Source organism: Numenius arquata, chromosome 5, assembly GCF_964106895.1.
Source record: "Numenius arquata chromosome 5, bNumArq3.hap1.1, whole genome shotgun sequence".
Classification (NCBI taxonomy): domain Eukaryota; kingdom Metazoa; phylum Chordata; class Aves; order Charadriiformes; family Scolopacidae; genus Numenius; species Numenius arquata.
In genome coordinates this window covers 29,366,083-29,508,730 of record NC_133580.1, presented here as the reverse complement: position 1 = coordinate 29,508,730, position 142,648 = coordinate 29,366,083, and the positions used below count along the sequence as shown (strand labels likewise).

The 142,648-nt window shown below is 44.1% G+C and overlaps 4 protein-coding genes across 10 annotated transcripts in view; 3 read left to right on the top strand and 1 right to left on the bottom strand.

The window, feature by feature from the left end:
* SGMS2 (sphingomyelin synthase 2) overlaps window positions 1-5,154 on the top strand; it is a 7,550-nt gene extending 2,396 nt beyond the window's left edge. The window contains exons 3-5 of the mRNA XM_074147956.1: window positions 794-947; window positions 3,482-3,648; window positions 4,490-5,154. Coding sequence (XP_074004057.1) covers window positions 794-947; window positions 3,482-3,648; window positions 4,490-4,693 — 525 coding nt within the window. The 3' untranslated portion in view covers window positions 4,694-5,154. The remainder of the gene's footprint in view (window positions 1-793; window positions 948-3,481; window positions 3,649-4,489) is intronic.
* Window positions 5,155-16,540: 11,386 nt separating this feature from the next.
* CYP2U1 (cytochrome P450 family 2 subfamily U member 1) lies at window positions 16,541-31,591 on the top strand. The gene is made up of 5 exons (XM_074147661.1): window positions 16,541-17,124; window positions 21,991-22,623; window positions 26,889-27,050; window positions 28,048-28,215; window positions 28,641-31,591. The coding sequence occupies exons 1-5, from the start codon at window positions 16,683-16,685 to the stop codon at window positions 28,817-28,819; spliced, it is 1,584 nt and encodes a 527-aa protein (XP_074003762.1). The 5' UTR covers window positions 16,541-16,682; the 3' UTR covers window positions 28,820-31,591.
* A 2,149-nt stretch (window positions 31,592-33,740) lies between these two features.
* Window positions 33,741-55,044, top strand: HADH (hydroxyacyl-CoA dehydrogenase). Of its 3 annotated transcripts, none has more exons than XM_074147448.1 (8): window positions 33,741-33,924; window positions 37,606-37,734; window positions 39,232-39,389; window positions 44,150-44,276; window positions 47,185-47,274; window positions 48,602-48,674; window positions 51,749-51,865; window positions 52,921-55,044. In XM_074147448.1, the coding sequence occupies exons 1-8, from the start codon at window positions 33,781-33,783 to the stop codon at window positions 53,037-53,039; spliced, it is 957 nt and encodes a 318-aa protein (XP_074003549.1). In that variant the 5' UTR covers window positions 33,741-33,780; the 3' UTR covers window positions 53,040-55,044. The 3 variants fall into 3 exon arrangements, with proteins under 3 accessions (XP_074003549.1, XP_074003550.1, XP_074003548.1); XM_074147449.1 differs by having other exon boundaries at window positions 33,763-33,924; window positions 51,749-51,847; window positions 52,921-55,037; XM_074147447.1 differs by having other exon boundaries at window positions 33,774-33,924; window positions 48,602-48,686; window positions 51,704-51,865; window positions 52,921-55,043.
* A 12,780-nt stretch (window positions 55,045-67,824) lies between these two features.
* On the bottom strand, window positions 67,825-140,757 carry LEF1 (lymphoid enhancer binding factor 1). Of its 5 annotated transcripts, none has more exons than XM_074148297.1 (11): window positions 140,548-140,757; window positions 139,548-139,611; window positions 137,907-138,040; window positions 97,732-97,864; window positions 93,752-93,842; window positions 91,427-91,510; window positions 89,454-89,576; window positions 88,551-88,713; window positions 85,798-85,905; window positions 81,293-81,341; window positions 67,825-68,951 (listed from the first exon to the last, which is right to left on the bottom strand). In XM_074148297.1, the coding sequence occupies exons 1-11, from the start codon at window positions 140,755-140,757 to the stop codon at window positions 68,872-68,874; spliced, it is 1,239 nt and encodes a 412-aa protein (XP_074004398.1). In that variant the 3' UTR covers window positions 67,825-68,871. The 5 variants fall into 5 exon arrangements, with proteins under 5 accessions (XP_074004398.1, XP_074004400.1, XP_074004399.1 ...); XM_074148298.1 differs by lacking the exon at window positions 67,825-68,951 and adding an exon at window positions 80,606-80,640; XM_074148299.1 differs by lacking the exon at window positions 91,427-91,510.
* Window positions 140,758-142,648: the final 1,891 nt, after the last annotated feature.

Here is a 142,648-nt window from a genome sequence, read left to right as displayed (position 1 = left end):
TCGAGGGTGGGAAAGGGGTAAGCAAAGGAAAACTTAAATGTATCTGCCAAAGGTACATTTTGCTAGCACTAAAACAGGATTAATTACTTTGAACTCTGGATAAACTTGATAGCTCTTTTGGATTTCTTTTCTTGACCTATATGAAAAACTCAGTTATCCCTTTATCTTGTTTGCCTTTTTTTTTCCAGAGTTAATCTTTAAACAGCTAGGTGAAACTTGAATGTTTGCCTAGTATCTATGAGAAATCAAAAGCTGATCCTAATGCATGTTTAAAAAAAAATAAATTCCTCTAAATCTGAGTAAGTCCTGGCTGAGTTTGTAACTAAATCTAAAACGACAAAAGTTTGAGGGTTTTGTCTTGTAGAAACATTGCTCAGCTCTGAACAGAATGGCAAAACTTGGTATGCAAGGCTGTACTGTATTTGAACTAGTTTTGAATGTGTCTTATCCATTCTGTCGGTGGCTATCATGAGATAGCTGACCATATGAACTTTTAATGTTTTTACCTTTCCAGTGTATTCTGCATCTCATTCTCATACAAGGCATATTTTAAAATTGCCTGGGAAAGCACAGACAGAATGCTAGTGTTATCAAGCTGATCTTTAGAACCTGTCAACTTTGTAATGCATGCTTGTTTGTTTAAGAATATGTGAAAGAAAGCCAAAGAAAATGAAGATAACTTGTGTCCTTTTTCTCCCTATCTAGCTGAATCCACATGCTTTGGGCAAGAAGTTTACTCAAGTCGCTTATGGTGTATCTTAAAGTTTTTTTTGTACTCTTTCTGGTGTTCTAGTTGAATGGAGATTCTCAGGCAAAGGTTCAGAGGATCCTGCGACTGATTTCTGGTGGTGGTCTATCCATAACTGGATCACACATCCTATGTGGAGACTTCCTGTTCAGTGGTCACACCGTGGTATTAACGCTGATCTACCTGTTCATCAAAGAGTGTAAGTATTTCAATGCACTTTCCTTGTTCAAATAGTGTTTACTGGTTGGTTGAAGCAAGCTAGCTTTTCATTATTCATTGATGGGCTATTCAAATTTGGGGTAAAACATACTGTAGTTAGTTATGCAGATCAGCTCTGTGCAGGTTGGCTGATATACCTTAGATGTTAAGGGATTAGGTTTTTTTTTTTTCTGTGGCTTGAGCACAGCGCCATTGCACACTTGTGCTACATCCAGAAGCAATGTCATCTCTTTTAAGTGTGCTGTACATCAGTTATTCCAAACAATGGGAAGTTGAATCGTGCTCTGGGGATGTCTTCTGCTGGAGTCTCCTACTTAATGCCTGTTGAAGTTGGTGAGAATTTAGCAAACACTCAGAAGATATAGTTGGGGTTATGTTTTCCCCCTTTGCTTTACATTGCTATGAGGCGTGGGGGCAAAATCTATCTGTGCTGTGCACATGGAGCATTGATTGAACCTTTGGAGAACTGAGCACCAACTTCTAAATCTGGTATATGGTGAGCAATGCTTCTACCCTGGGAACTTGGCCGCTTACAAAAGCGTACTGGGGACTTCCCTTTCTAGTTCACGTTTGGAATGGGAATCTTCTACCGTTGTGTCCCAAACTATGCAAATGCTAGCTTGGCTCATGGGAATGTGTGATTCTCACTGAAACAGAAATAAGGCTAGTCAGCATCAGTTGAATACCTTCCTTTTATTAAAATGTTGAGGGGAGCTGCAGTGCTACGTTCTGCCTTAAACAAAAAACACAGTATAAAAATGCCTGTTTATAATGAAAAACTTCAAATCTGTGGATGTGAGACAGTCTTCTTAAAACAGTGATTTTTAAGATGCTGGTTACAGTCTGCTGATTGTTAGGCCTAGGTCCTTTGTGTAGAGTGTTATTGGGGGAATGGCATGTGTGGCTCCACTCATCAAAATTACCAGAATAGTATTGGGAAAATAGCCCTCTTTTTTTTTTTTGCCTTGTTTTGTGTATGTTATTGGAGCTTAATGCTGGTCACATACTCTTTAATATCTTTAGTATCACAAAAGATGCAGATAACCCAGTACTTTCAAGGCTAATATCTTGTGCTTTTATCACAGGGGGTTGGAGGAATTGTATCATGCAGTGTATCATCTTGTAATAAGCCCTTCGACTGCTGCCTGATTGTTAGGCGTATATTTCAGTGGAGTTGTGCTCTATAAATGAGAAATGCATAGCTTTCCTTTTTCTGCCTCCCATATAATTACAAAGCGTTATCTGAGCAAGAGTTTAAGCCCTATAATTGCTCTGAATTAGAGGTTGCTTATGGTATTCTTTTCTGCAGACGTGTCATCAAAAGAGCAGTAGAAGATGCATTCTAAGGTTTTTGTTATTTCTGGCTTAGTGGGTTTTTTGCTCTGCTCTTCTCTTCCTTTCATCCTTTGCTGCTTCTTCACTTATTCCTCCGCACTCCAGCCTTTTTCCCCAGAACAGTTATTTACATTTTAGCCTTGATGTGTCTGTCTTGCTCGGGGCTGTTTTCATCAACTTCTGGACATGACTTGGCTCCTTATAATTTTTTATGGTAGATAGAGATTTGTCCCCAACGTTTTGGGGAGAGTTAAGAGATCTTACTGTTTTGACAGTTTAAGTGCTCCTACAGTAACTATTTAGCACAGGCCTCTCAAATTGTTGGGAAGGCTTGTTGAGATCGGTAGCTTTTCTGCTGGTATTGTGTGAAAGTACAGGCTGACCGTTGCCCCACAAGGCAAAGGGTGCCAAAACCTCCCGCTGCGAGTGAAACGAAGCCCGTTAGCCTGTCAGAAGTTATGAATGGTCATTGTGACACCCAAGGCATTTTTCAATGCGGAAAGAAGGGCAGGGGAACTTTTCCACTGAAGTGGCTTAAATGTATTTTGAAGAATGGCTTGGCCCCCATTTGTTAATCTTTAATGAAAGGGGAGAAACTCACATACTGTACTTCCCTGTACAGTGTATTCTGTTTCACAGAACAGAGGTTTCATGCAAAGTAGTTAAAACCCAGGCATTAAAATAAGAGTGGCTTTTCCTGTTTAAGCTGTGATCTCTGCTCAGGTCGTACAAATTCTAGACATGTTACTGGAGTATAAGTTTATTTGAGCATAGACTGTAAAAAGAACCCAAGTGAAATAATCGATGTGTGTCATGCTTCAGTTCACTCTTCCCCTGCACCCCACACCCTAAAAATGATTTAACTGGAAAATTTATTAATTTGACTAGAAAATGGGTGATGGTGCTGTCAAACTGCAATCTCATGTTGTGTTCATTTTACAAAGTAAGAACACCTCAGTAAGTTTGCATAATTGTTTACTGTTGTTTTTCTGTGTCAAAACAAGGTTCTTGTCCCAGTGTGGTATAAATGAGTTATGTTTTAAAATTCAGTAGCCTTAATTAAATAATGGGATGTTTTTTCTTTCCCCCTTCCCTTTGTGGATTGCTATAATAATGCATACGGCTTTTTTTGTGTGTGGGGGTTTTTTTTTTTTTTCCTCTCACCTCCTTATTTCACAGATTCGCCACGCCATTTCTGGTGGTATCACTTAATCTGCTGGCTAATGAGCGCTGCTGGCATAATTTGTATCCTTGTTGCTCATGAACACTATACCGTAGATGTCATCATTGCTTACTATATCACCACGCGGCTTTTCTGGTGGTACCACTCAATGGCTAATGAAAAGGTGAGTGGCAAATACCTTTAGAATCAATGTATAGCCTGCATTTGTTTAATACTGCTCAAAAATCAAAATGCATTCTTAATTTCAAAATAAAAATAGAGGTTCCATATTGAAGTTTAAACAAATTGGACAAGGAGTTTCACTTTACTGGTTGGTTTAAGTAAATATTTAATGGATTAAGATGTTCTTTTTTGATCTATGCCTGTTATTAAGTTATTTCAAAACTTATTTTTTAGTTATTTTCTTAAATTCTCGATACTTTGGCTTAAAAAAATTTTTTTTGAACCTCAAGGTTTTATTGCTGTAGTGACTGTATAGAAGAGCCCTTGTTTGTCTAAGCTTATGAATAAACAGTAGTTTAGTAATAAAATTTCTGACCAACCTAAATTACCTAGACCATCCTAATACTTGAGTGACAGTTCTTTTGTAAGTGTTGCTAGAAGTATGTTGTTCGGCGGTGTCTGCTGCAGTTGTTTCAAGAACGCTTTCAAGTAGGAGCATAGCTCTCAAGTCCTTTTAATTTAGTTTTCAACTATTAGTCATCAATGGAAACATGACATGCCTCAAAGGGCTCATGTTCAAAGTCAGTGCTTCGTCTCCCTATATTTTGTGCAGCAACAAAGCATCCCTTTGTGTTAGACGCTCAGTTTGTAGTATACATTTGGACTATGATGTATACACTATCTCAATACTGTTTTTTCTAGGCTAAATGCACCTTGTGTCTGCAGAAATGTATGCAAATGTGTTGCGTTTTTGTACTTGTCTTGACTCAATGTAATCAATTATAATGCTTTAAACTGATTGTCTGTTTCCTTTTCCTCTTTACCTGCTTGTGCCAATACAGACTTTAAAGGTCTCTTCGCAGACAAATTTTCTCTCTCGAGCATGGTGGTATCCAATATTTTATTTCTTTGAGAAGAACGTGCAAGGCTCTGTTCCTTGCAGCTTTTCCTGGCCAATATCTTGGCCTCCCAGCTGCTTCAAGTCTTCATGCAAAAAGTATTCACGGGTTCAGAAGACAGGAGAGGACAATGAAAAATCTACCTGAAGAAAAGAAGGAAAGCATCTGCTCTGTGGCTTTGGTTTTTTCTTTTTTTTTTTTTTACCAAAACATTAATGCTGTAACCAAAGTTCTTAAGAGGACTACACTGTAACTGAAGAAGTGGACCAAGCTTCTGTGCAATTGATTGGAAAGACAATTATAGACACACATATTGCCATTTCATATGTTTTTCTATCATCAGGCTGTACAGACCTATTCTGCTCTTCAGTGCTAATGGAATGCACCACTGATGGGATTTATTTTTTTTTATTAAAGAAAAAAATGGAGCAGGACTTTGCTTTACTAATGAGATAGAGGTGCCAAAGACCACATTAACACTTTCATTACTAACTATCACTCATGCACAGGAGCACCCAAAAATCTCATCTTCAGAGTTCTGGAGTGCATAAGGGCAAAAACATGCTAAAATGTAAAGGCACGATATTGGCGTATTGAGGTATATATATAAAAAAAAAATAATACAATTGTGGGAAGTGGTTTGTTGCATTATTCTTGCTAATGAAGGTAAGGCCTTTGCGTGACTGGTACAGCTGGAAGTGAGATTTGACTTTTTTTACACTCTGTGGGTATGAATATCTTAGGACCCTAAAATACTACTTACCACCAATATCTCCCATATATTCTGCTATATACCAATTTTTACTTTTTTATTAGTAATTTTATATTTAAACTGTTGTGCTACCTGATGACTTTGCAAATTAGGAATAGCTGCTAACATCAGAGCTCAAGGAGCCTAAAATTTTATTTTTAAAAAGACACAGTTTCAAATTCTAAATCTTTAATTGCAGTTTGGCCTTGCATATATAGCTATACAGTGCCTATTGGTGTACATGCATATACAGACAAAAGCACACGCTGCTCTTCCGTATGTGTTTAACTACACAGAACTACTTACTGGAAAGAGTGATCATACAGTTCTTGATTCAGGCAAAAGTCCTACAGATCTCACCTGCTTCAGGAATGCAAGGTCAGGTCCAAAATGGGGCTATATTTAAAATAAACTTTTAATTTTAGTAGCTATCTCTTGCTGAAACTACGTAGCAAGTTTGCTTGGGAGCCATAGTTCTGCATTGAATTTCTTTTTTTTTTTTCTTTCTACTTGTTGGCACACATTTCTGTGACTTTACTTCAAAAAACTCTAAAAAGTGCCAAGGTGAATACCTTCAACAGTAGCATTTCTTCGATTATTACCTAAAACCATTTCATATTAAAGGACACTGTGGTAGAACTCTCTCATGCAGATTCCTCTGCTTTTTGCAGTGTTTCAGTCCAATTAAAATGGCTAGTAAAGAAAAATTGGCTGAGAATGGGGAGGGGGGGACGGAAATTACCATGGCAAACATGTAACACAACCACAGTTCAACAGCTACCTGGTTCTGGTTGGTTTTCATTGTTTTGTATTGTTGGGAAAGTAAAGTAGGAAATTAGCTTACCATGTTTAACCATTTATGTTCTGTATTAATTTCTGCAGTTAATTTTATTTTCAAATCTTCAGTAAAACCTGATAGCAAAGATAAAACTGCATTAAGTGTTCAAGTGATACTAATATAAAGGAAATGCTGCTTATTTTAAGAATGTCTTGAACTGAGTGACAAGTGTGAACACGGTTTAAATAATGACAACTTTTTAAAAAAAGTGCAGTTAAGGTTATAAAATGCAATACAAAGTATTCAAATACCATTTTTTTTCAGTTAAGGGGATCAGTTGCTAAGAGTTTGTACATGAAAATATTATTAATGTGCATTTCAAATATTTTTGTGCATTATCAAAGTAATACAATAAACAATGTTCCTTCCAATACATCTTTGGTAAAACTTAGCTAAGAAAGAAACTCTGCTGATGTTTGGTTTTGTTATTTAAAATAAGCTGCTTAGAATCTTATGCCCCTGGCAGTTGTGTGTGGGCATACCTATGTCTTCATTTGCTTCCTCCTGGTGGACCTTGAGCAGCTAAAATGCCAGTCTCAAAACATCTATACAGAAGTCCTTTTTCTGTATCATATAGATGAATCTGTTCGATGTCAGTCTGTAAGTCTCCCAAGGTACTTGTATCAATACTACTTCATAGAACATAGTATTTTTTTTTGTAGCTGAATTCTAAGCTTTGTGGTATCTTAAACACAGTCATGTTAAGTCACTTGGGGTTAAATGATCTTTTAGAAATTGTGAATGAATTTCATTAGTGGTAACCATGCCTTGAAAATAACAGGATGAAAAGCTATCCAGTAAGGAGCTTAAACAGTGGTTTTCATCTGGTGGCTGAATAATAAATACTTTGATAGTCTAGCTAGCTAACTGTCTGCATAACCGCCACCATGTCTCAGAGGGATTTCTGTAATACATCTGCAAAGTAGAATTTCTTCATGCAGGATGAGGTGTTTGGTGGGTTGTTTTTTTTTAACACTTTTTCCTATTTCTAGAAGGAAAAGATACGGAAGTGATGAAATAGAACCAAGCAAAGACTATGCTTTTGGTGGGCAGCGTGAGCTTTCCTTTTGTTTTACAATAGAAGATTATCAGATTCAGCAGAATGAAAGTTTAAATGGTAGCCTTAGCTCAAAATACTTGATCCCTGTTCTGGCTTGGCCCTCCCTAAGTGCTTAAATTTTCACCTTTGTATCAAAGACTTCAAGATGATGTGTGTGTTTAATTAGGAGAAACCCCTACTTTTCTACTATCTCAATAGCTTTAAATTGCTTTTGCAAGCTTGGATGGCATGGTTGTATTTGAAGACTCTATAGGCTTATATGTAAGGTGATGAAATGGGGTAAGTAATGATATCTGCAAGTGCTTACTGCTATAATAGTTTATCTAATACAAATCACAGAACCGAATCATCATTGTACATAAATACTATGAAGCTGAAAACATGGTTTCATCCTAAGAGAAAAAAGGATTGCAGTGGGTAAAAAGAACAGGAGAAACTTAGGCTTCACTTAGCCTACAATCAAGTGATTAGTACCTTTATTCGGGCTCTGTATGCCCAATGGTTTGCAGTATGTCCCTGTGATTATTTTTCCCTGGAGTTACAGTAATGATCTTTCTTGCAGGCATCACATGAGCTGCATCTGTACTGTGACTATAAATAAAATGTTCCTTCTCTCTACTGAAGAGCATTTACATGTTGAACTTCCCAGACACTTAAAAAAAGGCACTATACTTGTACACCTGGCATATTAGTATGACTTAAATGCTGTTGGGTGCTTTGCATTTATGAAACAAGCTTTCTTAAATGCCTAACCTAAATTTACACCTGGATTTAAAAGGTTAACTTCTCTAAATGTTTACCTTTTAGCCATGTGCTGCTGTGTGGTCATGCTACAGATGCTTAATTCCAATGCCAGAAATCTACTTGAAGCCACTGTAAATTGACATTTTTATAGTAGGTGCTTAGCACTCCCATGTGGATATAAATGGTATTCACTGCTGTGTTCTTGGAAAGACAGCTACAAGTAGGGTAGCAGCAAAAAGAGCTTTGCTAAACATTGCTCTGAACTCTAGTACTGGATTTGCTTCCCTCCTTAAAAAAAAAAAAAAGGGGGTGGGGTGGGAAAGACGGAAAGGAAAAAAAATAATCAAGACTGTATTTATGTTAAGATACATTAGCTTTGTGTAATGCAGAAATAAAGCTCAGTAACAGACAGAACTGGGAAGTATTTTAAGAGATGGGAGAGAATTCTCTTAATTAGATTACTGCAGATCCACTTATCTGTATCTTAAATTGGAATCTGTTCAAACTCTGGCTTTCTCCCACGAGCAGTATCTGGCTAGACAATTTATCCTAGTTCTTTGGTACTAACCCAAATTAATTTTTGCATTTTAGTAGATATGAAGTATGATTTGCAGTTCTAGAGACCAGATCCATTAAATTCAGTGCAAGGTGAAGTCTTTCCATTTACTTTAAATGACCTTTCCCACAGCTCTTCAGTTTGTTTTTTTTTTTAAATAAAAAAATAATCTTAGAGATTCATGGGGCAATTCTGAAAACATGTCTAATCAGTCAGATGTACTGGAACTATTTTTCCTTACTGGCAGACTTAACAGCTGTAAAACTCCATTGTCACTTTGATATTTTTGAAATATATGTGTTTTGGACTTACCTAGAAGTCTTCTATAAGCACATAAAATTAGAGCGATACTGTAAGATTGAACACTTCCGAATTTAAGTGTTCTATACCAGGCATTGTAAAATCAATGTCTTAAATTCAGTTACTGAAAAAAGGGGTCTTAAAAATAAATACTTCTGTTGAACATCATTCTAATGAGTGTTGCAGCTTAAGTGCACATGAGAAAAATATCCTTAGTGTGCCACTGAAGTAACTTTGCTTGTGTTAGCCTTCATATATACTTTATCGTGCTTCTAGTGTCTAACAGAAAAAAGAAATATTGTGCTGAGAAACTGAGAATGAAGACAAAGGCTTTTGTTCTAGTATTTACAAGAAAAAGGAAAGAAGAAGTCGTCATTGAAGTAGATGGTGATGAGATATTGCTTTCTACATGACATTGGGCTACGACTACACCTAATTTTTAAATAATGTAGAATTAAATTGTTTATGTGTAACAGTGCTGCAAAAAAACCTATAAGGAAACAGGTTTCCGTAATTCTGCACTTAATTCTACAGAACGGGCATATGTCTTGTGCTGTGGACTGTGCTGGTTCTCCTCTGTAACACAGAATATAAAAATAAACCTGAACTCAGAGATGCTTGGAGATTTTAAAATATTTAAATATGATTAGCAAACTGTCATAAGCTCTTCCTCCAAGCTGTCACTAATAGTTTCTACAACAAGAAGAAAGTGCTGTAATGCTTAAAGTATACTGAAGCTTTTTCTAGTGGGGTTAAGTTTCCATGGATGTAACCATTTGATTAAATCATACTAACCTAGAAAGAAGCACGTAATTATTTCAGGCTAGGTACGGGTAACCTAAATATTGTAGGGAAAAGTTCTAGTTCTAAACTCATCTCTTATTTCGGTAATCATTCCTGACGAAACACTTAGAATGCCTGAATGATGTTTTAAGATGAAGTAATGATATTGTGCAGTCTCTAGTGTTTTATCTCAAATACTGGTGTTGAGGAGACCTCCTCTCCTCTCCTGGTTAAAATTAGTGCTTAAAACCTCAGGAAGATTTGACCTTGTTTTCAATGAAAATATTTTTAATTCCCAAGGACTTGGAGATTAGCAAATACTATGAAAAGCTTGTTTTCTGTGGCTGTTTGCTGTGGGCTGACCTTTAAAGATGCAACCCATCCTCCCCCAGGTGGGAGGAAAGGGCAAACCAGCTCTTGCTGGAAGTAGTTGTTTGTCACTTGGAGTTCAAATGATACTGGTTGCGTGCTACAGGCAGTCTTGTCCATACTAGGGTGGAAAAGGGATGCTGTAGTATTATACCATTATATTTAATATTTGCTCTTTTTCAAACGATTCTGTATTGGTTGGCCCGGTCCTTCCCCTAGATGAGGAGTGGGTGTTTTTGTCCTTTACTTGCTGTACGGTTAGTCATAACCGGTTCTAGTTCTGGTAAGTGTCAATGGAAAAAATGTAGATCCATTGTATACAGTGCCTAAGGTGGTTTTAAAGTCTCTACATGCGGGTTTCTTCTAGCAGAAATACTCTAAGCTGTGCCTATATAATATTAATTTCAGCTCATGTATTTGCCTTCTGCATAGTAAGAGGCGTAGCATTTGTGAAACTGCAAAGACCTATTACAGAAGAATCTCCTTTGTGCCCATTGAGATTAATTTTTACAAAATAACTTTGCTGAAATGTGTTTGCAGGTGACCTGGCTTTTTTTTTTTTCTTTAATAATAGAAAAAGTGGTCAGAAACTAGTCTGAAGTAAAGGCGCCTTGTGCAGCTGGAGACCCAGGCAGGTGTGTGTGGGGAAGGGTCTCCGTGGCATATGCAATACTGCATGTGCCATCACTGCTTGTCCTTTTCAGCTCCCTTCAGGCTGAGGGCACAGTACCAAAGGTGGCAATAGCTGAAAAGTGAAGATCACTAGCAACCAAAAACTACGTTAGGGCTGAAAAGGGAGACCGCTGTAAGACCAGCCATCAGAGCTGCAGTCTGATTCAACGGGGGATATAATCTAGAATTCCTTCAAGCGTGTGAGTTGCATTTAAAATGAGTGGGTCTGGTTTTATTTTTAAATTATTATTATTATTATTGCTATTGTTTTTAATTGGAGATGGCAGGATTGCAGAGAATATCAAGAGGAAATTTATCTCTCTGCTTACTTCACTGCTAGAAGTAAAAGTATTTGTACATGGACCTTAAATAATATTGCTGAACTCCAACCCCTCTTCCATTTTGAGTAACCTGTTATCAGTGCTTTCTTACTCCTGTAGAGACTATAAAATGCAATTCCACTTTTTTCATAGTTTGTTGCCACTCAAAATACTGCTTACACTTTAGCGTCGGCTGCTTTGGGCTCCCCTCTTAGGTTATCTGCTTCTGTTAACTGCATTTCCTAGATGGCTCAATGCAGAAGAGTAGGACTTACATTTGAGAAGGTTCCAAATTTAACACTAAAGCCAAAAGGTATTCTCGTCAGACATATCTTTGCCCAATTTGAAACTTGAAATTATTTTCAAGTACAAAACCTAACATCTTAGGGCATGCTTTTTATCTCAGGAGTCAGTTATTGCTCTCTAAATGTTTAGTGCGTTCATTGATGTTTATTTTCCTGATTCAGGAGAGCATGTGTGAGATGTGAAAAAGATGAAATTCTGGGTGTTTTGTGAAGTCGGGGTCACAGCAAGGAACCTGAAAGTAAAAGAGGAAATAACGGTTTGAAGGCTGCGGTTCTCGTGCTTTCCATGTGACTTTGAGGAGAACTCTAAAGGCTTCTGTAAAACCAGTACAGGGTGTCCCTTTTAACCGCAACGTGGTTTCATCCTCACTGGCTGACAGCTTCTCTTGCGTGATTTCTCCTAGGCTCAATCCGTAGCTCTGTACATTAATTGGAGCTATGTATCCAACCTGGGAAAAACGGGGCAAGAAAAGCTGTTGGCTGCTGAGGAGAACCCTAGGTGGTAATACAGGAACGCTGTAATGTTTGCACGATGAGGAGCTAATATATGGCCTTTTTCTTAATATAGCTTTAGGGTCCAGTTCTGCAAACACTGTACAGTGTAACGCTACAATAGCAAATACTACTACTTGGAGACCTTTTGTTCTGGTAGTTTCTACTAATGTTTGCAAACTGGGCCTAGTTTTTACATAAATTGTTCCTAATTAGCAAGAGTTGGCTTTTATGATGCAAAACTTACAGGATAACGCTTTCTAGCACGTCAGCTATTTTGGTTAAGTAGATGATAACTCAGTGTTGTGGTTTGCTGTATACCATGAGATACTGGAGTTGAGATTTAGAGGATGTTGCAATCTATGCTCACTGTGTAAAAAAAAAAAAAAAAAAAAAAAAAAAAAAAAACAACAGAAAAACAAAAAAAAAAACCAAAAAAACCCCACCACTATTGCACCAGCTGTACTTTAAAAAAAAAAAAAAAGGCAATAATGTAAGCATCTTGTAGCTTTTATCTCTTTTATCTCCAAAGGTGCTATCTGATCCCTTGCACTGTTGACTATGAATCTGGTAAAAACACGTTAAAAAATTGTCCTATGTGGTTTACTCAGCACATACAAATTGAAACTTTTTATGGTCAGCCTATGTACTAACAAATGCAATACTTTGTTGTACTACTTCTGTGACCACACATCTTTAAAAATCAAAAACCTATGTCCCTTTATGGTGCTAACGATCTCTTTTTAAAAAAAAAAAAAATAGTGAGAGCTGGTATTCTCTTCTTACCCATGAACATTAAGGAAAGCTATTGTGATGCCTTTTCAATAAGCAAAATTTCTGTGTATTAAGCCTGTTCCCAATGCTTTTTATACAAATATGACCCTTTTCTATTTCTGTTTTATATAAAACCTGCAAAATTATTATAGTAAGTATTTTTAATGCAGGAAAATGATAGGAGTGTATATGGGTCTAGACTATATGTCCAAAATTTAAATTTACACACATGCTTAGGATAGCTAATCTTCTGAAACTCGGTCTAATAATAGGAATTGGGTAGGATTAAGGCATAGGCTAATAGTTAAAAACATAATAATAATTCTCTAGCTTTGTCATTATTGTTGAAGCCTTGGAGACAGAAAGAGAGGATGCGAAATGGACAAAACTGTGTTAGGAGAACGCTGATTATGCAGTGTAGATCCATCTTTTGCTGAAGCTTCTGAAAAACAAACTTGCGAAGGAACATGACCATGTAACCATAGCTAAAGAACAGAAGTGAAACTTGCCATGATTATCAAGGCAATTCATAGTAGCACATCATAAAAACACATGAGAGAGCCTTAAACTAGAATTGCTTAGATTGTGGGACAGCAAAGTAATTTTCTAACTTTGCTTTATAGCTTCACAAGCAACCTTCTCTTAAGATGAAGAACTATTCTGCCTTCTGGTGCAGAAGTTATTGTTTCTTCCCTACAGTACCTACATTTTCTCTCCATGGAGAATACAAAACCTTTAGTTCTTGTTAAAGGCCCCTTGCTTCTGAACTTGCAGTTGTAAAAGCGTCTGCCTGTAACACACTTGGAAATCCTACTACAGTCAACTCACTCTGAAATAAATATGATGCTCTTAACTGATGCGGAGAGGTGAGCATGCGGAGTGGGTGCCGTGTCCAGGTGCACACTGGTGGAGGGGCAGGGTGCCCTGGAACACTGTGGCAAACACTGCCCTCTGCTCCAAAGTCATGGCAGCCTGAGGTTGTGGTCACTAAACAGCTAACTTTCATACGCTGGAAGAAGTTCTCATGAGTCACTTGCACTTAGTACTTCAAGAAATAACCAGGCTTCTCAAAGATCTATTTTACGGAACTTCTGTGTCTGTGCAAAGAATATTTCGGGTCTAGAGTAAGTTCATTTAAAGCAGAAACAAACCCACCATCTATGGTAGAAGCAGGGCTGGCTGGGTGTTTGTGTCGAGTGAAGATGGATAGTTCAGTACCAACGGTCTGCATTCCATCTTCCTACTTCTCTCGGCGCTTGCTTTAGCAGTAGGGCGCTTGGATGAGCCAAAGATAGAACAAAGTCATCCATAACATCCGTAAATACAACTTTCCTGGCTTTTTATTGCTAGATGCTTTGGAGAAAACCGGTTGTCTTTTTTTTTTTTTTTTTAATTTACAAAAAAAAAAGCGCAATATTTTTGGAAATATTAAGAGATAAACGGCTGCGTGTTTAATTGCCCTGCAAAAATGAGAGCTGTGTGAAGATGTGACGTGCACTTGACTGAGAGCAGACTTTTTTTGCATTAGTGTCTGCTGTGAGTCACAGAAACGTGTTTGTCGGTGCACTGGCGTCTAACTCGGAACTTTCAAATATTTTCAGGAATTTTTTTTTTTTTTTTTTGATAAGGAGAGTGGCTTTTGTCAATAAAGTGCCTGTGGAAATAAAAATCCAAAAGTTGCCTGCAAGCTTAAATGAAACGTATAAAAACGCAGCCCATACTTGAAGAAAATGGGTGCTAACTCAACAACTGTACGGGATAACTGGTCAAGAGTTTTAAGGACTGTTGGTAAGATTCAAAAGGCCAAGATGAAGTTGGAGAAAGGAATATTATATTGCTTTTGAGAATTCACTGTGTTAATTAAACTTGCAATGTTTCTGCTTGGGCCTTAACTCTGTAACTTGGTTATCTTTAAAGAAAAATAATTTGACCTTTTTTTTTTTTAACACTTGTTTTAATGACATACTTGACCCTGGTGGGGTTTTTTGTTTGCTTATTACGTGGAGGTGTTTTTACCTTTTAAAATTAGAGTCACCAAATGCTTTGATTCCTCAATTTCGGGCAAAACAGTTTGCAGAATGGATTTTCCTTAAGTGCAGAATTAAACAGAGGTGGTTTTTATTACACTGAATATGTGGTAATTCAGGGTATGCAGAATATTAGTAAAGTACTTGTTTATATTTTGTTATTAATTTTATGCTTTAAAAAGAGGCTATTGGTTCTGATTGGCAAACCTGACTTTAATGTTGCAACAACTTCTGGTATTGTTAAGGAGAAACATTCATTTAATGATGCTTCAGAGCAAAGTTTACATTTGATCAGTAAATTCACTTAAAACTATGAAAATAGTTTTGTTTTTATCTGAGTTAATGTGACATTTTATCTCTGGGTAACCTCAAATTGGCTGTATGCCACTAAAACCAATCTTCCAACTGCATATGGAGGCAAGGAGAGAATCTCTTTATCTAGTGCTACTTAACTAGACTGAGAAGGAAGTGAGGCTACGTTACTCTTCCGTAAAGAAAACGGGCAAAAACGGTCATGTGTTTGAGCTGTACTGAGTAGCTTAGCTTCTTGTTTTCAGACTGCACAACTTAAACTTTCCTTGAGGCTCAGATTTTAAAATGTCTTTGGTTCAGATAAATTTTTGCCTGTTTCTTTTTTTTCTAATTTTCTATTTTTTTTTTCTAATAGATGCATTTTATTGGTGTACACTGTAATTAACCACTGAATTTCTGCCAAATATGGACAAAAGCTGCATTCTGTTCTGCCAAATTAAATCTGTGATCTTAGTTTTTCTACTTTGTTTCATTTATGGCTAGTAAAATACCCATTTGCTGTTTATATTGGATTAAAGAGAGGTTGCATCCAGTTGCCTTAATTGCTTGGAGGAACACTGTCCTTCACCATTTGAAGCTTTATGTATTTCTAGAATTCCTGTAACTTCTGTGTAATTGCAATAAAAACTTTTTAATATAGTCCAGCCACTATTTTAAAAGCCACTTGTCGCTATCTTTACTGAATGTTCAACTATTTAAAAAACAAAACAACAAACACCCTTTTTAATGGGTAAGAGCCATTTGTTCTGCGTATCTTTGTTTTGGGGAGGTCACTTCAAAGGTGGTGTTTCTTTTGTTTTGCCTGCAGTGCTTTTCTCCTGTAGTGAGAGACTAATAAAAATCACTGATGCTGCAGCAGATGGTTTGGGATGCCACGCAGTAGCATTTTCCAACATGTAATTACCTTTGTAGGGATTAAATTTTAGGTTGTTGATCAGCTGGAGAAAGCGCAACAAGGTGTGTTTTGCAGAGGAGGGGGAGGCTACCCTGAAAACCAGTTCGGTTTATGGGGGGTAAAGGGGAGGACACTTGGGTTTTGGTGTGGGGGGTTTTTTTTGTTTGGTTGGTTTTGGTTTAGTGTGTTTGGGGTTTTATGTTTGGTTGGGGTGTTTTTTGTTCCGGGGAAGGATAAGAACTAAAACCCCTGTTCCTCTAAAACATAGATCCAGTGCTGTTCTGCTCCTTCACCTTTCTCCCAGCTTAGTCCTTGGTTATGAAAACAGAAGATTTTGGTGTTACCCAGAAGTGCCAGCTTTTGTCTTCGAGAAGAAGATGGATCCGTCTTTCCTTTCCTAATAGAGATATTTTTGCATAAGAGGCATTTAAGAGTTAAGTCCTATGGGGCTGCAAGAAGCATTTTTATTTTTTTTACTAGATGAACATATGTATGTTCATGTTCGATGAAATCATTTAAACTTGGACTAAGCTCAAGCGCACAGCTTTTGATACCCTCACCCAAAAAAACCCCCAACCACCCAAAAAACAAACCCAACATCCGCCCCCAAAAAACCAAACAAACAAACCCGAACCTCACCTCCTCTGCTAGAACTAATTTTGATTTTCACCGTCTTTTAGTCAAGCCTCCTCCGACAAACGCCTGGATCTTCCTCCCTCCCCCTTCTCTGCCGCTTCTCCTGCCGCTGAGCGGAGCCCGGCCCCGGGGCGGCCCCGCTGCCCGCCCACAGCCCGCCGGCGGCGGGGTCAAGGCTCCGGCAGGCCTCGCCTCCCGCCCGCCCCCGCCATCTTAAGCCGCTAGGCGGTGGCGGGGGGCGAGACAGAGGGGCGGGAGGGAGGAAGGAAGGAGCGTAGCGGGTCCCCCCGCCGCCTGAGGGGATGGCGGCGGCCAGCACGGCCGCTTGGACGTGGCTGCTGCGGGCCCCCACCGCCACCGAGCTGCTGCTGGCGGCCCTGTGCTGGCTGGGCTGCTACTGGCTGCTGAGGCGGCGGCCGCGGGCGCTGTCGGGGCTGCCGCCGGGCCCGGCGCCCTGGCCGCTGGTGGGCAACTTCGCCTTCGCCCTGCTGCCGCCGCCGCTGCTGAGGCGGTGGGCGGTGGAGGTGCGGGGCGGCGGCCGGGGCTCCCCCGCCTTCTCCCCTCACGTCTTCCTCACCGGCCTCACCAAGATGTACGGCAGCGTCTTCCGGCTCTTCGTGGGCAGCCGCCCCTTCATCGTCCTCAACACCTTCGGGGCGGTGCGGGAGGCGCTGGTGCAGAAGGCGGAGGTGTTCAGCGACCGCCCCTCCGTCCCCATCGTCCTCATGATCACCCGCAAGAAGGGTAAGCGGGGGGGGGGGGGGGGGGGTTCGGTGCGCTGCCGGGCCCGTCGGCCCAGCCCCGGCTCCCTGGGGGGCTGCTGGGGATGCGGGGCGGGAGCTGTTGGGTTTGGTGGCCCCCGTGCCCGAATTGAGGAGCGCTGCGAACGACAGAGCGAGCCATCTGCTTGTTTTTCGGCTGGCGGCGGGTGTCCCCTCGCCCCGCTGGTGACGGAGCCCACCCCGCCTTTGGGGTTGAGCGCGCGGCATCCCCTGGGGCACGGGCGGCGTGAGGATTGGATTGTATAGACCTGCAGCATCTTACGGCAGTTTTCTTGCTTTAGTGAGGTTCTGCTCGTGACTAACTTAGAATCATAGAATCATAGAATCGTCTAGGTTGGAAGAGACCCTTGGGATCATCGAGTCCAACCATCTACCCTACACTACAAAGTTCTCCCCTATACCATATCCCCCAACACCACATCTAAGCGACTCTTAAACACATCCAGGGATGGTGACTCAACCACCTCCCTGGGCAGCCTGTTCCAATGCCCGACCACTCTTTCTGTGAAAAATTCTTTCCTAATGTTCAGTCTAAACCTACCCTGTTGGAGCTTGAAGCCATTCCCTCTTGTTCAGTCATTAATTACCTGTGCGAAGAGACCAGCACCAACCTCTCTACAGTGTCCTTTCAAGTAGTTGTAGAGAGTGACGAGGTCTCCCCTCAGCCTCCTCTTCCTCATACTAAACAGTCCCAGCTCCTTCAACCGCTCTTCATAAGGTTTATTCTCCAGGCCCTTCACCAGCTTCGTTGCCCTCCTCTGCACTCGCTCCAGCACCTCGATATCTCTCTTGGATTGAGGTGCCCAAAACTGGACACAATACTCCAGGTGTGGCCTCACCAGTGCTGAGTACAGGGGCACAATCACCTCCCTACTTCTGCTGGCCACGCTATTTCTAATATGAGCCAGGATGCCATTGGCTTTCTTGGCCACCTGGGCACACTGCTGGCTCATATTCAGCCACTTGTCAATTAGAACCCCCAGGTCTCTTTCTTCCAGGCAGCTTTCCAGCCACACTTCCCCAAGCCTGTAGCGCTGCTTGGGGTTATTGTGGCCCAAGTGCAGAACCTGGCACTTGCCCTTGTTGAAACTCATGCCATTGATGTTGGCCCAATGATCCAATCTATGTAGGTCTCTCTGTAGAGCTTAACTCAGCTTCAGTTGTAGAGCTCAACTCAACTTCACTCAGCATACTCAGAATTTACTGGAAGAAAGTTGGCTAGTGTTTCATTTATCTTCTGCACAGGTTTTGCCTTGAAATTAAGGTTTGATCCAGATGTATTTTCCACAGCTGAGAGGATCAGTCATTGAGTACCCCTGTCACGGCTTCGGTGTTAAATTTCTTTTCTTCCCTGTAACGTTATTGCATAACATATAGGGATATTTGATGCAGTATCAATTCTGCACCAACTTCCAATGCTTTGTGGTTTGTTTTGGGGTTTTTGTTTTTTAATTATCCTGCTTTGTTTACAATTTTACACGGAGCCTGTCTGTAAAAACTCTTTCCTTTTTCCCTTTTGAGAAGAGTCAGGAAGAGGAGTCCTGTTGGACATGGCAGCAAGGAATTCTCCAGAACAGTTTTGGTGTCTTTTGGATAGGAGTGACTGGAAAAGATTGTGTTCTTATAAAGCATCGTTCAAATTTCCCTTGGTAACTTAGGCCTGAAAAAACAAGTTTACCAACACATCTGAACAATAAGGGCCAAAAAAAAAAATTCTCGCTCCTGTGTAAGCCTGTTGACTTTCCTCTCCTGTTGAGAAGGGAAGAAACCCTTCCCCTCTCTCTGCGGCCAAGGGAACGGCATTTGTGCAGCGGGGGGCTTTGGGAAGAGCCGGTCTGACATCCAAGGGGCAAGGAGACGCCGGGAGAAGGAATGTGGAGGGCTTTGGTAGCCTCCGTGGAGCCCCACGGCCGGGCAGCGTGGGCTGCCCGCATCCCAGGTGCTCTCGCTGCGATGTTGGTGGGTGGGTTTTACTGCTTGTCAAAGCTTACTGAGCATGTTTGGGGTGGGTTTTTTTGTTTTGTTTTGGTTTGGTTTTTTTTTCTTGAATAGGTCAAAGGAGACTTTACTAGCTTTCACCAAAAAAAAAAAAAAAGGGACTTTGGGAGTTTAAACACGTGGTGGCTGTATCGCAGAATTTCTTCATGTCTAATCTTTAGGTCCGTTACAGATCTCGGTGTTTGTGGAAAACTACTTTTTAAATTCAAGAGGGCCATCCCAGGAGGCGTGTTGATGTGCTAACGGTATTGTAGAGCCTGAGCGGTCGTCTGCCTTTGTAATCCTGGCCTGTGCACATCCAGACGTAGCCATTGGACAATACAGAAGTTAAACGTTATTAAACATCATGAATTCTGTGTTTGTCATTGTTTCTAGTATTGCAGCAACTCTAAAGCTAGCAGTGAGAAAGTTGGAGGGGGTAGGAGTTAGCCTTTGCCAGAACTTGATTCTTGTAAGGATTTGAGTCTTTCAAGTAAAACCTTTCTGTTTTTTTGAGTGTTTGTTGCTTTGTTTGTTGTATTGAACGGTTTTCATTATCAGTTCATAGAAATTATCCCTCTGTAATGAGCATCAAGTCCTGGTTATTCTGCATTCTTGTTGCTTCAGGTTTTATTATTGTATTTTCTTCAGGGGTTTTGTTTTGTTTTGGGGTTTTTTGGTTGGTTGGTTTTTTTGTTGTTCTTTTGGATTTTTTAAGGAATACAGTTGTCTGTGCTGGATATGTTGACTTTTCAGGTCATGCAGAGATTAAATATGATTCCATTATTGGAATCCATTATTGGATTGTTCCATTATTAAATTATTCCATTATTAAATACGATGCCTGGCAGTGATCCAGTTGGCAGTTTTCTTTCTTCTCTTATCTCTGTTATTCTAACTTTATGCTCTTCTTCTTCTTCCTTAGTCTGTCTCCTGTGTTATTCTTTCCCAATTTGCAAATCAATTATTAACATTCTGCAGTAGTTTGGGCTTTTGGGACTTCAGAAGGCATCATGCCGCACAGCCATGCCCCGTGCAGGACTGCTGGAGAGACTCTGAGCGCGGGGAGGTTTGGTGGTGGTGGTAGCCTTTCCGTGTGGCAAGGAGAGTCTTTTTTACATTCAACACAATAGGTCTGTTTTCTTTAATGAAGGTATTTGGATCCTAAAACTATTTTTTCCTAATGACAGAAAGGGGAAGAGACTGTGGCTGTATAGTGTGTTTTGGAGATATTTGTTGTGGGATAGAAATAGCCATAACGTTGTTTTGTTCCAAGAAATCCACATTTCTTTCCCACCCCAACCACAAACCCTGAAAACGCAAGTTGGTTCTTGGCCAAATTCAGCCCCAAATAAGCCTATTTTTTCACCTACCCTACTTGACACCAGTGCTACCAGGAAATATTACTTGAGAAAGGGAATCTGAGAAGTTTTTGGTTCTGGTTTTGAAGTGCCAGGGAGTAGATGTTTGAATGGATTTCCGAACAAATGTCTTCATGCAGAGAAGATGAAGTTCGGCTGATTTTCAGCTTGTTCTGACTCTTCATAATGTTCTATGTATTTTGTTTAGGGCTTTTGAAGCTTGGTCATGTATTTGTATTCCTCAGTCTGTCATCACTACTATGAGTAGATAATGTAATCAGAAAGCCTGACTAGAAAGATTACCAGCTTTATGTTACGCTTAAACTATTTATACCTTTGGGATTGTGGACCCTTCTGAGTACAGTTATCTCATTTACATGTCTACAGATTTCAGTTTCTAGCTATAGATTTCTTACTTGTTTATTCTCCTTTCTGCATTAGGGGCTATGAACATTAAGTTGAAAGAGAAATGTGGATAATGTTAAGTGTTGAAACACGGTGCACCTTTCTTTTGCTGATTTCTTATGGCCATTTCTCTTTCTTTTAAATTTAACATTAAGATTTGCAGTTGACAGAAGAATTGATGTTGCTTTTATAAAGTGACTTTTTATTTCCAGAAAAAAACAGGTGGTGTCGCTTTACTGGAAGAACGGGAGCAGAATTAGCCTGTGTTTTGATGACTTTAAACTTTCTGGGGTTGACCATGGAGTATATTAGAAATAGCAGGTTGTGTATTTCCTTGCACTGGGACATCTTTGGTGTGGTCTGTTAATTCAACAAGAGATGTTTCTGTTTGTGAGTGAGTAATACTTACACTTGAAGCTATGGGATTTAATTTAAATGGTGTTTCATAATGACACAATCGTGCAGTATGCGTGCCTGGAGGCATCAAACCTGTTGAGACGCAAATCAAGCAGGTTTTTGCCAAGTGGCTCAGAACCTGTCTTCACCTTCCCAGTTTGCAGCACACGTATCCTGTATTTTGATTGTAAGTTAAAGAAAAAACCTTGCTTGTAATAGAAAAATGTACACATGCAAACAGTATTGAGAAGTTTGTATAACGCGAAGGGGAAAAGAAATGCAAACCGGTTTGTGTTTTAATATCCTGTATTCTGCCTCGTTGAAGAAATTTGTGTCTTGGGACGTTAAGGAGAAAAGGCTATAGTAAGCATATGTCCCAGCGTAACAGTTCCTACAAAATTGTTATAATTTGTAATAAAGCATCTACAGTACCTTTTCTCCATCCATTAGTGTCTTGCAAAGACTAATACTGATGTAACCGTTACATTCATTTCACTAATTGGGAAAAGGAGGGGCAGAATTTCCCTAAGCTGTTACTTGTGTTCTTCCTTTAGCTCCTAGCCCAGTGCTTAGGATAGATATGCTATGTGTTGTTTTCCTCTCTTCTGGCTCTTGGGTTGCAGACCTGTCTAACTATTTCTTTTTGAAAATAGAGCATTTTGGTTTCAGACTCTCCCTTTCTTTTCCAGGTGTTATTTTTGCACCTTATGGCCCTGTCTGGAAGCAACAGAGAAAATTCTCTCTCGCAACACTGCGTCATTTTGGAGTAGGAAGACACAGCCTAGAGCCTAAAATCATTGAGGAACTGAAGTTTATAAAGGAGGAAATGCTGAAGCATGGGAAGGAGCCATTTAATCCCTTTCCGATCATTCGCAACGCGGTGTCCAATGTTATCTGTTCCATGGCCTTTGGCAGACGTTTTAACTACGAAGATGTTGAGTTCAAGACGATGCTGAAGAACATGGCCCGTGCACTAGAGCTAAGCGTGAACAGCTATATGATCCTGGTCAATATCTGCCCTTGGCTGTACTACCTTCCCTTCGGGCCTTTCCGGGAACTTAGGAAAACAGAATTAGATATTACTGCTTTTCTAAAGAAAATAATTGCACAGCACAGGGACACACTGGATGCAGCAAATCCCAGGGACTTCATTGATATGTACTTCATCCATGCGGAAGAAGAAAAGAACAACAAGGAGAGCAGTTTCAATGAAGACTACCTGTTTTTTATCATTGGTGACCTCTTCATCGCAGGCACAGACACTACTTCCAACACATTACTGTGGTGCCTGCTCTACATGTCTCTCTACCCAGCAGTACAAGGTAAGACTACTTTTATTGTAGGTGTTTTATTCCAAACTGGAAAGCTCTAGATGAATGTTCAGAAACAGAAGCAAACGGCAACAGTAGAGAAGTCATTTGGAGTGCAAATAGTACATGTGTACATGTAATTTGAAAAGTTAATGTGTAATCAGGCATCTGTCCTGATCTGCTGTGATAATCTCTGGGTTAGTGCTATATATTAACTATCAAGATTGCCCTATCTTTCTTTATCTCGCATTACCTTTCCCAAGCAATTCCAGGGAACTTTAGCATGTTTTAAAAGCTTTGGCAATTGTGGCATTCCAGGCCTGTAGTACTGATATAAGATATGTGAGATACCTAGTGGTAAGGTCAGTTTTTATGCCTCCCTGAGCAGGGAGGTTCTTGAGCCTAGCGGCGGGGTCTGGGGAAGTGAAACACTGCCCACTGTAGAGGAAGATCAAATTAGAGACAGCTTAAGCAAATTGGACTTAGACAGGTCCATGGCCCCAGCTGCTCAGTGTCATTGCAAAGCCTTTCCCCATCAGTCCTGAACGGTCATGGCAGTTGGGTAGGTTGCTGATGACGGGAGGGTGGGGGAAAGGCACATGGAGCATGTGGCCCCAAAGGAGAGGCAGAAGGAACTGGACTTGATCAGTGTTAGAGAAAGGTAACTGAGGGGAGACCTTATGCCATCCACAACTACCTGATCAGAAGATGCTAAGAAGACAGAGGCAGTCTCCTCTGAGGTGTGGAGTGGAGGTAAGAGAAGCAGCAGAGACAGCCTACAACAGGAAAATTCTGATCAGATACTAGGGAAAAAATAATCCCTGTGAAGATAGCAAGGATTGCAACAGGTTGCCCCGATAGTTAGCAGAATCTCCGACTGTGGGAGTATTCAGAACTTAGTGGGTTATGACCCTGAGTAGTCTGATCGACCCCCAGAGTTGGATCTAACTTGGAAGATGATTTTGCTTTGAGTAAGAGTTTAGATCAGAAGACCTCCAGAGATTCCTTGCAACCCAAATTATTTGATGGTGCTATGATCTTGTTACTGTTTGTGACAGAGTTCGAGAAACTGACTTGTAGATTTTTGTGGATATAAAAAATACCAGTGGTGCTGGGGTAGTTACAATAATAAAATAGTACCTGCTAGACTTGCATCTCAGGACTTCTTAGCATAAATTTCCATCGCCAAAGACTTAAAATTAATTTTGGTTAAATATTTTTCTACACTGAGTCTTGTTACAGTACATATGGTTGCAAAGCCAGCATTTTTGTTCATACTATTAAGCAAATTTGGAGGGTTGAGTTTAAGAAAAATAAAGCAATTGATTTATTAATTTATCAGCAGCTTCTCCTCAAGTCCTGTGTAGCAACTGATTTCCACTAGAAAGATTGTTAAGTATATGCGGACTGGAAACCTTAGCAGGATGGACAGATTCTACTTAGGTAATTCTACCCCAGTTTATAGTAGTGAAACATTTCCCCACGAGACCACTGCTTAGCCCAGACTTCTTGCTAACCTGGAGTGAGGAAGGGTAAACCTCAAGTTATCTAAGAACAATATAAACTTGGAATACTTTTATCGAGTATTTGAGATTTTGAGGTTTTTCATGCGCTGCAGCTATTTTGCAAATAAGCAAATAGATATTTGTTTACAGCACCTCTCTGTCTGGAATAATCTCTTTAAATAGGTCAAGATCATAGTTTACTGCAAAAAGTCAAACAAATTGTTGAGCAAAGATTGCAAAATAGGGCATCAGTTCAGTGTACGGGAGAGAGAGTTCCCTGGGGACAAATGTAAAATACAATTCTATTGCATAGGCTTATTATTCTGTTTTTAATGGTTGTGTGTTATCACTGCTTGGTTTGATGTGCAGTTACATGAATTAGATATGTTCTAAATTACACAAATGCGATCTAGAAGAGTTTTGTGTTTCTTTTTTTTTTAACCCCTTTTCCTACTGCCTGGTACTGTACATGCATGTACTAGTCAGTTTTCTCTCTTCTGCTCATGTCTAACAGTTTTATCGCCTCTCTGATTTCCCCGTTCATAGAATCATAGAATTGTCTGGGTTGGAAGGGACATTTAAGACCATCTAGTCTAACCATCAACCTAACTGATAAAAACCATCACTAAACCATGTCTCTAAGCACCGCGTCTACCCGTCTTTTAAATACCTCCAGGGATGGTGCCTCAACCACTTCCCTGGGCAGCCCATTCCAATGCTTAATAACCCTTTCGGTGTAAAAATTGCCCTTTCCTTATGCTTTGGCTGTTGTCAAACAATATGAATATGATCAGTAGTCCAGAGTGTATCACTTAACTATGTAATGTGGTTCTCTTACTTCTAGTATCCCATTCCTTATGTATCCTGATTGCCAGGGAGTCGTGCATGGGCCTCTTTTTTTGTTTTCTTGCTAATATTTTTCTCGTGTCCCCTAAAGGAAGTACCTGAATTGCATAACTTTCAGCAATAGCAAAAGTTGCAGACATAGAAGGGCAAACGAGGGGCTATCAGCGGGGAAAAAAATCAGAAAGAATGTATTTGTCCGTGGAAGCCAGTTCTGCTAGTTACATGGAAAAAGAAGGGTGTGTGTGTGTGTATATGGGGAGGCAGTGGGCAGTATTTGGTTTAGTCTGTTCCCTGACATGGTTTTGGTCTTTGACTTCTGAAGATCTGTGAAATTTTTAAACATATGAAGCGTAATGGAGCAGTTCAAATAACATGCTGTTAGCAGAGAACTCTTGAAGTCTGTTTTTGCAGTTGGTACATGAGCAGCAGTTTGGCCGCTTTCTGTGTAGTTCCACATACGGTTACAAACTCTGAAGAAATGTTGTTCAGGATAAAAATGCCGGTGTGACATTTGGCATGAGACAGTCTCCTTATTTATTTTTTTTTTTTTTTATAATATTGAAAACTTTATTCGTTTAAATTACTGTGGACATGCATACCTGAATACAGAGCTATAATGTGTCATTAAAAAAAGTAGGAAAACCCGGCAAAGCAGGTACTCGACAGCTACACCATTAGCGAATCTCTTGCTGTCGAGGTATTTTTTGTGTTCCTCATTTGAGAACTTGTTTTCGTAACAAACCCAGTAGGTGGCAGCAACTGTTCATTGAATACAATTCATACAGTATTTCTGAATGCTCCTCTGAAAACAGAGAAACTTTTTTGCATTGAGCTTTTATTTAATCTTGAATCAGTGCTAAGGAGAGAAAAGAGCAAAAACTCAGAGTACCAGCAACCTGGATTCTGAATCTTGGAAAACGCAAGCAGGACATCCACAAAATATTCAGGATATCAAGGGTAAGAAATGGAAACTGACTTTTTTTGGTTCTGATTAAAGGTTAATTTTGAAGTCTCCTCTTTCAAGAGTGTCTTTTGCCGGGTAGCCAGATTCCAAGTTACCTGGAAGAAAAGGTGCATCATCCTGTACATGGGTGAAGCAAGTCTTGCATCTTGGGGACCTCTGTGAAGAGAATTGCTTGCATGCTGAGCCTTTAGTGAGATGAAAGGGGCAAACAAATATTTTGTCACTTTGCACCTCACATGAATGAGAGGGAAGATGAGCTCGTTAACTTCTGTTTCTCCTTTGCAGAAGGGCTGTGTGGGGGAAGGAGCATCTGCTGCTGCCTTTTGGGGGAACTGGGAAATAGCTGAGTTTAGTTTCTGTGAATGGAAAGTAGGAAACAAGATCAAGTTAAATGGCTTCAGCGCTTGTAGTAACAGCATTGTAATTCCTGCTCCAGAATGAAGTATCTAAAGCAGCTGCATGAAAAGCTGTCCCATCTCTTCACAGCCTTTCCCAGTTCTGAGAACTGGATCTGCTCAGGGACAGAGGCTGGCTCAGGCATGCATTATACGTGCGGTCTCTTTTTGTTCATTTTTTTTTTTTTTTTTTGGTGCAGGCCAGAAGCTCGGTGTTTTCATCATTCAAATTACTGTATAGTTGAACTCTTAAATGAAGATTATGAATACATGTAGAACTGGAACAGACCTTTTCCTGTACTTTTCCAATACAGAAGTGCTAGCTAGTGTCCATCGTCTCAGTAGCTTTACTCTTGAGAGTTGTCAAGATTGCGTTTGGTTGTTTTGTTCGTTCTTCAGGCTTATGTTGGCCTGTAGTTACTTCATCTAGAGATCACATGTCTTGCAGTCATTTTCAAGAAACCTATGCAAACAATGAAGCGTAGGCAAATGAAATTGAGATGATGTCTTCTCACGTTGTGCATCTTTTTTTATTTTTTTTTTATTTTTCTTGCTCCCTTTGAATAGAGAAGGTTCATGCAGAAATTGAAGCAGTTCTAGGACGTGACAAAGTTCCTTCTCTTACCCACAAGGCTCAAATGCCCTTCACAGAGGCAACCATTATGGAAGTGCAGAGGATGACTGCAGTTGTTCCCCTTTCTATTCCTCGAATGGCCTCAGAAACTGCTGGTAAGCGTTTGTAGAGACTTGTTAAAGCAGCGTTCTTTTTGTGGATGAAGATCTGACGGGACATCTAGTGAGAATTTAACAAAGACATCATGTTAGACATGTAACCCAAGCATGTAAAATGCCAATTATAGAGAGTAGATGGGCTTGAGATACCCCTCTGTTTAAGCAGCATGTCTGATCTAACATCCATAAGTTTTCTAACTTAGAGTGACTTCTGTTCTGGGGGTCAGCTTGTGTTGATTGATGTGCTTAGTGGTAGTTGGCAGCTGACACCCCACCTTTGCACCCGAAACAGCAGAGTTGTTTTTGGCCATCTGACACAGAGGTCTGAAAACGTCCATTTGGAGCAATTGGTTTGCTAAAGCTTGAAAGGCTTCTACCATTGAGCTCCACATCTACAGAAAACAATAATAAACATCCTTTTCCGGATTGTCTTGTTGGCTGTATGTTTTCGTAAACATTACTGAGAAGTGGGTAAAGTGAGTGGGAGGTAGCAATACTTGGCTTTCAAACCCGGTGCTGAATTGATCTGCTTTTTTAAAATGTTGTGGCTTGCAGGACAGTGAGGTGGAACAAGCTGAAATGAGACTAGTCACTTCAAAACCCTTTTGTGATAACAGTTCAAAATCCATCCCTCTTCCTTACCTCCACCTTCTCTATGTTGGGGCTCTGTGACAGCACAGGAACAGGAGGAAACTGCCTCGCAGCACTTCCATGCAACAGAGTGCATTTCTGATGATTGCTGCTGCCTTTTCCCTGCAGGGAGCTGTTGCTGTAACTTGAGGTCTTTCCAGCTGCTCTGCCCTGCGTGATTCTGACCCAGGCAGGCCTAGCAGAGACCACCTTTGCCTTAAGCTGCTGCTACGTTTGCAGTCCATAGCTAGGGATCCCTATAATTTTCGTGACATCTTCCAGTCGTCTTTTTAATAAGTGTAAGTCTCCTATATTTATTTCTAGCAGCTTGTCAGATCCTCTGTCTCTGTGCTTTTGTTTAAAGTGCTGCAGGGATATACTATTCCGAAGGGCAGTGTGATCGTGCCCAATTTGTGGTCAGTACACAGAGATCCTAACATTTGGGAGAAACCAGATGAATTTCAACCATCAAGATTTCTGGATGAAAATGGCCAACTAATTAAGAAAGAGGCATTCATTCCTTTTGGAATGGGTAAGATATCCATGTGCAGTCAGTAGCTGGTTGGGGGCGATGGTGGTATCTGAAGTGTAGGGCCTTGGAGGTGTGAGATGTAAAAGTTGCGCATAGGACCAAGTACAGAACTTGTTTTATTATTACAGTCGGTGGCTCGCAGAACAGGTTGGGTTCCTAAAGTCTCCAGTTGCCAGGCAGAAATGAGAATTGGTGAACTGTCCTTTGTTAATACTTTTGCTGTGGGTGTATATGCTGTTAATATGAAGCAGTAACAGCTGAGCAAGGCTTAGACTGAAATATGGGAGACCAAAGCTTCAGAGTTTATAGCTTAATAGCTTGAGCCTTTCTGTGTTTGGACTGTGCTAGCGTAGGAGTTGCATGTGTGTTAACAAACGGATCAACGGTATAAAACCAGTAATACGTCTCTTCTAACTGTTCTTTAGGTAAACGTGTGTGCATGGGAGAGCAGTTGGCAAAAATGGAGCTGTTCTTAATTTTTGCAAGTCTAATGCAAAGTTTTACCTTTTTGTATCCTGAAAATGCTGCAAAGCCATCTATGGATGGAAGGTTTGGTCTAACTTTAGCTCCATGTCCATTCAATATAATAGCTTTGAAGAAATGATGTAACATCAAAAAAGATTAAGCAAAAAAATGCTGCACTTCTAAAATCCAGTTTTATTTTGTTTCCAGCTTATTTTGTTGCTTTCTTTCCAGAAAAACACCAATCACATAGGCTTTCATAGTCAGTGAGAGTGATCCATTTACACTTCTGGAAAGAGAAGATATTTTTTTTTGTCAGCTGTTGCATTCCAGAAACGAACTGACAGCATAGTTCGCAATTTTATATTAAAACTTGCTGGGCTTATCCCCTCTGTCTATAAGCTATTACTGTCAGTTTGTCAAATATTGATTATGGGAGAATGGTCCAAAACATCTGTTAATGCTTTAGCAAATAGTCATTGTTATTTTGGTAAAAGCAGTATGTAAACATTTAATTTACCAAATGAGTGAAGAACATCATCTAATACCAAAAGGATTAATGAATGAGAGGCTATTAGCATTTTCTGTGTAAAGAAACATTAGAACTGAACTTAAATAATGACAAGTACTTTTTGGAATTGACTAAATGATGCTTCTTTTAACCTTGGAAGATTCTTTCTTGCAAGTAACTCATAGGTGTAGATTGGATCGAATCAGTCTGTATTCCTGGATCCAAACATTCTTGACTATCAGGGCTCACAATAAACAAGCAGGTACCAACTCTAAAACCCCAGGCTTGGAGGCCAAGTGAATCCTTGAATTTACCATGTTTTTAACACGAAAGGAGTGTACGGCGTCTGGATGCGGACGTTTCATCTCAGAATGAGAGCAGATTTCTCTAACAAGAAACAGAAGTCTGTTCTGTGTGGTGCCAAGCAGATATTCAAGATGACGTCTGTGCTGCCACTTCGCATTCGCTGTTTTCCCTACGTCAGCAGTGACATCTCGTTCTCTGGTTGTAGCCTGGATGAGACCAACAGCCCACTCATCGGGGAAAACTCTACGTGCATCATCCTGAAGCTGGGGCTTGCACTCAGGTTTTTCATTTACAGGTGCTGTGGCCAATAGCGCCACAACCTGTTTGGTTTTGGGAACTGGAGTCTCACTTCAAATAAGGGCACTACAGATAAGGGTCTTGCACATTTAGGCATGGAACGTGAGGAATCTGACAAACTGGAGTTTTGAGTATAAAGGCTTTTTCTTTGTTACCTTCCATATGGAGTAAAAAGGTCTGTAGTTCATTCAGGATTAGTGTAGCACTACCTTCTTCTTTTCACCTGCAAAATTTATTGCTGTTTACTACTGTCAAACCAATTGCCAAGGAAACCTGTTCTTAGGTGTTTTGGAAGGGGGCACTCAGGCTTGCCTTTTAGTTGAAAGATCCTCTCAAACATCGAAAGGAGGACATGTAACAATTAATTTCTAAATAATTCTTCTTAATCATCCTTAAATCTCTTTATATACCTTTTGATCTAGCAGAATTTCACATCAAATGAAATAATATGTATTCTTTTAAGGAAAAAATTTTCCCCCCTCATTGGAGCTCTAGAAAACACTAGCAGTCCTCCTAATGCAAAGTTTACAAGACCAGAATGTGAAATTGACTGTAAATTGGAATTGGGTATTCCACAGCAGAAACTAAACTTAAATTGTAAAAGAAGAGTCAACTCTTCAGCTTAAATTAACCTCTGTTTTTGTCACATTTAACTTGAAGTTTTAAAAGCCAGGTAGTGCCTAGCAAAGATCGTAAGATACTTATTTTGGATTTAAATTAAGGTTTTCTGTTAGCTGCTGTGAATAACAGAGAGGCTTAGCTTCTGAATGATATACTTGGTTAGTGAGGTTTGGCTTTATAGGTTAGCCCATACTCATGTTAAATTTTTTCTTTGTATGAAATTTTTGAAAACCCCATAGCACGATAAAAAGTAGCGTTTGGTACCAATGTTAGAAAACTTGCACTAAAAGTTGACAGTATTGGAGAAATAAGCTTTTATTTCTTTAACTTTATATTTTCCAATGAATAAATAGATTCTGTATACTAGGGATTTTTGTCTGAAAATTCTTAAAATGATATATGCTTAATTGCAAAGCTAAAATTAAGTGCTGATAATATTTATCTTTCTGTTGAAATGCCTCTTTAAGCACCATAATGATGTTGGTGTGCAGTTGATCACTTTTATAAAATACCTGTCCTTTTAATCAATGAGGACACGTGACAAGCACTTTAGTTGGTTGGGTTTTTTTACAGATTCCAAAGAAGACAAAATTTGCATAATTCTGTAGCACGTGGAATTGTACATATTTGTGCTCATTTTGCCTGCTGGGTTTAGTTTAAAATGTCGTGTTCGAAAACTATCCTTCAAAAGTTATCCTTCTACAAATAGTACTTTGAGATGCGGGTTTTGATGATACCTGTAATCAAATGGTGCATAGTGTAGCAAGCTAAAAATACTGATGCGAAGGTGCAACCACGTCAATGTCTGCCAGAATGCAAGATGCTGTTGGAAATGAGAACTAAGACCTGCCTTTCATGCCTTCCAGATGCACTGAAATTTTCACAGGATGCCATGAAAGTAGCAAAACAATAGCATAAAAGCAACGAAATGTTTGTGGTTTTAAAAATGTGTTGCCATCTTTGGTAAACTGTAAGTAAAGTGGTAGCAGATTCGGTTTGTATTTGTAAATGTATCCTTCCCCTTCCTTTTTCTTTAGCAGAGGAAGCATCTCAAATGCCTTATTGAAAAATGTGTGTTTATATAAGTGGATGGCTATTTCTGAATGCTGAAAATTTCATTTCTGAAAATGACTTCAGACTTTGCTTCAGTGTAACTTTATTTTTAATAAAGTAATTCCCAAATAAGTGTTTGACAGCTTTGCATAGTAATTTTAATGAGTTCCACTTGTTGACTAAGCTTGTGGCATTTGGTGTTTCACGTCTTACGAAGAAAGCTTTTGAGTGAGAAGATGTTACACAATGTTTTGGATGAGGAGTGAAGAAGGTGGGGGAATAAAGCGATACTGGGAAAATACAATGCCAGGCATGTTATGAGGAAATTATAGAGTCTGTTCATTTTCTCAGTGCAGTTTTAAAAACACTATTACTCAGAATAAAAGTAGGAGAGGGAAGAGTAGAGATGACAAAGATAAAAACCACTATTACTCAGAATAAAAGTAGAAGAGGGAAGAGTAGAGATGACGAAGATAAAAGGGCGAATGAGTTGCCACCAGGAGGAGATGCGCAGTGTGCGGAACGAGGTGGGAAAGAAAACCGCAGGCAGCATTGAGGTGTAGTTTTGTTGGGCTCCTGGCATAGAGGGGTTGGAGAGTGGAGGGCAGAGAGGGAAAAGGGTGCCCAGGGAGAGCCTTGGGTGAGGGGCAGAGAGCTGGGGCCTCCAGGCTGGAGGGGGAGGCAGGAGATCCTTGCAGACAGAAGGGGAGGGCTGAGCACAACCGGAGCTCTTGTGGGGAAGGAGTGGGTGCGAGTTGCTGGCATGTATGGAGAGCTGGGCGCTCTGGAGCAACAGCTATATGTGGAAATCCTGCATCTTACACCTTGGAGTTATGTTGCAGAAAACTTGGCACGGTGCTATTTTTTTAGGGATTTCATTAGCTACCTGCTCAGCTGTCATTTGTATACACAAGGAACAGTAACTCTGAATCTCTGTTTGGGTAAAGCTGTTTCCAGCAGCTCCTGACTAATCCGCTGCTGCCAGATGAAGAGAAGTGAGGAAAGGGGGAAGTTTTTGCACTGCGCTTTTGGTACAAAGTGCAGAGGTATGAGAATACTCTGCTGCTTTTGTTTGAAGAAAACAAGTTGCTTAATGTTTAGTCTGATGCTGACTCAAGTAGAATATGCTGTAACTGCCCTGTTGTCAGCTGCTGCTGACTTGAAGTGCCGGTCTTTCTGGGGATAAAGGAATGAGATGGAAAACGATGGCGGTCTGCATCTGGTACGATCCAGCCATTAGTATTTCTAAAGGAAGTATTTTGGGTTTTTGTTTGTTTATGTCCTTATTTGAGCCGACAGGCCCAACTTCTTTTCTCCTGTCTCCTGGGGAAACTGCACTTTTAAGACTCCAGTGTCTGAATTAGTGAAAATATTTACTTCATAGCCAGCTATGTATGTGGGTTTCAAAGTCTCCGTGTTTTCGAGCCTTGCTGGGTGCAGGGATGAGGAGGAGCAAGACCCAGGCGTTTGACCCAGGCTGGCCAACAGGATTATTTCACACTATGAGCATCACATTCAATATAAATTATAAAGTTTGCTGCTCTCTCCTTTGATGGCGGCAGTCCACAGAATTCCTTGCCCCGGTGCCAGGCCCCTGAGCCCTTCCCTTCCTCCCGAAGCCGTAGCACTCGCAGTGTCCGACATTTGCTGTCCCTGCTGGGAGTGCACAGCTTCCTGCCGATAGAATTGGCCGAGTATAATCTTTGTATATTTTAATTAGTATCGGGATCAATACTGGTTCTTTAGTATTGTTAATTATTTAGTCTTATTCTATTAAATCTATTTACATTTCAACCCCCGTGTTTCCTTGTTTTTCCCCAGTTCCCCTTCCCGGGTGGGGAGGGTTCATCGGGTGAATTGTCTAAACGAAATAAACTGTGGTGGGTGTCTCAAACCGTAACAGTTTACTATATAATTTGCCTGCAAACGAAATCCCCTTCTCGTTTGGAAACACTCTTATTACGGCAGGCTTCTCGCGTTGAGAAAATGAGCTGCTGCAGCAGAAATGTGAAGGTTTTGAAGGCGTTTGACCTCCCCTGTGAAGGACGGACATGGCGGGAGCCTCTGCCTCAAGCCTGCCCTTGGCCGAGCGCCGGCCGGGGGCCAGCGGGGAATTTACCTGTCGTGCGGGCCGCGGGACGGCTGCTGGACTACTCTTGAGGAACCGAAAGCGGCCAAGGTGAAGGACCTAAAACTCCTCTCCCCTCGGCGGGGCGGGCGGGCCCGGGGACGGCCCTCCCCGGGGCGGAGCGCGGCCCTGTCCTGGCCCGGCCCGGCCCGGCCTCGCCGCCGCCTCCCGCTCGTCGCTCTCCGCCATGGCCTTCGCCACCCGCCACTTCGTGCGCGCCGCCGCCTCCTCCTCCGCCGCTGCCGCCGCCGCCACGGCGGCCGCCAAGAAGCTGGTCGTCAAGCATGTGACGGTCATCGGCGGTGGCCTCATGGGTGCCGGCATCGCCCAGGTGAGCGAGGCCCGGCCCGGCGGGGTGAGGGGAGGGAAAGGGAGGCGGCGGCGGCGCCATGGCGGCCGTTGGGCGGCCGTTACTGGGCGCGTGGAGCGGGAGGACCCCTTCACGCCCGGTTGGGGGCCGTGGTGGCGGGCCGGTGGGGTGAGGTGGGGACTGTGCTTGGGGACCTCGGCCCCCCCCCCCCCCCAAAGGGCTCTTGTGGGCTCTGCCGCCGGCCGGGGCCCCTTCCCGGGCTGAGGTGGTGGAGGAGGGAGCCGACTCCAGCGCCCGCCGCCCCGGCTGCGGCCCCGCGGCTTCTTGCTTTGTGTTCTCTTGCCGATCTTGGCGTCTGCGGGTCAGAGGAGCGGGCAAGAACCAGCGAGGTCAATGCTGTGTTCAGTTCTGAGGTCCCTCGCTACAGGAAGGACATTGAAGTGCTGGAGCGTGTCCAGAGGAGAGCCACCAAGCTGGTGAGGGGTCTGGAGAAAAGTCATATGAGGAGAGGCTGAGGGAACTGGGCATGTTTAGTTTGGAGAAGAGGAGGCTGAGGGGAGACCTCATTGCCCTCTACAACTACCTGAAAGGAGGGTGTAGAGAGGTGGGTGTTGGCCTCTTCTCCCAAGGGAATAATGACAGGACCAGAGGAAATGGTCTGAAGTTGGGGCAGGGGAGGTTTAGATTAGATATTAGGAAGAATGACTTTCCTGAGAGGGTGGTCAGGCACTGGACCGGCCTGCCCAGGGAGGTGGTGGAGTCGCCATCCCTGGAGGTATTTAAGAAACGTGTAGATGTGGCACTTCAGGGCATGCTCCAGGGGCCAAGATTGTTGGGTTGTGTCTGTTTGTGGGTTTTTTTTGGGTGGTGGGGTTTTTTTTGGTTTTTTTTTTTTTTGTGGTTGGACTCGATGATCTCAAAGGTCCCTTCCAACCATGAAGATTGATTCTGAGATTCTGTTTTAACTTGGTTAAGGTGGTTCTTAAGACGATGTGTGCGGGCTGCTCATAAGCCAGGCAGTGGGTAATAAATATTTGGGTAAACGTTGGTGCAATAAAGAAGCTGCTTCTGGCTTGGCAAGGCAGCGGATCAAGTGACATTTCACAAGTTGTTAAAGTAGAATGCAGCAGCTAAAGTTAACATTTAGCTGTCAATCAGCTGTAGAATTATGAAGTGGTTAATATTTAAATGGGGCTTATATTTCCCAGTGTTTAATCTCAGGCCTTTGGCTTTCAAGTTCATCTTTAACTTGATAGCTTTGGGATGGAAGACTGAATGGTCCTGTCAGTGATTTAGGATTTAGGTATTTACTTAGTTCACAGAAAGGACCTGTTGCCCAAGATACCAGGATAGTTCTCAAACTTCACAAAGAGTAACTGGAGTAGGCAGGCATTCCCGGGTGGAAACTTGACAGTGAGGTTGGAGTTTATAAATGGCAATTTTCCATTGTAATGAATTAATATATTTCCTTCTCAGAACTGAAGATTTCTCACATTCCTGGCGTATCTCTAACAGGAGGAATAAAGGGGCTATTTCTCGTATTGTATTTTTTTTCCCCTAGAGGAATTAGATAGTTGTTTATTAACTTTTCTGATAAAAACACTTCTCTGTACCTTGGTACTAGAGCCTGAGGTTTCCACTGAAGGAACTATCAAAGAACAACTGAAGAAAGTGGTTCTCATGTTTGAGGAAGGTGCACACTGTGCAAAGGTTATAATTCTGCAGGGAAGGTGAACAGATCTGCATATTCCATTACAGTGCACGTTTTCAGAGAGCAGCTTGTCAAGAGAAACATGTCTGGTATTTGGCAGTAACAGGGGTTGCAGTCTTCTGCCACTGTCAAGGACCAAGGATTGTTTTGCTGACCATCTGCCTCTGATTTATCAATCCAAAATTATCTCAAAGCAGAGGTGGTTGTTGCACTGAGTGGGGTCTCCTCTGCACCCTGTTAATAAAGCTTCTCTTCACCTTTAGAACACTTAAGAAGTTGTCTCTCCTCTTTCCTTGCTTTCTCATACTGTCAGGAGAAGCTAACTTCTGCTAAAATGTATGGCTGAAAGCCAGGAGTTTGTAATTTCTGATTCTGCCACGTGAAAAGCACTTCTGTATGAGAAAAGCATTAGTTGACTCCCCAGCACTGTTTCTTATTTAGTATTCTTAAGATCATCAGATAGTAGAGTTTGAGCGAGTGAGTGCTTGAATTGCAAGGAGATGGTGTGACCTTTTGCCATTTTTCTTCTTTCCTGTCCGTGTAAATATGGTAAGAATGAGGTGGGAAAAAGGAGATGTTAATTTTTCTAGGATTTTTTGCCAACTGGTCAGTGATGGTATAATTGGATAATTACGGTAAATATGGATGGTATAAATGGATAATTAGTGAAGCATCTCTTATAAATGTGCTTGGTATTGATTTTTCTTCTGAAGAGTGAAGGGTCTTGCTTTGCCATTGGAAACGATCAGCAACAGATGAAGCCTTAGGAGTGCAAGTCCAAGCTTCGCTTAAACATTTTTTATGATTCAGTTGTTTTTATGAAATGGCTGTAGTGAAAATAAAAAAAATAATAATAAAAAAAAATTAAAAAAGATGGATAAGGAAATGTCAGTCTGCAGCTGGACACCTTTTTAAAGCTATGCTGCTGCTGTCCGTAGGCAATCCGGAATTTATTTGCTGCATTAGTGAGGCAACTTGGATGAGAAGGAGATACCTATTTTTCATTTCAGCTAGCTTTGTTGCAGTAGGTCTTGTGGGCACAGGAGAACCTTAGTCTCCAGGTGTAAGGTTAGATATAAAGTAAAAGTTTGCAGAAGGGAAGCTTCTAAGTTGTGTTTCTTTAAAACCAGTCAGTGGAACCATGTTTTAACATCTGTTTTCCACAGTTATTACATTACAGCTCTGTTAGTTCAAGCATTCTGAAAATGAAGGTAGGCTGTTGCTAACTAACAAGCGAAACAAATTAAGGAGCAGCAAAGTAACAACTGGTTTATAACAGGCTGTTGCAATGTGAGGAAGTGACATTATATGTTTGAAATTAATTGAATACCAACCAAAAACACAACCCAGTAATGGTGTCTGTAGCTGAGCCAGTGTTTGTACCAAGTACGTAGTAAAGGGAGTCTGTGAGCCAGTCATGTCCGTGCAGAGTCCTGCAGTGGCAATCATTTCACTGCACTCCCAGCTCCGCTGTCACCTTCCTGTTGTTGCAGTGACATGCTCATGGCCCAACAGCAGAGCTGTGTTACGCTACGTCCTTGGGAACACAGAGTTAGCCATCCCTTATGCCACCTGTGCAACCTGCCAGCATTCCAGTTTTGGTCTCCACAGCCCTTTTTCCTTACAAGATCACAGGATCACAGTTAAGCCACTTGCTTTTTTTTTTCCAAGACAGCTGTTCGTTCTCTATCCATAGCCACAGAACTCAGCTGCTTCCAGGTGCAGGTAGCATTCTGCGGACAGCTTGGAGGAAAAATGAATTTTTTTTTCCTTTTCCCTCAAGTTGTTTGAGACCTTTATCCCTTCCCCTCCACTGCAACTGTGTGCAGGTTTTTATGATTTTTCTAGTAAAGTGCATAAGTTTTGAGTCAATGTTCTTTAGATCTCTTTTGCCTAATTCGTTGCCTAGTCTGTTGTCTGCCCCAACACAAATCAATATAGTTGGTTGTTTCGTGATACTGATGTTGAATCTTTTTTTTTTTAACTTTCAGGTTGCAGCAGCCAGTGGTCACACTGTGGTGTTAGTAGACCAGTCAGATGAAATCCTTAAAAAGTCTACAAAAGGAATTGAAGAGAGTTTGAAGAGAGTGACAAAGAAGAAATTTGCAGATAAGCCTGAGGTTGACATCTTCTTTATACTTCTAGGAGAACTTAGGAGAATAAAACTACCATACTGAAGTTCTGGTTTTGTTTACAACTACGTATTATAGAGCATGTTCGTATACTGGCTTAAAAAAAAACCCCAACTTTTTCCAGTGTGCTGAAGAACTTGGATTATCTTTTCTTGATTCAGGGAGCTTGAAAGATGTCTTACGTTATTTTCTTTCCATTGTAGACTTGAGACAAAGATTTAAAAGAACTTGGTGACCTTTTAAAACAGATGCTAAGTGTGAAATGGTGCCAAATTATTCCTCCTAATTTAATAGCAGTCTATCTTTGAGCGCTTACCTGGGACCACACCAATTTTGTCCGAAAGCAAATAATAACAAACATGTCTTAATACCTTAGTAACAAGTCTTTCTCCCCTGCCCCCCAAGACTTGGGTGCAGGATTACTGCAAATGAAATTAGGTTGCAAGTTTAACTACCCTGGAGTAACATGAATTAGATGTATAAGATATTTCGCATTTACATTACTGAGTAAGACGTATATGCAGCAAATCACTGTGGAGCAGATGATGCATCTAAGTTTATATCCTAAGGGTTATTTGTTGCTATGCTTGTTTCTTTAAATTCCACAGCAGATTGAATTCTTCTTTTGATACATATTAACATATGTAATATATACTGTTATTGGTGATTACCAGCATGAATGATTAAGCAGACAAAGGAAATGAAAAAAGGCTTATTTGCATGAGGGAGTACAGAAGAAAAATTATAATAATACCAGGATAATCAGAGCATGCTTACATAATTAAGGGGGGGTCTTCTAATCCAAAAGAAAATTGTCCACATGATGCTTGTACTTTATATATGACATTATATTCTAGTGTGCAGGTATGTTTTTACTTGTGCTACGTCTCCATTTACCCTTGGTTCAAAGTGTTGGAGTTCTGTTTGATTTCTGTCCTTACAAACTGTGTCAGCGATTGGCAGATTTACTAGTCAGAAAACAGAGTACTTTCCCCCACATTTGCGCTGAAACTATAGTGAGTGTAGGCCATTTCATTTCCTGAAGTATTCATGAACTAGCACATATCCGTTCATAGGAGTGAAACCAGATAATCACTGAATGAAAACAACGCAAAGGTTTGAAACTGGAAAAGTTCCTCTTTATGGATGACAGGCCCAGGTTGTCTCAGAAACTCCTGGTTGACCAGCCAGGTATTCACTCAGTCTCTTATGCTGAAAGTTGGACTGCAGCAAATAGTCTTCCTCAAAGAATTAATTCAAAGGTCTCCTATTTGCTCCAAAGCAGATTTGATTGGCTTAGAAAATTTTGTCAGTGAAAGCATTGTATCTGTACATACTTAGAACTTTTTCACTGATTTGGAAATTGTGGCAGACTGCCTGAATTTTTGAGGGGTCAGAAACGCTTCAGAGCATGTAAGGGGATTTTCATGTAATATAAATTAAGTCATTGTAAATAGACATTGCAACTTCTTGGAAATGTTTCAGGCTGGTGCTGAGTTCATTGAGAAGACCTTAAAGAACCTCTCAACGAGCACAGATGCAGTAGCAGTGGTCCACAGCACGGATCTGGTGATAGAAGCCATTGTGGAGAACCAGGAAATTAAAAATGAACTCTTCAAGAGGCTGGATAAGTTTGCTCCAGAGTATGTGTATTTTCCCTGTTACATTTTGAAACTTAGACCTTTGTATTGCTTGTTTTTATTCTTACACCATTAGTTCTGCATTTTCTTAGCTGCTTTCTTAAAAAAGAGTTTTTCTCCTTTAGACTAACTCCAGACTGTCCTGTGGTATGGAACAGTTGTTGTGTCAGGTGCATATCTTACAAATAATTTCAGGTGTATTCACCAGGTTTATTTACTTGTTGCATTGCTTCATTTGAGGTGCTTTTGAGTTTGTTTAGTCATAGTTTGTTTGTCCATCTACTCAGCAAGTTTAAATCCAAATGCAAATGCGCAACAGTAGAATAAGTTTGTCCTGGTACACATGGGGTATGGTTAATGTATGTGTTCTCATATTTAAATAGGGAATTGGGATGATCCAATATTTGTTTTCAGTGCACCTGGCATGAACAAGTTTTAAGAAGTCTCAGCCTCTTAGCTGTAAGTCACAGTCAGCTCAACAGTGGCTTAAGTGAGCTAAGTTTACTTTTGTATTATAGCAGTTTGGAAATAGCTCATTGCTGGTTATTAAATACCTCAGTGTGTGAGGTAAAAGTGTAAATAATTTCTTAGCATGCACTCGATTACTTATAGTCCCTGGAACTTTCTTTGGACTGTATTTGGTAACTGTTGGAAGTTACTGTTGAATTGTATCCAAACCCAAAAATGCTGTTAAGATGAGCATGCAGTCTCAGAAGCTTGATCCTTGTCATGGATGACTCAGGATCACAAGACCTTGAGTGGTTGCAGGTTGAGGCTTTAACTAGTAAAGCTAAATCTGGGGGTATTGGCTAAGAGGCATTACCTAAAGAACTAGGCAAGCTGCAGCTTGAATATAATATCAAGGAAGAAAAGATGTTATCATTAGTTGGCTTCAGCCTGGGGAGATTTTCAGGCTGTCTCATATGGTCATTAATCAAAATTACCTGGTGCTTCTGAAAACAATAAATGGTTATAAACAGCTGTGCACTAAGCACAAGATAACTTTCCATTACCCTCAGTCTGCCAGACAAAAGTAGCTGCCTTTGGCAATTATCAGGGTTCCTTGCCATGATTCGATTGTCCTTATTTTTTGAAAACAGACCGTTGGTTGCCTGAGTCTTTGTCCCTATTCAGCAGAGAAAGCTAATGAGCAAATTATAGCGTACTAAATGGCAAACTGTCTAGAACCAGTCAGCAAGAAAAAGTGGGCGCAGGGACTTGGAGCCTCATTTAATAATATGTATATTTGGTACACCTGAGGCTATTTTTCATAAGGATGAGCTGTTTATAAGCATAGCTGCCTTGAAACATCAAATTTTACATTACAGACTTTTGAAAAGTACTGGGAGTTGTTCAGATAGGCTCCCTTCTGTGGCAAAAGGCATGGTTTTGCAAGGTTGGGAAAAATGACATTAGACAAGAAGCTTTCCTTTTTAAGAGGAGAATTGGAAATGATGATAAACATACAGATATCTTACATGTAGGATAAAGAAAAGCGCAGAGTGGTGCAGAATATGGGTTGCAGCGTATTGAGTCTAGATGAAAAGAAAGAAAAGCTAGTAAAATAGTGAAACCTAGTAGCCAAGTGTTTAAAATATTAGCTATTAGATACAAAGGATAATTTGTAATTACGTGAGGAGTACAGAGTTGCCGATGGTGTGAGAATTGTGGGGGAAAGAAGAAATGGCTAGTGAGCGTTCTTTTGTGTGTTAGAAGGAGACAGCAGGCTTTGTTCATCCCACGCGGCACTTCGGTGGAGTGGAAAGCTCTCCCTGTCAGTGCAGGCGTCCTACAGCCTTCTCTAAGATTCAACATTTCAAAATTTCTAAAACTATTATACAGACTAGCTGTTGCGTCAGTGTAATGGGGGTAGTGGACTTGTGGGTATAGCTTTGAGTCTTCGGAGAAGCTCTGCTTCTGTGGGGCCCTGGGCGTTGATGGCACTGTGAAGCGTAGGTTATAGGCAGACGTCATGGAAGACCAGGCTTCTGAGGAGGGAGGACTTCTCTTAATTAAAATCTTGTGACTAAGCGTGGGGGGTAGCTGATAGCTGATCGAAACGTAAGGGGCTGTGTATTACAGTTGCTTGGACAAGATGGTGATTTGTACCTTTGCAACACGAGCTCGTGTGAAACCTTGTGGTTTTCTTCTTTTGTATTGTATCCCATGTCTCATGTCCTTCCTCAGCTGCCAGAGCTACATGTTTATCTCCCATTTTGCATTATGATGACCTTTCCAATGAAGATAAGTCTGAGGACAGCACAAAACCGAAGTGTTGCATTGAAAAAACAAAGCACAATTAACTTAATTTCTCTTCCTTTTTTCTCTATAAAAGAACTACAGTTCCTTGGAAAGTGAATCTGTGAATGGAGGGGGTGGGAAAGCAGTTCTTTATTGAGAGAAGTTTTATTCGAGGGTGAGTGAATTTCTTTGAAGTTTTCAGAGAAAATGTTACGAGCCAGGAGAGTTTGGCAACCGCAGAGAGCATTGGGAACTTGGGGTGTTCCGCATCTGGGTAACTAACTGCCCAGGTGAAATGGTGAGTGCTGTTTCCTGGATGCCATCGGTGTGAGAGCACACTAGTTGACGTGTTTAGAGCTTTGCAAAATTGCTTGTGTATGTTATACTCCTCTTAGTGTTATACTCATCCTCCTAATGTGGTAGTTGTTACTGTGTTATGTGGTCATCATCTTCAGAGCAGGCGATGAAGCATTGCTACCCACTCTTCAGTTCTGTTTTCCTTTTCTTGAATTGAGTCAGTCTCACGTTTCCATTTTGAAACGGTCAGGGTAGGGTTTTTGTAGAATATCCCCACATTCTTTGTGGCTTTTAGGCATTTAAAGACTGTAGCGCTTTTCCAAACAGGATCACAATGAACATGATGAAAGAATTTTTGGGTGTCCACTTTAAGAGCTCTTGCCAGCTTGTTTTCTCTTTATTTCTGAATGGTGGGAATGCTCGTCAGCATCTCTTGGTCTAGGGTTTATCTTTAGATGTGGAAACTTGGCTAGGAACTGGCTAGTGGTTTTCAGCTCTTCACCGTGTTAGAATCAGTGTGTTATAAAATTGTTACAAAGGAAGCATTGTTCAGTGTTCACTGTGTAATGGAGCTGGGTTGTAAGAGGCAGTTTTATTGAAATGGTATGTTTCTCTTGTGTCGGGCTCTGTTTTTAATGCCTTCCCCCTGACCCACTAGATGGCACCAAGAGAAAGCACACCGGTGCCTGGAAAAGTGTCACTAGGGCTTCACTAGTACTGTTGCTTTCAAAAGCCTTCCAACTCTGCTGTCACCTGAAGCATGCATTGTGTCACAGAGGCATGTAAATTCTATTTTAAACTCAATTTAAATCAATTGGTTGGTCAGAGCAGAAAGTGTAAATAAATTTCCCTTACACGCAACATAAATGTAATGCTTTTTTCCCCAAGGCTTTATGTTGTGTGAGGCTACAGTATTCGCCCCCAGGAGTGACGCTGAGATAAAATCTCTTACTTTAAGTGAGCCCAGATATAAACAATAGCAGTGATTACATCTCACAAATCAATGCCCTTAATTTTTATATTAATATTTGAATTCTTCTTAAACAATGGCAGATTTACGGGGAATATAAGTGTCTTTTGGATGCATTGACCTTGCAAGGTCAAAACTATGAAATGTAGAATATTATTCTAAAACCCCACCTCAGAACAGTATAAGGCCCACTTTACGGTGGGGAAATAACAAAAGAACATCTGTAAGAAATGTAAACAGGAATTCTCAGGATTTTTTATTTCCTTCTCCTTAACTGATTCTCAAAAACTGAGAAAACATAATAAAAAATGGAAATTTATGTGGGTTCTTTTATCCCCAAATGTTTTCTTTTAATGCCATTATAAGATGTCCCCACATCTTGGACGTAACTTTTTTGAAAGCTTTGTTGCAAAGCTTAATTATATCTTAGTGAAATGTAAACAAAATACCAATATAGATTAACATTTGATGAGTCCAGCAGGATAACTTTTTGAAAGGTCAATAGGATACAGCCCAGAACGGATGGGCAGAGTTTAATCTCTAATATAGTTTCTAATTTTTGTGGTTTGAAGAAAAAGCCATTTCTGTAAGCTTTTGGTGAGATGCCAGTATAGCAGGGCTGTTGGGGTTCTGAGGTATTAGTAAATCTGGTTTATGTCTGGAAAAGAACTTCATATATGTTTTAAAATTCTTGTCATTTTGTGTATTTTGTGCAGTGTCCTATGAACAGCAGGTTTTGTCTTTTCTGTTTTTTTCCATCAGCTCTTTGCTCTGCTGGTAGGTTTGCTCATCATGTCTACCATTGATCATAATAAAAAAACCAAATAGATTCCAAATTTTTCTTAAGGCTTCAAAGTGCATTTTTGACATGGCAAAGGACTGGGTTTCCATAGATGTGTAAATGATTAACAATAAAAAAAATACCATTAGGTTACCAAGATTGCTGAAGAAATTACCTGGAATATATTTGGGGAGTTAACAAAAATTTCCTAGTTACAGAGTCTTTTTTTTCCCCATCACCTAATATAAGTATTCAACACGCTTAGTCAGGAGTGAGAATCTCATACAGCCCTTACAGTGGTTATTTCATCATTGCTGTACTTCTTCCTCAGCAAAAGGATCACGATAACCAGCAGGGATATTTCTGAGAATTCTGTGGTTAGCCAATGTTTGTCTGTTTATGTTGAGCGCATCAGTCTCCTACTACCAGAAAAGTAACTGTCATTTATGCAATCTATATGTTTCTTTTTTCCAGGCATACGATATTTGCAAGCAACACGTCATCCTTGCAAATCACGCAGTTGGCTAACTCGACCACCAGGCAGGACCGATTTGGTGGTCTCCATTTCTTCAATCCTGTGCCTATGATGAAGCTTGTAGAGGTAAGTGTCTTACAACATCATCGTAATAACCGCTGTAGCACAGCAATGCAATTGTCATCACTAAAAATTCAGTTAGATGAAAGAATAGATCTGTCTGCACCTTTTCTGATATGGAATAAGCTACCTGTAGCGATAAGAGGGTGGTGCAGTCTCAGTTGAGGGGCAGGCTGAACAGACAAGATGTAACTCCTTCAGTCTCGAGGCTCCAAAGTTCTCCACTCAAGTGCCAACAGAGGTGCCATTATAGTGATCATTTCAGGCTTGCAGGCAAGCTGATTAATAAGAATTACTGACAGATTAAACAAAATCATCCGATGACTGACAGAAGAATTTGATTGTTACCAGTGTAGAAATTGATAGAAAATGACCTGACATGAAATCTTACTGCCTTCTAACTTTTGAAATGAAGTCAGTGTTCCAGATGATTTGTCTGGAAGTATTGCGATATTTCCCAGCCTTTAAGGAAGTGTAAAAAGAAGTTTTTACATAACTCCTTCAGACATCTTTTCTAAACATAGTCTCTTTGGCTACATCATGCAATTTCTAATAACACTGCAAAGCAGAGCAGAATAAAAAATAATCTGTTATAAGTGTTTATCTGAGCCTGCAAAGTAAAGGTCACATTGCAGAAAAAATGACAGCTCTCTTCCTTTTTCTCACCTTCCCCTGTTATGGCTCACCTTCATTAACTAGGACTTAAAAGTAAGAGTAAGTGAAAATAAACTTTGCATTTTGGCCACTTTGCCCCAATGTTTCATGAACTTCGTGCCCTTAAATGCTGTAAATATTGTTCATCTGTTCCATGAGTTCTAGTATTGCTTCGGTGACAGGCACTTGAAATACGTCATCCCTGCCTTTTGAACTCCTGAGCTTCACTTTATTATGTTTTTTGCTTGTTTCCCATTAAAAAAAAAACATATTATGCAGTTGCTTGCTCTGTGTCTTTGAATGTATTATTCTCTTCCTCCCCCTTTTTGAAATGTTTGAACCTTTTGGCTGAAATGAACAACTTTGATTCAGAGTATGGTTGTCTGGTGAGGGCTCGGACACTTGCAAATTGTCTCTCACTAACTTTGGTACCCATGTGGAGTTGTTTTGTTTTTTTTTTTAGTTTAATATTGCATCCTGTATATTGTGACTAAATGCTGTGGGGAAATCTTGTAAGAGGGAAAGGGAGGAATTTTGTAGGTGTTGTCAGAGATAACAGAAATCTTTAGTGCAATTCCTTAGGCTAACATAGGCTTTATTGATTTCTGTGCTATGAGCTACTCGTTGGCAGTAATTTATTTCTATGGATGAAATGTTCTATGCCTTGTCTCAAGCCTAAGACAAATCAGTCTTTAGAAATCTAAATTAAGCTTCTGTGAGATTTGAAAAATACAGAAGTTATCTATCATTGTTTGTAAAAACCAAAATATAGCAATCCCTGTCTGACTGCTGTGGTCAGTCTTTATAATTTGGGGTTTTTTTTCACCTGATGTATGAACGTCCTAGCCCAGAGTCGCTCCAGTCGATGAGTGCTATTTGAAGAACTTTAAAACACAGAAGAGACGCTTTTAGTGACTTGATCTTGAAAGGTGCCAATATTAGTAAATAAATACACTTTTTAAAGCTTTGCTTTTGTTTTAGATCTACTGCTGTAAATCGGGATTGGCGTTGACAAACAATGTGGAACAACATTTTCGGTGTAAAACAGCTGCTTCAGTTTGAAATAGGGGAAAAATCAAGAGAATTGCCCAAACAATGAAAGATATTACTGAAACTGGCAGTCATCTGTCATGGAAACTGTCCTTCATGGCTCACAAATCTGCAGTGCCTTTGAGTCATATCTGCGCTTTTCATAGTTTCCTGATCTCATGCTCAGAGGCAGATAGCTTTGAGGGGATTTCTATCTCTAATAATCCAAAAGGCTAGTGCTAACGTTTCAAATTTCTGAAGTGTATATTAAAACCTCATTCTTGAGGCTGTTGCAGTCTTACTTGAGTATTTCAGATATTTTTATCTAATATCAAAGTAAAAGAACACTATTTTTTCTGCTGAGAAACAAGCCTTTTCCTCAGTTCTAACAGTGGGGTTTTTTTTGTATTGGTCTTATATCAGTTATTAGGGTGGGGGAAATCTCTGTGTGACTTACTTATATGAACAGGGTGGTCAGCTTTAACTGCTTATGTATAGCAGTTTTTAATAACTGCACATGGAGGTCAGGTTCGACACAAATATCACAACCAGTTCAGCTTCTGCAAGTCTTTTTTTTTTCTTCTTTTTTTTGGGGGGGTGAGGTGGGGTAGGTCTCTAATAAATGACTTAATGCATCCCAACTCCAGTGAAGTATAGAAAATATTACATGTGACAAAAGACTCAGTTTTGAAGAAAATCAACGTAGAAACGTACTACTCAAAAGCTAAGAAGCTGTCGCAAATTTGAAAGATAGGTTTTAAATTTTCTTTAGAATTAAATGTCTGTGTTGTAACGTCTACCCTCTGCCCAACATAAACACAACCCTTGATATCAGGAACTTTGTCTGTTAACGTGGTTCTCTAGAGTGATGCCATCATGTTTCCCAAGTCAACAGAGGCTATGTAGCTTTTAAAGTTGTTCTGTTATACTATAATCTCTAAGTGTGATTCCAGAGGATGTTCCCTTTTACCATCCATAGTAGCTGTGTGGGAAAGTGTCTTAAAGAAAAATATAACTTCAAAATGTGTAAAATGCTGCATCTGTCGTTAGAATAGATTTCTGTCTGTTACATATATATCCACTGAAATTGCTTTTTGCAAAACAAATGTTTTCTGAATTTCTGGAATAATATTCTGGATTACAGTTTAATCATTCCCAGTACAGTACTGGGAAATGAAAGAGATTCTGCTCATAAATGTGCTTACAGTCTCCCTACCTTCCCTCTGCCCAGGTCATCAAGACTCCAATGACCAGCCAAAAGACTTTTGAATCGCTTGTGGATTTCAGTAAGGCAGTAGGAAAGAGTCCTGTCAGTTGTAAGGTGAGCGCATTTTGATTGTAGTGTGTTCAGAAGGTCTGTCCTTGAACACTGCAAATGTTAAGGTGGTAGGTTTTAGTGGATGTAAGAGCACTTCAAGAATTTGCAGGCTACTTTTGGATGTTGGATGTTTTGCAGTTGGATGAATCCTCCACGGTGTGTGCTCACTGCAAGTTTTTCTTAAGCCTGCAGTAACTAGACACGTATTAGTCTTCATTGCTTCGCAGCTTTGGTTTTTTTTCCTCTAGAGGAACACCCTACTTCCTAAGCACACTTTTTCCGAATCCATTAAGTTGTGGTCTGGGTAGCTTTATGCAAGCTATTGCCTTGAGTTTCACAGCCCCCAGGAGACATTTGGTCATAAAAAGAAGGGCCTTAAATCTGGTAGTTACCAGTAATTCAGTGTCTGGGTGCTGGACTCTAATTCTGGCTGTACTGCTAAATTGTTCTGTGGCCTTAGTTGACTTTTTTCCTGTTACCGTCACAGTTTTGCAGTATGTAATGTGCAGAATATATGATGAATATATATGAATTATTGCTATAAATTAGCTTGGGAAGAGGGTAATGCAGTCTTCATGTCTGAACCTTTTGTTTTTTCCTTTTTTTTTTTTTTTTTCTTTTTGTTTTTAAATACCTGTTTGTAGAAGAAAAGTTACTTGCAGTTCTCTGGATTAAATATTGAGATAAAAATGGAATGAGCAGTAAACATCTGAACCAGTAATAGTATACGAAATAATGCTATATTTGCAGAGCTCTTTCTCTTTTCTTTGTATTTTTGATTTTGATTAAAGCTTGTTTAAGAGAAGTTCTGTATCAATTTGTTACCTTCTTCTGACAGCACGTATCTTATCTTTTCAATGATAGTATTGGTGTTTGCTATTGGAGCGATCCTAACTTTCAAAAGCATGGTTTATTATTGAGCACTGGGGGAGGTGTAGACTATTTAGCCAGGAGTATTTCTAGTAGTGAACACAGGAAAAAAATTGTTATGGAAGAACTATGCTTCTTGTATCCTTTAGGAAATTGTATCAGGAGAATTTTGCTGAAGAAAACTCATTTGCCAACTGGCCACATTAAATTGTTTTAAGATTAATTGAGTTGGGTTTGTAGTAGTCTTATTGTTCTCAGTCATGACAAATGGTTGTTTGTGAAATTCCTCTTTTGTGTTTTAATACTAAGCAGATAAATCAGATGAAAAATACAGTTTAGAGAGTACCCAAAGTTGATGATTCAGTAAGTGTCTTCATCCACTTGTTTAATTTGTCATGTAGTGTTTAGTGTAGCGCTGGTAAAGAATGTTTATTTAGAATCCCTTTTTTTCTTTTCCCAGGATACTCCAGGGTTTATTGTAAACCGTCTCCTGGTGCCATATATGATGGAAGCCGTTCGACTTTTCGAGAGAGGTACTTGCTGGAGTATTGACTTCAAGGAATGTTGACATATTACACCGCTAAATGTTATATCCCTTCGGAATAGCCTTGGGATTCCCTCAAAACTTTCAGGCCTTAAAGGCTGGAAGTGAATAGTGGACATCAAACGTGAGCCAATATGTGTGGTTGGAAAGACATTGTCTTCACTTTGAAATGTCAGTGGATGCAGAGTCGGAAAGTACTAATTACATGTGTGTGAAATTTCTGGTGGTGGAAAACATTTTTGTTTTGGAGATGACAAGGTGAGTGTAGTGCCATTGTAAGAATTCCCACTAATCGGGAACCTCCCTCTCTCCATCCCAAGAGATGTTAGTGAAACTGGTTGAAAATCCCCTAATGGGACCATTAGCAAAGTTCTCCTAAGTTCACTTATATTGGACTTGTGAAATAAACCACCAATTTTCAGATGAGGTAAGCAGTATAATACTCAGTGTCACACTACAGTATTGGCATACAAGTGATTTGGGCTAAACTATTGTTCCATATAACCTCCTGTTCCTCTTCTATGTCCTTTTTTAGACATAAGTTCCTTAGGAACTCCCATCTCACTGCTGATCTCTTTTACGTTAATACTGAGGGTAGGTAGAAATAATCATGAGTCCCCACAGAACCACTAAATTTTTCAAAGCATTGATAATTGCTTTGAAAAGGAAACAAGCCAATACTGTAGTAGATAAAGAGGAAATTATGGAGTATAATTGCTTTTATTTCAAGTGCTCTGCTCATAGCTCCATGCTACTAAGAATGTCATTTGAAACATTTTGTTTTTGAAATCACTGCTTTTTTACAGATGAAAGCACTCCATTATCAGGATTCCACCAAATATGCTTTAAATATTAAAAATCTCTTTTATAGCACATGGAAGGGATGGTTTGATCTCCAGAAAAAAAATAAAACCCAACACTGCTTGTTTATCCATCAACAGATGTACCTAATTACATCTCAAATGGAGAAAAGAGCAATTTTAGTGACTTGAAAGGCAAAGGCATGGGTGCGAGGGGGCATTATTCTCTTAGAAAAAGTCACCATTTTAAATAAAGTGTATGGGTGTTCCAGTGTGTTTAAAAGAGGTGCCTTTGTTAAGTCACATGTATCATTATGCATATTTCAGGAGACAATAGAACTTCTAATTAAATGTAGAAGAAAACAGTCACTGAGATTATATGTTAAAATTGACTTGTTTTCTGCCTAAGCAAAACAATATTTTGATTTAATCTTTATTCTGTTTGTATTTTGTTCAACAGTGTGATATTTCCAAACTTGTTAAAGTTAATTTATAAATTTTTAACTCTAATGAAATCTATTTAAAAAGCTGGTTAATGTTTTGAAAAGTCTGATGGCTGTCTTCTAATTCATATTTTTCCATTGAATCGGGTTAAATTTTTATCGTATCCTTTGCATTAATTATCAGAGTAAACACTTGAGCCAGATTGTAATCTGCTTTAGTATGAAATTTGGTCTTTTTTCCTAGCAACCCCAAGCACTGCGATACCATTTTATTGGGTCAGTCCTTGAGTCTTTATTTATACAAAATCTCCTTGGGTTAGATGTGTGCTTTTGCATAGGCAAAATACCTGTAGTAGATTAACGCTGATTTAAACAGGGGACATATTATAAGTATTAATGTATGGTGGTCTGTACTGTCCTATTCTCGGTGGAAAACCAAAAAAGCAGTCAGTCAAATTTCAGCTTTATACTCAGAGACTGGTATGAGCTAGGGATATAACCCTTGTTTCCCTTTTACTATTTTCAATTTTATTGTGATGCACCTGTATACACTTAGGTGGCCAAGTCCCAAGTTTGACAAAGTGGGACAAATACGTTGACAAAAAAATATTTAAATTGCATCAATTTCAAATCGATTGAGGATTTACGTGTCATGTTATTAATCAAGGTTAATTTTCTCAGTTCCTCAGAAATAAAATGGGGTTTAAAAAAAAATTGTCAGCTTCGAAGAGCAGAAGGAGACATATAAAAATTATTACTTCATACAGAACTTTCACTGAAATTGTTGTTTTTACAGAGATTTTTGGAAATTTATTTCTAATATTCTCTTATCTTAGGTGTATAAATTGTATAAGGTATGTCTGCCAAGCTTTTGGACACTCTTAATGCCTGTACGCATCGAGCATGGAGGTTACTTAACAAGTATCTCTGGGGTTTGCTTAACTTTGTCCTTTTTATAGGATCTGCAAAGAATTGCACTGCCTTTATCAAAATAGGTATTAGAAATAACCAGTAGAGGTCATCTGCTTTCATGGCAGTATAAAATATGCATTCCCAGCAAAAGAACGAGGTGAATCTTAGCTGTGACAATGTGTCAGTGCAGCATTTGTATTTTTATAGGTACAGCCTGAAGTAGAACTAACCAATTTCTGGTAATTTTGATTTTTTTTTTTTTTTTTTTAATAATTTTTGGAATTCACAAATTGAACTGCACCTGCAGAGTCTCTTCAGGTCACTCCTGTCTGCCATCTCTGGTGCTGATGGATATCCTCCGGTGAAGGTTGCTGTAACTGAGCACGTTACTCAGCCGGTGCTGCTCCCCTCCCCACGTCAGCTGGGCGTCACTTGCCTTCTGGCTGTTGTAGACTAAGGGTAGCTCTGTCCTGTGCATCACTCAAAAGCTGCTGCTGATCTCTTGAAGCTGAAATTGAGATCTTTCCTTACTTAGACTACTCAGCTGCCTCTAAACACCTCTTGATTCTTCATAGTGACCAGTTCTTCCTCTAGTCCTTCTGATAGGTTGAGCACAGTAACTGTGGCTCCATCAATAGTGTAGTGATCTATATTGAGATGCGAGAGGAAGCTAGAAAAATGGAAAGCAAGCCTGCAGAGCTTTTTTCTTTTTTTTTTTTTTTTGTGAGAGATTCAGCTTTATACTCCAGCGTGTATATGCTGACTCCAGTTTTTGTGGTTCTGAAACGTGCAGAGATTTCTGTGAAGAGCTGCACCAGGGTGAAATAATACCCTGTTAATTATTTATGAGTGGTGCCAAGTAGATGCGGAATCTTCTCTGTTCATCAAACTGTCAATCTTTTCTCTAGGAGATGCATCAAAGGAAGATATTGATGTTGCTATGAAGCTTGGGGCTGGCTATCCCATGGGTCCGTTTGAACTGCTGGACTATGTTGGGTTGGATACCAGTAAATACATTATAGATGGTACTGCATGCTGATTTTCTTATATTTTTCCCCTTTTTAGCTAAATTGTACATGAATGTTCTAATGAAAATATGACTCTTGATTAGTTTACACTGAATGTTTATGGCATAGCCTTTTAACTGTTGAGGAGAAAGGAAGAAGAATTCAGCTTAGAATGCTGCACGAGTACAGCATTTGTACTGTGTGCCTGTACCCTATATACATGGGGACAAAACAGTGGTGGTTTTGCTGACTTCATCAAGTTCCAGTGGAAAATAATAATAATATTAGTGGAACTTTTATATAACTGAAAAGAATCAGTGAGAAGAGAGGCGTATACTGGAGGTAAGAAATTCTGATGAAAAGCAACAAATGTTGAGCCTCCCTGTCCTTTTTCTGCCAACCATCTTTTCATCCTCAATTAATAGGAAAACCCAGTAAATACTTCAAAAGATGCAAGAACACCATCTTCCTTTCACTTCAGTTGATAAGTGGATGAATGTCAGTACAATAACAAAAAAAAGACAGAATTGCTGATGGCTTGTTGATGGTTGTTGTATTATTTTGAATGAGGAGCTTAAATATTCTCCGAGGCAGAATGTCACTTTCAAAATGGCATCTTCAATGAAACCTCTTTTGCTTTTAGCCAGTGCTGTGGAGTAGTGTTACATTTTTTTTAACTGACTGTGTCTTTCGCAGGTAGAAGTTCAATTTGGAATTTCTTTCCACTTGAATTTCTTTTCAGCATAGGCTTTGTTTTATTTTCTTGTACTTGAATATATTTTAAAAGTTCTCCTTAATTTTTTTAAAAAGTATTAAAAATCCTCAGTCATAGAGACTATAAGGTGTTCAGAGTAGACTACACCTAAAGTCTAATTGCTAGATTTGCTCATAATCATCAATACTGATCTGTGCTTTATGAATCTGTATTGAAGGGTCTCAGAGAGTCTAGGATAAATTACAAACCTCCTTCGGTTTTCTGACCTCTTAATATTTTTTAAAGAGATGTAGATCTCTATTATCTTTGCATATAAACAGAACTGTTACTAATTCATCCACTTCTTTTCTTCCACCAGGATGGCATTCATTAGAGCCGAACAATCCTCTTTTTGCACCCAGCCCACTCCTGAATAAACTGGTAGAAGAAAAGAAGCTGGGTAAAAAGACCGGAGAAGGATTTTACAAGTACAAATGAACTCCAGACCTCAAGAGGTGTTAAACTATCTGTGTATGCTATTCAGCATTGCCATATTACACATGAATTGTGTTTAAACCTTCCCAAGGATGGCACAAGCTGCATTTAGAACATAACCCACCTCTGAACGCAGTGATTGCACTAGTTAACTATTTCTCTGGTGGAAGCTTGATTTGGTAGATTATTTTTTTCTGGTAATTCTGAGAAGCCTTATATGTACAGTGCCTTCATGCAAATGTTGATTTTTCAGGTGCAAGACAGAACGATGACTGAATTTATGTATTTGAAACATGGTATTAATGGGAAAAATCCTAAAAATAACCGCACTTTCTTAAAAATAAAATTTTCAACAATTCCGTATTGAATGTCATGGCTTGCAGTCGATGTACTTGGTTGTAGTCCACTGGGTGGCAGTCTCTTCCGTAGCAACGGAAAGGCAGTAAGTTGTTTTGTTAGGATTTTTCTTAACTGCAGTGCTTTCTGTAACTGTAGGAGTAAATTACAGTGCCTTAAACAATGATTTTTTGAATATCATGTTGTTTAAAAAAAATTTAAATAGCCCTGCAATGGCAGACTGTCACCTGGACAGAAGGTCCCCAATTAAAAGCAGAGCTCATGATTTGTGTTGGGATTTTCTGGCATTTTCAATTACTGGTTGAGAGCCTCCTTTTGCTAGGTGCTGTAGAAACATAATGAAGAGGTGGTTTCTATTTTGAAGGGCCTAGGCTAGGAAGCCGGTGAAAGCTTCCGTATGCTTTCGAGAGCCCTGTAAATTGGCTTTATTTCCTGGCTATTCATTTAAAGTGTCATTTCTACACACTACACTACTACTGTAGTTGAGTACCTCGGGGGATTGAAATTGGTGGCTGTGCCATGTAAACAAATAGGCGTGTCTGGCTGTGTGAAGCACCTTCTGTTCTGCAACTTAATTTCCTTGGGGCTCAGCAGAACCTGGATTTGTTCATGGTGGGAGCGCTGCAAATCCTGCCTTTTCTCCAAATACTGCAGAGCAGGTGGGCGTGAGGGTTGGAGTTTCAGTTCAACTGAGTAGTAGCCTTCTTTTACTTTGTGAATTTTGGATCTGCAAACTGAGTGCTTATATATATATTTTTTTAGTTAAGGAAATGCTGAATAATTATTTAACTCTAAGTTGCCTCTTCCTCCCTCCCCCAACATCTAATTCAGATTGCATATAAAGAAACTGAGGCAGTTTCTTTATATCACGCAATCAGACAAGAAATCTCTGAGTAGAGAATAAAAATTGTTGGTTTATTTGATCTTGGTTCCTAATTACAGATCTTCTGATTTTGGGTCATAGAATCATAGAACGATTAGAGTTGGAAGGGACCTTAAAGATCATCTAGTTCCAACCCCCCTGCCATGGGCAGGGGTACCTCCCACTAGACCAGGTTGCTCAAAGCCCTGTCCAACCGGGCTTTGGACAATTCCAGGGACAATCCCACAGCTTCCCTGGGCAACCTGTTCCAGTGTCTCACCACCCTCAAAGTAAAGAATTTCTTCCTAATATCTAATCTAAATCTCCCCTCTTTCAGTTTAAAACCATTACCCCTCATTCTATCACTTGTCTTGAAAGAAGAGAGTTGAAGGAAAGAAATGGTAGTGTAGACAGTCTCTTTCCTTTACTGATATGTTGTTAAATTGAATTGGTTTTCCTAAAATAAAGTCCGCTTACTGCATCTGAAGACTGCTTCACTTGAAGGTGCTTAGTGCTTGTAATTCAGTTTAGTGACTTCTAAGTGCTGCAGGGGGAAGTTAGCTTCATAAGTACTGTTTTCAGTAGTAATTAAAAATGGGGACGTGTATTACTCTTATGTCTTAGAAAATGCTAATTGTCTTTTACAAAAACATTAACTTGATGCTGCTCCCTTTACTCAGAAGATCATCTTTATTTTTGATTTGGAAATGCTTGGGTTTATAGCAAGGTATAGGCTATTTAATATTAAATGTGCAAAATATTTTTCACTATTAAATGTGATATTTTAGAAAAACAAACTTTCTCTAAAACAGTGTTTTCCTTTCAGGAGCTCTAACAGGTACAGTATGTATATATGTAATACATACAAGAAACCTGAGAGAGGCGTTTGTAAGTTGGGCTTGCTATTTCAGAAGAGACTTCTTTTTCTCAGTAGCAAATAGGCCATGTGGAGGTACTTTACTGGTGGGTGGGGATGGTTTATTTTATCAGCATGTGGAGTAGTGTGCCGGGATGAGCAGAGATGAAGTAAAGGGCCAAAACTTCAAATACTGTCCCGTAACTCTAGATCAGAAGGCATAGTGGTAATTGAATGACTGAAACCATTGAATCAAGGTAAGCCTTTTCTTTTGCTCCTCACTGAGGAGGCACGGAGGATGTAGAAGTCCCTTCTTGTGTTCAAGATTGTGATGAAATTTGTCAGAAGTAGGGTATTAAATAGTCGCTCCTAGTTTCTACAAGAACTTCTGCAGCTTTGACAGTTTAAAGATGTCTAGGAGGCTTAAAGAATTGAGTAAGGAAATAAGGGAATTGTCTGTCTCCACCTTTCCCTCAATGAAGGTTATTTCCCAGCCCTTACTGTGCTTGTGACTTGATGAGGAGGTACATGAGCCACGTCCCGGTGCATGTAGTGCTGAGGAGTGAAGGGGAATCTCCTGCTAGACAGTACCTCAGATTAGGACGTGGTACATTAGACCTGTTCTCACCAGTCAGCTCTTCCTGATTTTTTTATTAATACGGGAAAAGAGATTGCGGGGAAAAAATGAGGGATAGAAGAGAAAGGAGGAAGGGTGTTTGGTTTCCCTCACTGCCTACTTTTAAAACCTTTAGTCTTCATCATGCTTTTTTGTTAGCAGGCCTCACAGATATAGAGCATTTGCCCCAGTTCGGTCAAAGCTTTGAGATGTGTGTTTGGCACAGCTTGAGGGCAGCGTGACAGCCAACGGCTGAGGAGTCGGACGTGAGCCCAGCTACCGCAGCTGGGAAGATGGCTCTACATTCAGCATCTGGGTCATTTCAGCTGCCAAACGTGCTCCATCTATGGTCGTCCTAGCTGCTGACGTGGCTGGGGAGGAGACGGGAGCACAGCAAACTTCACAGAGGGAGTTGAAAGCAGCTTCTTAATTGGTCTGGAGGAGGATGCGCTGCATGAGCGGCTTATGGGTTATAAAGTGCAAGAGGCTGCAGTAAAGTTTGATCCGAAGAGGAATTAAGTGTGTGGAAGTTAAAATTTGGCTTTGCTCTGACAAATGATATATTCTCCATTAGTGGCACTGGGTGCAATAATACTTGTATGTGGGTCAATAGTAACAGCTGCCTGTTTGTTGAGGGCAGATGTCCTGAAGTTCTAAATCTGCATCTGTGTTTGCAAAAGTTGTTGAGCTTTTCCAGTATATTACTGTAGGAGATTAGTTTTCTTAGAAGATACAGATATCAACTTGCAGTATGGATTTGAATCTGGAATGGAAAGTGGAGTTTGTTACTTCATCCTTCCTTCACTGTGGGGATTTGCAGAACATCACGTTGGTAGGAATTGAGTTGGGAAGACAGCATTGCCAAAGAATTTAATGTATGTTAATTCTCTGTTAATGAAATTTAGCCCCTGGAAATTAGTAGTTGCCTTGAAGTGAATAGCCCAGCTCTTCCAGATAGGAGTTTTTTGAACCTATGCCTTATTTTACACAGTAGGAAGAGTTGACTGAGCATCTGCATAGAAAAAAAGATACTTTTTCAAGATGTTTTTTCTTAGACAAGTTGTATTTTTCTCCAGAACCATCTGACCCAAGGATTTTGAAATGACAATGCAAATGTCCTTCAAAAACCAGTTGTTATAAATGGCAGCCTATTGACAAGGCAGGAGTTGACACCAGCATCTAGTGCGTGCTCTTCAGAGCCATGGGATCCATTGCTACCAGCCTAGTGCTCCAGCAGTGAATCAGGTCTCTGAAAAGCATGGTATTGTCTTCGAAATGAGATTCAGAGTTGTTCTGGTTTTGTTTTCTTAATGCCATATTTGATGATTCTTCTCCTGATGTTTATTCTCTTATCACACTTTCAGGTATCTGTGAAACTTTTGAGGTTTGTCAGTCGATCTCTTCTGTAGGTCCACCTACTATAAATTAGTGAATGTTTTATCAGGCTGAAGAAGGGGAAGGAAAAAAAAAAAAAAAGAAACTTGCGGTATAAAGCTAAGTGTAGCAAGATGTGATTGCCCAGTTAAATCTGTCCTTGTTACTAGAAAGAGAAGAGCATCTGAAAAAGAGGTATTTCCAGTTTGCCCGCCCAAGAGATTGTCTTGGTGTGAAAGATCTTGTGTGTTCCTGACTTTGTGCCAGGCTTCGGTCAGCAAAGTCTGCAAATGAGTTAGGTGTTAAGCTAACTCAGTGCAATGTATTCCTGTAGTCAGAAAGGTAGGTGCTAGAGGATGTAGGTACTAGCAAACAATGAGGTCCTTGAGGACTGTGTCATTTTGGGTGCCTGCAGGGTAGTAGCATAAAGGTGATGGGATTGTGTTGTTCCTTAGCAGGGATGGGGAAAAAGTATGATCAGCCATGAGAAAGCATGTGCTGTTTCTGCTGCTGCTGTGGGAAAACACTTCTGGCTTTTTTTTTATTTCATGAAAAATTCTCCTTGCAGAGGGCTTGGAGAACTGGTGTGAAACTACAGGTGCTTGCTCTTCCCTCCTGAATTCTTTGTGTAAGCATCCACTGCGGAGCATGATGAGCTACGAAATGTTTTCCATGTCGCAGAGTATTGCTCTTCAAGCCTGTGTCCGTTTTGACAGGTATATCGCTGATGGTTATTGCAAGTGTTCATACGAATAATTTTTGTTAAGTTATCAACATATAATTGGCAAAGCTTAATGCATGCTTGTTATTCTTAGATCTAGAGAAAGCCACTTTACAGTATCAAGTGGCTTTAAAGATGTGGGCAAACCAGAAGCATTTTTTGTAGTTCATAGTGACCAACTTTGCCTGAAAATTTACTCCTGACAGTTTTGGAGTTAATTTTTTCAAGAGAGGTACTAGTCGTCTTGCACCTGTAGCTATGATACTACATTCTTACTTTTCTAACTAGTACCACAGCAGTGACCCACATCCCAGTATTTTTATTCACTACAGTTTGCAACTACATGAGCAATTGTAAAACTGACCTGAATGATGCCTATTTCCCTGTGCTTTTTGGAAGAGCTGAGACCAGGAGCAAAATCAGATGCTGTGGTTCTTTTGGGAGCTAGATCTTTTCATGTTGTATGTTCCTTCAGACGCTTTTCCTGTCGTTCACAGCCAGAGAGAAGTGCTTCTGCCGAATTCTGTTAGAGAAGGGTTAAGTAGAGCCACAATCTGGTAACTGTAAAGATGATTTGTGGAATGATCTGTCTTGAATTTTATGATCTTCTCAAAAGTTCACATTATAAGTGAAATCCCTTTTTATGTACCATTTGCTATCTAGTATACTTTTCCATTTAAAAATGCAGTGCTATGCAGAGTCTTAAATTAAATGTATATGATCACAGAACAGTATGTAATGAGGTCTGGGGTTGTTACTGGTAATACATTAATAAGATTTAGGTTTGTATGCCCATGGAGCAGCTTTGCACTTGTTCAGTTCACTCTTCTCTTTTATTCCCTTAGAGGTTTTCTATTTGGTTTTCTATAAATTGCCACTAACTCGCAGCAACGCATTCTTTGCAGAGAAGCTAGCACCATAAAGCTCGAATGCTAGCTGGCTGTTTTGGTTGCTCCTGGGGTAGGAATAATACAAAACACCAAACCTAGTTATTAAAGGAGCCGTTTCTTTTGTCATGTGGTGGCATGAGGCGTCGCAATGAGGCATAAGGCCAAGTTTTGTTTCCAGCCGCGGGTCAGATGCTGTAAGTTGGCCAGGGCACAGGAGGATATTTTAGCACAAGGCTTTTTGCGTGGCGGGCACTGAGGAACTTGTCGCTTACTTTGGCTGTTTCATGCTGCCAGATAACAGGATTTTTTCCGTAGCCTGTTCTTCACTGCTGCTTTGCTTGGTGCACCTCTGTCCTGCCTGGTAACAGCTTCTTCTATTCTGGTCCCATTTTTCTGCCAGCAACCACTTCTAGGGTGGTTTTCTGTAAATGGACAAACCCTTACAGTATTCGCTGGTTAAAGAATGCAAAATTTTTGTCATTAGTAACCTAAACCCCCCATTTGGAGTCTTGGCTTCAGCAACAAAAATCTTGTGGATTAACCACTTTCACCAGCGAGAGGCTTTCTGATGAGCTGTGGGAAGAAGTGTGTGCTTGGCGGTAGGTCTTCAGTAAACAGCTGGAATTTGCATGTGGTGAATTAGCACCAAATAAAATCCCTCTTCTTTTTTTTTTTTTTTTTTTTTTTTTTGTGCTTAATTATCCTTGCATACCCAAATGGATCTATTAAACGTTTTGTGCAATAGAAATTGTTGAAACCACACATTCACAATAAGTGGGTTTTGATTGTGCACAGACTTGAGATTCGTCTGCTCTGCTGGTGGCAGGGCCTGTGTAGGTAACATAGCGGTCTAGGATGTGATGAAGGGACCGTTCTGTTCCCCGACTCCTCCTCGACATGCAGTGATGCCCTGAGCCAGACTGAAGCGCTCCAGCCATTGGAAGCCCTTGCTTCAACTCTGAATCTTCAACTACTTTACATTAACTTTGAGAGCTGCTGTTTGGAATCCCACGAAGCTGCACGCATACGCAGCTGTAAGATAGACTGCATTTATATTTCACGGGCTACTTAGTGGTTGGTTTTCTCTAAAGAGGTTGTAAAAGGTAAAATGTTTCTGACAACTGCTTGAAGTCCTTATTTCTCTGACGACGACAAGAGGGCTAACGGGTTCCTTACAGCTGATGTTGCAATTCTTTCCTCTTTGCAATTTAGGGTGAGATTTCTAAAAGTTTCAGTTGGAAGCCTAATGGTGTTTTCTAGAATGTTTAAGCAGGTGAGGCATCTAGCTTCCAAGGATTTCTTTTCAGCATTGAAATGTTTCTCAGAACTTAAAAAGGAAGTATTTATGGAAGAGCCTGATTTGGGGGATCCTAGTTTTATTTAAATCTTGAAGTTAATTTTCAAAAGAATGGGGAATATTAGGAGAGAACTGGTGTGGATTTTAATGACAAGTTCCCCCACCCTGCTGCAGTGCTTTAGAGGATGTGAAAAAAAAAAACTCAGCAATTTTCAGCACCTTCCTTCTGTTTGGTGTTTATCTACTTTCTTGAACGTAGAATCAGTTGCAGGAACAAAACTCGGTTCGTGCTGCTAGTTACTAATTTGTGGCAGAAGCAATTAGACTATACTTCTAACAGTCAGAAAAAAATACTGCCTCCTGATTTCTTCACCCTCCCGTGTCACTGTCTTTTGAGCCAAAGGGTTATCGCAAGTGCTTACGGATGGATTTTTGGGTGCTGTCAGGACATGGGTGTCAGAGAGCGAGCAGCAAGTTAAGCACCCAAATAATGTTTTAAATGCCTAAAAAAACCCGCTTGTGCGAGTCCTTTGAGGAAGGAGCGTGGGTGAAATGAGCTACAGGGAAATACTTCATTAGGAGAGAGCTGATTTGAATGAAGCTGTGGATTCTAACACCCAGTCAGGATGCTTTTAGGAAAATGGCAGTGTCTGTGAAGATGGAGACCTATGATAAGCATTTAAATAGCTTACTTTAGAGACAGAAGACAGTTGGAGAATTTAATTTATTCACTACTAGAGAGAGGAGATTTTTAAAGTGGTAAATTTTTATTTAAAAATGAGAGAGAAGGGGGGGGGGGAGAACATGCTGTTAATTTCACATAAGTGGTTTTCCTGATACCATCTTTATTTCTTTAAACAAAAGCATTAATTGGAACTGAGGAAGAAGTCTCTCTCTTTCTTAGAGATTTGGCATTTTATTTTTGGCTAAGACTGAAAGCTATTGTTGCTTAAGTTGACGCTAAACTGGCAAATCTATGAACTGAAGCCAGTATTGTTACTTGGATCTAAATTTGTAAGGACATTTGGTTGTCTTAGAGTAAAAGTTGAGCATACAGTTTACCTCAAGGGCAGAGTTATACCCTGAAGAGTATTTGCACAGGTTTATAGCTGAAAATGCAGCTTAGCTTATTGACACATGACATTTAAAGTAGCATGTTGGTGGAAGGGAGAAATAACGGCAGGTTATGAATGTGTCAAATGCTTGTACAATAGACACGATCTTCACCCAAACTGTTGTTCACTCATTGCTGTTTGGCAAAGGGCAGAGCTTTCCTACAGTGGCAGCTAACATTACAGGGAGGAAAGTTTCTAGTAAAGAAACTGGAAGAACGGTGAAGATTTTTGAAAAATTGCTTTTATTGTGTTTTTAGGGACTGAGCTGTTTCAGTGACAGGTAAGACTGGGCTTAGCTATGGCTGGTATCAGTTTGACTTAGAATTTCATTTTAAGTCATGTTATGAGAGTAGTGCAAACCTGCAGGCACCTAGCTCAACTTACAACTGATTTATATTGAATTTGGGAATTAAAATCTAAAAATCAATCAAATAATTAAATCATTCTAAACAGAAGCAGTGCCTGTACAGCAGGTTATCCTGATTTAAGTAGAGCAGTTTGCTAAGGCTTGCTTGCCTACAAATCTTGCTTTCTTTAACTAATATTCCATGTAAATTTTTGGCTCCTGGCAGGGAAGGAGAGCCACTTTCTCTGCTGTCTGCGTGGAAAGAAGTTCTTTTGGAGTACTTTCTGGATCTGCTGAGGAATAGAGAGAGAAATAACAAAATTTCATATTTGATATAGCAGCTGGAAATTCAGCATCTGTTAAAGGATTTTAGGTATCTTTGAATAGAACCAATTTCAAGACGTGAATTAGCAAGGACATCCTTCAGCCGCAACTAGTATATGGTCTGAAGAACTCTGCAGGCTTTCCTGTCCTGTTTAGCAGTTGTCACATCTATAAATTACCTAATTTAACTAAGTATTGGGTGTAATGTCTGAAAAAAAATTGGATGAAGTCTGGTGACGGGACAGGTGAGAAAGTGCTACCTAGTCTTCAGTGTTCAGCAGTCGTAGTAGTGGTGGGTAGCTGGGACTGGTGTTACGCTTTTCCATTTTGTCTTAGAATCTGTGAGCTGTTCCTTCTGCTTAGTTACAACCCTTGGCCTCAGTGTAAGTCTCCTCATGGTTCCCTGGGATCATGGAAGGACAATGCTACAACAGTGCACAACGGAAAATGGTTCAGGTGAGACACTGAAATTCACACCCATCAACTTCCTGCGTTCTTTTACTATTCCCCGAGTTGTTACCATTTCCTCTGGAGGTTAGGGAACTCCCAAACAAAAATGGCAAGGGGTTAAGCTAGTGAGACAGCTGTTGGAAAAAGGCGATCTGAAGAATTCATCGAATTGTCTGCTTGATAAATACAGTATATTCCATGTTTATATAATTGTGTAGTAGCAGTTAATAATAACTACACCTGTAGTGTAGGTGTATGCATCTCATTTAAGATATCCCTGCATTCTTCTGTGGTTTACACTAGTTATATTTAATCATATCTGATTCTCAAAACATATCTGTGAGCTAAGGAAGTAGCATCCTTGGAATGCGTTTGGGGAACAGATATACAGGGAAATCCTTCCTTGAATTGAAAATAGTCTTTTCCCCCGTTCTTTCTTCAAATGGTATTTATTTGCAAACTGGACTGAACGAAGACACAGTATAGGTGTCAGACCTGCACTGGATTTAAGTCCATCTTTTCTATGTTCATAGGAAATCCAGCATCAGGTCACTGGAAAGGGGACACTGCATGCCAGTGGATGAAAGCATTTAGCAATGCTGTTCCATCAGCAGGGAAGCCCCCCTGCCCATGAGGACAGAGCAGGGGCAGAGGGGTCAGTCAGACACTGGAGAGAAGCGGGAGGACGGAGAAACCAAACCCGACAGCAGGAATGAAATTGAATGGACCACAGGAAAAAGTGAATCGTTTATTCACTTATTAATAATTATGAGAAACTGCTTGCTCCTCTGTTTCAGTAAGTAAGTTCAGTAAATTCACACTTTAAAAAAATAATTAAAAAAATAAAAACAAGCTGGGGAGTAACTGCTTTAGAATACCAGTATAGGCGGAACTAGACTGCTCGGTGGTTAACTGGGTGCTGTAAGTGGTTTTATTTCTGAGTCAGGCAGTCATAGGAGTCCCACAAAAGGGAAACTTCTAGACCATATATCAAAAATCTTCCTTATAAAATCTGAATTTTCAAACAGCAACTAAAACCACTCATTGTTAAGTTTGTTGAGGGATCTTCGATGAAGGTGTTTTGATTGTGGATTCTTTCAGGACATTGTACTAACAAGTTGGGTAGAGTTTGAGCTGGAAGTTTTTTACATAAAAAAGCAGTGACCGTTCTGTGATTCCTCAGGCACGGTTTGTTTGCTAATATGATTACTGCCTGTGTAATTTAGGGTTGAGTGGAGAGGAAGAAGTTGTTGCTGGTGATGTTAGTCAGTACAAAATAAAACAGATTTCACAGGAGGAGACTTAAGAAGGAAACACATTTCAGGATAGCAAAAGCAGCAACTAGATCTTAAGAATCTTGTCCATCTCGGCTTCGAAACATCGTCTCCGTCAAGCGGTGCCGTGTTCTGCTGTGTACTGTCTCCTTTTTCATTACCCAGCACTTTACTTTCACAGGCAGGTGCTGAGAAAACCCAACCCTTATACAGCATTTTGATGTCTCAAGATGAGTCCTTGTCTCTGTGGCGTGTTCTCTCTTAAAAGAAGACACAGAGATTGTCCTACCTCAGTCTAATCCATATCCTGCAGGAGTACTTAACCAGTTTTCTTAGCTGTAGGACACAAGTCCAAATTCAGAGTTACCTCTCCAAATAAGTGTCTTGACCATCGCTAAGTTGTGGAGTATGTTGTTTTTATTATTCTGCTGAAAATTCTATTTTGTTGTAGTTACTTTTCACAGGACAGACCGGCTGTTGAGTGAGTTGCTCTTCTGGTATGAGGCAGACAGAAGTTTTTCTCCTAGCTCTGCTGGCTGGTGTTGGTTTTCTATAGCTGAGAGGGATGATCGAACCTGTCACTTATTTGTGTGTGTGTTGGGTTTCTGGGAGGCGGGATGGGTGAGTTTATCAAAATACGCTTTGCAGAATATCATTCACAGGAAGAAACCCTTAGTATCCCAGACCAGGTAAGCAGTGACTGTTATCTTAGCCAAGCAGATGCTGCTTCTGTGGCTCAGTGAAGTTACGGTTGTTGCAGGAAGAGCGTGCCAGCCGGAGAGAAGACATCATCTAAAGCCCATGGCCTGAAGGTATGAGTATTTACCTGGGAGGATGGGGAGCAGATGGCTGAAAGCTGGTGTTTAAGAGGTTCGTTTCCCGTATTTCTGGCAGACATGTCCTTTTCCCTGGGGCTGCAGATGCTCGTTTGCTTGCTCGCTTTCTAAAGCGGATCTTTGTATCCATGAGGAGACTCGCAGGGTAAATTCATACATTAACCCAGAGGTTCTCTTCCTGGCCACTTGTGTGGAAAAATGAATGTGTTCGGGCACACTTTCTAGGTTTTTTGGCTTCATCTCAGAACATCTGTGTTTACAGCAGGCCATTTTCCTGTTACAGCTGCTCTCCTTTTAGCTAACTTCCTTCTTAGCCCAGTAGTTTGCTCACTGACCTGACCTAGGAGAAACGTGTTCATAGCTGATGGGCTTCTGGCTATTTGTGGAATCGCTTCTTTCCCCCGTAATGTTCTACTTGGTGTTAGGTCCTTACGCTGGAGGGGAGGCTGCCTGGCACGTTAGCCCCCGTGTGAATGCAGGGGAGCAAAGTGCAGTTACGTTATTGGAGGGGTTACTGGGCGTTTCTTAGTCTCTGCAGTGCCCTTCATTTCCTGCCCGTCTTGCTTTAGCCTAATTAGCCGCCGTGTAGATCAGAGCAGGAGGCCATCAGGAAACAGGGAATGGTTGCTTCAAAGCCTTGTGCGTTGTCGTAGTTTCAAAGGAGCGCAGATGACCCGCGCTCTGGATTCTGCTGTCCTACAGCCTGGAGCAAGGATTGGCTCCTTAAGGTCCCACATTTGTTGCAGATGGACCAAACCATGGAGCTATCACTGTACAACTAACTCACTGCCTGTTCCGTCAGGTAATCCAAAGCGGAAACGACAACAGAAGATAATTCTCTAGAGCTGGTGAGTCCCTCTAAGCACAACTAGTGAATCTGTCATCACTTGCTGTGTAAGAAGCTGAAGTTAGCCTGGAGCATTGTTCTTTTATGTAACGGAGGGGAAGTGGCTCCGGTCCAGGTGATCCAGAAGCCTGAGGAGCCACACCATCCTGTGATGTTGGCCTGATTAGCTGTAATTAATCCTGGCGCAACCACCCTGTTCTGTGTCTTTGCTGTTTTTTCGGTGAGAGGAGGGGGAAGGACGTGTGTTTGCTGGCCACTAGGATATCTCCCGTGTTTATGAATGGGACTACCCGTACCGCGATCCGTTCAGAACTGGTTTTGGCGCATGCATGGAATGAAGCATAGAGGGAGAGAGCGGGTTTATGAATGACTGTACAGAAGCATCTGGATAATTAACTCAGCCATTAGGTAGGAGTATTTAAATCCTTAAAGACATTTTCTGTGGGAAATACAGGGTAATCATCTCCTCGGGCACCCGTGAGAGACGTGGTTAGATGCTGACTTTTGCCTTAATTGCTCATCAGGAATTTAGGTGTCGTTTTTGAGTCTCACCTGGAATAATTTGTTCGGTATCACAAGGATTTAAACCTAGTCTTACTGCTAGGGTAACACCATCATCACTAGGCCTTTTTTACTAGTTCACTGACGAGCTGGCGTGGCACAGTGAGGGCCCGGGTCATTTTGCTCTTTCAGTCCCACAGGAGGAAATGCCCATCAGCGTTGGAGGGGCAGGAGCGGACACTGACCTGCGTCACGGAGGGTATTCCAGGATAGCGCGGTCACTCTGTTTCAGGTACTCTCACGGGAGCATCCGAAGCCTTGCATATTAGTCAACCTTTCCCATAGTCGCTACGAGTGAAAGGGCTTTGATCTATGAATGAGCCCAACACACGGTGCTTGCTCACTGTATGTTAACAGCAGATGTTATTTTTAGCTCCCGAATTCTTTTTCTCCTTCGCTGTTGGAGCCGAAAGACCTTTCATCCTTAAGATAGGCAACTGTTCACTACGCAGTGTATTTGGGACAACGTGCTACCTGAGGCTAACACCTCTATTTGGAACAGTTTTTTTGCAAAATGGGTAAGTGGCTTTTTAAATAGCCATTAAAAAATCTAAATAAAGTACTTGTGTTTTAAAAAGAACTGTTATCTTTAGAACATGTAATTTGCAGAACTTGCTGCAGTAATCCTTGATTTAGAACAATTACTGCACTAAAGGACTCACTTTTTTCCCTTTAAAAACAAAAGCAAAAAAAAACCAAAACCAAACCCCAAACCAAAACCCAGACAGGTTTCCAGCAAAGGCTGGGATAATTGGCTGGAATGGAAACGCAGCCAAGTCTTGCAAAACTCCAGTATAGAGTTGCTGTTCTCGCAGAGATCTTTTCTCCCGCCATCGGAGAGCGTTCCCTTGCCCGGTCACTTGTTTTGCTTTTGTTTTGGTGTGGTTTTTTTTTTTTTTTTAACGTAATCACTAGTTGCTAGAAATAAATATTGCGAGAACTAATATGCTGGTTACGTACTTACAATTGGGTTTGTGCGCAGTGCGTGCTGGTTTCAGAGGAAGCTGTTTTATAACACTTTTAATTATGAAATTTCTTACGCAACAAGAGTTTAAGGGTCAGTTCCAAACAGTCGAGTCCCAAGGCTTCCTCGGGCAGTAACTCACCTATGGAATTTCTTGTAGCTCAAGCTTGACTCAGTCCGGTCTCACACCAAACAAGATTCAGGAGCTAGAATACAAGGCACGCTGATTCAACGTACAGTTCCTAATATTTCTTTTGCAGTGGTGCCCACAAACCATTGAAATAGTTTATCCATGGCTAAAATGTTGGGGTTTTTTCATTTTGAAGTCCTTTAGTAGAAGTCGGGCAGCCGTGTCTGTTTTTCAAAGCTGGAAGACCAGTCCCTCAACAAAAGGGGCAAAGTGTCGGAGAAGTTGCTGGTGGTGTTTGGGGCTCGAAAGACCCAAACGCCCGCGTTTTCAGTTTTGAAGCGTGCAGAGGAGCTGCTTGCTATTGCAGGAACGTCTCATGGACGCCACTGGTGGCACGCCGGCGATGCCGACTCTCTGGATCTGACACCATGAAACCAGGCCCTCCACGGCTGATTCTGCAGCCAGCTCCAGTCCCCGACTGCCGGATAATTTATTATATAGAGCTCTAAGAAATTTAACTGAAGGCTTCTACCCCTTGTGTGGGCATGGACTGTACCCAGAAAGAAGGGAATCCATGATCCTAATCATCATCTTAAAACCACTGCTGTGTTCACTATGATTTTAGTAGGAAACTGAAGATAGAGGGGAGGGATCACAGACCCCGGGGGCTAAATCTAACTGAGGAGCAAAAGGGAGCACTGAGCCTGCCCGCTCCGGGTGTGAAAACAAGAGACTTCTGCTCTCTTTAGGAAGAGAAAGAAAGCCTCTTCCAAAATGACTTGACTTCAGGTGAGCAAACAGCGCAACAGCCACGCTGCATTTCCTACAAGGGAAGAATGAGCCAAAAATCTTCAGCCTTAGAAGTGCCCGTGTCTCCCTGGGCTCCCTTCTTCCTTGGAGGGATTCTGGCGCAAGCCAGTCTTTTTTTTTTTTTTTTTTTAAGCCAGACAATTGACTTTAGTTTTATTACAAAGCTTTTATTAAAAAACAAATGCTCAGCACATTAACTCAAACTGGAATGACAAAAAAAAAAAAAAAAAAAAATCGGTTGACAGTATTTTTGGCAAAGGCTGTGCCTTACTATTTAAAAAAATGGGTACATCAATGCTCATTTCAACAACTGGCATAAAATCCCACTAACAGGCTAACAAAAACAGATACAAATACAGAACAATTGAAGTAATAATTCAAGTGCTGGGCTTTTTACAAGGAGAAAGGGAATGGGTGAGGAGGAGAACTCACTGCAGTCAGATTTGCTGGATGTATTGCTTATGTTTACAGAGTAGGTGATGCAGGACTGACGTGTCTACTGACCAGCTGACTGTTGGTACATTTATTTAGTTCTATAGGACACTGTATTATATAGACTGAGAGGCCACTATTTGTTACAAATAGTTTAACAAAAAAGCCACCTTTTTTTCCATACAGGTTTTTCCTCTGGCAGAAAAAAAAAAAAAAAAAAAGAAAAACCCCTTTTAATTACAAAGTATTTCAGATTTCTGACACTTGTTTAAAAGCTCATACCTAGTAAAATATACACCAAAGAAATTACAAACTAAAAGTTAAAATATAAAAGCATTCAAGTTTCTTAAAAAAAGCTAAAACCAAAATTGATCCTGTCGCACCATTAAATAAAAAGAAGGCTGAGTGTGTCATCCTGGTCCAGGCAAATTCCATTCCTTGATGTGCTGTATGGGGCAGCTGTGGTCTACATTACTCTGTTGGCTGAAGCAGGCAGAGACAGCCACGCTACTTTCTTTGCTGACTCGATATGGACACAGATGAGACGGGGGCTTAAAGAGTGCAAGGCGGAGGTGGAGTGAAGACAAAAGCTGCTCTGCTGACCCAGGAGCTCGTTTGCTCTATTTGTATCGGGGCTGGACCTCGTGACAGTGAAGGATTTTGGCAGTGATTGTCTTTATGATTCAGTGTCTCTAGCAGTGACATCAGGGTGAATGACATCCTAGACAGACTCCTTGGGGGTGGTCTGCGTGGATGAAGGACACACCTAGGGTTTAACAAGCTTCCATCTCCAGAAGGGGTCCTGGTGTCGCCGCCTTTGCTTTGCAAGTTGAGAAAGCATTTCTTTTCCCACCTACAGGGAAAGAAAAGAGAGAGAGAGGTAAAGACTATAGGAAGCCTCTTTTTTTTTTTTTTTTTTTTTTTTAAATCCGTCAAAGAAGGTGCTGATGGGTCACTGTAACTTTATGACACAACTGTATTAGGTGGAATGTGCCTTTGCAATGTCGAAGTGAAGTGCAGAGTATTGGTACTTGCTCTTGCTTGAAGCTTGCAAGAATATTTGTGGAGAGTGCTTTGGACTGTAAACATGTCCACATCAACTAGAAAGGTGTGTTTTTAAGCTATTTAGATATTCCACGTTACAGAAGTAATTCCCTTTTGTAGTGGATTTCATTTATTTACAACATTTGACCCAGGTATCTGTTACAAAACTAGACATCCTCATGCTTTGGTGCTACCAGTGGTTAAGGTCAATTAAACCTCTGCTTCAGAGCTTCAAGCTCTAACCCCTGCAGAAATGAAGAAATGCTGTCTTCTGTAAGCAGCTGGGTAGAGGAAGGTGGTGGGTGAGGCGTGTGTGAACACTGACCCTACCGCCCATCCACACAACTGGGGAGAATTCATTCTGCTCTTCAGAGAGGTAGGAAACATCTTCCAGTTCTGTGAGAGCCACGGGCCTCTTACCGAGCAGATTTATGTTCTTACGGCATGTGAAAAGGCCAACAGTGCAAGCCTTATAGGCATTGCTCAGCCAGAGAGGAACAGTTCTTCATCATTAAGCCTCTGGGTTACATCAGCTGACTTATGCAATTGCTAACTCAACCATCACCCCTGCCCTTCTGACCCAGACAACTGGTTTGTAACGGGGACTCCACCCAAAGACTGTCTAACGAGTCAGGCGTTTTTCAAAAGACGGACACATGCTCTCCAGTAATGGTCTCGGGGTTATTGGCGTCTCAAAAAACCGACGTTAACCTCTAGGCTTCCAGGTAGTACTCAGCTGCTAAACAAATAGAGGGTTCAACGAGCAGAGCTTTTGAGAACGACCCAAATGAGCACAGGAATGCAGTTCGGTGGAGGCGGTGAGTGGATTTTCACCAGAAGAAACACAAAATGCTTAGTCACACAAAAAAAGATGCCCTGCCAGCAGATTGAATCATGCAAGGCAAGACAGAACAAGTTTATGAAGAAATGGTTTAAACCTCAAGTCAAACTTCTGTTAGACTAATCATAATAGATAGGCTGCTTGAGCCTGCAAGAGCCGAAAGAAGAGTTAATCAGCAAATATTACAGCAGCGGTATTTAAACCGGGGCCGTTTATAACCGGGCACCCACCTCCCATCTGCCGCGGCGTCTGTGTAAGCCGTTACAACGCAAGACACTGTTCCCATACCGGCTGAGTACGGCTCCCGCACAAGGAGTTACACGGGCTAACGTACTCCAGCGTAGAAAGTCTCCAAAACTCATTCTGGACGCTCCGATTTCAGTGAGCTCAAGCTGAGGCCCCAAAATCTTACTAAACAAGTGATTCCTCATCAGAAGCCACCCACGTGACCGTTGTTGTGGTGGAAAGGAAAGTTTAGGACACTGAAGAGGTTTAGCTACAGACTAAATAAGGTAGAAAGAACAAGCACAAGTTTACATCAAACTGTCCTGTATAGCTCTCCCCTCTCCCAAATACCATCACCCCTGATACATAATGAAAAATTTTCACCTGCTGCTGGTAGCCACAAAAGTGGCATTTAAAGCCACTGTGGCCTCTTAAACAGCACAGCTGAAAGTCAAACCAGCGGTTTCAACAGAGGTGGTCTGTATTGACTAATTCAGTTCCTATTTCCTCATAAAACCAGCCCAAGTCCCAACTAAAAAAAGCCTTCTGAGCTTCCTGCCTTTTTTTTTTTTCTTTTTGTGTGTGTGTGTGTGTGTGTTGTTTTTTTATGAAGTAGCACAGTGCTCCGTAACACATGCGGATCAAAGCGCTGCGAAGGGCTCTACCTTTCCAAGGAGCGCGGAAGAGAGGCCAAGCAAACAGCAGAGGAACACTGGGGAGAGCACCCTGCAGCTTTATATTTATTTTGTGCCTTTTCATCCCGGATTTTCAAAGGTTTGGTCCAGGTTGCTCTTCCTGGGAAGGTTTTCCTCTCAGTCTTACATGAAAACATTCAGCTTCCTGTTGAGGAATGGCCTTGAGGCGCCAGGCCAGTAGTTCACAGCAGCCCGATACAAGCGCCGTGATTCAGAGCTACTCCCCATTAGCAGCCAGGAATGTCTATTTCACCGAAGGAAATGAAATGCTCTTCTGTTGAGATGGTTCCCTGCCTCCTCCTCCTCCTCCTCCTCCCCCCCCCCCCCGCCCTTCCCATACCAGCAAGCTGTCTTTGAAGTCAGGAGGTTAAAATAACCACGGCGGCCTTGCTCTGGCCCTCCACTTTTTTTCAAACGGCGGCCATCCCTTCTTTCTCAATCCGAAGGAGCTCCGGCAGCGCCTGCCTCCTTTCCACGGAGCCTCCTTACCCCCCGCTCCGATACTACTGTAATTCCGCACGGGGTCAGGCACAGCGGAGCCCCCAAAGGTTTTTATTTTTAAGCGAATACTGCAGTACAGCAAATTGCACAGTAGCTGTCCTGAAAGCGGCATCTAGAACCCAGCCGTTCCCCAGCTGCACACTGAGGCTACGCACTGGAAATTGCTTCTACTGCTGATAAACCCAATAATACCTAAAAAAAAAAAAATAAAAATACGAATGACGATGGTGTTGCCTTACAGATATAAAACAGGTCAAATCAGGATTCTTTTCAAGAAACCACAGGCATGTGCTAAGGAGACTGAAGACTTCCCACATCTAAGGCTTCACTGGGGGGCTGTAGCTGAAGTCTGGCCAAGCGAGGCATGCCCTAGCAAAGCCCAATCCACAAGTGAAGTCGGCGCAATCAAAGACTGCAATTACAGCTCCCTGGCTGTGGTTAGGCTTCAAAGAAAGTGCTGCGAGTCACATTTTACATATGTGAAGCCTTGAGCCCGAGCCACAATAGGAGGCACTGTCTGTGCCATTTGCAGTGTACATCTGACTGCAGGAGGAAAGTTGGGGGGGGAAAAAAACACCAAACCACCTCAAGAAAGAAACAGAAATAAAATTCAACAATAATCCAGTGTAAAAAGAAAAGCCTTACTACTGAAGTGACAAAACCGTATTTCAAGAATCACTACATTCAAACTAAAGCCTCCTAACAAGCCTGGGCTCAACGACCGAGGGCAAGAGCATCAGAGGGGGACCAGAAGTCCTCCCCATACTTGGGAATGAGATGGATTAAAGGGTGGGTCTGCAAGAGACTTGTGCTCCTCCTCTAGTCTTTAACTCCTCTCCATTTTGCTGGAAGAAGAGGGGATTATGCAGCTTCATCCAGGTCATGCTAATTGGAAGAGGTTCTAGAAGAAAGTCAAGAGTGTCTGGGTGAGTACAGGAGTAAGTACCGAGTAAGAGAGGTAGCTAACCCTTCACAGAAAGTAAAAGTTTTAAACTGGATGCTTTTTTTCTACGTCTTTCCCCACCATAGCTTGTTTTCATGCAGCTGTAAGAAAAGACAAGACGGCATACAATGGCAGTTATATGTATTAAAAAAAAGTCAGTCTCCAAACCTGGCTTTTAATCCAGTACTTCAAACAACATGGCACACTCAGGGACCCAGCAGCTGAAACTGTCATTTTTCTTTTGAAGTCCAAAATGAACACGTTCAACTTACTGCCAGGGTTTATCCAATACTCTCCAGAAACTCGGGTATGCAAAACCAGGTCGTTATTTATCAGAAAGGCTCACGCTGTTTGTGAAGCCCCGTTGTATTTTCTTTAGCAGCAGAGCTGGAGAGAGTTTCAGGCGCAAGCAGATAGATGCCGGCACTGCAGTCTGCTCCTCTTCCTGCCCAGCTGTGCCATGGTTTGTGGGGTTAGCCTAAACCAGATCCTTGAAACGTTCTGGGCAAACAAAAACAAACACTCCACAACCTTTGTTGTTTCTAAACAAAAAAAAGCCCCACCACCTCCCACCAGAACCCCAGTCATTTGAGTAATCCAATTTGCTGCAGGGTCCCACAAGCTGTTACAGCACAGGGATGGAGGGACTACGGGAGACAGGAAAAAAGCCCTCTCTGCAAGAGCTGGATACCAGCAGGCAGCAGAGGAAAGCCTTTTAAGCTGTCTTTGTTGCCAAAGAAATTACATAGAACTGTACCCTAAAACTGTAGTAGATACTGACATGTTGGAGCTATGTCAGTGGTAATTTTTTTATTTTATTACCTCTCCATTGACTACAGGTGGAGTCTGGTGTCCTAACTTCTATCCTCTTAGTTTGGCCTCAGCTAGATGCGTTAGGTGAGCAGCAGGAATAGCTACACCTCCCTCCGTCAGCCAGAGACCTTCTAGAGCAGGTCAGCGTCAGCACGGGAAACACCCAGGTATTTCAGGGTTCCCACTTTGTGCAGCTGAAGTCAACAATGCCAAAGCAGGTGTGGCTCTTATCAAAGGCCCCCCGTGTAGGCAGCATGAAACTAGAAGCTTTATCACTGCGCTACAATCTTTAAAATGATCCCACTGGAAGACCCACGATGTGTTTTTCCTGTTGGGGTGGGAGGGGAGAGAGGTTCCATGTTTATAATAAAAAAACAGATTAGCTCTAGACAGCCATCTCTAGCAGCTTCTTAAAGAAGAATAATATACTAAAAAATGATCTGCAAGGGAGGAAGAAATAGGCTTGTTCCCTTTTTGTATCTTTATAGCATATAATAAATATTCAGAAGACTTTTAAAAATTATTATATAGACAGAGAGCTGTGAAGAAAGATGCATCTGTTCTGAAGTAGCAATTTCAGTGCCCCTAGTTTTCACCTGCTGTAATAGAAAAGACATGAGCTACTGGTAAAGTGAGTGAAAATTCTTTCAAAAGAAGGAAATAACCTAGGTAAAGTTGCCTTTGTATACCATCTTTTCTGCCACAATTAAACATAGGTTAGAATTCACACTGCCCTTTGAAAGACAAACCCAATATTTAAATCTTTGAGCACATGGAATAATATAAGAAGTAGTTGCTTTCATGCAACCAAAGGTAAGTCAGATGTAATTTGAATATCTTCTTGAGCTTCGTCAACACTTTTACACGCCCCACATTCACAGAGAAACACTACACCACCAGTGTAAGACACCAGTACAAAAATCCACTACAGAACTCAAACACATCAGCTTCACCTCAGTGCAATTAAGTCATCTCAGCAGAAAATCTCTACCGCTCCGAAATACACAACAGGAGGCTTGCGTATCTCAAAAGACACACGTATGGGAAGAAACCCAACTATTCACCAAAACGTAGGCTCACCTAGCGTCAAGGCAAATACACACACCGTAAAGCTAATTATATGTAGTTATCTTGGCGATATCATTTTACCTCATGCAATTTCGGGTATCCCAGAGATGAAGGATCTAAGGTGCTCAAAACTCTGGAGTTTAATTCTGATGCAACTTAATATTCACGAGGAAACACGGATCTTGCTTTTGCAAGGAGGAAGCAACTTCAGAAATGATGTCTCTCTCTGCCGAGTTAAGCCTCCTTAGTTCTCTTAACCCCTGATCCTGGCTATACTGATGCCTGTGGCAAGAACGCTAATTCAGAGAGATGGTCGCCGGTACCATTTTCTTCATTGCATCTAACCCTGCTCACACACTACACCCCAGTGACACCTTCACTGCAAAAATGCTTCCAACATTTGCTCCAACCGCTGGAGCCAATGGTAGAAACGTGGTGTCCTGAAAGATCAGACTGAAACCCATGCTGTCTGACTGGTTGCTGAGCTCACATTTAATTGGCCGGACAGTGGTGCTACAGCTGGCCCTGCTCTGAGCTTCCTTCCTCGTACAGCTTTCCAATCTGCACACTTTCAGAATTGTTTATGTGGTACAGTCTTAATAAGCGGGTAAAGGACCAGAGATTTAAAAGATGAGTTGCATAAAAGGTCTTAAAGTAGAGGATTAAGGAACTGACTGGTATGAGAAGGTTGGCTCTACTAGCACTGATGTTTGCAACATCAAAATTAGAAAAAAAATAAAACCAAACCCAAAAGCCTGTCTCCAAGATGGCTGGGTTTGCATTCATGTTTATCAGAAGACTCCTCCAATCCAATGATAATCTGCAAAAGTCAGAAACAGGCAGAAACAAAACTTGGTGCTAGAGTTTGCTAAGTCTTGACAGAATTGCATTTGAACACAATTCTGTTGAAATTGGAGGACAGATTTCACCCAAGCTTAGTCTTCAGAAACAAACGGGAGAGAGACTTTGACAATGTCATAACAGCTTGCTTTCTAGCTGTTCAAGAATACAATATCAATTACTCATTTTGAAATTTTCCATGTAAATACACTAGAAAATGAAAATGCAATACAGACCCGAGATGAACACTAAAATGATGAAGTTTTCTTCCCACTGGGAATGAAACCACATTTCCAAATCTTATGATATCTTTATGAAACAGTTTGTTGTTGTTACAGAGTTTTTCTCGTGACCTTAGAATTCTTAATCTGGTGGCGAGTTTACTAAATCCACTAGAATACACCGTTCTCAACCGGAGAAGAATGGTGCACCAGCCGTCAACTCCCTGTCCCCACCCTGTCCCACGGGAAGGGTTAGAACAATAGTGGTCCCACTGTTCCTTCGCTCTAGCCCAAGCTGCCTACTGCTAACACCTCAGAAGTGAAACGATAGGGGATTTCTTTTTCATCACTTGTAAACGTGGCTGAGTTCAAACTTCATTAGGCATCCCTAACTTCACAGCAGCATCTGCAACTTGAGCATCTCTGGCAAAATAAACAAGTTCTAGACATTCATGTGCTGAATTACCTACTTTTGTCCTTCGTCAGCGTCAGTTTAGAAACACGAAATGCCGAAGGTCAACCGTCAACTTCACAGTTGACCATGCTACACCTTTTGGTTGCAAAACCGAATGTTTTTTTAAGTACTTACAAAATTTTCTTGTTTCCCTAATCCCCTCACTATGCTGACTGTCTAGCTGGAAGTGTTCTGCTGGCTTTTAATTTAGAAAACCTACGCGTGACCCCTACCCTGACTTACCCTTATTCCTCACATAGTCTCTGGTTGCACCCACAATCACTTTTATACCCCTCCTTCCTTCCTGCACTTCAGAAGGCTCCTCTGCCAGGCTGGGAAAGGAAATTGGGGGACTCGGTCTGCTCTGCTGCATCTCCCCCAGCAGGTGTCAGTGCCCTTCTGTACCTGCCACCTAAATAGGAGGTGGCTTTTCTTCAGGTTTGCTCTTTTGACGTTTCTCTTGATGTCAGAGAGCCTGAAAGAGAGGAGGTTTTCTATCTTTCACCGCAGCAAGATCAATGTCAAGTCAGAATTAAGTTGCAGAAGGGGATCTCTCTGAGGGCTCTACCCTTTGTCTGTGGAAAGTTCTATGCCTATCTGAAAAAGGCTGAAGTTAACCGAAGTATTCAATAATATAAATGCTTTCAATCCAGCAAATTCTCTTCTGTTCGTTCTAGCCTTCTTGCCTATGCTGAAGGCCACTGTTCACAGGCAAAACAGGGAAACATGGGTCACACAGGAAACAATTTTTAAAGCAAATCAAGGCATGTCTCTGCACCACCATCACCACACAAATTCTCACATACGCTAACTTCTGCACAAATTCTCCAGGCTCTGTTTAAAGCTTCTGAGCAGTCAAGGGGTATGGAAAGGGGTGGAGCGTTTGTTTCATTTTCAACTACTCCAGCAGCAATTTCAAGAGAGCTGTACAAGCCAGGTTAGAAAACACATGCCTCAGAAAGCAAGGTACGACTTCCTCTCTGCATCGCCTTTCTAGGATGCTGGCCAAAAACCCATGATCAACCATGACCAACAGTCATCATACGATTCATCTAGTTGTAGATTGGTCCACTTTATAGTCTGCTTTCACCCCCTCTCTCCATTTTATTTCTAAGTAATAAGGAAAAGATAATCCAGTCACAGATTGTTTGTTACAGCACTATCCAAAAATCACTTCTGCACTGAAATTTGCCTCTAATTTCCCTGCAGGGAGTTTGAAAGGTTATAGATTATTCATTGTTTCAAGTTAAAAAGTCTTCATCTGATCCTTTTAAGTGCTTCTGATTGTAAATCAGTATTAGTCAAGTCTTCTCATTTTTGAAAGCTTTGCTAATCTAAATGCTAACTGTCATGGAATTTTGCAAGCCGCAAATACACTTCCGCAGGTTTTCTAACGTCTATTAAGCTTGGCTATCACTCTTTTTAGCCCTTGAAGGTATGCCAGGACACAATGATATGTTATGTAGCTTGTGAGGACTTCCCAATTGCTTTCTGCCATGTCAAATGATGTGCCTTCTATAATTACTATATATAGCAAGTCATAAGAAGGTAACTATTTCCACGTTGCAGAACCATCAGGATGAATGTTTGTTAGAACCCTTCTATTTCTTTGCCGATTTAAAAACACTCATGAAATGCTAAAAATGAGCTTTTTTTGCCTTCCAAAAGTCAAATCGGATAGGAAATCAGGAATATCCACTTCTGACACAGAATTGCTCCCATTTACAAATCTTCTAGAAGGTTGTGCTTAAAAGTAAAAGGGAAACACCCACCTTTCTGAAAGGTGCTCACCAGATGATCTCTGCATTGTCCTTAGTTTTCCTCATTTCCCCTTCCCTCTCCCAAGCTCATTTTTAGCATTATCAGGTCTTATGTCACTCTCGGTTGATTTCAAAAGGAGAGAATAAATACGGGCTATTTTTTCAAAAAAATAAATTATTTCAAACCATCGTGTTGGGTCATGTCAATTAAAAATAAAATCCTGCTTGGGGACAGTTCCACAACTCTTCAAGAATGGCAACATGCTTTGGAGTACCCCAGGATAACTGAGCAAAGACTGGAGCACCAGGTCCAGAATTCCTAAAGCACCCTAATATTAAAGTGTTTTACAGATTGGCCATTCCGCAGGCTGGAGGAGATCGCAGAATTCGTCTAAATCCTAAACACTGAAGCCATAAGAAACCTGCTGCTGCGTGCAGCCCCGGAAAGAGGAGCAACTTAACGCTACCGCCTGGACTTCACCGCTTCAATGATGTCCAAGCCAAAAAGCGGGTTAGAGGTCCACCTTAAAAATCAGCCATGTGCTGAAGTATTCATGGCCAGGGGGAAAAAAAAAAAAAAAAAAAAAGCCACCCAAAACTTTCACAGTATCTTAAATAATTTCTGTTTGTGTGTCTCTTCCGTTACTTTCCTCTGAACATCCCACCACACAACCCTCCCACCATTTCATCCTTCTCACTTACATCACCGTAATTACAGCCCTGGCTGATCTCCTTTGTGCTGATCTCGAGATTCTTTCTTTGGTCTTGCCACCTACTCATTTCTGATTCTTCTCAGATAACAGAACGCTTGTCTCCTTCCCAGACCTCCCACCCTCCTTCCCCCTCTTCCTTGCACCATCCTTATGAGCAAGAAAGCTAGTGTTTTCCTGTCTTCAAGAGCTCTTTGCGGCACTCACTGAAAGGCATTCCCAAACTTATTATCTCCATCCAGTAAGACTACAACAGCTCTGCTGTGGGCCTGGTATGATATTATGCTTGTGGGCAAAACATTCTTTGGATTAGGCTTGCAAAGGGCAAGAGTCTTAACCTTCAGAAGTTTACTTTGAAGTCTGTCTGATTCAGATTCCCTAAATCATTCTGCGCGTTTACTTCCAGCTAGAGCACATCTGTACGTCTCCAGTGGAGAGCAGTCACTCGGCACGCAATATTTAGTGAGGCTGCCTACATGCACATATACGGAGTCAACAGCACGCTCCCCCACCTTCTTCAGTGCTAGAAGATGCCTACTGTTCTCCTACTCCGTGTTGTACACTGCACGAGGACAGAGAGACAGGTATTATCAACAGTTCCCACACCGTTACAGAGCTTAAGGGGAAGGAAGGAAGGAAGAAAGGAAGGGGTGTAGAGGTAAGAAGGAAAGAGAGAAAACCCACATACTTAGAACGTTCCTTCTCTTCTATTTCAACTCATCCTCTATTACGGAAAATGCAAACAGAGAAACTCCAGCGAAAGTAGTTCAGTGTAGGCAAGGCAGTCATCTTTAGGCTGTAAGGCATCCAAGAAACCAAGTATCCCCCAGTTTTTAACTGTCGCTTGAACCCTAGTTGTATTCTGATCCTAATCGAGTGCCCTGCGTCCATTCAGATAAAATTATGTGTGTTTTGCTTACTGGTACTGTGTTAAGATCAAATGGAAAAACACTCACAACAATCATGGATCTGGGCAATTAAGCTGAAATATCAATTATAAAACTCAAGGTTAAAGCACTTGCTTGGTTTTTTTGGTTTTTTTGTTTTTTTTTTTTTAAAATAGGTTTAATACTTACGACAGTTACTGTAACTACCGATACTTTACAGCTACATTTGTTGTGTAGGCTACAGAACCCAACTGCTGCAATCCACATCTAAAATCAGCATGACTCAGGCATATTTCCAAGGGCAAGACTGCCTGCTTGCCTGAAAACTTTTGCTTAGCTCGAAGGAGAAAAAAAAAAAAAAAAAAGAAGAGGCATTTTGCCTTTTCACTTCAGCTTTAAAAAAACCCAAACAAACCCAAAGCATTAAACCCAACCTAGTTTAGGCTACCCAGCAAAACAGCGTAACTACAGAAGAGGTTTGAATCGTGCTGACTGACTGACAGACTGCACAGAGCGAACTCAACTTGGCTTTCTCTGGCTGAAAGTCCCAGCAGAGCAGAGGGCCAACAGGAGGCTGCTTTGGCAACCACTCTAGGTACCAAGGGGGTTGGTGTGGCCAAACAAGGGGATAAAGAGCCCGTTTCTGTTAAAATGCATAGGTAAGTTTAGAAAGTGTTACTTTTTTTGCATGGTTCCTGGAATTCTCAGGGATCTCCCGAGAGCAATCCGAGTTAATTAAGGCAGTGTAGAAGCAACTATTATGTCAAATGAATGCCATTCCTACTAGAAAACGTATCACACGGAGAGGAAGAGAAGGACCAGCCTTCCAACGCAAATGCTGAGCGATGAGGATCTCACTGCAGTACTGTGTGCGCTCACAAGCGGACGAGATGCTGTTATCGGATATGTGTAATTCCACCTTCTGTGCAGCTGATATGATACGATACGAGGAGAGAAAACACATGCTGGAAATACAACAACAAGAAACCCAACCCACACCACACATGAAATACCACTTTACCGTTGAGGGAGAAATTCTTGATAGAACTGAAATACAGTCCCATTTTCTTAGCAGATGTTTTGTTAGTATACAGGTGAATAAATTTTTTTAAAAAGTGTACCCAGCCAGCCAGCATCTTGTAGATGTCAGCACGTAAAAGGTACTCTGAAGCCAGCGTCCAACCTGCTCTTACGAACTGTGGCAGTCTGCTGGCTGGGAGGGTTTGCAGGGCTTAATAAACCCATCCCTGTGCTTCACAGGCAGACTTGCAGCGAGTCAGTGAGGTACGGTCAATTTGAAAATATTAAGGTTAAGAAGTGAAATGGTGAACACCTAATAGATAGCCGGTATAAAAACCATCAGTAGTCAAAGTAACATTAGCTTTGGGATATGATACTTCTGCAATTTTTGCTAAATTCATATTATTGCATAAAATTTATAAGAAAGCTTATTTCACAATTCAGTTTTATCATCAGGAATGCTTTAGAGATGTTCTTACCATGCTTCAGATGTAGGCAGCTGTCATTCTGGGGCCTGTACCTGTAGAAGATTGTTTTCCTTTAACAAATTTCTGTTAACAGAGCTTTTGCACATTCCAAATAAGTTTGTTTGCTACAGTATTACATGGATTTTTTTGGTGTGTTTTTGGTTTTGTTGTTCAGGGTTTTTTTTATGGTTCTTATACCAGCCATTTTTGTTGGGGAAAACAGAGTGTTTCTTTGTATGGGTTTTACAGGCAAAGAGGAGACCTCACTGATGCTTTTAGCCAACCTACTAGGCAGCTGTTAGTGTACACAGAAATGTAAAACACAGAGATAAAAAAAAATACAGTGGCTACAAAAGGGTGAGCGTAAAGTTTCCAGTGTCCAGTAATCCCCCACAGAATTTGAGATATAGCTCAGTCTACCACAGATTGAGGAGAAAAGCAAAGGTAAAGCAGGACAGCGATTGCAGCAATGCGTAAATTCAGCCAAAGATGTTGATGCCGTCAGGACTGCTGCACGGAAAGGCGTAAGGACAAGGAGACGAGTACTGTGTGCATTTTCACCAGCTTGCATTCAAAGTGAAGTATCTTAAAAACATCCATCAGAAGCAAGTGTTAGAGAAAAGCATGTAAAAATTAAATAGCGCAAGCCCTGGTTTCTAAAAGTTACCTGAGGTGAATGGTAAGTAAGAGTTGGTCATGGCCTACCTGATGCTGATTCCTGCAACTTTTCTCTCTTCCTCTTCTTTTTCTTCCCCTGCAAAAATAGGAAATTTTACCGTACCATTACACGTGCAGAACTTTTTTTTTTTTTGGTCGCTCTCCCACCTCCCAGCACAGAAACAAATGCCACCGGGACAGTGAGAAAGGAAAAACAACAATTGTTTTTGGGGCAGCTAAAAACCATTTCTAACTGCTTCAATGGTAACAAGGTTTGTGCTCAGCATCTATGGAGAAAGGCGCACAAGAGCAATACATATTTTTATAGAATCATAGAATGGTTAGAGTTGGAAGGGACCTTAAAGATCATCGAGTTCCAAACCCCCTGCCATGGGCAGGGACACCTCCACTAGACCAGGTTGATCAAAGCCCCATCCAGCCTGGCCTTAAACATCTCCAGGGATGGGGCATCCACAGCTTCCCTGGGCAACCTGTTCCAGTGCCTCACCACCCTCACAGGAAAGAATTTCCTCCTAATATCTAATCTAAATCTCCCCTCTTCCAATTTAAAACCATTACCCCTTGTCCTGTCACTACATCTCCTGACAAAGAGTCCCTCTCTGGCTCTCCTGTAGGCTCCCTTCAGATATTGGAAGGCTGCTATGAGGTCTCCCCGGAGCCTTCTCTTCTCCAGGCTGAACAGCCACAGCTCTCTCAGCCTGTCTTCATAGGGGAGGTGCTCCAGCCCTCTGATCATCTTCATGGCCCTCTGCTGGACGCGTTCCAACAGGTCCATGTCCTTCCTGTGGTGAGGACTCCAAAGCTGGACACAGTATTCCAGGTGGGGTCTCACGAGCGCAGAGTAGAGGGGTAGAATCACCTCCCACGACCTGCTGGCCACACTTCTCTTGATGCAGCCCAGGATGCGGTTGGCTTTCTGGGCTGCCAGTGCACATTGCCGGCTCATGTTGAGCTTCTCATCCATGAGCACTCCCAAGCCCTTTTCCTCAGGGCTGCTCTCTAGCCATTATCCACATGGAATTACAATTTCTGGCAGTTTTTCAATTAACGCTGGCAGCCACAAGCACCTAAAAGACTTCTCACACTTAATAATCTGATGACACATATGCTGATATCGTAATTTATGGCTCTTACAAGAACTCTTCACACATTCAGATACTTACACTGTCATACATGGCAACAGCAGACAGGGTGTTGAAAGTACCTAGGACAACCACGACTTGTCCCCAGGGTGCAACCAGCCAACTAAAATGGTTCTGATAATGCTCGTACCTTAACAAAAACCAAGTCTCGTACGGCTGTGCCCAGAGAGCGCGCTGTGCCACAAGCAAATAGCAGAGTGCTGTACCATGGAGCACCCTTAATGTGACCGAGGTGCAGGACAGAAATGGATGTCTGGCAGCTGTCTTTCTTGGACACCACACTGGCACCAGCGTGCCGGGGCAGGCTCATCGTGCCAACCCACACACTCAGCCTTGTCCTGCACCCCCATCTACGGAAAAGGCCACAGCTCCCAGTTCACACGGTCTTTCAGGAAACAAAAGGTCAGTTTAGACCCACAATTTTAAACCTCAGTCATCTTGCATCGCCCTAATTACCACTTTGATATTCCTCCATATGACTTCTCTTTATTGTCCTGCATTGTCAGTCAAAGCTTTTTTTTTTGGTTTGTTTTAAGAAAAAAAGTCATATCCATTTCTATTTTAAAGAAGCCTTCAAGCTGCCAGGACAGGCTCTAACAGATGAGCTCTGGCAAACTTTGGTGCAGCTGCTGTAAGCAGGATTGCTGGCTGTCCTCCTGCCCCCCAGCTAGAGGTGACCCCACTCAGCACGTCAGTGCCTGTTCTCGTGTAGACCGTGCCACGAACAGTGGCCGCAAACTGGAAGGGCTGAGGTGGAGGGATGCGTCTTTCCATTAGCCAGCTCTGCAAGGCCATGGGATGGACAGCAGGTGATGCGAGACACCACCTCAAATCACTGCGGCGCTCACTGATGGACAGCAAGTGAGGGCTCCAAATACAGGCTACGGTGAAGCTACTGCAGATTAATCTAAGTAGTCTCTGGTCTGCTCTGACAGTCGGGACCTGCCTGACTCTTAAGTTCCTGTCCTTATTTATCCTGAGTCTGGCAACAGGGCTGGGCAATGCCTTGTGAGCGAGCTCCCGAAAGATAGGACCAAGACTAAAAGTTGGAAAGCAGATTTCAAGGGCTCTGGGAAGCTCCAAGCAATATGCTTTATCACTTAGGCACCACAGCAGGACTTCTTTGCGAAGCGCATTAGTGCAGATGTTAACATGGAAAAATCATGGGAGGAAAATTATGTTTAATTCTCTATAGCAGGCTGACTTCAAGTGCTAAAACATACTGAAAGCTGATCTGAGATCCATCTATGAGATACCAGAAGCAGAGGAACAGAAGGAAAAGGCTGGACTGAGAACTAGTTGTCAGCGGTCCCAAATGAAGTAGTTTCTGACAACTCCAGCACACGTAGACACCATCACACCATGAAAACACTGTCCTTCTCGTGACTATCACATGACTTTACAGGACTACTTTGAGTGTTAGTAATAAAAACATAATAAAAAGCACACAGATATTTTAAACAGTTGAAAAGCAATTCTTAACATTTTCTCGAAATTTCTGAAGTCCTGAATAACCAGGCAAACCAAAATAGAAGAGTTAAACCCAAGTAGTATGTATTTTTGAATTGTTCTGCTTTGTGAAATTCAGCCACATGAAACGGAACAGTCACCCCTAAGTCACTTCCAACTCTCAAAATACTGCAGTAATACCTGTGCTAAATTAATACAATTTCACTTCTTGACTGCTCAAGTTAGAAAAAATTAAGAGGGGAAAAAAAAAAAGAAAGAAAGATGACATACACCTGGAATGGTTTCAGTGATAAACTGTGATCTACTATGATGACCTTCTCACCACCACGACAACAGAGTGCGTTCCTGGAGAGGCAGAGAGGACTGCAAGAGGATGTTATATGTGACAATGGAGAAGTCTGCTAGAACTGGAGTACGCCAGAGCTATGCTTCCACACAGGATGTAGGTTGGAAGCACAAAGAGAGAATTCATACGTGCCACCTTACACACTCTTAATGTCTATCAAGGCATTTAAGATACCGCAGGTCCACTGCTTGTACTGTGTGGCAGTAGGCTGTGGCAAAACACATCAGGTTCTCAAAGTCAACATGACCGAGCATCACAGGACAATCTTGAAGGCTGATGTCCAGTAAGCAGGAGCTGACAAGGTCTGATTTTCCAGCAAGTAAGTTCAAGACAATTAAAATCCCCTTATTTTCAGGGACTAAGACCCTATTTGTTCCCAGGTATATTTCAAGCCAGCTCTGTTGACACGGTCTGGTTACCGGAAATATACCCTACCTGCGTAAGGTCACGACAGCTCACCTGCTAGAAAAGATGACTCTATAAAACAGACAGAAACAAGCTGCTTGGGCTTACAGTAGTGCCTGTGCTTAGAAAACTGGGCACGGATGTCAGCAAGACCAAGGCATTTGCTTCAGAGATGATCACGTAGTTTCTCTGTCAACACCTTCCGTGCCAAAGATCTCCCTAAGAGACTCTAGCTTACAATGACAATTTTATATAAGGTGAACTGTAGCTGTGCTGGATTGGAAATGTCAGGTACTTCTACAGTTTCTGTTAACACTCTATTTAGGTACCTTAATCTTTAATGTCGACAAGACATCACTGAAGTAGGGAAATTCTACTGTCCACCTAATACAGATGGGAAACTAAGCCAGCTATAGCATGTACACTGCCTATCACAGTAAATAATGCCACAGCTGATGGGGGGACAGAAAGGAGCCCAGATCTCAGGCTAAGATCACTCTCAGGATCGCAGCTTGCGAGTTTTGTACCACATGACTACGCTGACAGCTCATTTTAAGTATAATTGTGCAGTGCAAGCTGTGCAACGTGCTATTAACACTTGTTTGATATGATAAGAGTAATTGTAAGAAAACTTCTTAGCTTCACCAAACGGTATGAAAGCAGGATCTATCATAAGGTTTTCTTACACACATTTTGCAGGCTTTATTTCAGAGATGGACCATTATGAATTACTTTCAGCTGAAGTTCAGTCTGCATTAAGACCCTTGAGCTTTCGATTCTCTTGAAAGAGACACACCACTTTTTTGCTCAGGTCTACAGAAGATTTCTGGACAAAAAGTGATCGAATAGGAAATTGTGCAAAACTCACAGCTGTATAGTAGAGCACAAGCTTTCACACAGTACTGGTCATTGTCTTTGGAAAAAAACCCACAACTTTCCATGTTAACTTTTTCCCCTCAAGAACTGTGACCTTCATAAGCAGCATCTCAACAACAACATCAAGTTTTCTCAATGCTTGAAGTACAAGCAAATATAAGGCTTATGTTATGTGCTTGTTCACCGTCCCTCCCTCCCGAACTTTCCACAAGGTAAAGAGAAAAAGAAAAAAGAAAAAAAAAGTTAGGTAAAGGAAGTTAATTTAAAAAAAAGCCTTCAAGTGAGTGACTTACATAGTTGTCTCTTGCAGACCAGCCTGGATAAAGCTGCATGTGTAGCTGCCTTTCTTTACGAGCTAGTTCATAATATTTCGCTTGTTCTTCACGGGAGAGAGCATGCCACTGCAAACAGAATAAACATAGCATTAGACTAGGAAATAACTCATACCTAGGCAACAGATGACATGAGCAAGTGTTTTCGTGACTGATTCAGTCCTTCCCCACTGCAAAAATGAAATTAATTAGCAATTGCAAGCACTTGTGTTTATTAACCAACTTTCAGGCATTTGTCAGCTCTGCACCTGCCAAGTGCCTTCAGCAAGACAAAAATCATTTATGGAAACAGGGCTCACAAATAATCCACTCACAGAATCATGCTCTCCCAATACTACTTCCAAAGAAAAAAAAAAAAAAAACAACCCACCAACAAAACCCTCCCCCAAAAATCCCAACAACCAAAAAGCACCCATTAGCTTCCGACAAAACAGAAAAGTTTTGTGTTGCTTTTAAAGGGCCGTGATCTCCCCACCACAGAAGGGTTTGCCGATTTGTTTTTTAAACAGAAGCTACACGTGGGTTTTCAATGCCAATGCAGAGGGCTTTCTGGACACCAGCAAGGCTCTGGGTTCCAAGATCAACCTCTAAATACTGAGCTTCAAGGTACCTGCTTTCTGATACCTTCTTGCTGTAATAGAAGCAAAGAAAATGGCAACTGCAAAAAGTAAGATGCTGAAACCAGAGAACTGTAGTCTTCCAAATTACATGAGTTGGCCTCTGTAGCCCAGTAGGGATAAACTTCCTGCTTTTATGCACTTTAAAAAAAAAAAAAAAAAAAAAGGCAAACAAAAAACCTCTCACAACCTGCCAAAAAAGGCACCAGCTACCTCAATACTTAATAATTTTGTTCTTGTTGAAACACCTATCATAGACCTGAACGAAAAAGAGTAAAGGCCTTTTATTTAGAATCAGGTTCCACTGCTGCAGCATTAGACGTGTCTTCTTGTTTGATTTTGACAACATGCATGGGGGACTGGCAGGGAGGAGAAGATTAGGAAAAAAAAAAAAAAAAAGAAAAAAAAAAGACAGACATGAAATCATTAAGACACTCATGCAAGAATAATTTACAGAACTAGGATTTCAGATCAGATCACATTTGTATGATTTAATATGTCATTTTGTTACACATCAGAAGATGTGAACTAAGGCGCTTGTCTGTCTTGACTTGGCAAGTTCGATGTGTTACTGAGAGCACAGCAGTTCAGCCTGTTTGCAGCTCTCAAACTCCACATGTGCATTCCAAAGCTTGGAAGGTTTGGAACATTATGCGGTGGCATCGGAGAACCCAGCAGCACGCAAGGTAACAGCTCTTAAGAACAGAGGTGGTTCCTGTTCCGGAGTGGCACAAGGTATAGTAAATAGTGACCAGGATGACAGAACACAAAACATTTGATAATAATTAATTTCCAAGCAATTATATTGGATGAGTCATGCGTTGTTTGTACCACAGTAAAAGCGAAATTTGAGGTACTTTCACAGAGAACAGTAACTTGCAAGGAGTCGTCCAAGCTGTGGAAAAAGCAGGCAATGGAGCACTGAGGCTTGATTCATTACCAAAATGGAGATAAATAAGCCACTGCCCTCATCCAGGCCAAGAAAACAAGGCTGACATACTACGCAGGACCGATTACTGAGCGAGTGAGAGTGAAAACATGATCCTAGAGACTCGAGTGAAAGAATGGAAGAGGCAAGCACCGAGATGTCCTTTAAGAAGAGGTAACAAGAACATCAGAGAGAAGGCAGAAGGCTGCAGGAACCGGGACAAGTACCAATAGATTTCTGCTCTGAATGTCTTCAGATTGTAACAGAGAAGTAGCAGTTCAGGTCATGTACCGACTTCCCACTTAAAAACACAGGCTTTTCAGAGAGCTGCAATGCCTCTCAATCCTGCTTTAGTCATTGGTCAAGAAGACCCGAGCAAGGGGATTTAAATAATCCCTGCTCAAGCTCAGATTGATACAAAAGTTGTCCCTTTTCTCATTTCCGGGACAGTCAAGAGCAAAATGGACGTTTGCCTCTGCTGCTTTCCCTTGAAAGAAAACACTGACAGTGAACATGAAGTTTGTAATTGTGGGTTGGCCTGCATATTTTTTGTTGGAGCAAGGAAAGAACAAAACATGCCTACGATGCCACAGAAGCAAATGGCTCTCAGTAAGGCTGTGGGACATATACCGGGATCATCAGTACTCGGCTGCTGAATTTGTAGACCTTCAAAACTTGTCTGCACAAGTCCCTGAGCAACCTGATGCAACTGGACCTGCTTTGGGCAGGTGTTGGACTAAATGACCTCCACAGGTCCCTCCCAACCTACATGACTTTACAATTGGAACACATTATATTCACTTTTGAGTTCCACTTCCACTGGCATCCAGTGTTCATCTTTGAGTGATCCCCTCCTGCTCTGATGGACACCAACCTAAGGGAGGACCCAGAAGGCAATCCGAATGCTCCTGCCATACGTGAATGAGGATGTTTCATGCCTGAGGTGCTGACACCATGACGTGAGTGGAACAGACACCAACTTGATGTTGCAAAAAGAAAATCAAGACACTGCTTTTATTTTTAGTTGCAGGTTTTATCTTCTATAGCTAATTTGATAGTTGCACATTAGTTAGCACCTCAAGCAGAAAGTGAGCCATCACAGCCAACTAAAGGGAAACACACACAAATTAGCAGCACACGTGAGTACATACACACCCTCCTGTACGTACCCTTCTGCCAAGAATCTGGTTGATAGCTGCGCTTTCTTTCAGAGTACACTCTGCTACAACGTTCGCTCTCATTTCTTTCATGTACAACATGAAAGCATTCAGAGGTTTCTTAATATGAGGTCTTTTTGGCTCTTGTTCTTTTCTCTGTTCATGCTGAGGCTTCCTAAAACGTGGTGGGGGAAAGGGAAAGGAGAGGGAAAAGAAAGCGTCCATTTACCTTCAGCCTAAAAAAACCCCAATGAAAAATTACCGATCTGCGGTTACAGTAGAATTCAAGTAGTAAGAATGAGAATCATTCATGGTGGTCATGTCCCATCCACTTTCATATCATTTCAGAGAACCGACTTAACTTAATACTCAGGGAGGATGTCAGGTAGACATTCCCTAGCAAAAAACATTCCATCTGTGAATCCGCTCCAAATTCACCACTGTCCCAATTCTCTTTTTGAAAAGCTATCTGCAGTACCCTAGAAGGCCACTGCTACAGGCAGAAGGATAGTTTCTCATCTACTTCTTTCTTAGGCCTTTTGCCTTCAAGTACTAAGCAAAAGGCCTGCTTTTTACTAGCAGAGTTTACAGTTAAGACCTTTTCCAGCAGATGTTCATGAGCTCACACTCCAGCATCATCCACAGGTAGACAGGTCCATGGTTATATGTCTGAATCAAGATGACTGTTGCTGACAGCTAAAAAGTGCTGGACTGGAGTGAGAAATGGCTTCATGTCTCATTGCTCTTCCCAAACAGTAGCCCACATCTCCCATCTCAGTTATAGGAGAAGAGTTAAAATTCAAAGAGGACATGAAAGGCACCTTTTTTTTTTTTTTTTTATAACCTCCTTGACTCTTCTTCAGATAGTTCTCAAACATTTACAGATTAAAGGCTGGTACAGAAAGGCAGACTCACACATGCATTAGCTCACTGTCATTGTGCGGATGTTCTTGTTTTACTTGAGGTGTTACAATAGCTGGGTGAGGGATTCCAGTTGTGTGAGGACCTGGAGGACCAGGAATCATGTGATGTGAAAACCTAAAAGAGAAAACAAAGAAAGGTCTGTAACCCTACTGAAGACAGGCATCAAACACGTATGAAGGCAGTGGGATGCCCCAAGAATGCAAACACTACAGAGCTTGCAATGGAAGACACTTCTTTAAGAGTGCATGAAAAAGATTTGGCTAAGATTTGTGCATTGTAGCCCACTCATTCAAGAAAAACAAGCAAACAAATCAGTCAACATTTTGGTTATAAAGAAGTTATTTTATTACCTTTCAGGCAAACAGTTTTAGCAATGCACACAGAAAATATTTAATGGTTGTACTGTTGCACTGACTAGCAATAAAAATACACATTTCTTAACCAAAAACTGTATTTCCACACAGAGATATAAACATTCTTAAAATATCCACCACCAGCCAATGCAAAGGAGGGAACTGCCATGCAGAAACAAATAAAATAAAAAATAAAAAAAAAGAAAGAGTCTTTTCAAGAAGTCCCTGATGGCTCTCTAAGGAATCTCTTACTTTTCCACGTACTTAAGCTAAACGATTTTAACATCACTTCACTTAAACCCACTATCCTTTCCTCAAATGCTTAAAATAAAAATAAACTAAAAAAATCCTGCATCCTGGAAGAAGGGGGGTGGGGGAGAAGAGAGAGACTTTTGTCCTAAATAAACCTTCCTTTCATATGTACAAGAAGGAAGAAGAAAAAGAAAACCAAAGTACTACTAACTCAACCATCCCACTCTACTAACCCAGGTCATCCTCAAGGATAGCCGAGATGGATGCTGAAGGTGCTGAGCATTGCAAGCTCAGGTGCAGCAGAAAACCTGCACGCTTTCTTCTGAACTAGTGGAAGTCATCAAAAAGCAAGCTCATGCTTCAAAGGTTGGCTGAATGAGTGCTAGTTAAGGAATCACATCCAGCCTCTCCTTTCTCTGTTCCCTAGTCGCCTTGCCCTTTTCTTTCATGCCATCAAAATAAAGCAAACACAAAGCCCTGTAACCAAATCAGGTCATTTTATTTTGGAGAAAGAATGGGTTTTCTTCCCAATCACCCTGACAGGCACATGCTTATTATTCCCCTGTAAAGAAGTGAAGGGACAGTGATAATCCAAAGGAACCCACACAAATAAAGGCAAGAAGACCCACTGCTTATCAAGTGGCTCGGTCTTAAGTCCCCGTGCAAGAGGATGTGTCTTCTACAGGTCACACAAAAAACCTCGAGTGGTAATATTGCAACCTTGTGTACACCAAGCACAGGATGCAGAAGCTGTCTTTAGAGTGCAAAAGCAGAGGAGAGGAGGTCTGGAGTGTGTCATGGCCAAGTCTCAGTTAGCATTGCTTGCTTGCACTTAGACGTAAAGACACAGCGCCTGATTCACACACCAGTACATCCCTTGCCATTAGTGGCTTTGGGCTATGAAATACCTACTTGCGAGCAAGTTTCCACATGGAGCGGTACCTAAATGATTCAAGACTAGTTACCAACAACTTTGAAATTAGAACTGGAGAACACAGACTAGAGTGACAATCCACCTGGTTGCATACTTGCATGAGCAGAACCCAAGGATGCACACTGTATGTTGCATCTAGAAATGAACTAATGACTCATTTCAGATGAAACAGCTCAATTAGTTGTTGACAATTCACCAGTGCTCCTAACTGCAACGCTTCAGAGACTGCCAAGAAAATGCTGAATGAGACCAGTGTGGGATCCAGGCAAACTGTATTTACACAAATATGTTAAATAAAAATGTACGCATAAAGTTTTAGCTGACTGAAAAGCAAGCAAAGGCAGACCAAGATGCAAGCAGAAGAGCAACTTGCCCTCTAATGCCAGCAGTTACTCCCCGGTCAGTCATTCACCTCCTACACCTACCTGGACATGGAAGGGTCGACTGAGAGTGAGGATGGATAGGGCTGCCTGAATCCACTCGAGATGGGATATACAGGCTGACCTTGCCTGAGGTCACAGAAGAAAGGAACCCATCAATCATACGATACGGTATTCAGTAGTTACTCTAGAGTTACAAGCACTGGATGGGAACTCAGTACTAGTCACAAAAAACAGTCATAGGTAACACTTTCCAGAGTTCTGCTGTATTCAAAGCTGACGAATATTTGAACACGTTGGACTTTCTCCCTCGCTGTTGAAAGATTCCCACACGCATGCATGCAGACTCTCTATCCTTCTCTCACCTAGTTGTAACAGCACTGGAATCAGATTTGGTTAACTAGCTCTTAGGAAAGAGGCATTTCATTCCAAATAGCTCTACTGTAGATCAGTGCAAGAACACCAGACTGAACTGACAAGCTAGAACACCTTTTGAACGTTTTTATTAAGTCTTGAAAACTTAGGACTCTCTCTCTTTGTGTCTTCTATAGTGAGGTAGAAGTGGCCAGCTTTTCTAGGAAAGTAGTTTATTTGATTTAAAAAAAAACCCTACAAGCACCTAAAAGCCCACAGCAACACAAGGCCATCTCAACTACTTAAAGTTCAAACTTTGCAATACAGTAAAAGAAGCTTGTGTGAAATCCTTACCTCCTCTATATTCCCAAATATATGGAATATTATGTCACCAGCCTGTCATTTGGACTCTAGTTTTTATCACCAGCACTACATCTTGGTTTCTTTCACTTAGCAATGGTTTAGGTCATGACTACAATTACACCCTGAAGTAGCATGCTATGGCAATGCAAACAAACACCAGTTCAGCCCAAATACCTGAACCAGCCCAGAATGACCACCGCACACATCAATCCTATTCAAACAGTTGCTTATTGATTGGCAGAACAACTTTCAGATGGAAAAAAAAAAAAAAAAAAAAGGGGGTGTGGGGGGGCAGATGTTGACCTTTGTAGGGTCCAGGATAGAGGGTTCACGCTTGGAGCACATTACTAGAAATGAGCAGTGCTCAAAGGGAAGGGAAGAAAACAAACAAACAAAAAAAAAGGTGGAAGAAGTCTCAGAAGTGCTACCACACAGAAGGCAGCTGGAAGCCATATAGCACAAGGGACAGCTGGGTACGTCCTGCTGTCAGTGAGCGCTGCTGAACACAACACCGAGCCTTATAAGATTGGATCTTGTCTCTCCTCTTCTTTCTCTTTTCCCTCTCCCCTCCCCTCAGCCTCTGCATCAAGAAACCATTCAAAAGAAATGATTGACCCCATATGGAAAACGAATGCCAGGAACTGCCTGGTGGTGGGGAGTCAGCTGGGCAGCAGCAAACAGGGAGGAGAGGGGGAAAAAAAAAAGAAGAAAAAAAAAGGAAAAAACAAAAAAGAAAAAGAGACTCAGTTACTTCCATATTTTAGTTTGATATGTAATAATAATTTGTCCCAAAAAGGCACGTGGCACTTTCTGAAAGATTTGCCAGCAATTCAGCATTTCACCATCATCTTCTGCCCTCTATTTGCTGTGTCTATTGTCATCTGGATCATGTTTCCCTCCCATAAACACACTACAAAAAAAAATAATAATCTGCATCACTCATTGCATGGGCAGAGATTAGTCAAGATACAGATTCTGAAGCACTGAAATCGTTGCTGAGTTTCCCTCTTCCTTGCTCCAACAGATCTGAGGGGAAGTACCGATCCACCCCAAGCAGGCATGAAGCATCCTGCCAAATCGATTACTCTGAAAATACCATGTGTTTCCTCCAAAAGGAAAATGACACCCTGAATGGCAGGGAAAGATCCTGAGAGGGCTATTATTAGCAAGAGCAGCAAAATCTCCCAATGACAGAGGCTTCTCTCCATACAGAAACTGTAACAAGCAGCAGACTACAAAAGTTTGTCCTCCGTTTTGGTGCAGTTTCAAGACTTCCCCCCCTCCACACACACACACACTTCAAAGTTGCTTCTTACCTCCCCTCCGCTCACTAATTGCAATTTTGTTTATTAAAAATTTACATTTAATTCCTCGAGAGCTGTTTTCTGCTCTCTTTCCAAATGCCAAGAGCCACAAATCTGAGCCATAAGAAATATATAGACTTCAAAGTGAAATCTACACACTTCAATTTCTGCATGTGTATGAAAAACAGATTCATTTCAGAAATCGTCATTTTTTGATCTTTTCAACTAAAATAATGTATTAATTTCTTACTGCAGTGACATTCTTATTTTGTAAATGCTGCAGTTGATTGAACAACAGCAAATGGTGTGAACATGCACCTTTGTCTGAAAAGAAGCTAAAAGATCTTACCAGCCAAGAGGTGGTGTTATCTGTCCAACCCCCCCTGGAGACAAGGGATAGAAGGTAGGGAGATCAGGAGCTGGAGGATGCCTGGACATGCCTGTCAAAGAGCACAGAAGAATGAATGACTTTCCCCTCAAAATACTACACGTGAGCTACAGTTCACAGCTAATACAGCCAATGCTATGGTGGAATTGGTGCTCTAGGTAAGAAATAACCCCGTTCTTGGTTGGGGTTAAAAGCAAAAGGCTACCCATGCCACCTTTAAAATAATAAATAGCTTGCACACGATACTGCAATTCAAAGCGAAATAATGGAAAAAAACAAAGTGGAAGGAGGGAATAAATGTATGGGTCAGAGTCTGTGCAAGTTTAGAACTCCTGTAAAGTGTATTAGGGAATGCTGTCCTCTCAATGGTTCCACCAAACCCGATCGGATCCCGAGGACCTCTTCTAACACAGCATGAAACAAGAGGAAAATAAAGCATTGTCAAAGAGCTATTAGATTAGGTAAATTGCTACTTGTATGTTTTCGCGGGTTCCCTTATGGATTCACAGATTTTGGAAACTTGCTACCACAGAGGATCAGTGGTTAATTAAGAATCATTTTCAGGCCTGTAATGGTCACACTTGATATGATTCATTTGGCTTCCAATTGTCACTCTAGCTCCAACTAAGCTCTTCATCAAGTTGACTCCTGTAGGCTCCAAGGTCAATCTGTTTTGCATTGGTAGTATTTCATGGAAAAATAAGAGTCCCATCAGAAATGATCCATCAGCTCACATTCCCCAGAACACAGAGTCCTACAACTGCAAGAATCACCTCAAGATTAAAGCTAATCCTCGTCCCAAAAGGGTCTGCGGTCTCCATTCTTCACCTAAAACCTCGTGCCCCCAGGAGACACGGAATTACAGTTGCAAAGGCCACAAAGACATCGGTTTATTTAAATGTGTTTGGGGAAGAGGGGGCTGAAGCAGAAGGAATTGTTAAGTCTACTTCACATGTTAAATCAGCTGCTTTAAAAGGGCATTAAATATTTATGTGGTGACACTCCAAAGGTCCAAGACTGAGTGTGTGCTACCTTGAGACTTGGTTTACAGACTGATGCTACTGATTTATTTCTCCACCCACCCCCACCCCGCTAGTTTGTATTTAAATCTTCTGAATTTCACTGTAAGATTTGAAGAATATCTTTTGGGATTGTGTACAGAAGAGGATGGAAAACAATACCGGTGGTGTTACTGTCTGGAAAATGCTAGATTTTTCAGACTTGGGCCCACAACCTGAGGATCATATTTTTGATCTGTTGTCTTTTCAAAGGCATAGAACAGCTGGTGGCTGACACGAGAGGGAACGCTTTATATATCCCAGGATTTTTATGTGAGTTAAAGCAATAAAAGGTGAAAAGCAAGCCCAGCCTCTCATCTCTGGTGACGCTCCTGGGAGTGTGAACACATCCCTGCCCCTGCCAGACCAAGTTCTGTGCAAGGAGCTGGGCTGCTCCTTCCCCAAAACCTGCATTTCTGACCCATGGAGACGATGCTGCTCCTTCAGCACTAACACACAGGGGCTACTGCTAGTCCAAAACTTGTGGCCCCTTACTGGGGGCTGTCAGCCAACTAATGCCCAGCAGGAACATATGCAGCTAGCACACGGCCAGCGCTCTCTGAAGCAAGCTTTTGCTCACAGGAGAGTTAAGGAAAAAGTAAAATAAAATAAAAGGGAAGAAAGAAGGGGCTGCCTTTAGCAAGGTGGCGGCTGTGTGTCCATCCTGACGTGCTTGGGGTGCAAGAGGCAGCACCGTGAGCAAGCCACTGTGGGCCCCCCTGTCACCCCCCCTCTGGGGGATTTCAGTGGGAGGAGGGCACCCCGGCGTCTGGGCTGGGGCAGTGCCTTGCTCCAGACCCACAGTGGGAGGCAAGGACAGAAACAATGGTCAGAGGCGTTTGGCAGAGGACCTGAGGGAAAAGAAAAAAAAATATAATAAAATCCTCTCTTCACAGCAACTGCATGGGCCACTTTGCTGGGGCTGCTCCCACACGCCAGCGGCACTGAAACAGGGAGCATGGAAAGACCACACACATCAGGGACACCGTCACAGCCAAAACCAGAAGTCTCCAGCCCGCCTTATCCATCCTCATCTCCACCAGACGCTGTGCAAAGGGACTGAGATCCCGTTCAGGAACACTGAAGGGGCACAAGCCCTGGCTGGCCCCCAGCAGAGCCCCCGCTCCGGGCTTGTGCTCAGGGATGGGGACGCGAGCAGTGGGATGCACTGGGGCCGGAGTGGGGAGCGGGCGAGATGAGGCAGAGGGCAGGACGGGCAGCAGAACCTACAAACCAGATGTTCAGTTTGGGTCTGCAGGAGAGGAGTACAAAAATAAACCAGGGGTAACAGCCAAGAACTGGGGTGCAGGAGGGCAAAACCCATCGCACAGTAAGTGAAAACCTCTCAAGCTCACAAAATGGGGCAGCAGCGGGGTGTGCCCCAGCTGTCACAGCCAGCTTGGGCAAGAGGTGGAAATCCCATACTCTAACGCTTGTGGCACCCATGGGATTTCAAGGAATGAACATGAATATCCTTCTCCTGGGCACTGACGCAAAGGAGGAAGACAAACGAGGACAGGAGGTCTCCATTTGCTTCTTCCAACTCTGGAAAAGATATTATATGTGCATTTACAGGCCAGGCTTTCCAGGCAGAGTGCTTTTTGTATTCCTGCTCCCTAAAAAAAACCCAACCAACCAACTAATCAACAAACAGCAAAAACCACACAGAGCCACAAGGCCATGGTATTTTCTGGATGTAGCCTGTGTTATTATCTGCAGAGCAAGGCCAAAATGAAAACTAGGCATTCAGGGAAAGTCAGAACTAAAAAAAGTCTCTCTCCCTGAACGATGGTGGCTCAACACCTCTCCAGATAAACAGGACAACTGTGCACATGGACGTGTGCCCAGGTAAAGCAGAGCTTCATGAATTTGTCGACTAGGTGTCACACCATGCGGTGGGACACATGTGTGCAGAAGGAGGCACCCTCCAGCCCCAGCCCTGACAGACTTCACGCCCTCACACTGACGTCCCGACTAGAACAAAGGCCTTCAGAAAACCTCTGCTCCCCCTCCTTCTCTCCTCGCCACCAGTTCTCCTGTGTAGGTTTCTCCTCCTGAGGCTGCTTACCCAAATCCTGGCTCGGACCCATGCTGTCCAGGGTCAGTCCTCCCCTGACACCCCTCCAACATCCATTGCACCCCCTCCAGCTTCTGCATCCCAATGCAAGCAAACACACCCAGGGGAAGCTTGTCAGTGCTTCCCAGGAATCCACAGCCTGACCCAGAGTGGGGCTGGTCGGACACTCCCAGACAAGGAGCTGGGGGGTTTTCTTGTTTTAAGGAGTCCTAGAGGTGCAGAGAAAACTGACACCTGCAACTCTGGCACCCAAAATGATGCTTTCTGTGGAAGGCAGTGGGCATCAGAAGGTTAAAACATGTCACATTTGCAAAGCCTTAACCTGTGCAGGCTCGAAACTGTATTTTATGGGCTATGCTCCAGTTATGCCAACCAATGTATGGAAGAATTCATACAGCCAGAATACAAGGACATAAAATACAATTTTGAGTAAAAGGGAGAATGAAAATGTTTCAGTAACACCATGACCAAAGTACTCTTCCCCCATTTTCAGGAAGGTGAGGGATGATTGCCGTTTCCGCATGCTGCAAGCCTCGGGCACAACAGGGGGTGGTGAGGACTGGCTGCTACTTATTGAGATTTTAAAAGATTTTGATGAGTAAAGCAAGCCCAAAGTATCACATTAGAAAGAGCACAAAGATCTAAACGGCCAAGTTAAATATCAGCATCCTGGCAGAATTACCCTCTCTGAAAGCAGGCATGCGTCCCTGGAACTCTCACTCTGAAATATTAAGAATAAAGCCGTATCAGCAGCACGGGGAGCAGTGGGACTGCTCTGTATCCCTGACAAGATGGGACGGGCTCACCTTGTTTGGAGCTGACGTCGGAGGGGATGTGAGATGGGTGCGACCCCGGGGAAAAGTGCTCATCGCTGTAGGTGATAAGAGGGGTGAGGGGGTGAACCGCATGAGAAGGCTGTACCACTGGCACCTTGTTTGACTGCAAGAGAAGAAAAAAAAAAAAAAAAGAAATTAAAGAGGGTTAGTGAAGTGGGGCTTCTAAATTAATTAAAAAAAAAAAAATGCACCTCCAAAATGCAATTTGTATTACTGAAGGGAGAGGGGACAACATTGGGGCTGGCAGAGGGCAACCAGGTTTGCTGCCAGAATCAGCATCTTCAAGCCACCCACGCTCCAGAAGGGATGCAGATGTTGGGGAAACGCAAGGAAACGAGAAGGCTAGGAGCAGGAGGACAGGCATTTGGCAGACAGGGAGATGGGGCCAGGGAAGCAGCGGCTGGAGAGCAGCAGGGCAGGAGGAGCACCACGCAGGCACGCCACACCGAGGGCTGCCACCGAAGGATGGCACAGCCTGCAGCAGCGCTGAAGAAACCTTTCTGTTATGGCATCAGCATAAAAAAAAAAAAAAAAAAAAAAAGGTTTAAAGTGCATATCTCCAGCCTTAAAAGCAACACAAGCATCATCGACATTGCTCACTCCTCCTCTCCACCACTCTCCTGTGCAACCACAGCACAGCGAGGACAAGCCCCCAGCCTTGCCAGGGGGCAATGGCAGGCTTTGCCCCTTGGCAAGTTGTTTACAAACTCCACTTGACACCTCCTGCTCTGGGTAGCAGGTAACTAACTGAAGAGCCATCCTTAAAAGCCTAATTTCATATATAATTGGTTGGCAGTGGCCTCTCAGAGGGGTCAGTTAGGGAGGAGACCTGCCAATGGCACGGGGACGGGCATCACGCCAAGGAGAAATCAGAAGTCCTACAAACACCCGAGCGGGTCCTGAAACGGGTGCTGTACAGCCATGTCCACGCAGACCGAAACGCACGCTTCCCATCGGCCCTTCCCACAGAGGTGCAGGAATTTTGGTGATGCTGCCCAAAATCATGCTCTTGGACCAAGGCAGCAAGACAACAGGACTTGTCCATCCTGATGAAATGCTGCCGTATTAACGCTGCTTGAAACACAAGTTGCTCTTCCCATGGTGGGATGAGACGGGGCAATGATGCCAGTGTATAACAGGGACTATTAATTTGTACGCTGCCACCCTGTACCATGCCCCTTAGCAAAAATAAATTATTCCACAAACAGGTTATTATAAAAATTATAAAAAAAAAAAAAAAGCAATTGTCCTTCAGAAAGAAACCCTGATAAAACTCAACAATGACAGCCTGTCAAATACCAGGAATTAAGAATAGAAAAGAAAAAAAAAATAATTTAAAAGCCCAATGAAATTAATTTTCTTTGAGCTCACTATTGAAATCCTAGCACAAACAGATGTTAGGACAATACTCCAAGTACAAACCCAGGAATTCTCTGGACTTTTAGAAGCAGAAGGGTTATTAAATGGACAACTCAATTTATTGTTAAGGCCGGTAGGAGTAGAGGAAAAGGAGCAAATGGGAACCAGTGCAGCGTTTTCTGCTTGCCTTGTTTCCAGAGCACCACCTTAAGGAACTTGCATTAGCAGGCAGTATCTTCTTAATGTCTGACCTATCCCTCCAGTCATATAGCTCAGAATCTGGTGCCATGAATTTTTGCTAAATTATGCTATCCTTGCTCTCCTCTTAATTTTACGGTTTTCAACACAGATTTGCTTTCCTGTGGGAAAGAGATAAGAACCTGAGGATTTTAATTTAAGCTCTGGCCTTGTCTTATATTTTGCAAGATGGAGAGAGAAAGCAGCACCAGTAGGTGTTTTAAAGCCAACAAGCATTAGGTCCATTTTTGTGACCAAATAATAAAAGCAATATGAATTCTCAATAATATATATGAGTGGAGTTGTAAAGGGGGTAGCTCAGACTGCTATTCATCTTCCCTGTCTGTATAAATTCAACAAAAAAATAGATGCCAACAAATTTCAGACGCTTTACAAATCAGGCCTCAGTCTTTAGCTACGAGACTTGTGGGCCAGCCCACCATTCAGCAATTACTTTATCAACGATAAACTGTGTATTATGAATAAAGATCAAGCAATAGATGTATTTAGGTCACACACACAGCCGCTAATCAGCATTAATTTCTCAAAATTTAGTAATTAACATTTTGTATTATACTGGATGCAATTGTCATGCACGCCCCTGGTATCAGGGTTACTCGCTTTCAGAAATCACCCATTCGTACTTTGAACAAGCCAATCCCCGTACCCCCTCGCTCTCCAGCATCCTGCAGATTTGATTTTATTTTCTAATTCTCGGCACCTTATCCCCTAAAGCCCACAGCAGCGGCTTTCAACGGGCGAAGGAACCGTGAGAAGTCAGGAGAAAAGCAAACCGCTTGTCAGCGGGCTTAAAATTAACATATGAACGGGCTGTATCGCCATTAAGAGCATTTAGGGGTCTTGCAGAGCCAGGAACTAAAAAAAAAACCAAAAAAAACCACAAAAACCACCAAACCAAACCCAACTAATAATAAATAATAACAATAAAAAGCTCTCCCGCCTTCCTGTACCACACCGCTTTAGGAGGACCTAGTAAGCTCTGGCCACCTGAAACCTGCTGGGCACCCAGACGTGCCACCGGAGGGGCACTTGGTGGGCACAAGCTGAGCCTCCCCCTTCCCCATGGTCCCACCAAGGCAACCACAGCAACTGACCGGGGGAGAAAACACAGGGTGACAACTGCGAAACCAAACCGGGATGAGAAGTCCAAGGTCGGACTAGATGACATTTGGAGGTCCCTTCCGGCCTGGACCAATCTATGAATCTATGAATCTATGAGAAGGGCCTGATGACACGTTTTCCAAAGGCCCTATGAAGTAAATCGGTTCTGCTATGGCACCTGCCCCACAAGTCAACCCAGATGGGTTCTCTGCGCCCTCCGCCCAGAGGGGAGGAACAGACTGGCCCCACACACCCCTGGCCTGTCCCACAGATGCTGGCCTGCACCCTTCACCCTCCGGGACAATCTGGATTTGGGACAATGCCAAAGCCTCTTCCACTGCCTACTGCTTGCAGCAGGCATTACTGCCCCAAAGGCTTTTCAGGGCTGAGCGACATGGCCAAAATCCTACCTCACGCTGAGTTACAAGACAGTGCTGATTCCACTCCTCCCACTGCAGCCCACTGTCTTTGCCCATAGGCTTCTCCTCCTCCCACAAACACACCATCCCTACTACGTTCATCTCCCCCAAATCCTCTGAAGATGGCGCTTACAGCTGCAGCAAAAACTTCAGCGACTGACAGAGACCTGAACCCAAGGACCACCCATCTGGGTCAACACAATCTCCGTGCAGGGGGAACTCGGTCCCCAACGCTTTGCTAAGACCCACCACAGCTCTCCCCAGCACACTGGTGATATTTAGATCTATTATAGTCTTTTCCTCCTCAAAACAATCTTAAAAATATTCTCCTGCAAAACCTGATCAGTCTAAATGCCTTCAATGAGACAATGACGTTATTAACCATTGTCCTACATGAGGTTCTTCAGTATTTCAGTAAAGAAATTCTACTTCATTCACACACCAAAATGTAATATTTTGATGCAAGTTGGTATCTAAGCAGGTTCTAGCAGATGAGAACACAATTCTCATTTCCAGACAACTTGAAGAAGCTGGATGTTCATTGAAACGGTTCTTACACAGCTCTGATGCAGCGTATGTGGTTTACTGCCACACCACATCCATTTTGTCACCTTCATTGAACTCTGGGCCTAAGCTTCGTCACACGGAATCACGGAATTGTCAGAGTTGGAAGGGACCTCTAGAGATCATCCAGTCCAACTCCCCTGCTAAAGCACGGTTGCCCAGAGCACATCACTCAGGACTGCATCCAGGCGGGTCTTCAAGATCTCCAGAGAAGGGGACTCCACCACCTCCCTGGGCAGCCTCTTCCAGGGATCTGGCACCCTCACCGGAAAGAAGTTCTTCCTCATATTTGAATGGAACTTCCTATGTTCCAGCTTGTGCCCGTTGCCCCTCATCCTGTCACTGGGAACCACTGAAAAGAGTCCGGCTCCATCATCCTTCAACCCACCCTTTAGGTGCTTGTAAACATAGATAAGGGCTCCCCTCAGCCTTCTCTTCTCCAGGCTAAAGAGCCCCAGCTCTTTGAGCCTTTCCTCATAATGGAGATGCTCCAACCCCTTAATCATCTTTGTTGCCCTACACTGGACTCTCTCCAGTAGTTCTGTGTCTCTCTGGAACTGGGGAGCCCAGAACTGGACACAGTATTCCAGTTGTGGCTTCACCAGTGCAGAGTAGAGGGGCAGAATGACCTCCCTCAACCTACCGGCCACACTCTTCCCTATGCAGCCCAGGATTCCACTGGCCCTCTTGGCAACAAGGGCACATTGCTGGCTCATGCCCTGGAAAGTGAGGGAAACTGCAAGTACAGCCTAGCTCAAGATCTGCAAATTTTGAAAAAAAAAAAAAAAAAAAGAAACAAACAGTTAAAAATTAGGACCTGTGGCTTGCAAAGGTGTATGGCTTTAAGGCACCTTGTCACCCAGGTGTCATAACCCATTATGAACGTTAAAGGCTAATGGCGAAAGGACCACCCATGTCTGTTGGCCTGGGAACACCCAGCTGTGCCCCACAGGACCCGGCTCAAAGGGACACTCACTCCTGAGTGACTAAACCTTGGTTTAGTGGCCCATCAGAGCTCCGGTCCCACAGCAGAGTCTTGCAGCAGAGCCTGCAGTAGCATCCTTTGGGAGCTGGCCTTGCACCCAAAGGAACACTTCCCGGCCCTCCCTGGAGCACTTCTGCTGCTTGGATGTTTGCTCAACAGCTTGGTCCTCACAGCTGGTATCTTTTATTTCTCCCGAGCACATGCTCAGGCTGAGGCGAGGCATTGCTGGCAGGGGATGGTCCCCCGAAGGGACACCAGTAGGGCAAACAGGCAGGGCTGGGAGAAAACACATCTACTGGAAACAGCAAGAGCTGAATTATTTGACCAGTGAGTGCACAGATCATAGAATGGTTAGAGTTGGAAGGGACATTAAAGATCATCAAGTTCCAAACCCCCTGCCCTCGGCAGGGACACCTCCACTAGACCAGGTTGATCAAAGCCCCATCCAGCCTGGCCTTGAACACCTCCAGGGATGGGGCATCCACAACTTCCCTGGGCAACCTGTTCCAGTGCTTCACCACCCTCACAGGAAAGAATTTACTCCTAATATCTAATCTAAACCTCCCCTCTTCCAATTTAAAACCATTACCCCTTGTCCTGTCACTACATCTCCTGACAAAGAGTCCCTCTCTGGCTCTCCTGTAGGCTCCCTTCAGATATTGGAAGGCTGCTATGAGGTCTCCCCAGAGCCTTCTCTTCTCCAGGCTGAACAGCCACAGCTCTCTCAGCCTGTCTTCATAGGGGAGGTGCTCCAGCCCTCTGATCATCTTCATGGCCCTCTGCTGGACGCGTTCCAACAGGTCCATGTCCTTCCTGTGGTGAGGACTCCAGAGCTGGACACAGTATTCCAGGTGGGGTCTCACGAGTGCAGAGTAGAGGGGTAGAATCACCTCCCACGACCTGCTGGCCACACTTCTCTTGATGCAGCCCAGGATGCGGTTGGCTTTCTGGGCTGCCAGTACACACTGCTGGCTCATGTTGAGCTTCTCATCCACCAACACCCCCAAGTCCTTCTCCTCAGGGCTGCTCTCCAGCCATTCTCCGCCCAACCTGTATTTGTGCCTGGGATTGCCATGCCAGGTGCAGGACCCTGCACTTGGCCTGGTTGAACTTCATGCGGTTTGCATGGGCCTACCTCTCAAGCCTGTCCAGGTCCCTCTGGATGGCATCCCTTCCCTCCAGCATGTCGACCGCGCCACCGAGCTTGATGTTGTCAGCAAACTTGCTGAGGGTGCACTCTATCCCACTGTCCATGTCTCCGACAAAGGTGTTGAACAGCATTGGTCCCAGTACCGACCCTTAAGGAACACCACTCGTCACTGGCTGCCAATTGGACATAAAGCTGCTGTTCAGTTTTATGACTGACGTCAAAAAAACCCCACCAAAATTCCCAAAGAAACAGTAGTGGGCAAAGGGTAAGAGCTCACAATGCCAGGGACCCTGATCCAGCAGTAGGCATTACCCCAGCAGGAGCTTCTCCGTGAAGCAGACACCAGCTTAAAACCATTGCTGTCTGAAAGTAAGGCAGGAACAACCACCCAAGTCAGTACAAGAGCAAATGTTTCTCTTGCGAACAGCAATCTGAGTCTGCAAGCCTTGAGGCTTTTTTCCTCATTTTTGAAAAGCAAGACTGCCAGAAAACAACCAAAAACCCAAGCCCTCCTCAAATAACTAGCGAAGGCTTCAGCCAAGGGTGGCACCTGCAAGGTATCCTATATGCAACAAGTGTGCAAAAACTATAAAAAGCACAAGACAGCCATGGCAAAAATGCCTGTAGGTCAGCGCCAGGCGCGGCGGGCGGCTGGGAGCTCCTGCTGGAGCTGGGGGGGGGACCATTTGTTCCAGCTGCTGCGCAGAGAAAGATATTAAATTAACGACCCTTCAAAGGACGCACATCCCCAAAGGAGGTCGCAGACGGGCAGGGAGGTTCGCAGGGAAGCGTGAGCAAGTGAGCCCGTGCACGCAAGGCTCAAGCACCCCTGGGTCAACACCCAAAGAGGTCACAGAATCTTCATGGTTGGAAGGGACCTTTGAGATCATCAAGTCCAACCACAAAAAAACCCCAAAACAAACAAACAACAAAAAAAAAACCCAAAAACCCACCACCACACCCACCCACAAAGAGACACAACCCAACAGTCTCGGGCACTAGAGCATGCCCTGAAGTGCCACGTCTACACGTTTCTTAAATACCTCCAGGGATGGCGACTCCACCACCTCCCTGGGCAGGCTGTTCCAGTGCCTGACCACCCTCTCAGTAAAGTCATTCTTCCTAATATCTAATCTAAACCTCCCCTGCCCCAACTTTACACCACTTCCTCTGGTCCTGCCATTATTCCCTTGGGAGAAGAGGCCAATACCCACCTCTCTACACCCTCCTTTCAGGTAGTTGTAGAGGGCAATGAGGTCTCCCCTCAGCCTCCTCTTCTCCAAACTAAACATGCCCAACACAGGTCCTGTGTTGATTTTTTTGTTTGTTTTTCCTTTTTTCTTTAAACACGAAGCTGCTTCTATAAAGCCAAAAAAGGCCCCAGTCTGTCTACTTTTCCTCTCTTGTCAACAAGTTGCGCGTTGGGTACAGGCACTAGCAGATGGTCTTCTCAATTCAGACTAAAATAAATCAATAAACAAAAAACCAAACAAAAAACCAACAAAACTTAAGGAAAAATACACGCATTCCCTTTTGTTCCTGAAAGAGAGGGTCATTTTGAAAAACACACAGCTTCAAGTTTTTGACAGCAAATGTTAAATTCAGGGGTAAAAACACAACAACAGACAGCTCTTCCCAAAAACCCCACAACTCCAAACCCTTCCACTATTGCCACAGCAGTACAGCAAAATAAAAGGACCAATGACTTGTTGAAGGATTTTAGGATACCTTGACCTGAAAAGACAAGAAAAATAGGCTAAAAAATTGATGGATTTAACTTCTAGTTTCTAGAGTCCTGAAATCATCCTTAGGCAGAAGGTTTTAGCAAACCCAGAAGATGGTAGTTTCAGTTGTCCTCTCAAAATAGCAGTAGCATTTTAATGGCTAAACTAACTCTACATCTATGCCTTTGCCGACCATCTGTTGCAATAAAAATGCAAGACCCAAGAAGAATGCACTTTTGTAGCAATGTCAAAACCAGGCCCGTGTCCTGCTTCAACATGGACCTGTCATCATGGACAAACTTTAGCATAGGGGGACCAGAGGTGGAGGGCGAGGAGGTAACAGTAAGGTGTTTGGGCCACGACTAGTTGCCAATAGATGAAACAAGCTAATCGTCACCAGCAATAATTGCAATTACAACGTGCCACCTCCCTGGGAGCTATCGAACAATCCCTTCCCATAGACAACTTTGCAGAGATGCAGCAAGCTGATTATACAGAGAGCTGAGGTTACTCCCCCCCCAGTCCCCACATCATTTCTTTAGAGCAAATAGTTTTATGTCCTTCTAGGCTCTCGACAGCAGAGATAGTTTTATGCTTAATTTTCAAAATGTCCTCTGGTCGTTAGACAGTGCAATTGGGAAAATTACATAGCAGAATGAGGGGTGGTGGATTTGTAATCTTACTTTTAGCCTCACCTGAAGCTAAAAGGAGCAGGAAGGGAAAGCATGCCACAAGGAACACCCCCGCTCACAGGAAACAGGGGCTTAGGAATATTGTGATTTATGAAAGCCAAATAAGAAAGGCGTAGTCTTTTTTACCCAGCTTCACAGCTTGGCAATGGGAGGCCATTTATCTCGCTGACCTTTCATGCTTACAAACAGCAGGGGTGACATCCCAGGGACTTGCCACAGTAAGAAGGCAAAGTGAAACACGGCATCCACTTCGATGTGAAGCTTTACAGCTTGACAACTGCTAATGGTTACTCAGAACAAAACTAGAATCAAAACCGCACGTTTCAGGAGGTAAACTGATGGCTAGCCAAGGTGAGGAAAAAAATCTCCCCAGTCCCCCTTTTCCTCATGTCCTGTACTTCAGTGCTTCACTGGGCAATTAAGCTGTATTTAGTGCTGGGAGCCAGAGAAAGGGAAAAAAAGAAAGTGACTTTAAGTCAGTCGTGGAAGGCTTCCCCCCGCTCCCAGGGACACGTCGCATCACACAGCTGCAGAGCCACAGCAACCTTGGAGATGGAGAGAAGGTGCCAGCACGTCAGCAGGCAAAGGAGGCACCCAGGATCCTCACTAGAGCTTCCCGTGGTTATTCAGGAGCAGGAAAAGTTTGTGACCCTTTTCCAGCTGCCCAGACTTGCCTGCCTTTTTGGGAAGCCCAGCAGCAACCGGCTGTGGCTGCAATGCACAGGAAAGGCAGCTTCACGGCTGATGGTGCTGTGCCATGATCTGCGGGTAACCACGATCGACACCCGAAGGGAACGGGGGTGTCACAGCTGGGAACGCAGGCAGCGTGCGAGGAGAGGCAAAAGCAGTTGGAGCAAACCCCTCCGCCTGAAGCCCAATAAAAACTTCTGTACAACAGCCAGGGGAGCATTGCAAAGAAAAGAGTAAATGCGATTTGATAAAGCCTGGGATAAGCATCTATCTAGACGGATTACAATCAGTAACCGGATTCAGGTTAATTGTGACTTTAGTGAGAAACCACCGAGCTAATGGCTTGTCTACATTCTTGTCTTTTTCCAACTTTCTCCCCACCTCCCCTTCAATCTTGGAAATTAATATAGTACAACTGCGACAGGTTTTAGCTGAAAAGTTGTAATAAACATGAGTTCCCTCAAGACAGCTTTAAAAACACGGGTGTTGAATCTCTGACAGAAGCATGCTTTATTTCAAGTGTTCATTAAGCACTGCCATTAAGTAAGTGATTAAAGCACACCCAGTATTAAAATAGCTCGATTAGAAATCCCCTGCTATCTCCGTTTTCTTCTCTCCCGTGACTTCTTAATTTGTTTGTTCTCGCCTGCTCGGGAAGGCTGTCAGGAGACCTGGAGTGCTGGCGAACCACGCGGGGAGCCAGGCAGGTCTTGCAAGGCTCCGATCGGAGGAAGACAAGCCCATTTCTATTTACATACTGCAAGTTCACATACACACAGATTATACTTAGTGTTGCACAGCCCATTAGTTTTAGGAATATGTGCTAACGACTGATAGGGCATTAAATTGCCAGCAAAGCCACATGCTTGCAGTGAAGGGTTTCCCTGTTAAAATATTTTGCAGTGTTTTATTTTGTTCTCCAAACTCAGCACCGGGTCCTCTCCGACAGCCATTAATTGCCAATAAATGCTCCATAACTTGCCAGCCGATGCTCGTTTTAAGCTCTGGTTCCCACATGAGAGTCTTTTTAACTTTGCACATCCTGAGCAGTTCATCAATTTTCCTGACGTCAATACATGCACCAAAAAGCCCGCACCCAACCAGCGGCAACCTGCAGCATCAAATCACACACTTGACCCCAGGGGTCACTAAGCAGTCCCCGAACCCTGGTAAAAGGGACCACTGGCACTGGAAATACTCCGGATGGCAACATGCCCCACGGGCAGTGGCTCCCAAGTCTGAATGCCGCACAGCATCCCTGCTCCAGCCTCGTGCATCCTTGTCACACACAAGCCGGTCCCACCAGCTGAAAAGGTGTTTTGCCCTGATGTTTCCTGCCCTGCCCACAGCCCTTTCTGTTCTCTGTTGGCTAAGGGGAACACAGGCACCGCAATGTTTTAACAAGCCCAAGCTTGAGCCTCTGAGTCGCAAGGGTCTGAATTATTAATTGCTTTGTTGATAAGGACCGCTGCCCTAAACCAGCAGAGGAAGCCCGCAGGATATCAGAGAAACCAGTTCCCGGAGCACGGCCACTAGCTGGGGGGGGTTTAGCAGGGGCATTATGTGCCAGGGAGTCCCAGGGGATTTTGGCAGGGGGGAAGGGGGGAGAAGATGCTGGAGACCATCCTGGTGTCACCTCTCATGCCATCTTCAGCTCTTCCCTGGGGACAATGCTGTTATGGTTTCTGTCACCAGAGTCGTCTGCTGAGCTAAGACAAAGACAGAAGCTTGTTTTGCTTGCCTCGAGGTTATCAGCATCCCCGCTCACAACAGCTTCAGCATCTTCTCCGGGGAACTCAGACCTGCAAGCTAATGTGCCTCTCCCAGTCAAAGGGATGCGCTTTGGTCCAATATTCAAACTGGGGACTCCTCTGCACCCTCAAGCACTCACTTAAATCAAGCATGGAAACTGCTCAGACAAGTGAAACACCATCTACTACATAAACATGCACGTTTTGTGTGAAAGCAGGCGGTCCTATGGCAGCCTCTGAAGCCTGGCGTTCCTGTTCTGGCAGACAACGTGCGTCACAGGATGGGATGACTTTTCCTCATTGGCCTCCTCACGTCCCACAGGATATGGACCAAGGCTCCTGGGGGAAATTGAGAAAAAAAACCCCGTCCTGCACCCTGGTGACAGGAAGATGCCTTTCAGCATCGCACAGGCAATGGATCAAAAGTGCTTGAAATAAGACCTCTGCTAAATGTATTTACATTAAGTCTATGCTACCGCCTATTCAACACCACATGCCATAACAAAGACCATCTGAGGCCCAGAAGACTGAGAAATGGGTCGAGTTCTCTTTGAGCAGCATTTTTTTTTTAACGACGCACTGAATAGAAATGTTCTTGATTAAGAAAATGTGAGAGCATGACATGCATCGGGAAGACATCCCAGCTCTGTCTCATAGAAGGTAAGGACAAGGGCTCAGATGCCCATGCAAGCACCTGACACACCTTCATGCGTCCAAAACCTCTGCTCACCATGCCTGAATTTGCAACTTTAAGGCTGACCAGGGAGAAACTGCATACCTATAGCAAAACAGAGATGAAGCTGTGCTGGCCACGCTACCCAGCGTGACTGAAATTTTTGGAAGCGCTCCTGCATCATCCGCCTTCTAAAAAATGGGGCGGGAGGGGAGATGGAAATTGATATTAAGAAAGAGGAGTGATGAATTTGATGACATCAATGACTCCTTGGCTGGTCCTTGCCCCTGGCAAGCCCTGCTCCCCACCACACCGTCATTGCCGAAAGGCTCCCCTGGGGAAATCGCCACTGAGGCCGACCACCACCTCCAGCCCCAAATGTCAAGAAAGGCTGCCCATGCTTTGCTGGGAAGCGAGGAGCCCCCGCCCCTGGGATTTTAGCTGCTTCAGAGGGATTTCCCAGTAGAACTGGAGCAGACCCATGCCCAGCTTGAAGCCCAATGCCAACAGCCGAGGCAGCATAAGTGGCATTAAGGACAGCGGGGGCAGGCAGGGCTGGATGTCATCGACACAAGGGGTCACTCGGCAGATGACGGGGTATGAAGGAAGGACCAGAGGGGCCACTTTCTCCAAATTCGAGGCTCCCAGGCATTACTGACCCTGCATACGCACTGGAAAAAGTTTTCACGAAACTTCCCTGAGTCCAGCTAAACCGTATTAACAGATTTATCCAATAACATGCAAATTCAGGTTTTAATGAAAAGTCTTAAGTCCCAGCTCTAAGTGATTTGGACTTTTCTGCTAATGGCATCTGCTAATGACCAAAGATTTAATGCATCAAGTCTTAGCATACATCAGTGCAAACAATATAACCATTTAGTGGAGGTAAAAAGTCATCTCATTAGACATCCATCATTGGATGTGGGCAAGATGGTCCAAAGGCTTAAAATAAAATATTCATTTTTAAACTAAAAAAGAAAAAATCCCTAAAAACGTACAAATGATTAGGCCAAAAGTAGCAGTCTGCTAAAGCTTCACTGGGATTGAAAATGCAAACTGCAACGTTTATCTGGAGGTAAAACGCATTTGCAAGTACTTAATTTCTGCAGCACTGTTCCACAGAAGGCAAAACCAATTTTAACAGGAATTAAAGCAATAGGGCCCTCCAGAAACAGGATGTCTCTTAGACAGGTTATTTGAACCATCAGTAGAAGGTCACAACAGGAATTATTTCTCTACCACATTGTGCAAGATGATTTCAGTACAAACAAAAGTGTTGAAAAGCTACTAACTTAGTTTTATAGATCAGTCCCATGGGGGTTCATCACGTCAGTGAGACACAAAAACATGCCCTAAAATTACATTTATGTGTAGCTAAAAATATAAAAATCACAGCACACAGCTAAGGATGAGCAAAGAACAGCTTGAACACGGCACGGGCTCAAACGAGCAGGGCTGCAAACACTTCTTTTGGCCCAAACCATCGATGCCGACTGTTTCATTTGAACTCTCGATGTCAACAGGACAAATAAAGTACCGCAAAACACTGCTGGATGCTGACCTATGGACGCATAATCTAAAGGCTCAGTATTTTTAGTCCCATTTGCCAAACAGCATCTCAGAAGATACAAAAAAAGGGACCGATGCCCTCCAGCCAGGGGCTGCTGGTGGGAGATTACTCAGCTCAGGGGACCACTGGAATTACAACAGGCCCGTGCAAGCTGCCAGCCTGTTTGCAGGAGAAGCAGAAAAAGGAAGGGAAGAGAGGTACCCAGAAAAGATGGAGTACCCCACCTTTGGGCCTGCTGTCTCCCCAGGCAGCTTAGGAAAGCTATTTTTTCCCGCCTCTCCCCAAAAAGCAGAGATGGCAACCTCACAGCAAGCCTTGCCTCCAGCTGCAGAGAGCAGCCAACGAAGGAGCCCCAGAGGGATGCTCCCACATTGGATTTGGGGCTACATCAGTCTCCGAGAGCTGCCCATCCCTGTCAAAACGCACCCTTGTGACCCAGGGAGACCTCGGGACCCCATATGCATCTTTGCCAGCGTTGGTGGCATTGGCTCTCCTATGGCTTTGCTTCAGCCCTATTCACTGCCCATCCATGCCTCTGCCCCACCACCCTGTGCTCACCCCTGGGAAGCTGCCTGGACCCCCCTGGCCCTGTTTAGCTCGCTTTCCTGCACTGCACAGCACCCTCAGGCTCCCCCAAAAGGCTCTCCAGTGGCTGGGGTGGCCCCAGCTTGGGCAGCCTGTCAGATGTGGGGGGGAGACGGGGAGAAACATGGGGTTCACCTGCTCCCCCCTTCCCACCCCACTCAATTTGGTCTCTTAACCACTAAGCTCTTTCCCTCAGTTGGCCACAGGGCTTAAAAAAGGGTTGCTGGTATGCACAACACACGTGATGCCTTTTAAATCCTGCGTAGGATATTTCTGCCTGCTGCTAGATTTTTTTTTTTTTTTTTTTTAATTCAAGAGCTGCCCTTTAAAATTTAAAAATCACTCTTAAAAGGAAAAAATCCACACCCAGCCCACAACCTAAGTTTTGTGGAGCAGGCACCTACATCCTCATAAAAACCCTGGGCTGCACTTTATAACATGGGCAGAAGTCTAAACATCGTAAAAAAGAGCCTGAATTGCCAGATTGCCCAAGTCTCCAGTAAATCACCCTTCCAGATGGGCTTACGGCTGCACACAGAGCCCTGCTAGTTAACAACGGGTCACCCCGCAATTATATTTCAATCCTACTAAACTCAACAAACACTATATGAGAGTTATGCTCAATTTCATTAAAGAGGCACTTCCGAAGTTTACCATCACCCCGTCATTACCAACAGTTTGATTTTTCATGCAATTAGCGCTCCCCTGTGCAATTAACTCCCCCCCCTGAAGCGTGGCGGAGGAAGAGGTGGACGATTTCTTATCATAACTGCATCCCTCCTCAGTACTTTTCATTGCAATAAAGGCCGCGCTTGGGAGAAACACAGCGGCGTTAAACGCTGCAAAACACCACTAAACAATTTATCAGGCAAAAAATTAGCTCACGCCAGGAGAGCTTGGGGAAGCATTCAGCCCTTCTCCCCCCTCCACCGCCAAATAGGGCGGTTGGTCGAGAGTGCCAGAGATGCCCAAATGCAACGCTAACCCCTTCCTTTTTTTGGGGTGGGCACACGAGGTACCCCCACGAGCCCTGCCTGTTGCACGCATGCTACGGTGGGGCAGTAAAACCCCCAAACCGCTGCAACACTTGGGGTGAGCTGGGCAAACTCAGCCAGCGACATTCCCACCCAGCAACCCCCTCCTGCTGCCACCAGCCAGGAACACGGCCGAGGTCCGCAACCATATAATGGAGAAAATTTTAATTTTTTTTTTTTTTTACTACTTTTTTATTTCCCTCCTCCTTCTCTCTTTCCTCCGCTCCCAGCGGAACCGGGAAGCTCCCTCCCCATTCCCAGCAGGGTATTTCAGAGGCTGGGACCAGACCAGACCCTCCCCTCTCCCCTGCAGAGGGAGCACGCTTTTTAGCTTTATGCTCTGGGATCTGAGGATCCTCAGGAGGTTGGGTGGCAGAGATCAATGCTCCGGCTGCAGGCCTGGTGGATGCTACACACAGACGCATTTTCAGTTTGTTCGAGCAGCCAGATGTCCGCAGCCAGTTTGCCACATTTATTTGCAGATGTGGTAAATCTTTACTGCCCCTTTATGCAAGAAACAAGCTGCGAGATAGATGCCCCAGACCTTTAAACAAGGAATTAAGTGCTCTGTTAAAAAAAAAAAGAAATATTAATTTTCCCCTTTCATGGTAGTAAAGGCCCTTGCTGTGTAGTATCACGTGCTGCTGTAGAGAAAGCATGTCTAGGTCTCTCTTACTCTTATCCTATACCTAGGATAAGGCTACCTTAACCTCACTTAAAAATAAAAATTACCCCAAATTTCAGGCTGTTAAAATGCTTCCACCATCTCACAGGTGCTGGGTCACAGCCAAGATGCTACCACACCATGAAACGCAGGCAGAAGCAGCGCCCGCCCCCCCCCCCCCCCCCTTTCATGTCATTTCAGTGCCTGTGCCCGAGGACAAAGCTGGCAAAACCACCACACCAACCAGCCGGGCTCAGGACAGTCAGACCCCTGCCACAGCAGAGGTGGGACCGTAAGCCTCGGGGTGAGCCCCTGTTACCCCAACTCCAGGTGTGCAGCCCCTCACGCCACTGAACCAGTACAGATGTAAAAATACAGCATCTAATGTGCGGGAGCGGAGATGGGATTTGCTCATCTCAAGCATCTCTTCCTTCCGTTCGCCCTCCCCAAACCTCCCTGTCCACACACAAGCTGCTCACGGGGCATAACCAACACAAAATAAGTAATTAAATACCAGTCTATCAAAAGAGTGAGAAAACAATATCCTCTCGCAGGAAAGATACTGTGGATAATTTCTCATACGCCCAGTATTTTGGAACTCACCGTTTGTATCACTTGCACAAAACTAGGAGCTGAGAACATTACAACAGGAGCTCCTTTGGTGTGGCACAGAGACAGAGCACAGCTTTTCTCAGCACCGAGTTCTCTTGCCTTAAGTCACAGGAAGGAAATGCTGCCTCCCCCACAAAATTATTTTCTTTTAGAAAAAAAAAAAAAAAAAAAAAAAAAAAAAGCACCTTTCCTCTTCAGAAAACCCAGGCCAGGTGTTACATGCTCTCGACATCAAGCTAAGGCCAGGCTGGCTAATCTGTAGGTTCACTCCTTAACGAGATAAAGGATTTCAGTGTGGTGTGGCAGCCTGGGCTGTGGGAGCCGTGGGCTGGAGGAGTGCTGCCGGCAGCCGAGTGTCACTCCTGGAGGAATGCCTGACCTTTCCCGGGGCTTTGATCATGCTGGCTCGCAGCGTGAGATAACCAGCCCTTTGCAGAATCCGGAGGTAATAAAAAAAGCAGCTTTGAGGCCTCATGTTTTTGCAGGGAAATACTTACCTGTGTTCCCAGCACGCTGCCCAGTCCCCACTGCCACCCTCCCCAGATACCAGCCACTGTCAACCAGGGGAATCACACAAAGCATTCAGGTGAGAGTTTTTAGCTCTCATTTAACCTCTCTTAATTGAAGAGGGTACTTCCGTATCGCTCTTACAGAAGATACACATGCAGTGACTCAAAAAAGAGCAGAGCAACGTAAGTACGGTCTCCAATTAGTATGCGATTAGGCTGTAAGTAGGATAATAGGAGGAGAAATTTTGTATCTTACACAAACAAGATAGCAAAAGAGATAGATAAAAGCACAGAAGGGCAATAAAGCTTTATCCCCGGTTCCCCTCTGAACACTGAACCCATACAGAAAGGACTGGATTTGCTGAGGGTTTTTTGTTTGTGTGTAATTATTTTAAAGGGGGGGGGAGGGGGGGTGTCTTTCTCAGGACAGTTCATGATGGGCAATTTAAACAAGCCCGTGTAGTACCAGGTTAGTAAAGCATGAAAGACCTGGAGCCCTGGGTTGAATGTGCCGAATCTGTAAGTGATAATTAGATCAGTCTTGAGTACTTCTTTTAATGAGTCGATGCAAGCACCACGGCCACCCAAGCCTGCTTTTGCTCACCAGCCGAGAGAAGTTTGCACGATCTTCTCAGTGCTAGGGTTGGTTCTGTCTTGCTTTGTTCGGGCCACTGCGGTACGGTCTCTGAAGCTGGAGCTCCAGTTCCTCGGTGCTCGAGGAACGAGGCATGGGGCTCGCTCTGCAGCGCTCCTCAGCTGCAAGCAGGTTGATGCCAAACTGAGCAGACCTGGATAAGTTACCCCTCTGGGGGGAAAAAAAGTTGTGCTCAGCTATGCCATCTTCCTCACGGGGGTTAACTATGTAGATTTCAGATGCAAATTTTACTTTAGGGCAGGCTTTATGGTATTAAGAGTCTCTTTTTCAGCCTTCTGAAATTTCATATGTATACATGCTAGAGCTCTCTCATCTCTGTTAATTGGGTTTTGTGGAATTTCTAGGCCTGGGGGCCAAGGGGGGAGGGCTGCTGATTAAAGCGCGGCATGCAGAAGTGGATGGAGAAGTGTTGCACGGTAACAGGAGGGAGACTGAATTCCTCCGAGCTACCTGCCTTCACGTGTGCACCCCGACTGCCGCCGGGGAGGAGCCTCGTCTTTCGCCCTGGCCTTCCCGAGGGTGCGAGGATGGCTCCTGCCCCCTCCGCTGGGCATTGCGGGGAGGATGCTCGCCCCCGCTCCTCTGGTTGCACAGATGGATTTTAGAGATTTTGAGGCTCGTCCGCAGCTGCATTTGCTTACTGCACAGTGCCCGTGCCCCCGCTGCAGAGCTGAACAGGGCCGTCTCGCCATAGCCCGAACCCCAAAGTGGGCAGGGGGAACCCACACCCTGACCTACACCCTTCAGGACCATCCAAGACGAATGAAAGGACGTTTAACCTCCCTTCTTGCCCTTTCGTAACCCATCATGCACACGTGTGTCAGAGTGTGCGAGGCTGCCATGCCTGAATTGAAGAGGGGGGTGTGTGTCCTTCCACCCGTGTGTTTCCATCCGTCCCCACAATGAGGGCAGAGAAAATACCCGTTCCTGCATTTGGCCGAACTGTATCTCTCCACATACAAGGATCCAGTCCAGGAGGTTGCTCGCTGGAGCTAAATGCAGATATTCACACACCCATTATAAATGCAGTCTAGTTTCATTTTTAACCCACAGGAGGGTGTGGAGGGAGAAGACATCAAAGCATGGACACAGGCTACCCTGGCATTCTGGGCGTGCAATTTTATCTTCCCCTCATTTCCCTCCTCTCCAAACCAGCTGCTACAACTATCATGATGCTTGCCCTCCGGCCAGTATGCTGGAAAACTGGCTTCCAAGGCAGTCATTAATCTCTCCCCATTACCCAGCTGGCACAGGATTTTTGCTTAGATCAGAGGAGAGTCAGCTCCGTGCCCTCCGAAAAACCAGTGGCGGCTCCCGCAGCCACGCGTGCCAGCCACCCATCGGCCCCGCCGCTGCCGCAGAAGGGCCACCGTGCGAGGGATGCGGGGGGATAAAACCCGAAGGAATGCGGGCACCGAAGATCGTTGATGTGCATTAAATGAAACCTGCCTGCCAGCAATGACGGTGGGAAGAAGGGCCGTGCATCCGCAGGGGAAGGTGGCTTGGATCAGAGCTAAGTTTAGAGGCTGACTTCTCGCACAGCAATAGCAGCAGAGAGTAGCCCCGACATATGCGAGTTATGCAAGCGAAATGAAGATGCATGTAAACCTGGCAGCAGGAAAACGCAGCTCAACAACGTTAACGCTTTTTGTTCGGCCATCGCTTTTCAACCCATCTGAGGTAAGAGGGCTGAAAATACACAGATAGGTACGTTGGATGCTGAGAACAAGCAATTAAGCCGGGCTGAAATGAGAATAAAGCAAGCTTAGAAAGTAATGACACACGCCACTGCAAGTTTGTTTGGGAGATAAAGTAACAAGAAGTGTGGTTTGTACAATTACCACCTGAAAAGCAGCCATTTTACTGTTTGACCATCTACATAGGGACAAAAATAATTTTTTCAGAGAAAAGGGTTTTTTTTGTGTGTGTTGATGGGGTGATTCATACCTGTCCTGTCACATCCTCTCAGTAATACTGCTCATTTGCTACTTTAAGATGGGAACAACAGAGCCCACTGAGAGGCCTGTGTATACATACATAAACTTGTATTTGATCTGTCAGTAGGACTGTAGGTTCCCCCAAGAAGAAGAAACACACAGGCAAGTTTTTGATCTTCCTTAAAGTATCGCTTATCTCAGCTTTTGTTTGTTTTCTGTTTTTCGGGTGTGGGGTAGTGTCTGATGTGAATGCCACCCACCGTAAGCTATCTAGGCAACGAAACAATCATCATAAACCATCGCTGGAACAAAAATAGCAGCACCTTTCTCTCCCCTGCCTCCCCCGGGCACGGGCCACATGCAGCACCGTACTGCCAGCATATGCAGCTACAAGTATATTTTGCAGATCACAAACTCAAGAGTTGCTAAGGATGGGTCTCCCATCACTACCTTGCACTCAGACACTCGTCAGGAGTCCTTCCTGATGACTACCAGAAGGAGCAGCTCTTCCCAAACAGCCATGGAGCAGGGAGGGACCCCCAGGCTGCTGGAAAGCTGCCACCCATGGTACAACCAGGTGAGCGAGCATCTACAGCAACAGCTCCAAACAGTCGGCTGAGCCTTCCCCTGCTGCCCAAGTCTCCATCCTCTCACCCCCTCCTTGCCATCCAGAAGAGTGCCAGTCCGTAGGCAGACACGCAATGGGGTACCAAATCCTAACGCGAATGGGGGAAGTAGCCTGAAAGGGAATTACCTGAGGTTGCAGGTTAAACCAATCTTCGCCCACACTTAGGACTTAGTCCCTCTAAACTCTGGAGCACGCTGGCCAACAGTGGCCACACCTGAGCAGGGGGGAGAGCTCTCCAAGTGGCTACGCTCATACCAGCTTTCAGAGAGGAGAGAAAGGACAAAAAGCCCCAGCGGCCAGGTGGAGGGAGAAGCTCCTAATTAGCAGGAGGCAGCAATCAGCTGCTACACCCCCTGCTTTGCAGCAGCCGGCCAGGTGAGCCCACGGCGTGTGGGGCCGAGCGGCAAGCGCCACGTGAGCTCTCCGTCCCCGGCACATCCTTCCTCGCTGGGAAAGGACATGAACCCCCGGGAAGCCCAGCTGTGGGGTCTGTGGCTGAAATCCTGCAGGGCTCCTGCTGAACAGCACACTTAAAATGCAGGCTAAAAATAGAGTCCACACTGGTGCTATATTTAGCGGGAGGGTGCACGCTTTCGGAAGGGCCGTTGTCCCCTCCAGCAGGAGGGGGGAGGCAGATGGGCATCCCCTCGGGATGGTCCCACGGACCGGCATCCAGCACGAGCATGCCTTGGGAGACGCTGCCTTTTCTGAGGGAAAGGTGAAATCAAGCTGCAGGAGACCATTTGCAATCCTGCTGGGTAGTGCTCTTGGCTCCAGAGCAGCCGAGGGGGAGGCGAGACCCCGGCCCTCCCCGGGAGCTGCACCGCTGGCCTGTCCCACAAGTGGATGCTTCCTTCCCTGTGCCTGGATTTTTCTACCTGTGTAAGTGGGCATCAGGTTCTTCATAAAGCACTTAAGGACACATTGCTTCATCCCAGCACTCAGGAGAGCCAGGCATGGCTGTAGGAAGGAATATTTAATGAGGGCCATTGGAAACTTGTCAGCTAGTGAAAACACAAAATCTCCTGCTTAGCTTGTCAAGCCAAGTACCTGTCAAAACCCTTGACTAACCATCTCCCAAGTAAACCAGTAAAACACCCATCTGCTGGCCGGACCGCTTAGACTTACGGGGGCAGAGCCAGAGCCAACGCGACACAGGCACCGGGCTCCCCACCAGTGACCCCCCAAGGGGTGGTTTTGCTCTTTCCACGGCTTGTGATGGGCTTCCTCTCCCCTTCCAGCAAAGCCGAGGGATTGCACAGCAGGAGGAGGAGAGGATGCCGCGCGGTCCCCCTGGATGCTGCACAGGACAAAATGGCACCTTCTCCCCTTGGCCCGCAGAGCCCCGTGGGGTGGCAAGGCAAGGCAGGGGGCGTCCCACCTCCGGCGCCCAGGAGGAGCCACAGAAAGCCGAGCTTCTAATTAAGACCACAGCTTCGGTTAATTGAGTCCAATTCACCTGTGACATGAAGAGCCCCAATCCCATCAACAATAATGGGACTGCATCGGCTTACACAAGTAATGACTTCAAATCAGCGGCATAATAAAGCTAATTCAATACTTCTCCAGGTCCAGCTGACGAGGCTGCCACGGGAGAGCAGGAGGCAGCCTTCCTCTTGCCGCGCCGACATCTCCTCTGGAAGAGAGGGCGACTCGAACGGATGGAGGGTTAGAAAAGCAGGAAACGTGAAAAATAAAGTAAGATTCCAGTCACGAGACTAAGGCTTATTTTTAAAACGGAGTTACTCTCACGGGCGACCCTGTGCAAGCACTAACGAGGAAGCAGTGCGCCCTGCGACTCCCCGCCAGGCTGAGGAAAAGCAAAACCCGCAGGTTTTGATGGCCCCGGGGGACGAAAGCGGGGCGACATGAAAGCTGCCCGGCGTAGGCAGACATGCAAATCGGCAGCTGCGTGGCCGCACCGGCAACCTCCTCGTTGCTGCCACGATGGCAACCTCCTCACTGGCTGTCTCGGGGCAGGGGCCGGGTGGGAGCCAGGAGGAGCAGGAAGGAGCGAAACCCTCCCAACGTGAGCGAGGGATGCGCCGGCGGGGCCAGGGCCACCCCCGGGATGGCCCCGGTGGCCTGAGGGGTGGGAATGGCACGGCTTGGCCCCCGGCCGCCCCACACAGGCCACTGCCTTGCGCACACAAATTTGTCTCTGCCTCCAGCCAAAAAAAAAACCAACCCTAAGCCGCCACTCTTCTGAAGAGAGGCGCGTTATTTTAGAGCAGTCAAGTTATGACTGGTCTGATTTCCATCATACACGCTCCGCAAACATCTGCCTGTTATTTAAGGCTCGGCTCCACTGGGACAGAAGTTGAACAGGGCGGACCTTTGAGCCGGCGTGTCCGCAGAGGGCTGGCTCCTTGCTGCCGGAGACATCCCCCGAGGGCAGCAACGTGCCCGCTGGGGGGTCGGGGTGGCCACCCCTCGCTCCCAGGACCGCGACCAGCTTTACGTTTCTGGGCTCTTCCCCACGGGCCGCCGATGCTCCCGCTCCCCTCAGAGGAGGGGCTCTGACCCCCTCCCTGACCACAGGCAGCCCCCCCAGAGCCTGTGCCACCCACAGAAGGACCCGGCCGGGGTCTTCTTTCCCAGAGGAACAGGGGCTCTGTATCAGGGGTCTCTAACACATCACTTGGCACCTTCAGGTTGCCTGCGGTTTTCACGAGCCGACTGTGGAAACCTAGAGGATCCCAATTAGATGATGTTAAATGCTGCCCTGAACGACAACGAGCTGCTGCTGGCGAGAAAGTTACCTCGGCGTTATCGGACTGCTCCCCCCCCCCCCACTACTAAGAGACGGCAAACTGGTGTCTGCTTTAGAGGCTAAGCAGGCCAGCTTTGAGAAATCCTGCCCGCCCCACCATCCCGCAAGCCCCGGCTTGCCGGGGGGCTCCCCAGCGGCCTCAGGACGGAGCACCGGCTCCTTGCCCCCCAACCTCCGCACCATGCCCTTGTCCCCGCTCCATCCCAGCCCGATGCAGAGTTTGGCCGCTGGTTTTATTCGCTGCACGGGGAGAGCCGAACTCACCGCGTCCTCTGTGCTGCAGTGAGTTGACACAGGCTAAATCAATTAGCTGCTGTTGCTGGGATGCTCAGCTAGGCCAGATCAAAAAAACAAAAGACAAGAAAGAAAAGCCCCATGCCGAGAGAAGAACCAGGCCTAGTCAACGCATTTATCTCCGGTACTTTAACCAACGTATTTGAAATGGGAAAGGGAGAGGGCCGATGCTTCCCAAAGCGGCCAGGTCCAGGCTCGCTATCCAGGGCAGGAAAGGCAGAGAGGACAGGCAAAGCACCGCAGCTCCCATTCGCCTCTGTTCCACCCTTTGTTTCCATTCAGCACACGCTTCAAACAAACACCAAAAAACCAAAATACTCTGTTAAGTTCAGTTAAGGCACTTTCCATTTCAGATTGGGTTGTTTGAGCCCTGTAAGTCTCCTCGCTCATCCTGATTCAAAACAGCATGTTTTGGAGCTTGTGCTTAGCATCCTTCGGGAAGGACACAGAGAGGATCACGATGCACCACATCCCTCGCATGCCCCCCTTCTCCGGGCAGGATCTGTTATTTTGCAGTCACCTTTGCTCTGCATCAGCCATTCCAAGGACTACTGGTCTTCTTCCCGCTGACTTTTGGAAAAAAACCACCCCGGTAGGTAAGCAGCACATCCCATAGCCAGCATTTTGAGTACCAAGCCCCGGACCTGTTTTTTGCCTCCGCAAAACGTAAAATGTTTCTTTTGAGAGACTGACAATTACTGCTGACAAGCCTTCACCTACGGCTGGGAGGACTGGAGGAAACCAAAACTGGGAAAGGATGAAAGCGGCCCCGCGCCACCCAGCTGTAGCTGGGCAGCCTCCAGCGTCAGCTCAGCCCCTCGTGCAGCCGCTCCGGATGAGAGGTATCATGCCACGTTGCTCTTCACTTCAAAGAAGACAACCGTAAGGAGAACTATTAAAGCAATTAAAAAAAATTATCTCTAAGATGCAATCTACCCAGAGATGAATGGGAATAATTATCAAGCTGCAGATTCTTATGTTTTTTTAAGGCAACAACTGGCTGAACGTTTCTTCTGAGTAGAGTTACCTACAGTAACTTCTACCTTATCGAAATGAGAGACTGGAGATATCCCTTTTTCACATTGTGGGCCACATCTTCCATACCATATCTCATAGTAACATCTATACTCCCTAACCCTTTTCCCGTTCAGTTTGTAATCCCATGAACGCCTCCGTAGCAGCTCGTGCAATTGTTTACACAGAAAAGCGTGACTTATGTTTTTCTCAAAGCAGCAAAGGCAGCAGTTCAGCAGCCTGAAGTGAGGAAGAGCCAGCCCCAGGTTAGCAGGCAGCTGTCTGAAATCGCCTCCTCAAATTCCCAGTGAAGAGCGAGACCTAACATCAATACCTTTGCCTCAGCTTACTTGCATCTGCATACCCTGATTCCTTTATTCTTCCTCTTCTGCTCGGTTGTCCCATCTATGAAATGGATATTACACCGCACCGCAGATGGGAACCAGGCCCTGAGACATCAGCTACTGGGCTGAAGTCCTGCATCAACTAGACTTTCCCAAATCCTTCGAATATTAGTGTATTCCAGGTATTTTTGCACACAATGTACAATCCAGATCTATTAATCACTTTTGGTGGGATAAGTGTGTTTTCTGCTGTTGCAGTAGCTTCACACATGAAGCAATACCTGCTCCTGTCTGTCTCTCACGTGCCCATGGGCAGATACCAGCACCGGCCCTCCTGAGCCTTTGGGCTCCTCCCGACGGGACTCGAACACGCATGCTGGCCCCTATAAACATCTTTAAAGATGCAACAGAAGCGGAAGAACCTCAAAGCCAACAAGACCTTTTTCCAAAGAAGGCTTTTTTTGGTTTGACTGCAGCCCGAGATGCTGATCCTGAAGAGGCGCACAGAGGGGTTTAGCTTGTGTATTGCAACTGTGAGGCATGATGCTCTTCTTTGCAGGTTAAGGTTTAAACCATGTGCTTGATTCAATCAAGACTCTTAACTGGCGTTTAAAATTCCATTAATAGGCTGTCATAAAGGGTTAAAAAAATCCATTCATTTTTTTAAAAAATAAATTTTAAAAATTCCTTTGCAATTTAAACTTATTGGGAGGCAGAAGGAAGGGGCTAAATATCACCAGAAGGAAACAGTTTTACCTTTTTTTGAGATTATGCATCTTTCACCAAATACTTAAAAAGAAATCTTGGTTCGTATTTGTAATAACAAGGGATTATCAGAGTACTTAATTTACTGTTGAAGTCTGAAGTGCAGTTCGTACCTTCAGCGAGGTGCAGCCTAATCCCTGTGTGTGATTGCATTTAGCAGCGAGAGGGAGGTGTGCGCAGGGTGGGGAGAAGCAACTTTTATTGAAGACAACGCTTCAGGCAGCCCTGGAGCAGAGTGGATCCAGTTTGAAAAGAACTGGCAACCCTAAAACTTTTTGATAAGATAAAAATTCATTGATGTTGGCTCACACTGGGCCCACTCCAACTCTGCACTTGTCCTCTGTGTTTCCTTGGCATATCTGTTCCTTTCCTCTATCTGCTTTAGCATAACTTTATTTTTCTCTTTTATCTTTAGCTAACTGCACCCAGGGACTGGAGGGATTGATTTTTTGTTTTGACTTATTGTTTGAAGATCTGTAACTCAAAGCAGCTTCTTGCGCCTCTGATGTCTGAGCCTGAGCTGTATAAAAGGTAAAGCTCGTCCTGTGTACCAAACTGAGCGGGGATACCATTTTATAATCAGTCATCTGTGTTTTATTTTGCCTTTTTGGGAGGAAAACTATTTTAAGACTTTATAGGCAATAATACTTTAAATAAATATTCTCATGGCAGATACTACACATGCCAGTTCTCTTTTTAAAGACAGTCAGCTATTGCTCACCACTCAGGGGAAGGGAAAAAAAAAAAAAAGTTCCTAATTAAAGGAGGCCATTATACATCAGAAGATATTTTGAGCATCACGTCACACTACCGACAGCCTACTGCAGCCAAAATGTTACCATGCAAATCTGAAAACGCTCTCGCTCGGAGATGCGCTGCCACGAGGCTCGCCTCAATCCCCGCTGGGAGGGGAAGGCAGGAGAGGCGAGACGTGCTCGTCAACGCCGCTCGTAAACAGCGATCCCTCATTGCCATGTTAATACCTCCCTGTCCCAAGACACGGAGGGACGGAGAAGGATTTTTTTTGTTTGCTTCCTCTGCCTTCTGAGGGCTGAACTCGGGAGATTTCTCCTTTTCCCAGGCAATTCTTCCCTCCCTTCCTCCCTCCCCCCAGAAACGCCACTAGGCTGTTTTGGAGGAGCGGTTCTTCAGGAAGGGGTGCCCGGGTTTCTCACCGCACGTATGCACTTCTGTACGGTAGAAAGCTGATAGCCATGGCACACATCGACTTTGTTTACCATCGCCCCTCTCCGCTATTCCCTGAAGTTGCCCAGCTTGCTGAAATATGGTTACATATGCAAACATTATCTCCCAATTGTAACCTCATTTTCTGCTCTGCTGGACAGCGTGACCAGCATTTGTCATCTCGCCGCCCCCGCCCGCCACATCATTCATGTGTCTATAATTGTCATCAAGATGTGGCGTGTCAGCAGGACTCCCGCGTCCGCTGCTCCCCGTCTCCACGCAGTCACTCAGGTAACAAACCCATAATCTCGCCCTGTTTTCATGATGGTTGAATTACACATAATTGTTTCTGCACAGTGATTGATTTCTGCCTGAATAGAGACCTCTGCCTTTTTTCAATGCGAGCGAGTGGCAGCCAAGTCTCTCCATCTAGGAGGAGGCAGCAGCCTTTGAAGAGATCAAAGCCAAGGCCGCGAGCAGTTGTGCGCCCTGGGAATATGGAAAGCCTTTATGCTCTCAACCCCATTTCCAACATCATGTTGGATTGCAGCTGCATTACATTCTGCCAGCATTCTTAATGCTTTTAGTATTGACTCTGACATCACCGATAGCTGTTTTAAAGTAACAAAAGCTGAAGGATGACTTATTTTCACAACTCCGTAATTGGAACATGCAAAGTTAGGGGAAGGGAGCATTTGTTTTTAATCTGAGATACAAAAGAAAGCACAGAAAATTATATAAGTTCCCTGAAATTAAAAACACGTTTTTCATATGGAAAGAACAGAGGGGGCATTTTTATAGCCTAGACCACACAAAATGAACTGATTATGCACATGCTTTTTCAAGCCTAAAGGCTGAAGTAAAAATACGATTGGGCAAGCGAGTCAAATTGGGAAAAAATATTGTGACTCACGGTACGTTTAGTGACTTTTAGCACCTGATGCAAGGCAAAATAATGCAGATGCCCGGGCTGCCCCCTCCCCTCCGCAGCTCCTCGTAGTAAACCGGCAGTGGCTCACTTACCCTAAACCAGACACACGGCACACGGCAAACGAACGCTAAACCCCCATTAGTTATCTAAAAAGACGCAACAGGATCTAAAAGTGTAAAATACCGCAAAGCTTCCTCTAAGATTCCCTCTCCTCCAGTCACACAGGCAACTCGTAGGCTGCCTTAAAACTACTCTTGCCACAGAATTGTTTTCAGGGGCATCAAATCCTCCCACGCTCCTCCTCTCTCCTCATCTGGCGTCGCTGGCAAAAACAAAAGTAAATCTCTATCAAGAAAGGCTCTCCTGAACTTTGATTAAATATACATCGACGCTGTCCCGAAAACATATTTCCAGGGAACTTTTAAAACACTTATCAATGGAAAAGAAGGGGGATAAGGAGGATGTAAAAAGCGAGAGAGCGGGAGGGTGCAGCAGCCGAACCACTCTGTGTCCGTAAGCTGACCAGTCTGAGCACCACTGCTACTTCGACAAATATTCATTCTAAAACCACTGAATAGTAGCTTTTAAGAGCAGTAATTTTGAAATATGGTAGCTGCCAGTACAGCGTGCAGAATGGTGAGGAAGGAAGAATGTGCAAATAAAGTATAAGCTGTAAAGAATTAAGCATTATAAGCTGTAAAGAATTAAACATTATGAGCACCCATGTATTAGCAATAAAAATAATTTCCTCTTAGCTGTATCGTTTTTCCTCTGCTGCTCTAACACTCCTATTTTCCCTGTAGTCATTAAAACCCCGACTCAAAGACAACAGCAAAGGGATCTGCCCTCCCTCCCTCCCTGTGGACACAGAGCTTATGTCCCTGACATTTCAAGGCTGGGAAACTGTCTCGTTTTTACTTTGACTGTTTCTTAGCACACACTAACCATACTGAGGCTGAAACTAGAGCCAAACGTAGCAAGCTCTTTACCAAGATGTAAAAGCTTATATTTTTTTTTTATTATTATTTTTTTTTAATATTAAGACAGAAGTCTTTTCTGTGTTAGTCCAAGGTTTTGGGGTTTTTACCCCGCTTCTATTCTCCTGCTTTTCTGTGTTAGTCCAAGGTTTTGGGGTTTTTACCCCCGCCTCTATTCTCCTGCCATCCCCAGCAAATTTACCACATCCTCTGCACAGCCTGCTTTCTTAAATCAGGACTAATTCTTTGTGGCTCTGGTGTCCGCTCTGATAACCGGAGGGATGCTCATAAAGCAACACTGAGGAAGGAGCAGCAAGATACAGACAGCTGGAGCAGTCACCGTAAAGCAGAGGTGTCTGCTGCCATGTTGGCAAGGCAGCTAATGCGACTTCTGCCTGTCCCACAAGGAGTCCCAAGTATCTGGAAACAAATGCCAGCCTCCAGAAACCGAACAAGCCACGTGCGTAGCATTGCAGAGGTCTCCAAAACACTCGCCGCTAGGAAGAAACAGCAGCAGTGAAGTCACTTTTAGACGGTGCTGCAGCCCTGCCTTTCAGCATCAAACCATTACCGTGACAAAAAAGTACGTTTTACCGTAATTACTGCTTATTTTCCCTTCCAGGGACTTTTTTTTTTGTTCATTTGCAGGGGATTCACTTGCTACTTGGTACTTTTGCTTGAAAGCTCGCTACTTTTTTTGCACCATTCACTGAAATTTAAGATTTAATTTAAGAATTTTAAATTTAAGAAATTTAAGGGCTTTTCATCCTGAGCAGCCCCCCGCATAACCCGCAGGGGCAGCTCCCCGGGCCCGAGCAGAGGCACAGCTTCTCCTCACCCAGGCTTTTTTTTCAGTGACAGCATCAGGGAGGGCCGGGGCAACCGACAACAAACCTCACCGGTTCCTTAAATCCTGATGCCCGCGCGAAGTGACACCCTGCACGACTGCAGCACACCGAGTTTTAGGTTTGGCTGTGGTGCTGGGGAATGTGCACCCACCAGCTGTGGCCACCCTGTGTGTGAAGGAAAGAGACAATGACACTGATGACGGGGGTAATAAAAAGACCCATACTTAAAGGGTGAGTGTCAAGAGGATGGGGCCAGTCTTTCTTCAGTGGTGCCCAGGGATAGGACAAGAGGAAATGGGCACAAACTTGAATATAAAAAGTTCCACCTAAACATGAGGAGGAACTTCTTCACTTTGAGGGTGGCAGAGCACTGGAACAGGCTGCCCAGAGAGGCGGTGGAGTCTCCTTCTCTGGAGATGGAGTCTCCTTCTCTGGAGGCATTCAAAAGCCACCTGGACAAGTTCCTGTGCAACCTGCTCTAGGTGGACCTGCTTTGGCAAGGGGGTTGGACTAGATGATCTCCAGAGGTCCCTTCCAACCCCATGTCATTCTGTGATTCTGTAACCCCGGGGAGGCGATGCCACCAGGGCATGCTGCTCAAGAAACACAGCTATGAAGCTGTGCTCCAGTGAGCATAGCCTTGGCATACATTAAAGTATCAGGGATTTCAGGATGCTCAGAAGTTTAAAGGCTCCACCTTCAAACCAGCCAGCACCTCCTTTGCAAACCGCTCTTCCCACCGGAGACTGCTGAGGCACGGGCATCGCTGAGGCCACAGCGGGTGCCCACCATGGCTGGCAGAGGAAGACGGATGCCATCGCTGCCAAGATGCCATCCCCAATAGCTGCTTTGGGAAGCAGCGGAGCAAGGTCCTCTCAGCCCCATGTTAAACTACAAAAGCCCCACCATGCCAGAGCCCAGGGAAGACGGCTGAGAAACCCTGGGTGGCTGTCCCCAGCCCATCATGGGCAAGAGCCACGAATTGATGGCAGCTTTCCTGGGAGAGGGAGCACACCATGCTGGTTATCTATCTGCATTTAGGCTGAGAGAGGGACAAGAAGCAAAAGTGGAGGGTACAAATAATGACGCTGAGAGGAGGGAACCTGCCCTGCCCTGTGGGAGGACAGCAAACAGGACAAAGAGTGGGAAGATACATGTGCTGCTGCGATGGCAGGGAGGGAAAGTAGGAAAAAACCAAGTCTGCTTTTGGACAAAAAGGTTTTAAGCTAGTTTTTTTAAGCCCCCCTCCTTCCTTTTAGTTAGAAACTTCAGTGGGATTGTTTGGTCCTTAGTTGAAAGGCTGGGTATGAAATACAGCCACAGCCAGCGTTGCCACCAACTTTCTTCTTATCTGCACTGGCTTTAATCCTCTTATTGCCCACTCCATGAACATGCCAGTTTTTACTTTCTCATACTTCTGGTTTGTTTTCATGGGAAAACAAACTAAAACAACACAAGAAACATATCTTAAAAAGCAAGCAATCTTTATATTTCAGGTGGGTTCCTGAAGCAAACTCAGGAACCGTGGGTTTTGCTCCCGCCCCTGCCACCACCTTCTTCTAAGTCTCCGGACAAATTTTGCCTTCTCAGTTCCCTGTTTGCAGAAGCCTCCTCCCAGACTGTGGATCTGCTTTTGGGAACAGAGTGGGGGGAGGCAGGGGATGTGACCCCCCCTACACCGTGCCAGTGTGGGCGCCAGGGATACCTCCCGGGAATTTGCCAGCAGCCACTGATGCGCTGCGATTTCCACGGGTCACGTCCTCACGCTGGACTCTACGTTGGGTAATTATACACAGAATTTACCTATTTCACGCTTAATTGCACAGGCACAAACTTTTGCTCCACCCCCGAAACAGCTATAACCTACTTGCCCTACTACAGGGAGCTCTCCCGGTCCTGGCTTAACCCCTGGGGCTCAAATCTCAGCCCCTGTCTTAACCAGCCCCTCCTGGGAGAAGCCACCGAGCCCAGCAGAGGAGAGAAGATGCAGGTAAGGCATGAAAAGCCAAGGTCAGCCCACGGCAGACTTCTGAGCTACGGGTTCCTGGGCTGTGAAACACCACCTCCAGAAGAGAAATGCAAAACCCACCTGCAAGGCTCTTCAGCTGTCTGAACCTGAAAAAACGCTCTGCCCAGTAGACATCGGCCAGAAAGATTCATTTAATGGAGGAGGGCGCTCCTGGAGCCGGCACTGGAGGACAAACTCACAAAACCCCCTCTGGAACCTCCTTCTCCTTACTAAGGCGTCTGCCTGTGCCCCACACAGGCGTTTCTGAACCAGCTTTGATTAAACCACATTTCCCGATTGAGTATTTGTTGTTCTACCCCACTACCCTGTAAAATTCTCATTTACGCACACCACCTCTGGGGAGAAGAAAAACAAAAAAAAAAAAAAAAGGAAGAATTTAAAGTTTCAAAGAAAGAGGGAAAGCTTTCTATGCAAACTGTTTTGGGAGGGCCCTTGAATTAAAAAAGTTTCCAGCAAAACAGCATTTTGAGCACTTTTCCTGGAGTCTCTCAATAATTACTTGTTATAAAGTATCAAGTCATCTTTTGCGGGTCATTCTGATAAGAAGTTTAGTAGTCCCCAGTTGTTTTTTTTTTTAAAAAAAGTGTTTACAATAGTGCTGTCAAACTGTGTGGGGAGCTGCCTCATAAATCAGCATTTTTTGGTGGTTCTCCTATTCCGACTTTTCCTTCTGAAGATTTACATCTAAAACAGAATCTCTGCACCATTATCTTAGAAATATCCTTGAAATAACAGAGAGAGAAAAAAAGTCACAACAAACCCATAAAAATCCACACGCTTAAGAGCTAAGCTTTTAAAAAATTATTTCTTTTTTTTTTGCCTTTAAATCCCACACAGCTTCCCTTTCTGCCTGTACTTAAGACGTGAAATAGTGTATGAGGGAGAGGGTTTTAGAGTAACAAACGTTTTGAATCCAACATGCTCAGCTCCAACGTATTTTTTAAGCCGAATCTCAGTTGTGTGCAGGAGGAAATCAGGCAGCAAAGAACAGCCACACACACAACCCGGCGTGACGGTGTCGGAGGGCAGCGAAACAAGAAGCTTTAGGGGCATCCTTTAGGGTCAATTATTTTAATTGCTTACGTTTCTCAAAAAAAGTAGTTTAGTGTGTCCGATATACGGCTTACTTCCTCAATATCCTCAAAAGCTCTCCCAGCTCACTGAACTCCCTTTTGGTTTCGGTGCCGGTCCCCAGCAGCCGGAGGGGACACGGGCGGGCTGCAGCCTGTCCCACCACCCCGGCCACCCACCCACTCCTTCCCGCCCTGCTCCCAAAACTCCTCAAGAGGCTGAACCTGCACCCAGGTTGACATCTGAGAGAGGAGGACCTGTGTGTGAATCTAGGGACAATCTTTACTCTTCGCAGAGGCTACTTCAGGTGCAGACGTTGAGGGGAGAAATCAGAGACTCCCCCAGTTCAGAGGGGGAGTTCTCCCCCGCGCCGTGTCAAGCCCATCCCTTCTCCTGCTTCATGAACCTCAACTTTTCTGTAACCAGGCAGTACAGGAACTGGGGGGGGAACAGAGCACAACCAAAATCACAGTTACCACTTGGAACTGCAGCTTCCCGAACCTGACACAGCCCCAGTCAAACTCCAGAAACCAGAGACCCTAAATGACTCTCTGGCTTGCGGCATCTTAACGAAGCAAACACATTTGCATTGCTGGACACAGTTGATCTGCATTTTAGCACATCGGCAGGGAAAAGGCCTTCTCCCCAAGCGCGGTCTGCATTTGACAAGCGTTGACACCTTTAGTCGTCACCTCCATATTGTACTTTTTTTTTTACGCTAGACAAAGCTTGCCAATGCAAGATTTGGGAGGGATGAAGAAAGATCAAGGCAAGAAGATATGCCAAAACTGTGGGGAGACAACAGACGGTTGCAAAGATAAATCTCTGAGGCAGTTCTGAAATACAGAAAGAGGCAGAAAATTGAAGAAGTAGAGCCTTAGAGCATAGCTAAATGACCAGTTACTGAGACAGTGTTGGTTCCGAGCAGCTGGTGTCACTAGGAACCAAACCCAGAAACACAGGGATAGCTTTTTAGAGCTCATCACTCTCCACCTCTGAGCCAACAAAACTGCCCAACAAAAGCCCCATGTTCCCCCTTCCCTGTTTTTTGGACACGCATGACGAATCAGACCATTTCCAGGCTGGTTTTCTTCGGGTAACACCTGCATCCCCATCCAGACCTCCGCTCCCATTAGCAAAGGGGGAAGCTGAGCTGCCGCCAGTATCAATGGGATTTCAGCATCACGCCTCCCAGTTCCATGCTACCACCCAATTCCATGCTATCTCCCTCTCCGTTGGCAGTGTGGCGGGGTCTGCTGCAGCTCCCACGAGTCACGGACGTGGGCTCCTTAGAGCAGGGCCACCAAGTCGGTGCAGTGCCCAGCCACCGCGCTGTACACGCCGCAGCAGCCTGCTTCCATCTGCTTTTAAAGCTTCCCGACTCAGCAAGCAAGGAGGGGGGGAAAAGGTCCAGCAAACAGATTTCTTCTGTTCTTTGCCGAAGTAGCTTTACTAAAGCTCCCTTGCATCAGGAGGACACACACACGCATCATCCTCCCCCCACCCGCCCCCCCCCTCCGGCTCCTTCAAAGCTCCAGAAGGTACTTCGTGGCAAACACGTGCATGAAATCACAGGCTCCCAAGGGACCTCTCCCCCCTGGGCGAAGCAGACCTGCTCGCTGACTTGGGCAGCGCTGTTTGAAGTCCAGGGACAGAGTACCAAAAGGGCTTGGACGGACAGACAGACGCTTTCGGGAATTAACTGCTCTCTGGTGTGCCTAGTAACTCCTAACCAAAGCGATTCCCTGGTTTACCAATTACAGCTGGCGACAACAGCACGCTTACTTTTTAAGTTAAACTGCCCATTCTATAAATATTCAATCAAAGCCTCGTAACTTCACACCTGTACTTTTTGCTGGCTAAGCTCATCCTATTGATTTTATGCCTCAACCTTACCTATACCCACAGCCACCTAAAGAAAACAAACGTCGAGTCGACCTTCCAGCTCCATGAAAATGCTCTTCCACACGAGGGATTTGGTATCTCTGAAGCTCACAGAAGAAGATACTTTAGGTCCTTCATCTCAACCAGAAGCATCAGTGGGCAACACCGCCGCCAGAAGCCAGGGGAAGGCATGCCGCTTCTCCTCAGGCAGTTCAGACCACTTTTTCTTTCCCTTTAGGAGAGCAGGCAATCCCTGGCTGATTAGCACAGTTGGCGCACACGTTAACTCCCTACTGTACTTTTAGCTCAATCCCAAAGATTCAATGAATACATTTTTATTTAAGTGCTCAATCACTTTCTTGCTGAGAGGACAGATTCCTTTGAAGTGGGAAACCCAAACTAAATAAACATATCCACAAGATCCAAGTCTCAAAATAGAAGCCATTGGGTTGGTAGATTAAGTTATTCTGAATGCAATTTTCTTAAGTGAATCTAATGCTTAGGAAGGGCTGGAGTGACAGAGACACTAATCCCCAACTGCCCGGGCAGGAGCAGCACGCCTTCCCCCCAGCGTCCTGCAGCAAGGGACCAAACCCAACGGCCAGATGAGAACGATCTTCACGCCAAACATGCCTTACGGCCCAAAGCAGCTTAGCGATAACCATCTGCTAGCCAGGACAGGGGCGATTTGGGGTAAACGGGAGTCATTTATGCACAACCACAGCATCACGGCACGTGGCTCCCCTGCAGCAGTGGGGAGGAGATGCGCTGAGGACAACCTGCCTCCCACCAGGTCGAGGACCCAAAGAGCGCCCGGCTTGTGGCAGCATCTCCCTCGCACCAGGCACACGCTGGTTTGGTGTCCATCCGCTGAGAGCATCACAGGAGATCACAGCAGGCCACACGATGCACAGACCTCAGGCTGCAAGGCGTTCAGTGTCCATACTAAAGCATGCTCTGGCACGTGCGTCTTCTTCTGAGAGACACAGACAGTGTTTTACTACTAGCCAAAAAAAAAAAAAAAAAAAAAACAATGCACATGCCTCTAATGGGACTTCAGAAATATTACAGCAGCAGTAAAATGCTTTTGTGTGGGTTATTTCCTTCCCGTATCAGGAGGAGTTTTCCCTAACTATAAACAGAAGTTAAGTGCTCGGGAGGAGCCAGGCCTGTGGTACCCAGGCTTTTCAATGCCTGCAGCCATGCAGCGCTGCAAGTATCTGGAAAAAGCTTTTTCCTCTTTTGATGCCTGAACCTGCGGAGCTTCAGGCTTTCTTCTTGAGCCATATCCTCCCTGGCACTTGCAGCCCGTAACAAGCTATTCTTATTAACATTTTTTCTGGGCTGGGATTAAGTTCGAGAAGAGGCGGCACAGCACCAAAGCAACAGGAATGACATTTTGCTTTTAAACTGCCTTAAAACGAAAGCGGCAGCTCCACCTTTTACAGTTGATATTGAATTAGCTCCTAGATACATAGAAAAAGAAAAAGGAGATTTAGGACGTAAGCATACACACACATTGATACACAAAAGCTCCAACTTTGATGATTTGTAATGGCTGGGGTTTTTGATTACGCCTGCGTTGGAAGCCACACACACACAATTGCTGCCTCTGGACCGAGGTGCCAGGAGAACGTTTCCTTTCCCCCTTGCCCATTCACAATTAGACAGATTTGCCAATTGCATCACCCTGACAAAGAGAAGGAAGCAAAAGCAGGAAGGCTGTTTTCTTCACCAGTATGTGCCCCAAAGACCACGCTAACGATGGGCATACATACACAAGACTCTGCCTGGATGGTGCCATCTTATCAGGAGCAACCAGATCAAGCTTCGGACAAAGGCCAACCTAGAGGCACCGCAATAACTTCTTCTGTGTGTGTGTGTGTGTGTCCCCTCCGTTTCCAAATGGAGAATCCATTTCACTAGGGGGCAGAAAGACAGCACCACCAAACCCACAACCGTTCGTGGCTTGGATTTCTGTTTCACGAGAGACCTGGCTGGTACCTTAGACTGCTCAGCTGTGACGCCTGAGCCAGAGCAGCTGACAGAGGCGTTTGCAGCAGCGAGGTCCCTCTGTGAGAGCTGAGTAGATTCCTCTTCTCTCCCGGTGCTGGCATTTGGCGCGGCTTGCCGAGCCCTTCAGCAAACGGTGCTAAAATTCCTCCCCGTGCAACCGGCAAGTTCCGCTTCCTCAGAGCCGGGAAGCTTTGCGCTCCTCTGCGCCTGATTTCAAAGTTATTTAAGGAGCTAATCGGCATCGTTCAACTCCGTTGAGGGGACGTGTGCCGCGCGGGGTGAAGCGGCAGAGCCTCAGTGCTGGGTGAGCAGCTCCGGCTTGTCGAGCCCCTCGGCTGCCCGTGCAACCCTGGGCGTCCCCTGGGACTGCAGGGGGAAGAAAGGGACGTGTGACAGGATCACAGCTGCCTACAGCCCTCGGAGCATCCTGCCATCCCAATGCCAGCTCGGGAATTAGTGCCAAGCTTTCTGACGGGTGATACAGGAGCAGGAGCTGAACCCCGACATCCGTGCTACAAAGCCCGTTTCGTTTTGACCGACCATGGCTCCCAGCAAGTGCCTACAACTGCACAGTCAGCAGATGTGAACTCTCAGGAAAAGACAATATTACGAAAAATAAAGTGCGTGTCCTCCCACATTCCCCTTGGGGTCCCAAAAATTCCCCACAAGCAAGCGAACCAGCCTGCTTTCAGAGGCACAGCAAGATGCAGTTAGGGAAACAAAACCCTCTTCCTGAGGCTCTGTAGCCACTTATTCTTGCTATTTCTACCCTCATCCTTCTTCCTATCCATGTTATCCGCACAATTTTTCCTGGGACATGAGCTCTTCAGGACAGGAGTTACCTCCATACCCCCATGCCGTGCAAAAGCACACAAGGAATATCCAAAAATCGGGCAGGGTAGGAGGGTTCTGCGTATATAAACATCGTTCCTTGTGTTTAAACTCTCTTAGCAGAATGCCTCATCATTTTCAAATGGATACCCCGTGTTTTGCAAGTCGCTGTAAGGTTTTTATAGGTTGTATCCTCCAATCTATTTAACACCTCCAGCTGCTACACAGAGACAGTTTAGCCACGAAGAAATAAACCCAGACCCCACGAACAGATAAGAACAGACAAAAGGGAGGTTGCAGAAATCCTCTACCTTCACACAGAAAGTTTAATTCATTGGGAAAGAGGGAGGAACAAAGACAAAATGATTTTCTGGATGCACTTAAGAGGCAGAGAAATGATTCTCCTTCAGTCACCTCCTTTGTCCCCACGTTCCCATCACACAGATGAGAAAGGTTCGCTACCCCAAAACTAGCCTTGTTACTGAAAAAGTAAGAAAAAGCCACACATGTAAGAAAACAAACAGCTGTCTCCATCTCCCATCTTCAGTACCCCCATGACGCTGAGAAACCACCGAAAGATCTCTCGGGCACACAGGATGCACAGTCACCAGGTGTTACTGCGGTTTAGGTACCATCACGTGCCACTTCTCCTGCAGCCACCCAAACCAACTGCTTTGCTTTTTTACTCACCCAGCTAGCTGGTAAGAATTCGTACTGCGGCACAAGACTTGTACCTGAACTTGTAATTAACACTCTCCTGCTCCTACAAATCCGACTTGTAAAAGTCAAATCAGTTGCCGGTAAAACAAAAAAACTAAAAAAAAAAAGAAAAAAAAAAGAGGAGAAGAGAGGAAGATGAGACCACTCTAACAATAACGGATTAAAGAAAATTTGAAATCCTCTTCATTTACCCTCTCCCCTCCACAAGCTGCACTACAGTTTTCTTCTTTTAAGGCCTATTAGACATGTTGTGTCTGACTACAGATTTGTATTTTTAATTTTACAGAGCAAGAAAGCAAAGCGTTTGCCTTTTTTTTTTTTTTTAAAAAAAAAAAGGCATTTTTCCCCCTGCATATGTTGATGAAAGTAACTTTTTTCCCATTCCAAGGAATCTTTGCTCTCTCTGGGCTGGCGTAACAAGCTGAGGCCACCGCTGTCAGAGATGGTCCCGGTCCTGGCTCTGGCTGCCTTTGCCTGGGGGTGCATCCCCCCATCCCCCCCCCCCCCCGGGGCGGTTTGCAGACAGTCGGGTCCTTCCAAAGGTTTGGAAAAAAAAAAAAAAAAAGATTCAGCGCCCCAGGGTGGCTTTTTAATCCTGCCTAACACCTCCAGGCAACAGATGCATCGACACACGAAGCGGCTTTGTCATGCAAATGGCAGGGCGCAGGTACACGGCAGGGATGCTCCAGGCACAAATGGCCGGGGACCGTCACCCCAGGGGAGACCACCACCTTACCGATTTCAGCTGCTCCTTGCCCCCCAGCCCAGGCACGTCGCCCCCCTCCCCCCCCCCCCCCCCCAAAAAAAAGGGGAGCAAAAGGGACCCCGCAAAGGTGAAGAGGCGGCAGCGTGCGGCGCCGGAGCTGCGGTTAGCCATGAAGCGGGCGAGCGTGTCATCTCCTGGATGCGGCGTTTTGATCTCGCGCGCATTAAAACCCAGCTGTCAGCTAGGAGACTAACAAAGATTATAGTTCAATTAAACAAAAAAAAAATTATTTAATAACTCGAGCGTGTAGCCTTGTGGTTAAACTGAAAGAACTCCAGGCTTATGTCAACGTTGCAGCCCTGCAACAGCACTATTTTACCGAAATAGTGGTGCTGCTGTAACATGCAAGAGCAACACTGAACTAAATCAGCCCCTCAGATGTTCAGCGGGGAGCTTTACGATTAGAAAGCAGATGGGTTTTCCCCCCTCCTCTCCTCCAACATACCCACGTAGGACGGTTCCTCAAGTACCTGAGCAGCCAGCCTCCCCAAGAAGCTGATATTCTGGGGGCATCGATGCCAGATCAGCAGAGAACGGCAGCCCCACGGCAGGCATACGCGGAGAACATCCTCAGTGAACAATTAAAATCATGGATTTTGTTGTTCAAAGCCTTGCACCATCAGTAGGGACTTTCTTAGGAAGGTAACATGGGAAAGAGGAGGGAAAAAACAGGTCTGAAGTTTCCCAGTCCTCAAAGGGGGCAGATTTGAGTCTTGGTGACCTCTGCATCCTTTTCCCCATGATACATCCGAACTGAAGTTTTCTGTGGAGCAGTGTTTATAACAACAAATATCAACAGACCGTGGTCATCAGGCTTCACCCTAAATGGCTGTAGGCCTCTGAACTGTAATTTATACACAAACAAGGTTCTTTTTAATAACACAGCTATAGAAAGCAATATATTGCATGAGTTTTTGCACCTTTCAAATGCAAACGGTGACATATAAAAAGGGCAGATCTGTGTGTTTCCCAGTGCCAAACCGCTCTGTCACTCCAAATCCAAACATCCACTAATTTAACAGGCTTTTCTACTGTCAAATTACCGATACGGATTAGGCCCCCTCTTTTTGTTTTTGAAGTCAAAAGCCACAACCCTGAAGAAAAATCAAGAACGTTGGAAAGCAAAATATTGCCAGTTGTTTGACACAGACTGCCAAGTAAAAATCCAAGAGCCAGTAAGACGGAAAACTGCTTTATCACAGGGAAACAACAGCATCCAACTTCTCCCATCACAGTACACACAACTGCAGCAGCATTTTTTCACCAGGATGCCTACAAGCACATTTGTTTCCTGCTCCACTAAGGTTCCACTAATATAATTTCCACAGCTCATTTTACCGTTGCCTCGTCATCGCTCTATACATATACCAAGAGGTTTACAAAACCAAATGGGAATTTACTACCCGAAATTAAAAGTACATTAAAATCCATCACACGTGCATCTACATCAATAGAAACAGAGGGACCAACCTGGAAGAATCAGTGCCCGCCACAACGTAAAGGAAAGCTGTAACTACTGCGTCACGGTTGATATTAATTCCTAAACAACCATTTCACAATTTGTGTCTGAGGACAGAGTATGTTTCGAAGCAATACTCCCAGATACATAAAGCATTCATGCAGAGCAACTGATGGCAGAAATAAATATCAATCAGCAAAGAGCAATGCCATATCTGAAGGAAAAAAAAAAAAAAAAATTAAAAAAATCCAATCTTTTCATCTTACTGATAAGCAACTTTAGCAGTTCTGCTTCCAGCCCTCGATTTTCCTCAACAAATGAAAAGTTAAAGCCAGAAAATTCACATCTGTCCCAGTCACTACAAAGGCAGCATTTACATCATTCTGCCATACGTTATCCTAATGTCGTAAACCCGGGCTCCCCCCCTCCCAAAGCCCCCCAGCCCTGTTCAAAGGACGTCAGACACCGCAGACGCTAATCTCAGCTTTTCCACCGCAGTCGCGACCAACACCTCCGAGAGCTCTCAAACTCCACTGGACGGAGGCTCCGAAGAGCAGAAGCGCAACCTTGACCGTCACTGAAGCTACCCAAAAACCCCCAGCGTGAAACACGCGCTGCAGACCGAACAGGAGGAAACCCAGCTCGCCAAAAACCGCTCTTTGGGAAGAGATAACTCACTGTTCTGGGGATGGGTGGCGACAGAGATCCATTAGGCATGTACGGGTCGTTATTCATATTTGGCATCATGATATACCCAGAATAACCAGAGTATGCTGGTCCCTTGCTGTATAAGCCACTGTCTGGATGCTTTCCTATGGAAGAGGAAACAATGATTACATTATTCCCCACCCGTGCATTTCTTGTAAGTTAGAACACTTAAAACAGGTACTGTGCATTCATAAAAATGTCCTGCATGCAAACATTTCCTTACTCGTGGAAATTACCTCCGACAGAAAGTGGTCCACGGCAATTTGTAATAACATTTTTTTTAAGAACAGTTAATTCTTAAAGGAGGAAGTGCTCTCCGTGAGGAGTTTATGCTTAAAATACGGAATAGCCTCAGAGTCACCAATTTATTTTGCTAGTCCCTGTTCAAACCAAGGCAGAAACATCAGCAATGACATCACATTTCTCAAGTAGCAGTTCTCCCCCATTTTATACATCCCTCTAGGATTTGTGGATTCAGAAGTATTGCCAGGATGGGTTTCCAACGTCATTGTTAGGAAAGGGAGGAACAGGGCAGTGATAACTAGATATAATCATTTCCTTCTCTCGCTGAGCCACTGTGTGCAGCGAACAATTCACTCTGGCCACGCTCACCAGGAACAATTAAAGGGCAGGGGCTGGCTTAGAAGGAGACCCTAACGATTTGGGGAGCTGGTTGAACACACATGGCACTACAGACAAGAGGGAAGCCAAGCGAGGGAGACTTATTTTGTAGGAAAATAAAGAATTTGAGTCCAGGTCCTGCAAAAGGGGGCGAAGAGGTCTCCCACCTATATGACCGTTGACAACGATACTACTCAAAGGTGAGATTTTTTAAGAGGATGCAACGCTGAAAAGAAAACTATACAGAGCTAACCTCCTCCTGCTCAGTGGCAAAATGCTACGAGCCTGGACATTCTTGCTTTTAGGCTGTTTAACGACCAATTTGGAAAAAGACCTCCACAGAGTCTCGGAAAGCACCAGGACTGAACCGTGTCTGTCGTTACACGGAATTTATGATGGGGTTTAGTTCGTGATGATAAGCATTTCATTTTAAACATTATCTCCCATCCTTCGCAGCACACATTCTTTGTATGCATGTCCAGCTTCCTAAGTGATATTCAACGAACTCTCTTATTTCCTCTGCCCTCCTCAATCAAAATTAACCAGCTGGTACACTAAAAAAAAAAAAAAGCAAGCGGTCTGTTCATGCTTAGATTTGGAAGAGGAGATTTAACCGACAGACTTTGGCTATGGGGCAAAAAGCCCAGAGTTTCTGAACACACACAACTCGGCTGCAGCGTACGACTGAAGAGATAGATGTGTTCAAGCTGATATCCTAAAAATAGTTTTTTCTTCAGCGAAGATCCATTTGGCCTACTTATCAGTTTCTAAACAACTGAAATACCATTTGGTCACTCAAGATAAATGTGCCGCACATTCACCTCCTTTTTAAACGCGTTTTGAGTGCGCCCTGGCATCCCCCCTCCCCAAAAGGTACGAAGTTTATGTTTCCCAAAAGAAATCAAGCTCCAGTCTGAGGACAGAGTGGATGGAGGCTGTCAGGGGGACTAAGGAGGACAGTATCGCAAAACAGGACCATGCGCTTCTCACCTTCCTCGGGGTGCTCTCTGCCTTTATCATGGTAAGAATCCTGCGCTTGAGTCTGCCTGGAAACCTGACCGCAGGGAATCCACATCAGAAAAGAAGGAGAAAAAGAAGACAAGTCATTGTACGGATGTTCATTTATCGATCACAGCGCTACAGCTTCTTGTAGAAAGAAAAAAAAAAAAAAGTTAGGACAAGAGATGATAAGCATCTTTCTTTTCCCTTTTAAGTCGCTTGGAAGGCAACTGTACCAGAAACGTTTGTGTAAACGATCGTTTTATGACAACGTTAATAACTATGGGGCTTTGTGAAACGTCTCTAGCAGAAGCGCCCTACGTTTAACGAAAGGGACTTATTCGTGGAAAATATCTGGAGCTTCGGCGGTCAAAACATTCTTAGTAAAAAAATACCAAAAATTATAATGAAAATCGGGTTGCCCTCGTTACCAGATCTTTAGGGGGAAAAAAAAAAAAAAAAAAAAGATAAAACAACTTAAAAAAAAAAAAAGGCAAGAAAGGAAAAGAGAAGAAAAAAAAAAAAAAAAAAAGGCAGGTTCCCCGCTCGCCCTGAAGTTGTTTAGTTGTTTTAGCGTCGGGAATTTCTTCCCAAACACTTTTATGCAAATCCTCTTAAGAGTTTACGGCTAATGCTCCGACCCCTCTAATTTTACCGAGGAAATTTCATGGCTGCTTGAGGTCTAACACCACCGCACCGTCGGGTGACTCGCGGGAACTTTCTCGTCCCGGGCCGAAGAGCGGAGGGGGCAGCCCGCTCCCCGCCCCCCCAACCCGGTTCCCATCCCCGGGCGCGGAGGGGCGCGGAGCCGGCCCGGCTCTGCCCGCCGCCCCTCTGGCAACGGAGGGAGGGGATGATTTTATTTTTTTAGGGGAAATTCGGAAAATAAGGGGTTTCCCCGCTGCCCCGCCGAAGTTCCCTCCCTCCTTCCCGGCGGCGCCCGGAGCCCGCTGGCATCCCGCGCCCCCGCGGAGCCTCCGCGGCCGCGCACCTCGTGCCCGTTGGCGCCGGGGGCGATCTCGGACTCGTTGACGAGGGAGGACTTGATGTCGGCCAGGTCGCCCTCCTCCTCGGGGTGGCTGATCTCGGCGAAGATCTTCTCCTTCTGGGGGTCCCCCTCGTCCTTGAAGGGGATCATCTCGTCGGTGGCGCAGAGCTCCGGGTCCCCCCCACCGCCCCCGGCCCCCGGCAGCTGCGGCATCCTCACGGCAGCGCGGCGTCTGCTGCGGCCGCCGGCCCGCCGCGGGAAGGGGAGCGGGAGCGGGAGGAGCAGCGGGGGGAGGAGGAGGAGGAGGAGGAGGAGGAGGAGGAGGGAGAAGGAGGAGGAGGAGGAGAGAGGAGGAGAAGGAGGAGAGAAGAAGGAAAAAATCCCGTGAAGTCCTCGGGGTTGCTCTCGGCAGCTGGAGACCCCCGCCCGCCCGCCCCCTCGGGGCCGAGGTACCCCCGCTCCCGCACGGCACCGGCCCCGCGGGGAACCTCGCCCCGCCGCGCCGCACGGCCCGGGATAAGTCGAAATACACCCGCTTGTGTCCCGCCCGCTCCCGGGGACCGCGCCGGGACCCGCCCCTCAGGAGCCCCGTCCCCTCGTCCCCCCCCCCTCCATCCGCCCCCCGGGACCCGGGCTCAACCTTGGGGGGCGAGGGGACGCGGAGGCGAGCGGAGCCCGCCCGAGTTTCGCCTCCGAGTGAAGTTGCCGCCACCCGGCCGGGCCCGAGTTAAAATGGCTGGGGGGGGGTGGGGGGGGGGGTGGGTTGAGGGGAGGTAGGGCGACGGGACGGGACGGGACGGGGGAGGGGGCGCCTCAGGGGGACGGGGACGAGCGCTGCCCGCGGCGCGCACCCACCGGCCCTTTGTCCGCCGCTTCGCCCGCGGCTGCGGGCACGGCTGGGCTGGGCTCGGCGGCACCGAGGGGGGCGAGGAAGAGACAGCCCCGGGAGGGCGGGAGGGATGGATGGAGCGGGCGGGAAGGCGCCCCCCCACACCACCACCACCACCACCTCCCCTCCCCGCTTCCCTCCGCGCCCGCGGGCAGGGAAAAAAGTTGCCGCCGCGGCGCCTCCGCGCCCACCGGCCGCCTCCGCGCTCCGCGCCCGCTGGGGCGGGCCGGGCGCCCTACGGGGGGCGGCGGTGGGGCGCGGGGCGGCGGCGGCGCGACTCCGGCATCGCCCCCCGCCCTCCCCTCCCGCCCTCCTCCCTCCGCCGTCGGGGCGGGGCGGGAGCGGTGGAGATGAAAGGAGCCGCCGCCGTGACTGACACCGCGCCCGGGGCGGGCGGGCGGGGGGGGGGGGGGGGCGGGCGGGGGGGGGGGGGCAGGCGGCGGGGACCGGGGCCGGCGGCTCGGGACGGGGGTGGTGGTGGTGGAGCGGGTGCGGGGCCGCCCCCCCCGGGCAAACTTTGCTGAGGCTGCGGCGAGCGGCCTCTGTGTGTGTGTGTGAGATGCACCGGGGGGGCTGCGCCGGGGCACCCCCGCTCCTCTCCCTCCCTCCCCAGCCCGCCGAGGAGGGCACAGGCACTGGCCGCATCCCCAGGGCAGGCAGACCTGTTTTGTTTTTAGAGCTGCTTTGTTGAGACTTCCCTCGTTTTTGTTGTTTTTTTTGGGTTGGGTTTGGGTTTTGGTTTTTTTTTTTTTTTGGGGGGGGGGGGGGTGGGGAGGGGAGGAGGAGGGGGGGCGGCAGCCACATGGCGCTGCCCGGGTAGGGGGGGGAGCGTGCGAGGATTTGCCCGGCCGCTGGGACGACGGGGGCAGAATTAACACACCGCCATTAAATCCAGTCAAGCGCCCCGCCTGAAGGTGTAGTAGCCCCCCCCTCCTACCCCCCCCCCCCGAGCTACAGGGAGAAAAACCGGGGGGGGTGTGTGTGAGCTCCCCCCGGTTTCAGATCGGTAAACGGAGACGGAGCGGTAACAGAGATTCCCCCCCCCCCCCCCCCCCCCCCCGACCCGTCCCGTTCTTTCAGCTTCGGCGCTGCCCCGTTAACTCCCGGGTGACACGGCATCTCCCCGGTGCAGGGGACACGTATGTTAAAAAAAAAAAAAAAAAAAAAAATAAAATAAATAAATATATATATAAAAAAGTCCAATCAAAAGCGTTT

Coding starts and splice junctions, on each gene's coding strand:
- CYP2U1 (XM_074147661.1), top strand. CDS start 16,683: ATGGCGGCGGCCAGCACGGCCGCTTGGACGTGGCTGCTGCGGGCCCCC. Junction 17,125..21,990: donor CATGATCACCCGCAAGAAGG/GTAAGCGGGGGG, acceptor TTTCTTTTCCAG/GTGTTATTTTTGCACCTTAT. Junction 27,051..28,047: donor AATGGCCTCAGAAACTGCTG/GTAAGCGTTTGT, acceptor TTTTGTTTAAAG/TGCTGCAGGGATATACTATT.
- HADH (XM_074147447.1), top strand. CDS start 33,781: ATGGCCTTCGCCACCCGCCACTTCGTGCGCGCCGCCGCCTCCTCCTCC. Junction 39,390..44,149: donor CTGGATAAGTTTGCTCCAGA/GTATGTGTATTT, acceptor TCTTTTTTCCAG/GCATACGATATTTGCAAGCA. Junction 48,687..51,703: donor CGAGAGAGGTACTTGCTGGA/GTATTGACTTCA, acceptor GGTGCCAAGTAG/ATGCGGAATCTTCTCTGTTC.
- LEF1 (XM_074148297.1), bottom strand. CDS start 140,757: ATGCCGCAGCTGCCGGGGGCCGGGGGCGGTGGGGGGGACCCGGAGCTC. Junction 88,714..89,453: donor GACAGTGAGCTAATGCATGT/GTGAGTCTGCCT, acceptor ACCACGTTTTAG/GAAGCCTCAGCATGAACAGA. Junction 68,952..81,292: donor GTTGCAGGAATCAGCATCAG/GTAGGCCATGAC, acceptor CTTTCCCTGTAG/GTGGGAAAAGAAATGCTTTC.